Source organism: Paramisgurnus dabryanus, chromosome 5 (genome assembly GCF_030506205.2).
Source record: "Paramisgurnus dabryanus chromosome 5, PD_genome_1.1, whole genome shotgun sequence".
NCBI classification, from domain to species: domain Eukaryota; kingdom Metazoa; phylum Chordata; class Actinopteri; order Cypriniformes; family Cobitidae; genus Paramisgurnus; species Paramisgurnus dabryanus.
This window is the reverse complement of record NC_133341.1, coordinates 33,664,416-33,792,630: the sequence shown is the minus strand read 5'-3', so window position 1 is coordinate 33,792,630 and position 128,215 is coordinate 33,664,416. Positions and strand designations below refer to the sequence as shown.

Genomic DNA, 128,215 nt, shown 5'->3' with positions numbered 1-128,215 from the left:
TTTAGATTATTATTATCAAAAATGACCATTACCGCAACATGATATTACATTAAATATATGCGTTTATTTTTCGAAATGAGAACTAAATGCTTCTTATTTTGATAGCATTTACTTTTTTATCAAAATGTTTCATGACACCTCATAAGTCTATTTTCACGAGATCACCCTTTTACACCCTACATAGTATCTGCTGATATGCGTTAGTGAGTTTGTAAGAGTTGTTGGATTAAATCATCATTCATAACACATTTTACTTCTGTACTTTTGATAACTATTAATCATTTACACCAAAATCGACTTATGGCTTTAAACTGAGATATAAACTAATAGTGATGTTCACCCTCCACAGCATGTCCATATAGATATATCTAACTAGATCCAGGGTTTAGATATAGTTTACTTGATCTTTTAGTTAGTCTCACTAGATCTCACATGTCAGAAAACTCTTGTGTACTCATCTCATCTCATGTGTCATCCCTGCAGCAGTAAAGTTACATATTTACATACAGCACATCTTTCACACACACACACACACATGTTGGTGTATGTGGTTTACGGGGACATCTCCATAGACGCAATGCATTTTATACTGTCCAAACTGTTATATTCTATTCCCCAATCCCTAACCCCAATGTCACAAAACCTGTTGCCAGTCTTTAATCTATGAAAAACTACCATTTAGTATGTTTTTTTAGCTTTTCCATTTATGGGGACACTCTCTATTTGAACCACATTTATAGCATAATAAACATGTTATTATACACTATTCATGTCCTCGTAAACCACACACACACACACACACACACACACACACACACACACACACACACACACACGTACACACACACACACACACGTACACACACACACACACACGTGCAGGCTGTGCACACACTTTCATTTCTCATCTGTATAATGAAGTGAAGCTCAGTGTTTGTTTTTTATTTTGTGAACTGAATTACATCTTCATCACACCATCTAACCATAAAGCCAATCTCTCTCTCTCGATGTCACAAAATGAATATTTGTGATGAATATAATATTTTACTCATACTGAATGTCAGCTATTTTTTATTCATTGCATTAAAAACCTAAATATGAATGAACCACTGAATAAATGAATGTAAGGCATTGGTCTGTTGTTGACTCGTTCATTAAAATCAATAGCTCTTGAGGTAACAATAAAAGCAATTATAGCAACACAAAAACAGCGATACATAAGTGCACTGGAAAAGTCTCATCAAGTCTAACGCAGTATACAAAGTCAAGGGTTGGTTAGTAATTTTTTTCAGCCTCATTCATCACCCAAATCTATATATAGTAAAAATACATTTATATACAGTACAGAGTAAAATGACAGAAAAAACTTTTTGGTTTTAAGAAAAGTTTAAATTTAGTGATTTATTTTGGGTTCAATCCCAAATGAACAAACATGCTGATAGAAAATGATTGATTTAGAACAAATCATCTTTCAAATGTAATGAATCATTATATATAAATATTGTGTTCAGAGCTCCTGTAACCAAAACTAAATCCTTATGTGTGTGTGAACACTTATTCATTTAACTTTGTGTTCAAAGATCATCATCACTGCCTGCATTAACACACAACTTACTGTAAAACACAAACAAACACACATTTGATTTTAAAGGAAAGCATCGGTAGACCTTGTTAGTCTTTTGTCTGTCACATATTTTCACAGAGGTTTAATGAGACTCAAGCCAAGCTGAGAGGCAGTGAAGCTCCGTCTGTCAGCATCATTACAGAGAATCATGAATCAAAAACAGCTCAAGATTCATTATTGTGTTGAATCAACACCAGCGGAACCCAATTACACCTGTCATACATCCAGCAAATCTACTCAACAATATTGTGTTCCTTAAGACACAAATCACCCAAATATGGATAGGATTGATAATGTTTGACATTCATGCATATTTCATTTTTAAACAACACATTTAGTTATATTTGACATAATGTTGTAATCATTAATAAAACATTCATAACAGCATTTCTTAATATTTCATGTGCATTAGTGTACACTACACAATAAGTACATGTGAAAAATCAAAGCATTTAAATCATGTTTTAAGACTGAAATAATATAAACATGTTTACCAGAATGAGTGTATTTACAGTAAAGATGAATTGACTTTGACATTAGAATAAAAACACAGTCAAAAAACACAGTAAATGTTTATTTGTCTTTGATTGAAAGCGTCGTTTCTGTACTGACAGCCGAGTTTCAGCAGAAATCCATTAGAAAGTATAATGAGGCTTATAAGATGTCATTTGTTTTATCTGTCACTTCTGATTGGCTGATGCATGTTTTGTATATTTCTCAGATGTGATCATATATCAGTCCTTTGACAGATTATTAATATTCTCAATATTATATTAAGTGCTGTAAATGACAGAAACATGTAGTTTTGTAGTTTTTATGAAACTGTTGATTTCATTATTGTTCATCCGAGTCTCCCCTGCTCTGTTGAACATCAGTTAAAGTCTTTGGGCCCTATTTTAATGATCTAAGCACATTGTCTAAGCGCCTGGTGCACAGTCTAAAGGGGGTTGCGCACCGCCGTGTTGGGTCGCGTCTAGGACAACTTGGAGGTATCGTAGAACCGGAAGCAGGGGCGATTCCAGGATTTTATAAATGGGGGGCACAGGGGGGACCAAGAACCAGTCAGGGGGGCCAATCAAAAAATTCAAATGAAAATAAATACTGGTTTAGAAAATATTAAGCATGGTTCCCAAAATCTTGTGCAATGCCACATGTTCTAATATAGATGGTATTAATTTTTTGTATTTTGCATAGATTAAACAACAGTTCTGTTCCAGAATAGTTCACTTTAAATAAATTGTCATAATTTACTCATCCTAAACTTATTTCAAACAAGTTTTTCTTCGGCTGAAAACAAAATAAAATATTTTGAAGAATCTTAGTAGCCAGAAAGTTGATGAACCCCATTGACTGCCATGTTATTTTGTTCCTACATGAAGTCAATGGGATCCATCAACTGATTTTGGTTACCGACATTCTTAACTCTTTTCTTTTTTTGTGTTCAGCAGAATAAAGAAACTCATACAGGTTTGAAACAAGTTTAGGTATATGACCATTTAAATTAAGTGAACTGTTCCTTTAAGTAGGCTATCTACATTGCGTGTAGCTGGTATTAGTTAACATTCTGACATATCAGGATTTTGGGAAAATATTAGCCCACTTAAAAATTTGTTTTTTTACTCTGTCTGATCTGACTTTCATTGTTTATTCGCATATATTTTAACACAACTGAATGCTATTTTTTACATATTATCTGATATGTTGTCAGACAACAAGAAAGAGTTTAAGCTAGTGACTAAACATGACCCAATGACACCTCTTGTTTAATCCAACCAGCTGTTACTTTATACTGCTAAAATCCTAATTTAAATGCGACATTGTCTGATACAATTTACATTGAAGAGCTGATACGAGGTGATTTCGGATTACCTGTGTGTCTCATGCAGGGTTGCTCTTCTCATCTGATTGTGTTTATGAGCGCTTTTAAAGAGTAACTAAACCCTAAACCAACTTTTTTTAGTTAATGATCTGTAAGAATGGAGTTTTATTAGTGCTGTTCATTGATTTTAGTAAGTTTTTTGACATTTGGATATAAAGTGTTTCAATACTACAATATATGGTGTAAAAACGAGTGAGTGCTGCCCTCTTCAGGTTGAACGGTGGCTACTGCAGTTGAATTTTCCCATTGGATGTTGGGTCCAAAAAATGACTCGTGACGTAAGCAGGTTTCAAGCTCACCACGCCCTTGTTACGATCTCACCACACACTTGGTACGAGCTTAGTTCATCCCCTCTATCTCCGTTGGGATCTGCCCACTTTTCTTGCATTTTTCAAATATTGCCAGTGGGCGGAGTCAGGCTCTGACCAGGGGTTTAGTTACTCTTTAATTTTAAATGCGAGTGATAGTTGTATTGTAGATCGCGTACAGCGCAGACAATTCAGCGCAAATTCAAAAATATCAGAGAATACTGTTACGGGTGCCCGCGCATACCGCACCATAGGGAGGGAGAGAGCTTGTGCACAGAGAACTGGTGTGTGTGTGTGTGGGAAAACACTACTAACCTTTCGTTAAGTCATGATACTCGATCAACCGTCTTCTCGTCAGTAACATCTGTTGACTGTTAAATTTAGGTGAAAAGACAACGGAGGAACCCAGGTGGAAAACACCGCCAACTTTTAACACTGTCGAGGTTCCGCACGCAGCAGTGAGAAAGCGTGCACGCGCGAGAGAGAGAGAGGCGCTGCTGAGCGCTTGCAAAAGCACATGAAGCTGTTTTAAATAGTAAAATAAAATGTAAATGGTAATCATGGAAAATCTATTTGATTTGTGCCAGTGTTGAGTCTGTGGCGGGGCGCCCTCCTTCTTCTCGTTTGCACGAGTCTCAAATCAAACAGTGATTGACAACTGGTCCAATTGTGCAGTGGGTGTCGTGGTGTCTCTTTCCTCCTGTTTTAAAAACGCGCAACTACTGTGCTCGCTTCGTCTTCGCGTTCGCGCGAGTCTCAAATCAAACAGTGATTGACAGCTCTCTGGTCCAATGGTGCGGTGGGCATTTTGAGGTTGACAGTAAATCTAGCTGGCCCAATGAGATTGGAGGGGGGCACCAGGGGGGCAATCATATTCCAAGGGGGGGCGGTGCCACCCCATGCCCCCCCTCTAGACACGCCCCTGACCGGAAGTGCACATTAAATCGCGTGAGTGGGTCTACTTCACAATGCAAAATATAAGTAAGCAGTCAATGTTAATAGCTAACAATTTGGGAAAATTATGAAGTTATTTAATGTTAAACTATGGTGCTTTTTTGCGCAACAGGGATTTGAGCAGCGCCCTGAGTCACAGTGGATAAACATTGCCGCCTGTGTGCGTACACCCATAGAAAACAATGTCTTCTGTTTTTTTTTAGAACGGCACGGCGCTGCGCGTCTGGTGTGCACCCTAATGGGTGTGTTTTGGGTGTAACGTACAATACATTTGTAAACTGAAAAACTAAGTGGAGGAAGAAGATCAACAGTTTAAGATTGATTTAGAAAAATGCGTTGTTTTCATTTGTATTGAAATTGTTATTTTTTATTAAAACCTTTAAAAGTCTTTTTCTTTCAGACATGGAAGTAAAATTAGCAGGCTTTTAATTGGTGTAAATGAATGGAAAGCCTACATGATCAGAGTAATCTCAAAAAATAATTTACAAATATGTAAGAAAAGGTTTGTACTCTAAAAATACTTAATTCTAACAAACAGGAGATAAAGAATTTACAAACATGTGGAGAGCCGAAACTTTCAGCACTCTGACAATGCCGTAAAGGTTTTAAAAAGCAAAGGCTCTCATCAACACAAAGTCATCATATACAATAAATCCGTGGAGTAGCATTAAAAAACATTTTAAAAAAATGCAATTTTTGCATTTGTTTAAAGCAAAACATTTACTTACCAGGCTACAGGTGAAGCAGCTCTTTACACCTTCTAACATCTCATAATCTTCATTTATGTCCAAGAGACTCAATAATAATTTTTTACATTTTAATCCCTTAATTTTTTATATTTAAAAATGTGTGCTGGCATGCATCCATTGTGTGTGATAAGCAAATGCACGTTGTCGTCCCTTTTGTAGGCACACATTTCACTCATAACAAAAAAAATTGCTAAAATTGTGTAGTCTATTTTATTTGCCTCAAAATAGCAACACACCAACAATGCGCCAGAACAAACCTTGTTTTCAGACCAGAATGCCCATGGGGCAAAAAATGTTAAACAACGTGACACTAAACGTGATAACTGTGTCAGGTTGAAAAAAACTTGCGTCACACATTGCACCGGGTGTATGATATGGCCCTTAATTTTAAGATGTCTTTGCTAAACTCTGTCACTTGAAATGAAGTTGCTTGTTTTTAAAAAAATGATATGATTCAAAAATATGCTTCGATTTAGACCTATAGGCTACAGTATGATGCTAATATGAACATGTAGATTATAGCAGAAATACAACACTGCCTTCATCTGATCAGACATCAATAATCCAATAAATAAACTCTATTGATCTTGATGATAAACTTTCTGTCTGTAGAGGAAGACAAAGCTTCAGTTCTTACTGGTCTATTGTGAATGAAAACAAAAGCTCTTGTCTGAATGATTAATTACCGCGGTAAAGAGGGTGTAACTGACCCTTCTGCATGGCATGATTGATTGTGAACTGATAACAAAACTCCACCTGGTTGGATCAATGATTAGCCGTGATTTCCATGACAAAAGCCAGGATTTATGTTCCAGTGGCAAAATATTCACAGACTCGCATCTTACGATCCATATGGAAATGCAAGCATGATTATTTATACCTTGAGTCTGTGTTGAGATTTACAGTGCAAACCCTGCATACATACAGACATACATACAGGCATATTGAGCTCAAACATCTTCATTTAGAGTCAAAACCTGCACATCAGATCCACATCAAGTCCATGTTCATGAACTACAATATTAAATATATATATTTATTTATTTTAAACACTCGGAAATCATCTATACCTCATGTTCAATATTGAAAAACAAGAAATTCAACATAATTACAATGATATCATTATTATATACCATATCATGATATATTATATATGTAATCAAATGATTTTTGTATGTGAATAAATCAGTATTAATGAAACCCTATGGACTGAGGTGAGATGTGCTGTATATAAGAGAGGATCTTTAGGTTTCATGAGGGTTTCAGGTTATAATCACCCATAGTGAGAACCAACTGAAGTTAAAACAGATTTACTAACAAATCTTTTGTCAAACACCAGATTAAGACAACCATTTAACTGAGCTAACTCAGTTTTAGTAGGATTCAATGATTTTTCTCCTCTTACATGCAGCATTTGATCCATTATGGGAAGAGTAAAACCTAAAAAAAATTTTAACTTGGGGTATGGGGATTTTTGTCCCTTTGAGAGGAAAACTGTTAATAAATCATCATTAAAGATTTCCACCGTGGCGTCCGTGGAGTTTTTAAGAGTTAAATCTCTCTCTGATTGATTCAGGATTATACAAATCCTCAAGGAGTGAACACAAATTTGATATAAGATCTTACATGCTATTTTCCATTATGTGTTGTTTGATTAATAACAGATCTCTGCATTTCAATTCTTTTATTATACTTTTAATTCTAATGAACAGCGAGAGAGAGAGAGAGAGAAATATATCTTTAATTCTGAGCACATTAATAATGTAAATCACTTTTCTCAGGAAGAGCTCCATGCTAAAGCCTCTCATTTGTAAATAAGCAGTGGTATTAAAGCGTATGAAATGTGATTTATGATGATAGCGTGATCTGTTCAGCTCCAGTCAGTCAGGCTACTAATCACATGTGACATCACTAATAAGTGTGTAATTATGACTTTCAGACTCATTTCATGCTTTGCAACTCCGAATCATTTCTTTCAACAAACAAGGACACAGAGGAAAGATGCTGAAGAGACTTCACAACATAAAGAAAACACAAATCTATTTTATGTGACAATCCCAAACCACAAGATTCACACTGAAAGCTTTTTCTGTTGTGCTGGAGTAAAAGTGGAGTATTTCTACCTGACAGCATAACAACAGGATTTTTCTTCAGTCTTCATTCTGCTGACACAAACATCGTAAGAGCATCATAAATATATCACAAGCACCGTATAGCTGCTTTCATGGGATGCACACGCATTGTCATGGTTTACGTGTCTGGAGTGAACTTAACTTCCGATCTGTGTTTGTTTAATGGTCTGGTTAGTGACCTCTATAACAAATACCTTGTGGAAAATATTTTTTTTAGCTTTTTTAAAAACGAGTTGAGACAGTGAGCATACAGTACTGTAGATCCCTGCTGTGTGAAGAAAGGTTTGCCAGCTGATCTGTATTTACATTAATGTATACAATAATATTAGATGAGTGTAATGGCATGATTTGAACTAAGATCATTTATTTTGCTTGTTATCAGAAATAATCTGATCTAGAGGACTCTGTTGTTATTGATTATTTGTGGAAGTTTACCGGAAGTTACTTTAAGGCCATGAAAGTCTTTTTTTTGTATGAATGAAGTTGCTCCTGAAAGCATCTATACACTATAAACTGAAGCCGTGTGTGACCAGAAACACATAAATGCTTATTTAAACAATGACACTCAGTTTATTTGGTATCTTCGTGTACAGTTTGTAATGTAATGTAAAGTAACAAAGACTGGCGGTCCAATCCTCACACCTGCTGGCTTGCCTAAACATTTACAGAACAACTGAGTTTGTTCCCTTGTGCCTTTAGATGAATGATATCCATGTCTTTCATGTTGACGGATTTCGATGGGTTTTCAGGTCACAGAGAGAACGAGGACGCGTCACTTCAAGGTGTTTTCACAGAACATTGTGCTGTGTGAATGAGATCTAAAGAGATTTACAGCCCCAATAAATGACCTAACATGACTCTCATAAACACTTCAGTCATGTGTGTGTGTGTGTGGTCTAAGAAGCTAATATCACAGCTGAAATAATCTCAATAAAACAAATGCACAGAAAATATTTATTAAAATAAAAATGCATAGCATAGTTGTGAATATACTCATTTATTTACTGCACAAAAATGCAAGAAATGTACACATTATTATTATCTCGAGGTATAAAATCTTTGACTTAAATAAGCACTTTTCATTCATACAGTTACAAACCCTGAAGAGATCACATCCCACACCAATGACAAAGATAAAAAATAGTTTGCAATACAAATGACCTGATCTCATGAAGTATTGCTCTGGATTTGCCTGTATAAAAAGCTTGATTTCTAATGACAGACACAAAATATGCATCGTTCTGAATTATAAGTAGATATGTACATCAAAATATAAGCTCTAATTGAAGAAAGGCCTTGGTTGAAGCTATCTGTACTCGGTTATGAAAGAGTGCTGGGTTGACATCATGTCCAGGAGAAATCTGGAAGACATACGATCATTCAAAATCAATAAATGACTGCCATATAAATGATCAAAAATCAATCAACTTAAACAATCATCAGGTTAAAGTTTTCAACAGTTAGCAGTTTAACAACAAACACATGATCTTTTATTGTGTTTTACTTTGAATCTACTTGGCTACAAAGCTACTTATAATAATCAGTATGGTATTTTTCTTATTAATCAAATATTAAATATCATCATCATCATTATATGCACTGTTTAAATATCAGCTACTGTAATGCATTGACCAATCAGCATCATTTTTACACTGAATAAAACAATAGACTCTGTCTGTTTTCAGGTTCACACCACAGATAGATCATAAACATCTAACAATATACTGTGCTTTGTCTGCTTAGGTAGCCATCATATGTATATGTGTGTGTGTGTGTGTGTGTGTGTGTGTGTGTGTGTGTGTGTGTGTCTTCCTCACAGAGTGGTTTAGGAAAACACACAGAAGCAGGAGGTCAAACTGCCAGTAGGATAAAGATGAAGAGTAGGGATGAGGAAGAACCTTTCACACCACAAACCCTTAGAGAGCAACAGAAATCAATATCTGCTTCACATGACAATCACAGGAACATGAGAGAGAGAGCCAGGGGGAGCGAGAGAGAGAAAGACAGAGAGCGAGAGAGAGAGAGCCAGGGGGAGCGAGAGAGAGAGAGAGAGAGAGAGAGAGAGCGAGAGAGGAGAAGGGGTTGTGATTCGAGCAAGGCAGGGAGTCAGAAGGAACAACTACATTGACTACCCAGTAAAAATCCATCAGGACAAACTGAACCCAGTCCTGTGTGTCTGTAGCAGCTTTGAAACACGGTACTGTACTGTCCTGTATTGTGAAAGCACCGAACAAATAAATGCTGCTTGACAACAATGCAAACTTTTGAAAAGTAATACACAAAAACTTGAATTGAATATCTGTAAACTTTTTTAATGAACCAAATAGAATATTCCGTCAATACTGCATTTGAAAAAATAGCAGGCATATTTTACAAGAAAAATAAAACTGTGTTTATACTTTTCCTGGAGTTTGGTTAAATACATAAAAACATTTCTGAGTGCAATCAAATCTAATCAATCATAAAACTGTGTGATTTGAATGACATCAAGAAATCTAACATAATCTTTCACAGTAGTCAAGAGTATAAAAACTGAAGCATTTAAATCTGAATCCATATGACAGACAGAAAGGTCAAGAAAACATCTGAAATCACAGCTGAGAGTTCATTATCATCTCAATCTTCATTAGCAGATGATTTACGCTATATAAACACTGAGATGTTCAGGGATAAATAACACAAACTAACACACAATACAGTACACAACAGTTTGTCTAATGCACACAAACATATTTCAGGTGTAACATAAAGAAATCTCCTGTTAGTTAATATGACTTGTGTGACTTTGATTGATATTAAATCTCAAACATGATTCCAGTTGCTGTCTGATGAGATTTCACTACACCTGCGGGTTAATATCATCTTTAACTTTAATATCTGTGAGCTTCTGAAACCACATGGACAAATACATTTAACGCTGTCATTGCTCTCAATCGATACACAACAAATACAACACAACATCTTATATAACATCAGTAAGTTTAACACACATGCAACATTACAATGCTAAAAAGAAAAACACATCTGAATTTAATCTGCAAGATAAATACATGTTTTCATTTCTAACACACACACACACACACACACACACACACACACACACACACACACACACACACACACACACACACACACACACACACACACACACACACACACACACACACACACACACACACACACACACACACACACACACACACACACACACACACACACACACACACACACACACACATTCTGGTTTCCATGTTTTGTGGGGACATTCCATAGACGTAATGCATTTTATACCATACAAACTGTATATTCTATTCCCCTTACCTACCCCATTCCCTAACCCCAACCATCACAAAAACCTTTCTTGTACCTTAGATTTTCAATAAACATCATCATGTTTGATTTATAAGCTTGTTTCCTCATGGGGACATCAAAATGTCCCCACAAGGTCACAAAAACACTGGTATTCCTATCTTTGTGGGGACAATTGGTGCCCACAACGTGATAATTACCAGGTACACACACACACACACACACACACACACACACAATTGAGATTTAACTCTTTACAGTAAGAATGAGTGTGAATACACGCGTGTTTAAACATGAAACCTGTAATCTCTTCTGTCAGATATACTGTACGTCATTACACAAATATATCAGAGAAATGAAACCTGTTATCATTCAATCCTTTCATTCATTTCAACAAAACGCTGACAAAGACGACAGAATTACTTTCCTTTATGACGGATGAACAGCATCAGCACTAACAGTGTGTGTGTGTGTGTGTGTGTGTGTGTGTGTGTGTGTGTGTGTGTGTGTGTGTGTGTGTGTGTGTGTTTGTGTTATTGTTGGCAGAGTCCGAGTGTAATGTGTGTGCAGTAATAATGAAATGGAATCTGTGTTTATGTGTGTTGTTGTAATGGAGGGTGAAATGTGCTGAGAGCAGATATGAGCTACGACTTTCTGGATTTAAATATTAGCCATCAGCCAATGAGCACAGCCCATTCACTCTAATCAGCTTTCACATATGCAATTTTAACATTTAAATGACAAACATTTGGGAAACACCTTCATTTCATATTTCTAATTTTCAGCCCACAATAATAATTGTGTAAGTTTTTCGCATTTATACGCAAACTTGAACAACTCATAAAAACTTTCCACCTAATTCACAACACATGAGTACACACATGAATTTCTTCTTATACTTTTCTTACGGTAGTGAATTTGGACGTTCAACATGAGTGGCCGTGTGCACGAGGTTGGTAATTTGCATAAAACGCGTCCAAAAAAACACGGCCAAACCAGCTCCATATAAGGGCTTTTTGCAACGCAGTGATGGTCCACAGAAAATGTTAAAGTAGTTTGTCATAGAAGTAAAAGAGCTTGAAAGGAAACCCATGATCAAATGTATTATCGGTAAAGTTCTGTTTTGCTTTGCATTTTTTATTTGGGAGGTTTTGCTGTCGCTGGAGGAAGTGTGTATCCACCGACCGGAGTAACATTAAAGAAGTATTGAATGCGTTAACAAATATGACATTTAATTAATATGACTGATCTGTCTCTGTATATAAAATAAAACAGACAAGTGATTGACGTTTTTGTATGGAGATTTAAAAAGTGATGAAGGAAAGCATGAAGATTTGTCATTACACACATCTTCATTATATGTGTAGAAAAAATAAGTAGGCTACAATGATGTATAATATCATGTATATAATAATAATAATAATAATAATAAACATCATCTATAATAATATATAACAAAGAAAATATTATAATATAAAATATAAACGTACATTTTATATATCAACATTATTATACACATTATAATTATAGCCTAGTATTTGATATAGCGTATGTGATTATTGCGTACGAGTGGTTTTAGGTTTTCTTTAATTTTTGCGAACATTTAGAAGAAATTTTGATACAAAAGTTTTTGTTGAATCACGATTTGTTTGTGAAAACATCTGTATGCACAAATTTGTACATATGCATACTTAATGAATGAGACCCACTGTCCTTCAATAACTTATTTTGCATATTCAGATTTGCAGACATGAGACTGGCTGACAGGTCTGTGGAGGGTGGAGCTAAGTTGATTTAATAGTTTCTATAGACTCTGTGCTTCCTTTTAGGAATAAACAAATAATATAGATTGCTGAAATACATTTTATTGTTATAATATCTTATGTTAAACATACCACAGTGCTATAATACAAAAGGTAATCAGTTATGAGTGCTTATTTAGCATTAAAATATCTCTATATCTCTGTGATGCAGTGGCACCTGCAGACATTACGGTGTCGTGTTTTATGAAGCTGCTTTGAGATTTTACTCTGTTTTGAGTTTTTACAGATGCACAGATGGGTTAACAGTACTACACGACACGTGAGGAGTTTATCTACAGTCTGTTATCATCATCGCTTCAGGAGAGAAGATGTGATCGAACGGCACAAAGCAATAGCATTAACTGATGCTTAAGATTACATTTACCACAAGAAATAATACATGTGCGTTTTATTTGTACATATAGCAATATAACTGTAAAGAAAAAATTTATGTAAATATATAACATCATATAGTTTTGTACACATTCTTTGTTTATGTATGCGTTTTAAAAATATATGTACTTCTAGCTTAAATTACAGCTGTGTAATGACAATAACGGTGTTTTATTCTTTAATTACAGTATAAATGTAAGTGTGTTATATAAATAACTGATACAGTATTGTCAGGTAAAACACAAATACATTGATTATAGTATGTAAACCATTGCCTTTTTAATGAAAATGTGCTACATTAAAGACATTATATTGTGAAGCTAAATATATTTTACCTTCATTAATAATTAAATGTCTCTATAAAAGTGCTTCGTTTTATTTTAAAGGACCTCTTAACTATCTTAGATTTTTATCATTGTGTTTTATTGTATACTTTTGTACATAAATATGCATGTGATCCCTGGAAAACTACATAAAATCACAGCTATCTTTTGTGTCCATCTTTTAAATACTGTGCTTTCATCATAACTTCAATATAATTTTGAAATGTGTCGTCCTCATATTGATCTCTCGTCCTGTCATCTGATCCTTAATGAAAACGGAGAAAATAAACACGTGCGTTACATAATGAGAGGTAAGGAAAATGTTTTCAAGATATATTAATAAAAACCTTGAGTGTCACCTTAAGGAAAAATGTGTCACATGACAATCTAAAAACCGATAAGTATTTAAAATACAAATTGAATGTCAAAAAAAGTCGTTTCTATAACAGCAAACTCACTCATCAGGATGTAAACAAACGTGTTTTACCGGAGCTCTGTTATTGCTATCAGTCATGCAGATTTGTAAATGCTGTTTAAAGTTCAACTCCATTTAAAATGCAGAAAATTGTTGATAAATGGATATAAAGTTAATACAGTAAAATTCAGCCTAATTCATAACATTTGCTAATAGATAATTATAATACCCTACAAATGGTCCATGTATCTCTAAACCTATAGTTTAAAGCACTACTAACTTTTACTTCTCATGAATGACTTGATGTGTGTAAGCTGACACCCTTAACAATCTAACAAACATCATTTACTGACATCTAGAGAAGTTCACGTAAAACTCATCTTCTCTCGGTGGTTTTAACAGCTTTAGGTAAAGATCAATAGCTTCTTACGCAGGACCGGATCATCTTTAGACCCCTGAATGAAAACATGGAAGTGACGGTGCTTAGAGTCAACCATCTCAACACCTGTCAATGAGTCAAACATGTTATTAAAACTATTTTTATACAGTTTTTGAGTTTTTAAGTAGACGGATGTTTTATGTGATGAGAGAAGATTAGTAATCAATAATCAATGTCTTCTCTGGGCCGCATGCGCTGATGTGTTTGTTTTTATAACTGTATTTTAATTCCTTGTGATGCTATTTTACTCATAGACGTTTAGAGATATGCATCTTAAATTCATCATGGTCTGGATTTGAAGTTTAAATGTGCAGTTTCCACACACAAAGCCAAAATAGACTTAGGAAGTTCTGGAAATGACGGACTAATGAGCAAGATGACCCTTCCAGAATATCCGATACAACACAAAAGAGTCCTCTGGGTGATATTCATGTCATCTGTTCCTCATAAACAATTTGTAGAAAGAGGAAAAGGAAAAAAAGAGTGTACAGAGGAATTTAAAATCGACTTAAACCTTGCAGTAGCCACAATAACCCTAAATAATCTCCGCTTACTTAAAAACACAATGCCTGAGTGAACAGCAATTGAAATTTTGAGAAGGCACGGACGCGGAGATGGATAATATAAATCTCAAAATCATTAGAAATCATCTTAAACCATTGGAGAAGGACTATGTATGTTTGTAGAAGAATTGTAGAAGGTGCTTAAGTATCAAGATCACATCCACCATTAGGACTTTAAGGTCATAATGTCATTCATCACGTCGTCCATTAAGTGCGGTCACGGACTGAAGAGTCATTGCATAATCTCAGAGACGGCTCTGAGAGGCACCGATTGGGATTTTGTTGTCTTGATGACGAGGTGGTAAATAACATGATCACGCAAAATAAAGGAGGAGAAACTCCAGTGTAAGGGGAAGGTGGTGGAGAGATTTACATCTGGTAATATCAGAGATACACAACGGGGACTAAACAATGATGAGTAGACAAGAGAAACAAGCACAGTTGGTTGATGGTGATCTTTTGTTAATAACTTAATGTTTTATTTCTAAAGATACTACAGATGTTGAGTTTAAACCTATGACAATAAAAGCAGAAGAGGTAACCCGAGTGCTCAGAAAAATTCAACCAAATAAGTCTACCGGTCCTGATGGCTTTAAGGTCGCGGTCCTGCAGTTCAACTTGGGCATGTATGTACTAGACAGTTTCAGGTCTTTCTCGATGATGGTTTTCTACCAGCAGCATGGAACAGCACTACTAGTGCCAGTACCTAAAACACCTCAGGCTAAAGCTTTAAAAACTTTCTCCCATCATCTATCCTGTGTAGATCCACTACAATGTGCCCATATGTCCAATCACTGACTTTACGACATAAAGCCCACCTTCAGCAGCTATTTAACTCACAGGAAAAGGGGTGGGCGATAAACCAGTAGAAATTTGTCAACTGGTAGAGATTTTGGACTATTGTCTCTATCGAGGTTACACGCCCATGTCACATTGCTGTGTGTGTGGTCACAAAAAATATATAAATATATGTTTATGAATATAATTAATAATAAAATATACATAATTATTTATTATCATTCTTTCATCACTAACTGTTTATCTTCAGTGAGCTTGAGATTTGTGTGTTTTGTATTTTCTTTTTTTATGCAAATGTTTTTATGTTTTTTGTAAACATTATAAAAATTCTATGGCATTAAATATTTTAATAACTTAAAAACCTTATTAAAAGATAAAGAAAACTCTACCGTGATACATATCATTATCATGATAAAATGAATCCTGTCGTAAAATAAGATTTCGGTCATATCGCCCACCCCTAAGTACTATTATTCTCTATGATGGTAACTTAAAGAAAACACGTCTTTAAAATATATATCAGAAAAGATTCAATTCACTATTACATAAATCAGAAAACAATGTTGACATTAAAAACGTATAATTCGGTCAGGGAACGCCTGCTACTCGTCAAAAAAATCTTCAGAAAAAAGTAGCATTTTATTCCCTCTGCATTTGCCGACATTAATAAGACACAGAATAGGAATGATGTATTTTCTGTATGAGGAGGACAAATAAAGTGAACCTTCAGATCTGTATGTATATTTTATATATATATATATATTTTACATTAAGTGTCATGACTCCTCCCTCCCTTTCCAGCAAGCCTAATACCGGCCTGAACAGCGATATACTCAGATGAAACTCATCAGCTTTATTTCTGCGTTGAGGACATAGACGGTTATAGCAAAAGCTAAGAGGAACCTTTACAACAAATCTTTATTTATTTTAAAGGATGTATTACATACCGGTATTTTAAGAGTTATTAAGTACATGTATGTGTATGTAGTGGGACATAGGTGTGCTACACATGTTTTATTATGTGATATATGAATGTATTGCATCTTTTGTCAAGATGTGTTAAAGATGAATTTCTGCTCAGGAAACAGTAAAGGTGAAGAATTTTGAATCATGTAAGGAGTCTGGTAAGGTATTACAATACAGTTTGATAGGCAGCGCTTGTATTTGAGGGTTTATCTGACAGAAAGAGTCAAAAGTTCAGCTGGAGTAAATATAAAAAAAAAAGATTTTACACCTCAGATGAAGCTTTAGAACAGAAACAGCTTCTCTAAAACATAAATCAGCCATTAATATAAATAATCAACACTAATCTACACACACAAGCAAACCGTACAGAGACAAAACAAGGCTTTCTCATTTGAATAAACAGATACCACCTTCCAGTAATTTAGACAGACTCATTTATCTTTCAAACACAACATGTGACTCAACACTGGAATTAATGCAAAACCTATTGGTTTGTGCGCGCTCAGTAATTTCTATTTAAATTGTTCAGTGCGTTGAAGTGCTTTTCTACATTCAGATGTGAGGAGGAACGGTGAGGTCTTCACCTCACGAACAACTGAAATCCCACTGAGAGATAAACACATCAATTCACTGATGAACAGAGTTCAGAGGTCAACAGAGAAGAGCATCTTATTCAAAAAAAATAAATTGCTTTAAAAAAAATCATATACATACACACACACACACACACACTGATGTCACTAAGCTCCTCCCCCTCAGCCTCACAATTCTGTACAGACAAACTTAAGCTCCGCCCCCTACATCTTGTTGTCAACGAGCATCACATCACAAAAGACAAAGAAAGAAAGAAAATAAGAAGAAGTTAAACTTCAGCAGGCTGGAATGGAGCGATATGAACTATTAATTTCCATTAAAAATGAATGAGAGGAAGATGATGAGGAGAGCGAGCTGAAGTGATGTGACTCTTCAACCGCATCCTAATGAGACTTTGAATATTTTATGTCAACGTGACCCTTCGAGCCAGTCGAATCCTCTCATGTAGATTTCATCATCACAGTGAGCTCTTCACAATCACCAGAGATTAAATTCATCTTCACATGAGACACGAGCGCTCTCATTACTACTAGTGATCTGATTTAAACCACGCTAACAAACCTCTAAAAAAAGACTTCTAATCGTGGATACTGATTGGTCAATACAGTTGTGATAAAATACATGTAACCAATGATCAATAACTGTTGAATATGTAAGAAACTCAATCAACATGGCTATGTTTTTATCTTTATACAGCAAATTATAGAAGCTAATAATCATTATAGCAGAAATTCTGATCAATCTTGACACTCAAGATCTTTTTTATTTTATTTTATTTCACACCATCTAAATGTTTCTGTGTGTATTTCTGAAGAGGACGTCAGTGATGTATGCTGTCAGCGTCTCACCTGCTGTGTGTCTACGCCGCTTTGCCCTCGATGTCTCGTGTGGATTCGGCGGCTCGAGCCAAACTGTCGGCCATCAGCGCTTCCTCCAGACTGCGGCGGGCCTGATGAACCTTCAGCTCCTGTTCCCTGAGGAGACAAAGACACATCGCTTTTAAAGACATTGTGTGTCTCTGTCTGTCTGATCATCTGTGACCTCTCTTTATCTGCTCTTACCTGCCATCTCACGCCTGTCAATCATTCTCAAACCCGTCTATCACCTCCTCGAACCCCTAAACACAATTCCCACATGCCGTCTCTACACAAACCTTAAACCCTCTGATGATGACAGTATATATTTATATCATTTTGCTCTTTTGAAGTAAACGCTCGTGTGTAATAAGATACAAAATCTATCCAGACATCACAGACGAGCTCCAGACACAAACACTGCTCTGATATGAAGGACTTTTTTTCTGCTCATATTTAAAGAAGTCTCGCGCCTAAACAACGATGCAACCATCACACTCACGCACCCCATTCAGGTTTGCTTGAGCTTGAGAATATTTTGTACTGTTGTACTGAAGTAAATGATTTGTCTGTTCACATAAACAGTGTAAAAATTCATTTTTTGCTTCTTTTGCCACTTGACGTTGTCTGGGCCATGTGCAGAGTAAAAGTTCACGTTGATGTCAGATCTTTCATACTGACCAATGACATTCTGTCTTACATTTGCCTCAAATGATGTGTTGGAGAGGGGGTGCATCTTAAAACTGACTTGAAAGTTGATAAAGTGGATAAAGAAAAGCATTTAGCAAAACGACAATGAAAAGCAAATCAGCAAATAGAGAGAGAAAGGCAAATGGCCATTTAAATTACTTATTAATGTACTATTTTATTGTTTTAAATCATGCATTAAATAAAGAGTTTTAAAATGGTCTATTTATTTTTCACTTTAAAAAAAGGTTTTCATATTCCAGTGGCAGCTTGTGGCTGCTCATCCGAGGGGCGCTAATGCAAAATATGTGTTTGTTGCGTCATGTGAACCATGTGCATCACGTGTTTTGCTGCACACGCATCAATACAGTTTATGATAAAAGAGACGCTCACGTTCACAAAATACATGCAAGTGTAAGTGTGAGAACTACGTGAGCGTCTTTTTTATTATAAACCCTTTAGACATGTCTACAGCAGGCACTTACTTTGACAAGACACGTGATGCACATAGGATCTCTCAATGCACAGAACACATATTTTGAAACGATGAACTACACACATGACGGGCTTCATACATGTTGTGACAAACTTCACATCGAGTGCCCTCGAAAAAAGAAGTCACCTGCCGCCAAATCCACAGTTTTGTATAATTGATGTGTCTATTTAACTTCATTTTAAAGCATACATTTTAGAAACAGTTTTAAATATGTTTATTAATTTGTCAATTTAAAAGTGTTTGATTTTGAATTATGTTATTAAATTGATTAATTGATTTCTCATTTTATTTTAAATTGGTACAAAAAGTCCCCCATTCTCTAAAAGCTAGAAGCGTGAATTCTAAAGGATTTGAACACAAGAAAGCAATCCCAGAATGCACTGCATTGAGCTCTGTGAAAAAAACACACATAAAAAGATGGTAGATAAATGGATAGAAAATGTCAATCATAAACATGCCTATGTAGGCAGCGGACGGCAAAGCAGCTTAACCTGAAACCTTCACACCACAAACCTCCTTCTGCTTCACCTGAAGCTGCTTTTACAATAATAACTCAAGACTGACACACAATAAAGCCAGAAAGAGATCATGTGGGATGATAACATCACGTGTCTTCACAGCTCATTTATTAACATCCACTGTTTACTGTCTGCCCCGAGTCAATATATGAGCCAAGAAAATGAGATCTTTGAAGAATCAGACCAGACGTGGATGAACACGAAGGAGGTTTGACATCATCTGCAGGTCATGACAGTTGATTTTTAACCACACAATAATTGAATAATAGAAGCTTGTTTGTTGCTGTATTTCAGTATTAACATGAGAATGATTACAGGACACACGGGAAAAAACATCCGCTGGCAGCACGCGGCCTGAATTATAAAGATCCTAAACACAATGACATTCCAGTGCATCTCTATCTGCAGGCGTACAAACACAAGAGCTGACATGATGCATTTGTTTGACTAACTGCATTAAAGCCTAAAACACTGCACTACTGTATATACACAAACATGCTAAAGCTCTTTATTTTAACATCTGAATGAAAAAACAATATGTGCTGAAATCTCTCAGACCTGACGTCCACTGAAAGCTGCTGGTCAAACCAATGAAGAAATGACTGAACACACAGACAGAGAGTCATTTATGTGCATCTACTGCCATCTAGTGTCTCGCCCAGCAAAACTACATCCAAACATTCAACTGAAAGCAGCAAATATTTACAAAATAAATAATTTATTATTATTTAAGTAGACCTAATCACCAACACACTTTACCTGGACAGAATCTAAAATCCTGATTCATGAAGCAAACATCTGATGATACCTTATTCTCATGAGAATTCAGATCAACTTCACTTTTATCTGAACTAAACACTGCACACTCACACAAAACTGATCACAAACTTCACAACACTCATTATGCTTAATAATCTGATAAGGTGTGGGGTCATGTAAATGGACAAAATGGTTTTCTTTTATCTGGGAAAGCCTATAAACAGCATAAGCAAAAACCAATCGGCACAGGTAGTTTTTTGCACATTAACCTTATTTTGCGTTGCATGTAAACACCTTAACCGCCTTTTTGCAGTTTTGTCTCTATGTGTGAAAGAAAATCATCACACGTGGAAGTAAGCGCAAAGTAACGCATAAAAGTCTGCGCTCGACTCAAGGCAGAGAAACTGTAAAAATTATAGCTCATGTTTGATTTGAGAATAAGAAGAGATACAACAGCATATCTATAGACAGATTTTTGAATGACTATTATGTACTACAGAAGGTGACGTCACTGCCTGCACGAGACCTGACCAATCTCTAAATCCCATGTAAACCTAGTTTACGTAGCCTGTTTATTGATTTGCATGTAAATGCATAAAAACTGGTTTCTATAATAAGCAGATTTTTGATAGTTATCCGCTTATTCTGTGCATGTAAAGGATAATTTTCCTGATCTGTGTAATGTGAAAAATGTACAGGGCTGAGTTATGCAGTGCTCCCTGGTCCAAACAATCTCAAATGCCATAAGGAAAAAACTAAATCACACTAACATACACTCGTATCATAATGCAAAACTCCTAAAAACACCCAATCCTCTTTTTGATTTTTATAACAAAATCTAAGATGACCAGACATGGACTGCAAAAAATAACTTTCTTACATAGTCTTGTTTTCAGTACAAATATCTAAAAATAAACAAAATTACCTAAGAAAATAAGTCTGACAGTTTAGTCAAAACTATAAAATTTAAGTGAATTTGTGCCTTAAAATAAAAAAAATCTGCCAATGGGGTAAGCAAAAAATCTTGAACTTTATTCTTAAACACTTAATTTGCTTTTGTCTAAAAACGACACTTATTTTCTTTAAGAATTGTTTTGATATTTGTACTAAAAACAAGACAAAAATACTAAGTAAGAAAGTAACTTTTCTGCAGTGCATGATGTTTTTTATGAATTATTATTATTATTATTATTATATTGCTGTCAGTGATTCACTGAGACTGTGAGTTTATAAACGTTTTCTTAAATATGTAATATGAATAAATAATGTTTAAATAAATATATCCTCTATTAAAATGAGTGGCAGCTTAGACCCAGAAACAGTATTTTTACATCATGTAGTTTATAATCTATAGAGTAAGAGAGATCATTACCTGATGTCTTCATCAGTAACAGTAAAAGCTTTACACAGCGGTTGGGCTGTATTGAGCCATATGGCAGGGTTTTTCTCTGCCGCTGTAGACGTTTGACCTGTGATCGGAGCTGAACTCATGTGTAGAGCACTCGCTATAGCTGACAGAAGAGTCTCATCTGATGAATCTGGACCAATACCTACAGCACACACACACACTTAATAACATCATATAGAAACATCTCACATTAGAAAGAGCCAATGAGAGACACTGATGGTGTCGTACTTTGTAAACCTTTGGGCAGCTCCATCGTTCGAAGAACTTCTTCTGTCACGTCTGAAGATCTCAGTCCTTTCAAACGCTTTTCCCAGAAGAGCTGCAAGAAAGAGAAACAAAAAGATTAAATATCAGCTGGCTAGAAGTCAATTGTTTATTCACCCTCATATATTCAAAAACCAATGGCGTTATGTTTAGGATTGAAAGAAACTTTACAGTTTTTCCTCACAACAACATTTCAAGGAAACCACAGTCAACAATCTCATAAAGTTAGTTGATAGGTAGGTTTCTTTAAGGGACTTTGAGACATTACTACAGTTCTTCTGGATTTTAAAGTGCATCTATTATGACCTTTTTACAAGATATAATATAAGTCCTCGGGTGTGCCCAAAATGTGTCTGTGAAGTCAATGTTTAATGTCTGTACTTTTAAATGCAAATGAGCTTCCATGTGATTAAGTTATACACAAGGTCGCGTCACACGGCTAGTGCAAGATGAGAAGTTGTGGTTAAAAAGTACTTTTTTGTGAAAGTGAGGATGGTTTGGCTAGATAAGACCCTTATGTCTCGGTTGGGATCGTTTGGAGTCCTTTGAAGCTGCATTGAAACTGCAAACCTTTGAGGTCCACTAAAGTTCACTAGATGGAGAAAAATCCTGGAATGATTTCCTCAAAAAACTGAACAAAGAAAGACTAAAACATCTTGGATGACATGGGGTTAATTATATTTATGAAAGTGAAATATTTCTTTAATCAGTCTCAGTTTCTTTAAAGTTAAAAATCAGTGGACTCAATGACTGTGAGATCAGATCTCTATCAGACTCCTGAATTTAAAAATCTCACAGTGGATTAACAAATAATTGCAAAAAGAATCTCTGGAAACTAATGTGTCCTACTTACTATACAGCAAGAGATATAAATCACTGGTGTTAAAACCATTTTTTGGGGATGAAAACGTGCCTCTTTTGCCCAGAGCTGTATAAACGCTAACTAAACACTTAAGTCTGTTCCTCATACACAACTTCAAATGACACTTTTATAATAATTATGAGTTAATGTCCATGCATGTTTCACATGAAGGTAAATGAAGTACTGACGTTTATTATCCAGAGGGTTTATTTATTTAATTATCTATGTCTTCATGATACAAACAGTTGAAAAGGTCAAATCCTCCTGTGGGTCAATGTTCACTATTATCACTGATATCTTAGATAGTTGTGTTGATGAGTTTCCCCTCGAGTCCCATCTGCCCAGCACATTAAGATTAAAGCGTTCACGAGCTGCGTTCGGATAAATCACTGTTAGAAACATCCAGAAACACCGAGTCCAGCACAAACCCAGAGGAGACATGAAGAGGAGCGCTCGGCTCATAAACAGATCAGGATTTACTCGAGTGAAAGATTCAATAAAACTCCTTCATGACCGCCACGGGGACTGTAGAAAGAAATCCAGCGGCTGCTTAAAACAATTCAGCCTTTAAAACAGAATCATGGTCTCAAAGCAACATTACTGAACCCAAAGGAGACAAAACGATAGCGTTTACTGCCTTCAGAACAGTTTTAGATAATGACATGAGTTCACATTAGGCTTTAATGCTGATTATAAGAGTGCGTACTGAAGCTTTATAATGCAGCTCAGGTAGATGACAGGTGACACTCATATGAATAAATCATTGAGGTGAATGAAAGCCTTCTACTGTATGTGTAACACTGCGGTTTATTCTGCTTCAGTGTCTGGACTGTTCTGCAGGCTCAGTAAAGAGCAGACAGTAAGACAGATTACTGGAGTTAAGAACAGCGTGTTCCTGTGTTTGAATCTAATGTTAAACTAATTGAGACTCTTTGGTACATTTCAACTCTCAGGAATCATTCAAAGAACTCCTTTAACAAACAAACCACTTCATCTATGTCTTCAAGACTTCTCTTCTAACCATCTGACATCTTCATAAACACAAACAGATCAAATCATGACAGATAATAAAACTAAATATTACTACTGAATTACAAAAAAAAACCTAAATATTACTTAAACCAGGAGCACTGTAACCTTTATTACAGACAGACACACAGGCAGACAGACAGTGAAACAGAGAGACAGATAGACAAACACACACAAAGGCAGAGAGACAGACAGACAGACAGATAGATAATAATAAACCCTGATGTGATGGTGAGTGTACAGCGAGTGTAGTGTAATACTTCTTCAGTGACCTCTCGTGGTGAACACAACACAAAACAACACAACACAATCAAACACTACACACTATATTCATATTATTACACTGCATCATAAACATAACAACATGTTTTTATAATTTACACAAACATATATGAAACAAGCTTGATTTAATCTCTGTAAACTGAACTGATGACACACAGCTTGATCTGATCTGAGGTCAGTCTACTCACCTGTCTGGGCTGCTCTGTTGCTCTCTGAAGATCTGCTTTTACTTTGTTATTGGGATGGTTCACTACTTTAGTGACGGGCTGTTTAAAGATGGAGGCCGTTTGTCGGATGGGGAGAGCTGTGTTCAGATCTGGCTTTCCCTACAAGAGACACAGAAATTCATCTTTTTATTCATTTATATGTCCTAAACACACAGTGACCAAACCTGCCTGGGCTCAGCTGAAAGAAGAATTACACTGACCACAGATCAGTGAAGAGTCAACCAGATCAGATTTGCTTATACATTGGCATTGGTTGACGTCTGCACCTGATAAATCCCAAAATCTCCTGCAGTATTCTGAAATATTCTGAATGATTTGGGTGAATTAAGAGCAGAAGCTGTCACTTTAGTGTATTATTTCTCTCAATAACATCTGTGTGTGTGTGTGTGTGTGTGTGTGTGTGTGTGTGTGTGTGTTGAGTGGGCTGTTCCTGGAATAAACCAATGACAGATCCACGCCAGAGCTTCAAATCATAACAGAAAGGGGTGTAGTCGACTTCTGCAGCTCAGAGATGTGTGTGTGTGGGACAGAAGTGGGTCACGGGGCGAGGCGCAAAAAAAAAAATGACTGACACACCTTTAACGTCCACGATCGGTGACAGTCACAGACCTGTTCTTAAACATCCAGGAGAACACAACCAAAATCACACAGAAATTAAGACTCATTTCATAACTTCATGAAAAAGTCAAAATAGTTTGCAAAATTAACTCAGAGTCAAAGAATATAGCTGTGAGAGGCACTAAAGGCTTTTGAAAATGAAAGGAAAAATACAACAACTGAGATTTAATCAGATGTGTGTCCTGAAATAAACGCGTCACTGTACAGACATGCACACGAGAAACATTCACACAGAATTAACTCACGACGACAACAGTTCACATACCAGTACACAAGTTACACTGTGTCTCTACTCATACTATACAGTATGCACTAAAAGTATAAACTCTTTTTCTTATGAGAAAGTATATTCATTAATACATTTAATGTCTAATGGAATATACACAAACTTCATCATCAAAATAGTATGCGCACCGTCAGATTTTTGTAACCACAAGTACTTTGTAAGCGTAGGTCATGCATGCACCTAAAGGAGAATGTAGTGGATTTTGTCACAATGTGCATGCGTCGATTGTCTGTGTACGAGTCAAAGCTCATTGTTCTGAGAATGCACCGATTGGCCAGCTATCCAGTGCACTGTGATTGGCCGAATAACTCAAGTGTGTAAACGGAAATGTAACGCTCCTTACCAAACGCAATAGTGAAAGGCAAGGTTGCCAGATCCACATATCAAAACCACCCCAATGGCCTATCAAAATCAGTCCATAAGCAGCTCAATGACTCGTCACAGCCCAAATTCTAACAAATAAGAACAAAATCCTTCCATTTCTAAACTGCAGAAACGGTTAAAAAAAGCCCAATGCAGAACTCAGCTGAAAGGCCATGGACCTGGCAACCCTGCTGAAAGGAGATAATATCGTCTTACACCTTTTATACACTTTTATCCAGAGCCTTTGTGCACCAGACAACATAGCGGCGGCCACAATACTACAGTGTGAATGAAAGTTACCCCCTCCATCTTTACATATACATTAGGGCGGTGTTATGCAAATCTTCCTTCAGTATGATGTCCAACTGTGGGGGTGTATTTAAATGAGGCGTTTTAGGAAGGCGTGGATAAGGTTTCACTTTTTGGGTTAAAATAATGACACAGATGAATGATTGTTCAGAAATTTACCTTGGACAGACTGAGATTATCACTGCGCATTCTCTGTTTGTTCTTCTGCATCTTACTGGGCATCATTTTACCCGTTCGGAAGTCGAAACATCCCAGATCGACGGTGTTGCCAAGGTAACGGGAGAGTTGCGGCTTACTCCGGAACTTCTTTCCTGTGGGACTAAAGGAGAAGACCATGGGGATCAACACCGTATACATGACATCTATAAACATTTCAAATTAAAATCTACACACTACTATGAAAGAAACAATTAACCTTTATTTCTGTTGCAGGACAAACACAGAATGATATTTATTACTAAACATTTCACATCATGAGGTTTATTATTAAGAGTTTTCACCTGGCAGATGATAAAAACCCAGAGAGTGTTTCACTATAGCAGAGACCACCTGATACAGAAAACTATCAACAGACAAACACAATCATCTGAGATTAGACCAGACAAACACATCAGGAAACAAACAAACCCACCAGAGACGAGACAAACTTGTAAGACAAAAGAATAGACAAAAAAATAATAATAATCTGAGGCTAGCAAGAGACGACATGAGACAATCTTATGTGAGATACAGCACACTGACCCACAGGAGCACATCACATTTCTGAAGAATATCTCAAAAAACATCATCTCTGAAAAACTACAAAAAAGTGACTATTTCTGAGTCCTGCAAGTGCACATGATCAATGAAAACCATGTTTGATTTGATTTGATGAAGAGATTAAACGTAAAGCGTTGCAACACTTTCTGTTGTACATGTGAGTGCAGACGTGTCACTCGCAGTGACTGCAGAAAGAGAAATCAGCTGAGTTTGCACATTTCTGCCTCCAGACTCGCAGTCTCGGCTACGCGCCAACATCGCCTTTTTAATAGCAGTGAACTTCACTTAAATAATCCCACCATACGCAGCCCACCCTTACATGACATTATTAGTGTAAATGTGTGTGAAACGCTTTTAACCCCCACACACATACGCACGCATTCTGGCTTGACATGCAAATCTCCAGTAACGCTCACATTCAGATCGTCCTGGTGTGACATTGAACAACAACAACGGCACAGGTGCAGAGGAACAGGGTGAGAGTTGAGCTGCGTCTGTCAGGATATCAACTAATACATGCAGATGTAGTAAACGCTTTGGACTGATTATTATCACCACCTCATGTTAATACACAACAGACGCAGAATAATTCACTCATAATGCTGCGACACATTCACACAGATTAAAGTCCTACGGGTGTTTTGAGGAGACACACATCTGAAACACAAGATACAAGACCATTGATCGGTCATATTGAGTCTCTACAATATACTGTATGTGTGAATGTATTCTATAATCTTATGATAAAAGAGGCTATTCAGAATAATTCACGTATCACACTCATTTTAAAAATCAGATTTTGTTGTCATATCCACACAACATTTAAAGTAACACAAAGAGTTTGTATCATTCATCTGTTCTGAAAGTCCTCTACTGAATTATTTGCAGATTCAAGCAAGACAATGTTTAAAAACACCAATGAAATCTGTGTGGCATATTAAAATAAACCAACAACTAAAAACATAGAAATAAAGCAGACAGACCGATAACCCATGTGAACTAGGGCTGTAACAACTAATCGATAAATAATCATTGATTAGTTGGTCTGTGACATCACATGCTCCCACACCACCATTAGACAGCGTGGACATGCGTCCGCTTCACATAGCACCAGATGTGCGCTTGTAACTAAAGTCAGACGCTGTTTTTTCATACAACGCGAGCTGCACGTTTATCAGACAATTCTTCACAACCACCAGGCCTGTGTTGCCAGGTCCTCAACCTCTCAGTTGAGTTTTGAATTAGGCTTCTTTTAAACTGTTTCAGCAGTTTGATGTTTTTCTGTGAGTTAGAGATGAAGGATTTGGTGCATTATTTGTTGGTATTTAGGCTGCGAATATTTATAGGGATGCATTTGTACTCATTTAGAATGACCATTGGGCTGGTTTTGATCTGGCAACCCTGACATGACAATGACAAAGGAAAAGGCCTAAAATATCTAACTCAAAACAATTATATTAGTAAATCTCTAAAAGAATGGCTTTGCACTTTTAAAAGTACACTTTTACACGTGAATATCCTCATTTAGGGCTTTATGCAGCTAGCTATAATAAGTCAAATAGGAAATTTTATCCGTTTCTTTGATTAATGGTAAAAATAATCATGGAATAATCAATTATAAAAATAATCATTAGTTGCAGCCCTAATGTGAACAGTGATGAAGCCCCAAACACATGTTCTGCTTTTCTGCATCAAACATAAGTTATGCACTTTAACTGAAGCCTTGCAAAACTGACTGTAAAACATCAAGAGAACTGCAGTTAAGTGTATATGTGCTGTGTTGTGTCTGTGAAGAAGAAAATGACACTGCAAAAACTATATGAGTCAAAACTGAAACACACACACAAAGCACTCACACATGCTAACCCACCCCACCCATGCTAACACACACACACAGGCTTTGAGATGCACCAAATAATGGTCAACCGCTGTAAGTCAGAGAGAGGACGACTTTAGCTTTCTGAGAGTTGGTTTTAGCAGAAGCTGTAATAGTGAAACACAACCATCAGAGGAAGAAAGAGCACTCATATCAAACCTAACCCAACCAAATGTGCCTGAGCGCGATTATCCCCCTTGACCAATCTGAGCCCATACACGCTTTTTTCTTTAAGATGCAATTATTTTGAAGAAAACAGGAAGTAAAGCGCTCTCTTAACACTGGAGCTCATGGTAATGTTAAGTCTGTTTATTTTATTCAGAGTCGTTTGGTGCGTGAAGATGACACACAGCCCTTTCACATGCCCATCATATTGCTTAGTTGATCTGTGTAGCTCAGACATTCATGTAACCTTGCGGCACGCATCAGAAGGTTTTTATGAAGGCAGATGAAGGTGAGGGGTCACACAAATGACGTTTCTCATTTTGAACTACGCTATAGCACATTCAAGATCACACGGGTGTTCTGCGCCTGAGCCTAAGTGAACTGCACTTGAGTCCACCTTCGCAAGCCGGCGCGGGAACAGTACAGAGTGATCACACTAGTCAAATTAATCAGGTTTTTGGATCAAACGCGCCTGGTTTGGATATTGTGAGCACACACTAAGTTTGTGAAGGTCAGAAATCTGAATGAATTAAAGGCGTTTTCAGTCGCTTTCAATCACACTTAAACAGACTAAAGATGAGGAAGAGAAAGTGTATCTTTTATTTAAAGATGAAATCTCTCTATTTACTATAATACACACACTGTTATCTTTCTGTACATGACACATCAGTGCATGTTATTCCTAAATGAAGGAAATGTTTGTCCTCTTAGTAAGAAATCTCTTGAGGTCACAGCAAAGATCTGAGCGATGAGCTGTACAGAAACATCCACAGAAAAAACACTTTTAATGAAAAACATACATCATGAAAAGCATATACATTTAGACATTTAATAGACATACATCCAAGGACACACTTCCAGGACTTTGTAATGTCCAACTCTAACCAGGAGGATATATTTAATAAACTTAGTTTCTCTGGAATTGAATGTTTGAGTTGGTTTATTATAAGTGAATCTCTTGGTTTGCTGCGTTATTTCTGCTGGAGTGAGAAAAACAGCTGAACTGATGGAGATGCAGAGGAGATGTGTGGAGGAGAAACAGGACAAGCGTTTCATCTTAACAAACACAGTCATATGCCCCCTAAACAACCACACACACACACACACCCTAGCAACCAGCAGGACCTCACGAGCACTGTGGTGTTATGTTTAACATGGGCAGTAAACGGCCAAGATGTAGAAATTCAGTAGGACAGCGTGAACAACGGACTCCAAACAGAGAGTTCTGAAGAAGAAGAGGAACGCTGATGGTTTCATTGGTTTGTGATGACTCATCAGAGTCCAGACCAGAAGTGATGTTCCTCTAACACATCAACACTTCCAGTAAAATCTCCTGCGTCACACACAAAAGAGTACAAACTGCGACTCAATCCGTCACGCCTGCCAATAAAAAACGAACTATTAAACTACACATCTGTCCACTACGATAAAAACACTGGAGTTTACATTTCATTATTAATACATCATTAGTACACTAATATTCACTTACAGATGAAGAGCATCTATACATGCTTCAAATGTTTAATGTTGTGAAATACCTTACAGGTTTAAAATGTGCAATACAAATAAATAAAGTCAACTTAAATATATTTAAAAGAGTTATCACTGAACAAAACAGGAGACCTGACAGACGTCAGTTTGAGTCATATGAAGAAACCATATCATAGAGACCTGCGGACCCAATCACTAGACTTCGGCGAATAAATTATTCATTTCAAATCTAAATACAATAGCATTAAATGTGCTGGCATACAATGGTTCCTGGACAAATATATCAGTCACATTTATTTCAGAAAATAAGATTATCAGCGCAAACGCTGTACAGATGTACATTCTTTCTGATATACAGGCACGCACACACAAACACACACACAAACACGACTGCACACACAGCGCACACATATAAGTAAAGGCGAGAGATTGATGCAGATCTGTGTGTTATTAATGAAGTGAAACCTCACAGTTTCTGGTTAAGTTTCATGTTTAACTGCAGTGTGCCCACCTGACCAACATGTTAACTGACCAATCACAGCGCGCTTTGAATTTCTCTGTTGTTTATTGGCAGCTTTATCTGAAACTGTTGACTACACTAGAATATACAAAACCAAAACAAACACCAAAACGGTACAAAATGTTGGTAGACCTAATAACTTGCAGTCCAAAAGTAACAGAAAGTGATTATTTCATAAGAGCTGAATACACAACAGATCGAAAGTAGATCATCTTGAGAAATGTAGTTGACTTGCTGCTGCTACAGATCTCAAACAAAACCCCAAACGAGCCGCTTACAGGTCAAAGCCAGTAACTCATTTATCCTCATATTATAAACACGACTGTTTCCAAAAAGACTGCTAGATAGAAAACAGTCAGTCAGACAATATCAGACTGAACAGACAAACATTAATCCAACAGAAGATCTCTGAACAACAACAACAACTACTACTACTACTACTGGTTAACTACTGATATGTGTTTAATATCAATAAAGATATCAAGCAGTTATATTTAATCAGCAGGGATGATGTGAACATTTACTCAGATCTGTGAGAAAACCACTGAAGAAGCAGCTGTCAATCACTCACAGTTATTAACAGATTCACTCATATTTCATTTGTCATTTATCAGCCAATCTCTAAGTTTATTTACAGAAGTTTCCTCACAGGAAATCTATTGACTCATGTGTTAAATAACACACATTAATATATACACACAATTCTGTAGATTTATACCTAATGAACTGTTGAAAGTTCAGAGTTTATCTCTGCCCAAACTCAACACACACTTAGAGAAGTTACAATGTTTCAATCACTGGTTTAAATGTTACAATGTGACGCACACACATAAACACACACACATAGTTAATCACCTGTAATAATACACATCGCTCTTTCCTGCGCTTAATCCGGACTTCCGGATCACTTCTTCTTTCTTCCAGCCGGGCGGAAGTGCCGGGCAGTCCGTCCTCTTCTTCTCCATGATCATTGATCAATCGATCAACTCGATCGGAAGTGTAACTACCCGCGATCCGCGCTCGGGGTGGCTAACACGTTAGCTGCTCAGAGACTGAGTTCAACTAGTTAACAATCTTCCGGTTAAAGCCGTGAAACTCTCGCCGAGCGCGCGCTCCGTTCGGTGACACGAGCTCGTCACCGATCATAATCTGCGCGCGATACGTGTGTAACGCGCCCGTGACGCGCTAAATTTTCAGCACTTCCCACAGACACGAGTGATCAAGCGCCTGGCAACCGTACGCCCCGCCCCTCCGGCAGCTGTTAGCCCCGCCTCTACTGTATTGTATTGACAGTCAGTGTGTAACTGAACCCTGCAGGTATTTAAATGTCACTGCATTCGAATATAAAACATTACATTGTACAAAAAAGAGCAGTAGACATTTCATATAAAACATCTGACCAAAACGTTTAAAAAGTGGTGTTTGTCAAACATTAGTGAAACGTGTTAAATTACACCTGTGTGTAGTGACGTCATACATCCAGTAAAAATCACCTGCACACCAACAGGAATTTGATGGTTTCTCACTTTCTGATTGTGAAACGAAAGTAAAATACTTTGTAGGCTGATTTGAGTTTTTAGTCTCAGGTTGTGAGCACAAATATTTAACCCATCACACTTTTATTGTCAAAAGTTTTTGCACTAAATGAAAAACAATCAAAGATAATTCTTATGCAGCGTTACCTCAAAACCGGAAATAAAGTATGTTAATCTAGATTAATCTCATACAAAATAAAAGTAATTTTTTGCATAATATATGAGTTTGTGATGTGTGTAAATATTATGCATATTTAAGAAATGTTATATTTAAATATAGTTTTTTTACTTATATATAATTTATAAAAATATAAATAAATACATATATATACATGAATGTGTGTGTATTTATATATACATAATAATTACACACAGCACAAACTCATATGTTGTGCAAAAAAGTACTTTTATTTTGTATGAGATTACGGTAATCTAGTTATTTTTACCTTTATAATTTAACATATATCTTTTTCACTCCTTCACATGTAATGCACTTAAATATTTTTTTTCTCTATCCATTAAGGTTGGTACTACCCCTTTCTCAAATTTCCCAGTTTGATCAGAAACATTTTAAGTGCGATTATCCCCGCCCAGCGTAAGCAGTGTTCTTGTTCTTTTCCATTCTAGTGTTTATACCATTTCTAAAGTGTTGCTGCGATTGGTCGAATGCATGTGACGTCAGTAGGCTGAACTTCCGGGTGAGTGTGTGTTGATGCAATCAGCTGAAAGTTGCGGATCCGCTGTTATATTTTCTCTCTCTCTTTCTTCGCAGACGCGTTCATGACACTGAGACGGTAATATTATATTTAAATATACTTTATTTAAAACATGTACACACTGTTAGTTACACGAGATCTGTGTTGATTGAGCGACTGAACAGATGAAGTCAGAGATTTGTGTTGTTGCGTTGTGTTTACACCGCACGTTTCCTTGATCTGTTTGTTTATTTATTGTACTGTATTTTAGGTTAATTGTGTTCCCACGTGGATCTTTGTCTAGAGAATATTGAGTTATATCCAGCAGACCCTTTATATGAATACAGTTTGATGTGATTTCAGGTTTTGTATCATCTAGAGTTCTACAGCTGAAGACACAGAATGGCCACTGCTGCAGCCACTGAACCACCACCACCTCCACCACCACCATCATCATCATCATCATCACCACCATCATCATCACCTTCATCATCATCATCAACAGCCGCAGGAGCAGCAGCAGCAGCTAATGGACAGACTCCAGGAGACAGCAACAGTTCTCAGGACAGCACATTTGAGTGTAACATCTGTCTGGACACATCGAAAGACGCCGTCATCAGTTTGTGTGGTCATCTCTTCTGGTGAGATTCTGTTGATGTACACAACACTGTCATCATGTGATCTCTAATCCTATACTAAATATTAACCATCCAAAACTTGATTTCCCTCATCTGCCTGCTATCGTGACATGACTTCCTAGTTGGCCGTGTTTGCATCAGGTAAGTCTTAGTTTGTTTTCTGTACAATAGCATTTCTTCCATCATTTCTTCATTATTTTAATGTTGTTTTTTCTTCATCAGTGGTTAGAAACCAGGCCAAACCGGCAGGTGTGTCCTGTGTGTAAAGCCGGCATCAGTCGGGATAAAGTCATCCCGCTGTATGGACGGGGCAGCACGGGTCAACAGGACCCCAGGTACATTTCAACAAGACTACTAGTAACATACGGTCACCTTGTTATAATGTTTCATTTGTGAACTAAGGCAAAGCAAACAAACACTCACAGTTGAAACTCTCTATACTGTAGGAATACTGTGGTAAATAGATTGTGGACAGAACTTCAACTCTTTCTTTTCTTTGTGATTTTAGAGAACGAACTCCTCCACGACCTCAAGGACAACGGCCAGAACCAGAAAATCGTGGTGTAAGTACATTTTCTCTCATTGTAAATTGAGAATTATAATTTGATCATTGACTGAAGACACATGTTCGATCACTTCCCAACATTCCCAACATTACCAGTTCAGTTTATTCCCATAATGGCTTCAAATTGCAATGATCCACGTGTGATTGCACAATACGTCAGTGATGAAACTCTTACATGATTAAAGACTACCGCTGTTGTGCAAACCTGAAGTTAATTCATTAGTCAAACTAGTGTCCCTATGGGACTAGTTATGTTTGGTCTCTAAAGGGCGACACTCGAAGCCGTTCCTCTTAGATCAGCTGACGAATGCATTGCATCACGTTTTGCTCTCTTACTTTACTTTGAATCTTTTATGGATATTTATTATATTGGAGTGAGTCAGGGTTTGAAGCTAAATGATTTATTATAGATATGTAATTGTTTATCTATACACATCCAGTAAAGAGCCTGTGAGGACTCTGCTGAAACTCTCTGATCTTACCTGAGCTCAAACGCTTTCATCTTCTCAGGGTTTTCAGGGATTTGGCTTTGGAGATGGAGGTTTCCAGATGTCTTTTGGAATTGGAGCTTTTCCTTTTGGGATTTTTGCAACAGCGTTCAATATCAATGATGGAAGACCTCCTCCAGGTAAATGAAACAACGTGAATGTGTTTCCTGCATGGGATATCGACTAAGACTACATTATATTTCCATGTTTTTAATATCTACTTCATTTATAAAAATATATTTTCAGCCAGAGAAGCTGTCACTTTTACCAAACAGTCAAATAAATACAAAACGAACGACATCATCTTTAGGAAACATAGCGGCCAGATTAAACTTAAATCATTTACAATACTGAGTATCTGGTGATGATACATCACCCAGCACCGGTGAAGTGATTCAGAGGATTTTGGAAAGCATATAAGGATGATGTTCAGTGTTACAGTGTATTGTGATATTGTGATGTATTATTAAATGATGATTTATTCTTTGTCCACAGCAGCTCCAGGAACTCCTCAACACACAGACGAACACTTTCTGTCCCGTCTCTTTCTGTTTGTGGCTCTTCTGATCATGTTTTGGCTGCTCATCGCTTAAACGGTTAATTTCCAGGAGATGATATTCATAACTCTAAAATCAGACATCACATTAATTACAATAATCACAACAGTTGGGTTTCAGTAGTGATGATTTTTAAAGTTTCCCATTTGAGGTCTTTTTCTATGAAAGAGATGCAGCGCTCGTGTTGCGATTGCATGTCTGTGATGCTGTGAAATGAAACGTGATTCTCTGATTCTTCTGCCTGTGTTCAGTTTTCATCCAGATGTCATTTTAAATAAACAGAGTTTTATTTCTCTTAAGATCAAATTATTCTTGGTTTCATTCTACTATGGTGGTTGTGGATTTTGTTGCTTATTTGTTTTCTAGCCTTTAACAAAGACAAAAGCGCAAGAAATGTGTTTGAACAGTTCATGTGTGATTGATCTGAGAGTTTCATATCCTGATAAAAGATTTAATGTTTTTTTTAACACTGCATAATTATATTCAAATATTAATAACAAATTCATTCACAGAACTTTTTTTCATTGGTTGAGAAAGTGAATATTTTATACTTATGGTCAGAAAGGGGCTGAAATAGATCATTTAGAGTTTTAGTCATCATCAGACATCATCTGCTCATCTACAGCGAGTCTCTATCATTTGAATGACTTAAAAAAAGTTCAACCAGGACTACAACAGAAATGAGACCAAAAGCATTTATTCAACACATATCTGACGGTACAGTTTGGTCTTAAATCACATAGCAAAATATTCTCTACCCACAATGCATCTTTTCATCATCTCTAGCAGACAGAAATAATGAATGACATCAAGCTGGTGTAAACACAGATCTTACTATTGGCTGACTGCTCATATGTTCTAGATGAGATATGTCTTAACTAGTCTTGTCAAAGATAAAATATAATTCATGAGATTTGATACATTTTTTATTTGTTCATTTACTCTGATCTTTGGCTATTAAATACATAAGATGTAAAGCTGTATAATGTGACACAACAGTATAAGTTGAGCTCTAGTTATGATACTACACAACTATCTGAATATATGATTGTGCCATTCTCTTGTCAGGTTTGTAATATTATTCATGTTTGTTTGACATCTGTTTTATACAGTAGCATTCAGTAATCTGTCTTTATCACAGGAGAAATCACAAAAGTGTGTTTATATGTCTGATGGTACATTACATCTGTTTATCCTGATTTAAAGACAGTGTGCGGATCCTACATGTCCAGATGCAACTCGGTAAGTGTAAGAAGTCTATAAACTGTGCTATGCGTTTATAAGCATAATAATAATAATGTTCAATATGATAAAACCTTCAGCTCTGATGTCAATAAAGAGGAGATTCAACACAAACACATCAGAAAACAAATATGGAGTGAAACTTCATCTTAAAAATAACATACAGTACTGTATAAAAACATCGTATGAGGAGTGAGAAGGCACACAGGACGGCCCGCAGTAAAACACATAGAGGTCACACAGTTCATCTCCAAATCCAAAGAAGATTACTCAGCCTTAACTCCTTAAAATAGACTGCAAAATAAAAGTCTGTTTCAATCTGGAGTGAAATGTGATGTGGGAGATTCAGTCATAAACAACTTACTCAGAAATATATCTCTATATTATTATATATAAATACCAGAATAGACAATAAGGAAATATGGAGTGTCTAACTCTTTTGTGTTTCTTCTGTTTCTGTATGGTTTGTGTTTGTTTATTCGACTATAGGGCTGTGAGAAACCCCGGGCCAGTTGTATATGTCAGGCAGAAATGAATCATAATTGGTGTTCCACACAACAGACCGCACGTAAGCGTCTTTATCCACAGGTTCTGGGTAGCGGAAAGCCATTCCCTGTGAATACACAAACTCCACCACCTGCAAACAACAAAACATTTCACAAACTTCGTTACACACAGACGTACAAACACAATATCTGATTCACACATCCACCCGATACTAGAGCCCTGCACAGGCCTGAAATCTAGGCCCGGCCCAAGACGCTTAAGCCCTAGCCCGGTTCTTGTCCGGCAGCTTATCAGAATTCTCAGCCTGAGTCCGACTTTTTTAATCCTCCCCATTAGGAATCTGTGACGCAGATAATTAGTCAATGCATCGCTTGTGTTTGTGAGTAGAAGTCTGTGCTGTTTGCTGTGACGTTTTTTATGAAAGAAAGCACAAAGAATTTGATATTAAATAAGTAAAACTTGAAATAAAACCGCAGAGAAGTTAATGAGATCTCTATTGTCTCTGTTGCTTCGTGACGCAAAAATTATTTATTATTTTAAATCTGTTTACAAGATACATATATATACATATACATATATATATATATATATATATATATACATATACATATACATATACATATACATATACATATACATATACATATACATATACATATACATATACATATACATATACATATACATATATATATATATATATATATATATATATATACACACACACATTGTGTTGTAAAACTGATGAAATGATCTTGATATACTCTACATTCATTATGAGAAGCCATTTCTTTTTACTTTTACAGTGTTAATATATGTATTTTATATAAAACTCTATGGTTGTGACAGCACATTATCTGTTGGTTCATATTGGTCCAGTTTAATTCAGGGTAATCCTTTAATAAAATGTATAATATAGTTATAAAATATTTGATTGTTTTGTAAAATTCACAGTGCACAATCTCTCGGATTGTTGTAAAACATTTTATATCATTCTGCTAAATTCTGCATAGATTTTGCAAAAGAAATCCACAGACAAAGCAAAAAATAACTCCTTTCACAGCTGTACTACTCTTGCAGCAATTAAAGCAGTTCAGTTTTGTTTTAAATGGCAAAATCAGGGACGTGCACAGGGGGGTTGCTCAGGTTGCCCGGGCAACTGCCCATATGCCCTTCTCGACTCAAGTTGCCCTTCCGAGGTGGAAAAAAATAAATTGTACTTTTACTTTGTTTACACTATGCAGCGTTCCTTCGTTACTGTATTTTAATTAATTACGAAATTTGTATTTTATTTTTAAATTGCTATCTTGTGTTTCTGGCGCATTTGCGAATTAATGACTCGTTTGAGTCGATTCCTTACAAAGTGTTGAAAATAAATGAGTCTTTTGAGTCGAATCTTTAGAAAGCGAATGGGCCAAACGTTTTAAATGGGTTTGCGAATCAGTTTGAAAGAATTGTTCAGATCGCTGCAAAAACGGAATCGTCCGAAGCTGTTTTACTCGTAACCTATGTAGAAACACGAAGAATATAACCAGTGTTGGGTGACGTGGAAATGAATTTACCAATCTTTTAACTAAAAGCAAAACTTCACACATGTACCCGCCATCACATACAGGCGACCTGTTCGTCCATCGTCAGACACAGTTAAACGCGTGCAACCTCCAGAAGCATTGTAGCACAGATTGAAGAAAATCCATCGATGATTGACGTCTGATTCGCTGTATACTGTACTGTATATGATGTAAGTGATTCTCACAAAACACACGTGACATGACAACGTAAGAAAACATGAGTTTTGTCTAAAATCATTTTTATGTAAGTGTAAACTGTCAATGTCCTCAGACCATCTTAGGAGATTCCAACTTTATACATATGCAAAACTGTTGTCAGTTTACTTGTCTGATATTTCAACTATAAGCTACATCAACATTGACACTAGAGTTAATTTGTTAATTTGAAATGCTTGTCTATTCTGTGTTTGTATTCTTTTTTCTGTACTTTTTGTGTACGTTGCAGTTTTACACATACTGTAGAAGTGCCCTTCATAAGTATTCTTCTGTTTGTAGTGGAGTCAAGAAATGTTTAAACATTAAAAGATGAACATGAGACAAAAGTACAGAATCTGTCATATTATTATTTTTTTAATGGTCACTGAGCTGTGTCCTGATTGTTTACACATGAAAAGCATAAAATGTGTAGGATCAGTTTGATTCACTTATGTGCATTTGTGTACAACACACATAAGTCAGCATTTAATGCTGTTGTTCTTTGTTGTTAAAGCATGTATGTGTTAAAACATAAACAAAGGTTAATAAAATGTGACATTCTAAACTTCTGACATACTGATATTTATCAATTTCTGGTCTCCACAGCAAAAAGAAAAATCTTGTCTTTACAGTTCTGATACTTATGGAGGGCACTGTATTGTGTGTGTGTGTGTTTGCGCGCGCGCGCGTGTGTGTGTGTGTTTGCGCGTGTATATCTAGATTTATTTTTTCATGAGTAACTAATAACTCGCTACTTGAGTATTATTTTCATTGCATACTTTTTTACTTCTACTTGAGTAATTATTTATTTAGTTACTTGTACTTTTACTTGAGTAAAGTTTTTGGCTACTTTTTCCACCTCTGTTAAAATCTTCATGAATCTAGGCTGAGTTTGTCACGTTTAAGCCTAAATAATCAGACAGGTAGCAGCTAGCTACAGCTTGCAGACAAACAGCCTAGGCTACACTTTTTTTGGTAGGCATTAGGCAAACATGTTTGCTGATTTTAATAAAGACCCTGTTAGGCATTGAGTTTAAAAAAAAAATTTAGGGGGGGGGGGTGCCCTTTATTTAGGTCAGAGCAACTGCCCCTAAAAACTCCTGTGCACGTCCCTGGGCAAAATAGTTATATATATATATATTTTTAACTTACATTTTAGAGCATTTTTTGTTTGTTTAAGTTTTTTTTACAATAACCAAACAGTTAGCGGCCGACAGCAAATTGACAACATGTTTGATGAATTGAGCCTCTCAAATCAACACTTAACTTGCCTATAATAACATCTATATAAAATAGCATATCACAATGTTGCTTTAAATGTTTATGATCAAAACACGCAATTTTTTAAAAGCAGAGGCAGGTTGCTACGGGTGCAGAAATATAAAAAAAGGGCTATACAATCAAAACAAAACAAAATAAACATGAAACAAAATAAATATGCAGGTTGCCTTATCTTACAACTTCGCTATGCATTTTTTTATGTAAGGACTTTACCACAGACCATGGCTATTTATGTATCCATCCAACAGTTAAACTAAGAAAAAAAGTTGATATATACACAATAAGAAAAAAATGACACAGCCTTCTTACATGAATACAGGGAGAAGTCTTTTATAGATTATGTCTTGGATGCTGTGTGCATAGATTATGCGCAGTATCCAAGGTTTTAATCTAGTCCTCTTTTATAATCTTTTCCCGATGCGTTAAAGGTCCTGCTGTTAAATACGCAACAGCTGCATTGTAAATGTGTGGCTGGCTGGCTGTGCTTATAGCGGACTTGTGCTATAGGTTAAATGTATTCCTATGTTTGTTTTGCAATGTCTGTCAAAAGGTTCTTTTTATTAAATTGAAAAATATAAAAATATGGAGAAGCCTAAAAAAGCCAGAGGGCCAACCCACGTGACAGCTGTGACGTTAAAATTGGCCCGAAACCCGACCCAAGGGGCGTTAAAGGTCAGGCTTGGGCTGAAATGCAGGGCTCTACCTTATACACTCATCCTAACTTCCATACTGTCTTCATCACACACACACAAACACACAAACACACATGCACGCACACAGACGCACACACGTGTGTTACCTTGACAGCCATCTGTAAGGAGACCTCTCTGATATTAGACAGGGGTGGATACAGTCGACCTTGACTCAACTCTTCATCTGTAAGCTGATTTGCCAATGTCTGAAACACAAACATTGACAAATGTTATTGAATGCACGTAATTAAAGATCTGAGCTCATTAAAAGAAACTTGTCTGTGTGTGTTTGAGAGATGAGTATAGACACAACACAGATAGATGTATAGATGTATAGATGATAGTTCTGTTCTGTCTCATGTTAATGCTGTATTGTCTTCAGATGTAGATATGAGTTTATAATGGTCATCTCTCAAGGTTTTTTTAATAAATGTCCACTATCTGTGTTTAGTATAAAAACATCTGCTGAGCTGAATCTACTGCTAGTCAGATGAAGTCAGACAGAACACAACTAGTTGAAAATCTTTTGAAAGATGACACCAGCACTGTCTGAACTATAAACGGATCTACTGTTGAACTTTTTGTTGTGTTTTATTTGTATTCTACATAAATGTGAACTGAACTGAGTTGAATTGTTTGAGTAATGGACGGAGTCATTAATCCCCTGACATGAGAGAGATCTAATGAACTGGATCTGTTAGTAGTACTTAAACAGCTGAGTTAAAACAGATCATTCAGGATCAAATAGTTGGGATTGTAATGATTAATCACTGATCACAGTCTATGCAGAATATATCTAGAGATGTAAAGTTAATAATGTGATCAGATGTTTACCTTTGCTGCCTCGAGGAAGACCGTGTCATTAATATGACGAACTCCACTGAGAATCACAGCCAACGCCACACCTGAAATCACAAACTACACCTTTAATCTTTACCTTATCATTATCAATGGGACTGGTCATTATTAGCAACTTCTGAATATGGTTAAGCACTAAACCATCTATTAATACATATAACTAGAACTATTTGAATAACCTGGGAATATGTAAGCATTGTTGCCCTGTCCCGGGGTCAGAATTGTGCTGTCCTCTAACGTCACGGGTCCAAATGGACTGCCACTGGCGAATAAACAGCGACCCTGCAGTGAGACACATCATTCATGGATTAAAGTCACGTGTCTGTAAATATAAATGTATTCATCTGATGATGATAAAGTCACGTTACCTGTGTGAGATTGTAGGCGTCTTCTGCTGTACACTCAGCTTTTGCGGTCGGGTTACTTAAAGCAAAGATGATTGGTCGCTCATTAAAGCTGCCCATGGCTTTGATGACATCATGAGTGAAGAGTCGCCCGGCGCCGGACACACCTGAATATTCAAAAACATTTCAATTATTTCTACGTGAATCAGTATAAATATCTGACACACATTATTGCAATTCCTATGGTTTATTGTAGTTATTCAAAACTATATCATATAAATAATGGCATTATTTACTTCAATTTGCATTGCTTTGTACAGTTACTGGATTCTGAGTTTCAACTTAACCACATGAAAAAATGATGTTTGGTTACTGCTTTGATATGTTTTGCCTACTCATAAATCCAGAGATCATTTACATCGAGACAGTGAGAGATCATAAAGCACTAAATGACCTTGACTGACATTGAATAACATTATAAGTAAACTTCAGTCCTGCTAAAGTTTAATCGGTTTAAAGATTAAACAGATCCGACTTTAGTATCAGATAGATAAAGAGAGAGAGAGAGAGTTTGTCTTACCAATGATAGCTGTGGGTTTAATAACATTGACAGCATCTAAGAAACTTCTGACATCTCCTGGATCATCGTGAACAAAAGCTTCCTGATTATTGTCAACCTCATAAGCTCGGTCCTGTAACAAACACACACAAACATTGATATTATTCTCTATATTGATACGGTTTTATAACACAATCCTAACATAAAACTCTCCACACATATAATCAATAATCACAATCTTAAAAACATCTACAGCGGAATTAATGATCTGATTCATTTAATCAAATTTGTTTATTTGGTTTAAAACCCGTAAGGTGTCATTTATAGTCGTGTGTAGGTTCGACGCCATAGCTATGCCGTAGGTTATATGTAGGCTGTGCGTAGCCTGACGTGCACAAAGCCAAATTTTGTGTGTTTCTTCTTCTTTGGTTGTTGCACTGCTACTGTGTGTTAAATGCGTGTATACTGCCAACTAGCGGTCTGCATGTGTAATTGGATGTAGACGCAGAAGTATAAGAGTTTGGTTCCAAAACGCAATAAATCCATTTTAACTAATTTCGGCAAAAATGTGTTTTCTATACCAAGAAAGTGACAAGATAAAAACCACTATTTTCTGTTACAAACTTTCACATAGCATGCTTAGGTTATAAAAACAAAAAAAAATCAAATCCATAACTTGATTTTCAAAGATTTATTATAAAAACTAAACATTTTTTTCACAAAATGCTATAAATCTATTGAATCAATATATAAATGTGCATTCATCTTTGCCATTTTATATTCATTTAGTTGAGTAGTGGTATACACTGACTAAAAATAAAACATTAATGTCATCATTAATCAAAACACTTTATCATATTAATAACACTCACTGTCATTGCTGCGGTTATACTTGATGTCGTTGCTTAACATTTTTCACAGTGATCAGCTGTTAAGTGGTTTGGTCCTGCTCGATTGAAAATTATGGAAATGTTTTGATAAGATGACACCTGAGGTCAATGTGTTAGCACGAGAGAAGCTTGATGCTGTCGGGAGAACAAGCGACAGGCTTACGTTTCTTTCCCGTCACAGAAAACCACCACAGGTTTATCAATGCCATTAAAGTATTATTTTGTTTTGTTTGTTTGTTGATCACGAAGTACAAGATGAGGAAAACTAGAATTCTGTGTACTCAACGCGCTGCCATTGTTTGTTAACATTGTGTGGAATGGTGCACTGTGATTGGTTGAGTGGATTTATTGCATTCTGTAGAAAAGGAGGAGTGGCGTTTATTGCATTTTGGGAAAAAAGGGGGAGAAAAGATGACAGAATAACACGGCAGATAATGTATTTTGTGTAAAATTAAGAATTTACTTTTAAATACTGACCTGATACAATACTGATTTTGGCAGTAACTCATTTGTTTTTATTAAATGGCATTTTAATTAATGAATTAAAATTTTGGAACCAAACTCTTCATATGACAACCACGTATACCATACGGTGTATACAGAGCCCTTAATGCCTACACATACTCAGAGTATCCTCTCACCTTTACAATTAGACCATATTTGTCAAACAACCAGATCCTCTTCCTGGCATCTGACTGAGACATTCCTGTTTCCATCATCGACATGACGATCAGGTTAGCAATCCCAAGAGCTGCCTAAAAAATAAAAAAATGAAAATGACATCAGCTTAAGATACACACAGGACATTGAACTTTAAAGCTCTAGTGTGTGTGTGTGTGCGTGTGTGTGTGTGTGTGTGTGTGTGTGTGTGTGTACCTGGTAATTATCACATTGTGGGGACCAATTGTCCCCACAAAGATAGGAATACCAGTGTTTTTGTGACCTTGTGGGGACATTTTGATGTCCCCATGAGGAAACAAGCTTATAAATCAAACAAGATGATGTTTCTTGAAAATCTAAGGTACAAGAAAGGTTTTTGTGATGGTTGGGGTTAGGGAATGGGGCAGGTAAGGGGAATAGAATATACAGTTTGTATGGTATAAAATGCATTACGTCTATGGAATGTCCCCACAAAACATGGAAACCAGAATGTGTGTGTGTGCGTGTGTGTGTGTGTGTGCGCGTGTGTCTCTTCATCACTCCATCTAACCAAAAAGTCTCTCTCTCTCTGTTTACCTCTCCAGCACCCAGGAATAAAACTCTATGTTCAGTTATTGGTTTTCCTATGACACGTTGAGCTGCGAGTAGTCCTGCCAGAGCGACCGCTGCCGTTCCTATAGACAAACAAACATACAGATAAACAAAGAGTTAAGTTTTATTTGTCATGTGTACAGATGTCAGTAACAGTGGCAGCTGATGACTTCTTTTTTTGAGGGCACACAATGTGAAGCTCGTCACAACATGTTTTTAGCCCGTCGTGGATGTGACTCAACATGTCAAAATATGTGTTCAGAGCGTCATGTGAACCTAAGTGCATCACGCGTCATGTCAAAATAAATGCCTGCTGCAGACGCTTCAAATGGGTTTATGATAAAAGAAGAGCTCACATTTGCCAGATTAATCTCGTGTGTAAACAGAGTTTTGTGTTAAGTGAGTGTCTTGAGAATATTTTGTGAACGTGAGCGTCTCTTTTATCTCTCTTTATTTTTTAAAGTAAAACATAAATGAAAAAAGTATAAAGTTTATATATTGAATAGTATGTGACATGTGCAAGTAAAGTACAAATGCTGAATATGAAACTTCACTTGTTAAGTCATGATATAAGAATACTGTTTCCATGTCCAAGCCATCACTTATTTCAATAGAGGATTATTTTAAACATTTATTATTTAAACAGCTGTTTATAAGCACTATTTAATCCTATCACACATTTAAGTGAATATTTTATAAACTCACAGTGTACACAGCTCACAGAAACACAGACAGCGATATATTAATAATAAATCAGTCCATGTTTGGTCTCTCAGATTTTGTTATGAAGATAAAAATTAGGCTGTGGTGTTTTTGTTCGTTTTGCATTATGATACGAGTGTATTGCATGATTGTTTTGTTATTTCCCTATGGCATTTGAATAGTTTGAACCCAGAAGCGCTGCATGACGTCAGACTTCATAAGAGGATTATATATAATGCAAAAGTGATGAAGTAAATATGACATATAAACAAGAACCTGAAGTCTACTGATCAGTGGGAACAGCATGAAATCTCAGTTTGAATAGAGATTTGTTTTAATCAATAATCATATTCATTGCTTCATTTCTAACTTCTAACATTTATTATGTACATAGTGTTGAGAATAAAAACAGATATGTGATGGATTTAAAGGTATTGTAGTACAGATCCTCACCCTGAATGTCATCATTAAAGGTGCAGTATTTCTCACGATATTTCTTCAAGAAGCGGAAGGCGTTGTGATTTCCAAAGTCTTCAAACTGGATGAGCGTGTCCTGTCCGTATTTATCAACCACGGCCTCCATGAATTCATCGATGAGGTCATCGTAACGCTGAGAGCGATCGCGCCGCTGGTACAGACCCATGTAGAACGGATCTCTCAGTAACTTCTGTAAAAACACACAAGAAAACACAAAATCAGCACAAATCTGCATGTGAGCGTCACAGCTGATAATGAACAGATCGTCCACTAACCTCATTATCAGTGCCCACATCAATACAGACGGGCAGGCAGGCTTCAGGACGTATGCCAGCACACGCTGTATAGAGACACAGCTTTCCTACAGGAATACCCATCCCATAAACTCCCAGATCACCCAGACCCAAGATACGCTCACCGTCTGTCACAACCACAGCCTATAGAGACACAGAAACACACTGATATCTACCGTCTACATAGATGAAGATTACTCGTCTGTGTAATCAAATCAACCTTAACGGTGGTTTCTGGCCAGTTATCCAGAATGGAGCGAATGTGTCCTTGGTCCTTAATGGAGATGAACAGACCTCTGTGGAGAAGAAAAGATCATCACTATCACTTTGTGCTCATTAAAACAAAAGAAAAATATTTATCTGAACTCAACAAAGTAATGACATCACAACCATGAGCAGATCAACACATCCACACCTACATAATCAATATCAGCCAATCACTTATACAGATCATGTTTAATACAGTCTTATCAAAGGAAGAAGGTGCACAACGTTCACTACTGAAGCGGAAGTGTCTCTTACTTGGGCCGCCGGAAGATGTGACCGTACTGCGTACAGGCGAGGCCGACGGTTGGAGTGTAGACGATAGGCATGAGAGCCTCGATGTCTTCCATTAACACACGATAGAAAAGACGCTCGTTACGCTCCTGAATCCCCATCAGATAGATGTACCTGTTCAAACAATAAAAAACCTTACCTGCATGACCTTTGATGACTTTAGGGAAAGTTACAATAATATAAAAGTAGAAAAAACAATATTTATTCAGATATTTCATCATATTTAACATTCATCATTCATGCAGTTGTTAAAGGAACACACCCACATTTTGGTAATTTAGCTTATTCACCGTATCCCCCAGAGTTAGATAAGTCCATACATACCTTTCTCATCTCCGTGCATGCTGTATCTCTGTCTGATGCAGCCCCTGCTAGCTTAGCATAGCACAAAGACTGGAAGTGAATGGCTCCAGCTAGCATACTGCTGCCAATAAGTGACAAAATAACGCCAACATTTTCCTATTTATATGTTGTAATTTGTAAAGTCAAACCATGTACAAATAACAAGGTGATATGAGACACAGCCATCTTATAGTTCACAGTATGTATACTGTTAAAAGATGGCTGTGTCTCTTATGACCTTGTTATTTTTACATGGTGTGACTTTACAAATAATAAGCTAAATTCCCAAAATGTGTGTGTGTTCTTTTAATCACACGATAGGCTCTGATTCATCAGGTCATGTGACTTCAGTACAGTAGTGAGTGATGTGAATGATGTACTTTTGTAGTGGATCAGACATCTTCCTCAGGTTCTTCTGAAAGCGCATGGCCTGTGTGTCCTGGGTCTCAATCTTCGACGGCAACAGGCCGTGAATTCCTAAAATCTGACGTTCCTTCAGTGTGAATGCCATCCCCTAAAACAAACACCAGAATCTGCTCATATCACCTGAACTGCAGAAGACACAATGCATTTTTATATGCACATCCTGATGTGTGTGTGTCTGCTTGAGTCTGTGCGTATGAATGCATATGTTTGTTTGTGCGTGTGCGTGTCTGTTTGAGTGCGTGTGCGCATGAAATCCAAGCTGTGGTGTCTACAGGAAGAAAATCAAAGCAACCAATAAGAGTCAGGTTGTGTGAAACACCCATCTACTACAGTAACTTCATGTGCCATATGTCGGTGCACATGTGTGCACGTGTGTGTGTGTGTGTGTGTGTGTGTGTGTGTGTGTGTGTGTGTGTGTGTGTGTGTGTGTGTGTGTGTGTGTCTTTTGCTGAGTCACGTTCCTAATGCGCTCCAGAGAGAAACATAAACACAGAACGTAGACTTTTATAAAACACTTTTGTGTGACATAACAGAGAGAATCAAATATTCATTCATAGTTTAAAAGATCAGACTACTATAGAAGTTGTGTATTTCTTGCTGAACATAATAACTACAAACAAACAGACAGACAGACAGATAGACAGACAGACACACGTACATACATATACAGACAGCTTGTGTTCAGTCAAACCTTGTTGGTTCGTGGGTTAAGCATCAGAGGTTTTCCCTTTTCTTTAGTGTGAACCCATCGACACGCACTCACACACGGCCTTACACACGGCTTCAGTCTGGACAGCATGGTTACACAAACACCTGTAAACACACAAAATACAGAAAAAAACTGAATTGTTATCAGATTATTCATTCAGATTTTTACACAACAGTCTCATTTAGCTCAAATGACTTGAATGTTTCATATATATTTCAATCACTACACAACTACACAACAACACAATCAGATCAGACAGAATGTTCTCATGTAAGCAGTCGGCTGTGTCAGCAGCATTCTCGCCTGCTTTTCCTTCACATACAAGAAGTGAAACCTTCAGAAACAGAAAGCCAATCCCTTTCACAAGCACTCCTGGCTTCTCTTTATCGATTTATTATATGTCCTTCTGAATCATTAAAGTCAAAGTACACAACAGAGGAGAAACACACAACAGAATAACACAACTGACAGTAAACTGGGTTAAAGTGTGATTTTAATGAATGAACAGAATGATCCATATCTGAATAAAACAGATATAGTACTGTAGAGATTTTTCACCATTATACCACGGGTCTGTTGAATGCTGTATTCTGATTGGCTGAGAAATGTTTCGTGGGTATGCATTTATTTCTGATAACTGCACACCTAACTTGTCAAATGTCTTAAAAATAGGCACCAGAGCAAGGTTTGTGGTAACCGTGGTATAAGAGGAAAAATTTACTCCGGTCCTTTAAGTTATTTGAAAATAATGCATACCCGTGACCCGCGGTGTAACTTGGGTGTGCTTTATTTTCTTATAATTCAATGGACCGTCAGGGCTCCAGACTAACTTTTATCACTAGGAGCACAGTGGCCCCCAACTGAAAATTTTAGGGGCGCAAACAGAAAATTTAGGGGCACACACCGTAAATCAACATGCTAACCAAATATTCACATTTCTACTAATTTCCACTGTATTACTAATAAATACTTTAATGATAGATGCAGAAAGTACAATGTGCTGTTTCAAATTCATTGTCACATTTTATTGTGCACTTTTGGAAAAAAGGTCAAATTTACTGGTTGCACATGTGCGACTGGATGTAAAATTCAGTGGCACACTCTCAAATTTTAGGGGCAAAATGCCACCATTTGGGGGCAGTCTGGAGCCCTGACCGTCGTCAATTATTCCTTTCTTAAACATCCATCATCTCAAATGTGTTTCAGTCTCACATCATCAACAATGACAGACATCAATTTCATTCCTGTGACTTTTAACCTTTAACAAGTGACACAGGTTATTTAAGGGACTGAACAAGAGGTCACACCAGACCTGTTCAACATCATCCAGCTCAGCTGTTCAAGTAAACCTAAAGTTTAGTTTATCATCAGAGTCCTAAGCTGAACTGCACAACAGTTTTTACTCCATCTGATCGGAGTACAGAAATGCTAGATGAACCCTTGTGAGGTCTGAACCTGTAAACGCATAAAGGTAATTGTGAATGTAATACCTTATAGATATAGGTTAAGAGTGTATCAAACCTTTAGTTATCAGCCCACAGATCTTTATCCAGTAACACATCTAGAAAAGTTGTCAAAATGACACAATGTTCATTCATTCATCTTCTCTGTCAGATATTAGTTACCAGCTAAGATCTTTATCTACTATTGAAAGTAAATGTATTTAGGTAGAATAGATTAATATAACAAGAATTATTTGTGTAACACATGATTAACTGTATTGACGTTAAAAAAGATTGATAATGCTAATAAAATGATCTTGTTCATTGTGTCTTTATGTTAGTTAATGCATCTGTTAATATTTAATAATACAATCTTATTGTAAAGTCTTACCATTATTTATAATAATTCACAATTATCGTTTTTGGGATTTTGAACCTACAGCCGTTTTGTCGCCAGCTTATCTTTAACCAGGAAGCATCTTTAAAATTCACATCAACTCACAGCTCAACAGGTAATGTTAATGTTATCAATCCGATTTATTGACAATCGTAAATAAAGACCAAATGATGAAAACATTTCACAAAATCTTTAAACAGATCTGTTATCATGTGTTAAGTCTGATCTCGTTCACCCAGCACAATAACAGCTGATCTAACGTTACAGCTAAGCTAACCCATAAATCTCCATATACGCACTGCAGAGCTCCGATATCAGACCTCACTCTGTCATCTACACGCCTGAAAATCACAGTAAGAAAAGAATAAAAGTCATATTAAAGATAAATATGAATATACTAGCCTGATGTCTGATGAGGTCTGATCTCTAGCGTGCGGCGTGAATGACAGTCGCGAGGATTCTAGAGAGAGACGCAACATTCTAACACACGCGCGAGCAGCCAATCAAAAGCCACAGGCCAGAGGGAGCCACAGGCCAATCAGGCGCAAAGAACTGAAAGCGACATTGCCCAATCATAGAGACAGAGCGCCGCGCGTCATAACCTGAAAACCACGCCCACCGGGGGGGAAAACAATCCAACCGTCTCCATTGACTTTGTATTGCGAGAGGCTGCCTCCTTGTCATTTCTGGCTTATAACAAAAAACAGAATAATGCCTAAAAACTGCTGTGTGACAATATGTACAGCTAACAAGCCAAAGAACCCAGAAATAAGTTTTTATAAGCTGTCGAGCCTTAAAACCCTGTCTTTAAGGAGAATAAAGTGGATCGCCGACTACGTTTCCCCCTATTGGACGCAGTTCTACTAATAGTATTACTATGAAAAGTTGCCTGTTTCCATTTTTGTGTCTTTAAACGCTCGTTTTTGGGGTCGACAGCTTATAAAAACTTATTTACAGATTAAAATTAAAAACAGAATAATACATAAAAGCTGCTGTGTGACAAGGTGTACAGCTAAAAAGCCAAAAAACCCAGAAATAAGTTTTTTTTAAGCTGTCGACCTCATAAAACGAGCGTTTAAAGAAACAAAAGTGGAAACAGGCAACTTTTCATAGTACTTCTATTAGTAGAACTGCGTCCACTAGGGGGAAACGTAGTCGGCGATCCACTTTATTCTCCTTAAAAGCTGGGTTTTACGGCTCGACAGCTTATAAAAACTTATTTCTGGGTTCTTTGGCTTGTTAGCTGTACATATTGTCACACAGCAGCTTTTAGGCATTATTCTGTTTTTTGTTATAAGCCAGAAATGACAAGGAGGCAGCCTCTCGCAATACAAAGTCAATGGAGACGGTTGGATTGTTTTCCCCCCCGGTGGGCGTGGTTTTCAAATTTGCATATCGACGCTCTGTCTCTATAAACGGAGAACCGAAAGTGCGACAAGCCAATCAGAAGCGGAGAACAGACTGAGCGCGCGCACTACCGTACCATAGACTGTAATAAACGTACACACAATGCGCATTATCAAAATAAGCATTGTCAAGAACAATTACCGTAAAAATCTAGGTACAATAATGATCACTTAACACTGTCACACAAAACTTGAATAATTAACTTTAATTAACATAAATGATCATTCATTTATTTAGAAAAAAACGTATAAGGCATCTTTTGGATATTTTTGTAGTGTTGCAGATTTATTTGACAGAAAATGAATTAATGTTCACAACTGCACGTGTCGTCCTCACACCGCTCACGTGTCCAGCAGAGGGAACCAAACTTCACTTGAGTCCCTCAGTCATTAAACTGTATGTGAATGAGTGGCACAATTTAAAAACCTTGCACAAACACTTCATTAAAAAAGAAACTTCAGAACATCTTTAGTAACATCACAACAACCACAAACATTGTTGCAACATATTTTGCATGTCAGGGAATCACTGGAGATCAGGTTACCTGCTCTGCCCAACATTAACATACCAAACATATTTTCTCTTCTGCTCTGAAGATCTCACAGCTCTTAAGTCTCTTCTATATAATCTTAATAAACATCAGCTTTCATAAGGACTTAAAGCGTTTGCTAAAAAAATGAACTTTTTGCAGGAGTTAAGTGCAATATACTGAGCTGCACCTGTCTCTGCTTACACCTGATGATGATGATAATAATAATAACAATAATAATAATAATAATAATAATAATAATAATAATACTTATTGCTCAAAGTTGACTAGCCTCATCTTCTTAGTGACAATATCAAAAGTTTTAAATATTTATTAGAAATATTATTCATAGCCCTTTTTGTGGTTTATTCCTGGTCCTTATAAGAAAGCATGTTAACTAAATTAAAACCAGTTTGAACTCAATTGAAATAACAATAACACAAACTAAAATAATTTATTCTTTATTCCATTTAGGTAAATAAATATCAAATGAACTGCTTTTTATTATCAAAATAGACACATACACTAAAGTGTAGGAAATAATATGATTTTTCAATAAATAGGTACAAACAATAAATATACATTACAATGTTTTATGTGCAATAAATCTGTAGTGCCAGTGAGATCTTGTGATATCTAATGCTGTTACACCTGAAACAAAATAACAGACATGGATTTACTGTGCTGATTCATTTTGATCAGATTTATAATACTGTGTGTGTGATATGTGTTGTCTTGGGTCTCACCTCTTCCTCTTTTCATAATATAATGTTTTTTTTCTCTAGATTCTGTCTCTCATCAGCAGAACTCAGGAAAGCCGCCTGAAAGCGATGGTTTGTTCGATAGCTGAAAACAACAACAACATTATAATCAAACAATACAAACACACACATCCATCAATTCAATACAGCTTCTCTGTGATAGGGTCTCAGAAAATACACACTGAGACCTCATAAAGTCTCAACTACAAATAGACCGGCTACTTCTGGTTGAACCCCATTTTAAATACTTTAATTTCATAGACATTACTATTATGCTAAAATGTGAAAAAGAGTAAACAATGAAGAATGCCTAGGTGTGTTCAGACTTTTAATGAACAGTGTGTATGTGCTGCACATAATAGATGTCTTTTATATTCAAGCTATGAATGATGTATTGTGTTTTGTATATACAGTATCTGTGTGTAGTTTACAGACGCACATACTGAACGTCATACTGTACTGTACACTTACTGCACACAGATGATGAGTAAGATGGCCAGACAGCTGATGATTGACAGGACGACAGCCATGATGATAAGGGCAGTGTGGGTCGTCTGCGAACCGCTGTCGTCCGGCACGCCTGACGTATGAAGGAGCTGAATACCACAACGCTCACCGTCATAACCTCGCTTACATCTGAAAAATCAGACAGTCCATTTGAAAAAAATCCACATAAAAACAACAGCACAGTTCAGTGATGGATTTAATAAGCTGTCCAAATTATTCATCCTCAATTCATGAAATCAAGCAATGTTTCTGTCATAGGAAAAACATTTTTTAATGTTGTCTGGTGAAACAGATCAGATTTACATGAGGAGTTGTCATACATTTCAACCTGTCCTGCATCTGATTTGAAAGTGCTGCCCTAAAGAAATCTAGAGAATCTTTCATTCTGTATTAATATTCCTTCATAAGCTATAAAAGATGCAGTCATCTCAAAAACTGTGAATGCATTAAAGTTTCATTCAGTGCAGCAGCTCATCTGTGAGTTACTTGAATTAAACCCTGGCTCTTATCTTATAAATACAGTGGCTTGACATGACATCAAACTAATTCTTATTTATTAGATGAACTCACATGCAGACAGGTTCTCTCAGGTCGTGAAGATACGTGCAGTGTCCGTGAATACAGTAATCCAAATGTGATGTCAGACACGGATCAGCTGTGGTGCTGTGGATCTTATGTGTGGATGTGTGATTGGGTTGAAAAGGAGTGCTGTTTTTATTCTTTCTTCTTCCTTTGTTCTTTTTGCGTCCGGAGCGTTTCTGAGTCGTCTCCTCTTCTTTATTGACCTGATGTACTAAAAGAAAACAGCAAAAGAAACTTCAGAGTGATTGATTTTCATTATATCTTCATTATGAATAGGGCGTATTCATTAATGTCAAAAGATGTTTTTAAAGAGTTAAGGTGTAGTAATAAGTAAAACTAATAGACATCTACAGCCAGACATGTCAAGCATGTGTGTGTGTGTGTGTGCGTGGGGGGGGGGTTAGGGTTAGGGTAAGTACCTCTAAGCGAGGTCGGGTCATTAAACATTCCTGATGGATCCTGATCATCCTCAGGTTCTAAATCTTCACCCACAGCACTCTGAAGCCCCTCCCCTGATGCTGACATCACAGTCACATGATCCAGCGCAGACGCCTGAACGGCGGTCACATTTATGAAAAATACTCCACTGCAAACTGCATGAAAACACACAAACACACACACAAGGCCACAGCTCAAACGTATGATAATATTGTGAGGAATGCTGGGTTGAATTCAGATAGGAAAAAAGGATAAAACTTTTCGTAATTGCATCTTAATGACATATTTAACATCAATTAGCACAGATAAAGAGGTGTTCATTTTGCTGTATTGAGTCATCCTGTAAACACCCCATCAAACTACAGCATATACACATGTGTGAGAATGACTGAAAGAAAGAAAGAAAGAAAGAAAGACAGACAGGAATGAATGGAAAAAAGTGGCTGTGTGTAATAATGCAACACTTCTTTTAATACACAACTGCTTATCTTTACAAAATAGAAAGTTCTGTTGTTAGATGTTGATTGGTTAAAGTATGACTGCTTTAAACTAATCAATGACTAGTCATGACCTGCTATAAACATCTGTTCACCATCTACTGTGTGCAGTGCTTATACAAGTCAAACATAAAGGTGTCAAACTTTTAAGTCATTTAAAAAAAATTTAAATAAAAAAATAAATAAACGTTTGACCTTACGCATACGCGCTTACTCTTTCTTGTAAATAATTAAGACATTTTTATTTATAATTAAAAACCATTTCCACTGTCGTCTTCACTGTAAAAAATTAGCAGCTGTTTGCCAGTAACTTACTGTAGATTTAAATGTATGTTATTTACAACAGTTTGTTAAATAAACATTAACAGAATAAAACTAAAATAAAAGCCTCATGCAAACCAGAAATCCTCATCATGTTTTTTTCCTTCAGATTTTGGTTCCCAGAATGCTTTGCATGAGGCTGTTATTTTAGTTTTATTCTGTAAAAAAAAGACTGTAAAAAACTGTTAATCTACAGTAAGTTAGTTGTAAACAGGTGCCAGTAATACTTTATTAGTGCTGTGCAACCTTGCAAAAACACAGACATTCAGACTCTTGAAGCAAATTTCTTGGGTGACCAAATCATTTTTTAAAGATGTAAATCATTGTGTCCGTATATGAATGATAAAAACTCTGAAACGCTGAACTGTGCCACACACAGGAAGTTTGTGTAATTGTCAAAGAAATTTCATTCTTAAGAAACATGCACACACCTATTATTGTGCGTCGGGATGACCTTTCTAACGTTAGATTGCATATTTCGGAAAGCTAAATATATATTTAACACCGCGGTGTGACGCCCTAATCCTCTGTCCTTTGCATTGAACAATACGGGCTTTGTGACGTTGGCCATGACAACAGGTTGAAATTTTGCGGCGTTCTCACATACACCTATCTGAAAGAGACGAGTCTGAGTTTACAGCTATTTAGAGACGTGTTACTACAAGCCAACGCAATCTCTCACAGCCCGGCCTGTCTGAAGACACAAGCACAATAGAGTCGCTGCATTTAAAAACCAACATTACACACAGAGAGTATTAACATGGGAGAAAGTTTAATATCCTATTATCCATTAATGACTCTTTTTGAGTCATTTTAAATGAAATGCATTGAATTTACACTGAGCATAGAAAGAATTTAGGGTTGTCACATTTTTGGATTAATGAATATCTATCACATCATAATGGTTTTTCCTGTTTTTCTTCATTTTCAAGGCTTTGCATGATCTGACTCTGCAGTATCTGTCAATCTGTGATCTTCTCAATGTGGTCTATCAGCTGTTCCCAAATCACCGCTTTATTCCAGGGGTGACAGGGCCTTTTTCATCTTATGCTCCAAAACTAGGAAATCTTTCCCAGTTATATTAGGGAGGCAAATTCATAAGATATTAATGCATTATTATTATTATTGTTATGTTTGCAGGTTGCACCCATAAAGAGCAAAATAGAGGTGAGGCTAAGAATAAAATGTCTTTTACCATGGCTATTCCTTGACTTTATAGATTGTTTTTGAGGCCTGACAAAATCCCAGTTTTAAATCTTTTTTGAAATTCACAAGTTTTCCATGACCCTGTGGACCCTGAGGTTGAGAGATGTGAGAGGAGGATGAGGATGAGGAGGATGGATAAAGTCAAACTCACCGGCACAGAGCAGCAAAGATGAGAGGAGGTGTAGATTCATGGCAGCTGTCAGAAGTTCTGTCTTCAGTTTCTGTTTGTCATCGACTTATCGTCCAGGAGGAGCTTTTATAGGTGAGGTTTCCCTTTACTGAGAGAGAGAGAGAGAGAGAGAGAGAGAGAGAGAGAAAGAGAGAGAGCATGTACAGTATGCGTTTGTTTGCATTTTGTTTTCTATTTCACATCACTGAATTATGTGCAAAATAAATAAACATTGAAACGTTTCGGGTTTGTTTAATTTCAATTGAAAGAAACTTTATTGGCGTGATTGTGTCACTTACAATATTGCCAAAGCATTATACATAAAACAAGGTTTGTTCATAAATTAAAATAATAATTGTGATGTCTTCACACACATTACTAAGCTGTTTCAGATTAAGTCATTTCAATTGAATTTGGCCTTAAAATCTTTGAAATATTTGGAAGAGAATATGATATGCATCATGTCTGGTGTGAAAGAATGAAAAGAATTAAATAGTTGGAGGAATGAGGAATGAAAAGAAACAATGAGATAAAGAGAGAAGCCAAAAATACTCACACACACACATTCATTAAATGTATACGATGGCCTGGGTCATTAGTTTATGAGTACTTTCCTTGTAATTTGTGGCCAAAATCGCTGCTAGATGAGGTGCGATGGCTCCGGGAACAACCTGTAGCTGTTAGATTGCCATGTACACACGTGTTTATGCATTTTGAGTTTAGTTTACGAAGTTTGCTGTACAACACTTCATTCACATCTGCATGTTAATAGGTTTCTAAAGGAAGAGAACTGTAACTAATGAGCCAGAACTTAAACCAAACTTAGTGCTATAAACAGACCCTTATATGCACTTAAATAACACATTTACATTCATAAAAGTACCCAGACGACTTCAGGCCGAATCCACACCGGAGTTGTCTGTTGCTGTATGTTGAAAGATCTGTTATTCTTAACTGTTGTTTTGATGATAACTATCTTAGATTGTGAATCTGTGTATTTATAAGAATATCACACGGTGACATGTTTTAAAATCTTATGTCTGTATTCTGATCAATAGTTAAACAGCTTGCAAATGATATACTTTTTAAAAAAATGGACACCAGATGTATTTGACGTCTCAGAACAATTAAAGCATACAAATCCTTCATGTGCAAAGCTGTTTTAGGGTAAAACTGAGCTTTCAGTCCTGTCAGTGAACAGTAGATTGTCATACTGTACCGATTATACTGTAAAACTGCTCCTCAAAACCTTCATGAAATGTAAACCAACTAGTTGTGTGTGTGTCCTGTTATGTGACACAACGTCCAGGGGATTACAGTACACCGGCTGTCCGTCCCACACATAGAAAACATAATGGAAAATATTACTTAGAAGAAACAACTAGATCTTGCTGGTTACCTGTGTAATTTAGTTACTGAAGTTATAAAGGTCTTAAAGAAACCTATTTGAAGAAAACTAGGAGTGGATAATCAGAAGAAAACAGGAGCAGAATGTTCTACACACCTGTCCTCTGACCTTTTCATTTATTAGATTTAATTTTTATGTTTGTAGTCCTCCAAATAATTATTAAGGAGTTATTAGTTAAGTTCATGTAACCACCATGAGACCAATATTTTCTCAACCGCTGTTAATTAGACCTTTAATTAACGTCTGTGTGACAACTTGCCCCATTATTCGCTTGCATATTACCTTTACTTTATAATGGCTGAATAAAACATCACATGCACATCACTAAAATCATTTGTATAATGAAAAATACAGTTTGTATACATTTCTTTGTTCTGATGAACACAAAGGAAGATATTTTGAGAAATGTTTGTAACCAAACCATTCGTGGACCCTATTCACTTCCCAAGTAAGAAAAAAGAATACTATGGAAGTAAATGGGGTCCACAAACGGTTTGGTTACAAACATTTCTCAAAATATCTTTTTTTAGTGTTCATCAGAACAAAGAAATGTATACAATGTATCCCTTTAATATACATATATGACACTAGGAGAAAAGCAAAAAAGATTTCCAAACCTACAAAATCCAGACCATTATAATCTATCCAAGATTGTTCTTACTATAAGAGATGTTTTAATACTTTTTTATGTTTAACATTTGTTTTAAGAGACTCATGGAAGATTTAGAATTTTTTTTAGCTTTATGCAAGTGAAACTTCCCTAATAGACTAATCAATTTCGGTACAAAATCATCAGCAGAGGAGCCAGATGTACATTATAAGTCATCTATGTGGTACCAGCCGTCATAAAGAAATAAATAAAAGTGGGCTGTATGAATTATTATCTGAGGTAATGATAACGAGGTTTTGCTGAATATGCGGTGGTTAGTTAGTTACCATGGTGAGTTTTAATAAGGGCAGTACTAAATGTCAGTCGATCATGACAGCTCAGAGTTGCGCATGCGCAGTTTGTCTGTTCCGCATTGGGTTCCATCACGCTTCCTCATTGACAGCGCCTAAAGGAAGAAAACAGCGATCCTGCGCGTTTTTTGCACTCTATCAGTATTTATACCGACTTTATAATTTGGTAACATCTTCAAAACTAGAAAGTCTTTTTTACACGACTTTGTAAAGTTCAGAAATGTCAAAGCCTCCACCCAAACCAGCAAAACCAGGTAAGGGCTGCGCGTGCGTGCGTGCGTGCGTGGAAAAAACTCGACAAACTTACGCTGCTTTACTATAGAAATGTTTACATACAATCGGATGTTTCTGAAACCGTTTCTATGTCTGATAGCATTACAGTCCGCTGATTTCTGATGTCATCGTGTTTTGTAGTTTATATAACTTAAGAGCGTGCTGAACTTTAACCGAGTATCGTTGCGCTTCTCTGTGTTTGAATGAAACAACATATCAGCAATACTTCAGACAAAAAGGGAAACAAACTTGATAAAATAACTGCACTGGTTTTAAAAAATCTTGGAGAATCATTCAAGGCAGCCACTGTTTGTGTCTCAAAACCTAGTGAGTGCCCTACCTAGTAAGGAAGTTTGGTAAGCATAAACCAGTGCAGTATTTTTAGCATCGACTGATCTAAATAAATGATGCCTTATTTCTCCTTTTTGGGGTAAAGTTATTTATTCAGCTAGCTCATCAGGGTTACGAAAGAATGGCCACTTACTTCTCCATATCAAAGAACAACTTTAATGTGCTTAGTGTGCAGAATAAGACATCACAACTAGATTAGGGGATTATCTCAACTGATGCTGACTGTTTAGGGGTTATCTTATGATGTGAACCTTCATGCAAACTCTGTATTCATGATCAAACTTGTTAAAAACCAAGCCAATTTAGTTTCAAATAAAAGTCTACTTTAGACTTTCTATCTATCTATCTATCTATCTATCTATCTATCTATCTATCTATCTATCTATCTATCTATCTATCTATCTAGGGCGGGCAATATACTGGTATTAAAGTGATTACCGTGCTTAAAAACAAGCAAAAACATCTGCCAATGGGGTGAGAAAAAAACTTGAAATAATAATTCAAGAAAATTTCAAGAAAAAAATTACTATCCCATTGGCGGATTGTTTTACTAGTTTTAAGTAAAATGTACTCATTTTGCTTATCAAGAAAATTTCTCTTTAAGAATTTTTAGATATTTGTACTAAATTCAAGACTAAATACTTAGTAAGAAAGTTATTTTTTGCAGTATCCCTCACTTTATAAGGTTAAAAATACATATTTTGCAAGTTATTTAACTAAGGTTTACTATTATATAATTTTAAATTTATTTTCTCAAATAGCAATATTTTGTAACACCGATACCGTCTGGAGAGTGGAAAATACCTTGATATGAATTTTAGGTGATATTGCGCACCCCTACTATCTATTAAAGAGAATAAATGTGATGGTGGGGTGGTTTGAGCCGGGGTCATACATGAGTCCATGTAAAAACTTGATCTGTAGGAAATTCAGGATGGGCGGGTTGTGTCCTGCTCAGGGGGGATTCTCACTGTTTTTATAAGCCAGAAGGAAATACCATCATACACAGGTAATGTGGTTTGTAGTGTTTCTAATGGTTTATTTATAAACCTTCAGCTGTGAGGTTAGGATCAGACAGAGATACTCGTTTTGCATGCATGTGAGGGAACGCTGCTATCTGCTTGTGGTGTTTTGTTTATTCATGAGCTGATAGGTGAAGAAGATAAGAGTTTTGTATTTTCTGATACTATCTTCTTTTTCTGCAAATAATGACCACAACTGGACCTAAACTTAAAGTAGTTCAGTTAATATGCATGTGTCGCCTTTGCTGTGTATTGTACGTATCATATTTCACATATGTATATTGTTATTTTAGTTAAAATGTCAACTCGAGTAGTGTCATCATCATGTTTTTTTTTCTATGTGTTTATGTTTGATCAGGTCAGGTTAAGGTATACAGGGCTTTATTCACCTTCGATCCAAGAACAGTACGTTAAAATTTTAAATTCCCTCTCAGTTTCATGTTTATTTTCTGTTTGTCTTGTCTGGATTGAGCTCATTGTTTTTATTTTCCTCTTTTCAGCCAGATGAACTGTACTTTGAGGAAGGAGATATTTTATACATCTCAGATACTGTAAGTTCATCAGAGCTGTTAAAAAACTAACGCCTACGATCACAGAGATTTAAAAGCATTTATTTATCGACTCTTGCTGGTTCAGGATTTGTGTAGTGATTGTTGGTTTTTCAGAGCGACAGTAACTGGTGGAAAGGGACGTGCCGGGGAAGGACTGGTCTTATTCCCAGTAATTATGGTAAGTGAAAGTTAAAATCTGTAGTTAAAAACAGAAATGTTTTTCCTTTGTGTTTATTTAAATGTTTACATACACTTGAAAATGTGTAAAGTTGACATAGATCCAAGAAGAGGACTTAATCCCCTGTATTATGGCAGGCCAGTAGATGGCGATGTCACTTTGTAAAGAAACACTAAACGCCTGTGTACACACGCATTCATCTACAGAGCGATAAATACAAACATTCGAAACATCCAGAAGTTGTTGTGTAGATGGACAATGAGGTAGGTTTATTACTACAAGTCAACCTGGGCTATAAATGCCAACATTTTACAAACTTTGTTGGAACTCATGAGTAGCACAAACACAGTCCTGTAGGCCGCCATTGTTGTTGTGGTTATAGTCGCACATGCCTATAGACTAAATTATCACATGCACAACATCACTGTTATCACATATTAGGGTTGCAAAGGGTTGGAAAGTTTCTGGAAATTTTCCAGTGGAACTTAATCTAGGGAATTTTGGAAATAGTCCAAATTGGAAAATTAATGGGAAATATTTAGAAAACTATATCATATACAAACATAAATAAAAAATTTGTTTAGTCATAAGCAGACATGCATGCAAGGTAATACAGATTTTAAAAATGACGTTTAAAAAAGGAAAAACAAATCTACCTCAAACTTTTAGTGTGTATTGTTACAAAAGGCTTAGGGTTATTTTAAATGAAGATCTTTCTTCTTTTAATGTGAAGTGTTTGTGTTATTTCAGTTGCTGAACAAGCAGAATCCATAGACAACCCCATGCATGAGGCAGCTAAGCGAGGTACTGAGAAACCCACTCGTCCAGTATTATATTTGTTTGTTAGTGGTTTGATACAATCCAATGTTTTTTTGTTTTGGATAAAGGTAACTTGAGCTGGCTCAGAGAGTGTTTGGATAACAAGGTAGGAATTAATGGACTGGACAAAGCGGGAAACACAGCTCTCTACTGGGCCTGCCACGGAGGACACAAAGGTAAAAGGATACGAACAATGTGAAAATGTGTTGTGTGACATGCGTGTTTTGAGGTGGTCATGGGTTTGAGTCTGATCTGTGTGATGTTGTCGTTCCATACCCGTGCATATATGAAACGTGTTGATCAAACATCTGATCTGTTGTGTGTTTGGCTCTTTTTCAGATGTGGTGGAGATTTTGCTAAGTCAGCCAAACTGTGAGCTTAATCAGCAGGTGGGTCTGAAACTTCTTAAGGTGTGAAGAGTGTATGGCAATCCTCTGTGCTCAGGTTGAAATGTGTTTTATATCAGTTGGTTTATATGAGAACTTACAAAAAAAAAAACATTTATACTGTATTTGAAGTTATTTACAAATTCTACTTTTTACAAATTTAAAAAAGACACACAGATGTGTCTGGAGGAGAAACTATTAAATAAAAATTTGTTATAGCAGTTTACATTTATTGTAATAAATAAAAATGATGCAATAAAGTATATATTTTAAATGGTAAATGGACTGCATTTATATAGTGCTTTTAACAGACCTATGGCCATCCAAAGCGCTTTACAAGTTGCCTTACATTCACCCATTTACTCACTCATTCATACACCGACGGCGGTGTCAGCCATGCAAGGCTAGATGTCGTGCTCAGGGACACCTCGACACTTGTTCAGGTGGAGCCGGGGATTAAACCACCAACCTTCCGATTGGTAGACAACCTACATGAACCACTGAGCCACTGCCGCCCCGTTTTTATACATTAAATTTAACGTTTTACCAACAACGGCCACTAGGTGTCAATGGTTTGCTGTATACTCTTGTCACAAATCAATAAATTACTGTCACTGCATTATCATTACATATGTTAAAAGGATTTGAAATATGAAAACTGTATTTTTAGAGCTTTCCAATGATACATAGTTTATCATGATAGATAAAAATTTGCATGCAAAATATTGAAGTATTCTCAGGTGTCACGGGAAATCACAAGTTAAGAAAATACCTCCAAGTATAGAACAACATTCATCTTTGTGTTTTTTCCTCATCAGAATAAACTGGGAGACACGGCTCTACACGCAGGTGCCTGGAAAGGTTATGCAGATATAGTTGAGATGTTGCTCAATAAAGGTCAGTCAATCAGACTTTGTCTTCTTCTTTTCTTCTAAAAAATGCAACTCTGTCATACTAATGCAATACAAACATTTGTTGGAGTAATTACAAATATATCAGTCACTATAATGATCTTATATTCCTCTCTGTACTTACTCTATATTTACTGTAAGGCTGCTTCACTACAATGCAAAACTGTGAGAAGCGCCACAGAAATAAATTTGAACTGAATTAAAAATCTGGGTAGTTTTCATCTACTTTTGTTAGTATAGAAGTAGGCAATTTGGACATGGCACATATTAACTCTACAAATGTGAATATATTAGACTGTAGTCAATAAGCAGCCGCCCATCATCACACTTAAGAAACTGCACAGCAATGCCCCCAAAAACCTTTTCATGTTAGAGCCTGCATTCATGTTTTTATACTCGGAGGCTTTCCTGCAATTATTTATCCAAATTATAAGTCTATAAAAATAGCAAATAAACTTTACTGAATCAGTTTGAAACTGTGTGTACATTATTTATAATGTGCATATGTGTTTATGTAGATGCCAGGACAGATATTTTGAATAATGAGAAGAAGACCGCTCTTGATATGGCCACCAATGCTCAATGTGCCTCACTACTAAAGAGGAAACTAGGAGGAGGTGAGTCGAACGCTGTTATTTCAGTTCATTTCAGATGAAACACATATATAATTATCTGATTATACACACACACATATATATATATATATATTGTTTTGAGAGATTGATGTGTCTGTATCTCTGTATGATTGACAGTAATTCTGAGGACTCAAAGTAACGCTGAGGAATATCTCGATGATGACGACTCGGACTAAAGCAACAGCTGTGTTATTGAAGTCCATTCATTCCTACATCTGTAACACCAAACATCACAATCTGTATATAGATGAGATTAATGTGTGAAACATGATCTGAATTTGAGAGCCGGTCACTATTGACCGATTGTCTAAAGCTTTGAAAATTTCTTCTTTTTCATTCCAGTTCATTGTAAAAGTATTGCAAGATTTGCCAATGATTGGCAATGAAGAGTTGCCCCGCTCTGAACTGTATTTATTCTCTTAAAACCTTTTTATTTACATTTTAAGTGCCTTTTTTTAAATAGGGAGCTTTTTCTTCAGTTAGTTTTATGCATGCGTGTGTATGCGTGTGTATCATGAATGCTTGATAACAGCTTCTGAATTCCGTGTAAATCTAACATGTTAAAACTATGCAAATAAATCCTTTGGCTTTCCTTGCATCAAAGTCTGATGTTCAATGCTCTTTTTTTAAAGTTTAAACACTCATTACTGTGTCTGTTTTTCATTACACACTGCAAAAAAAAAATTTCAAGAAAAAAAAATCTTAGTATTTTTGTCTTGTTTTCAGAAAAAAAATAAAACATTCTTAAGTTAAGATGCTTTTTCTTGATGAGCAAAACGACCCCGCCAAGAAAATAAGTCCAGTTTTTAGACCAAAAATATCAAATTTAAGTGATTTTGTGCATAAAACGGGTAAAAAAATCTGCCAATGGGGTAAGCAAAAAATCTAACATTTTTCCTAAACACTAAATTGAAGAAACATTCAAGAAAAATTTGCTTACCCCATTGGCAGATTTTTTTGCTTATTTATGAAAATAATTTTTTGCAGTGCACGTGTTATGTTGTTTTTGTTGTTGTGTTCCCTACTGAAAAATCAGACCAGCATAAGCTGGTAGCTGGTTTAAGTTGGTCCTCCCAGCCTGGTAAAGCTGCTGAGTTAGCTGGTCTTCCAGCCTGACCAGCTAAATCCAAAACAGACCAAAACACAGCTGGACCAGCTATAATCAAGCTGAGAGACCAGTTAAAACCAGTTCACCATCTTAGCTGGATTTTTCAGTATGGTTTGCTAAAGCTAACATTATTAAATACTGCAAACTTTGGGAATTATGTGCTACAGACAAAAATAAAACCTCAAATAATTATTAGTAGACGTAATAAAATACAAAATAAAACATCTAAGCCATATATCAAAGGTGTTACTAATTGAGGGAACCGCATGAAATTAAGAAGTGAGACTTGAGAGGAACTTTGATCTGAATATTAATGTTAATTTACAAATTACCTACATTTATGTTATTAGTCATTTTTTAATACATTTTACAGAAACCTTTAATTGCAGTAAAAATGTCTCACCTCAGAAGTTCTCGCCATTCCAGTTAGAAGCACTGTGCACGCGCTGGGCTGGCGGCGCTCCTGCAGCGAGGCGCGTGCTTTACATTTATGAGTGTTAACAACAAACTAAATAAACTTTTATGGAAATTGAAATCCACTCTCCCCAAAGTCTTTGCCGTTCAAAATAAGGATAAGAATAATGATGAATGATGTTTTTTTTTCTTGTGTCATAAAGGCTTTAAATGTATTCTGAAGTCGCGTCATTTATTTGTTGATTCAATAAAATTCCTTTTGTTTCTGAAATATTTGCCAGAATTTGTAATTTTATATTGACATTGTGTACATTTTAGAGATAACTTAAAAAAGTAAACTAATCATGATCGCAGGTGTAAACGCAAACACTTATGAATAAATGAATGAGAGGCTTTATATTTAATTACAAATACAAATTGATGCTTTAGTCAGTTTGCGCATTAAATGTTCTTCTTAAAGTTTGCTTTAGATTTGAAAGCATAGACCTTAGTCCTCAATAAATGTAAAACATCACTTTTATTACCACATCACAGCATTTCCTTCTGATTATTTTAGTGTATCTGATAAACATTAATGCGAAGACAGATGTGTGTCAATCTCTAAACTGTTAAATAAATAAACGATCAACAAATCATTCATTCAGATTCTGGATTTTATTTAAAGCTTTACACAGTACATTGAGACCCCATGATGTAAATACAATGTGCATGTCATCAGTTGAAAAATAAAAGTCACAATCTTTTTCAGTGGAGTTTTTGTAATCAGTTAAATCTTAAGACTTCAATACATTGACCTGCATAAAGCAGAAAATCAAATAAAGATAAAGAAAAATATCATAAAATTATTAAAAACTCATTTCAAATGAGATGAGACGTTGAGAAGAAAAAACTCACATGTTTATCATAAAACATGCCCAGTGAAAAAACAGGCACATTGTAAACCAGCACATAATCAAAAACACAGGCATCAGAGCCACCATTGGTGTCTTTAATGAAAATAAAATATAAAATGTACTTAAAACGGTAGAAGTGAGAAAACTCCACAGTTAAAGACAAAGAGATCAAACCACTCCAGCCAATCAGAAATAGAAAAATCACCCATAAAATACAAATATAGAAACAACTGAAGAGAAAATAAATGGAGATCTGTATTAAATGACATGCACAATAAAACCCAAGACTGACCCAACTCGGAGTAGCAAAATTAGAAAAATATACAGAATATGATTTTGATGACACCAGCAGTTATTGCACCTTTAAGAAAACCTGACAGGCAGATGAAGGAGAAAAGCAAACAAAAGAGCCAAGTGCATCTTTATATCTAAAAACAGCAGCAAGAAAGAGATGGGAGAAGAAATGATCTCCTGAAATGTGCAAATAGGTGTGTGTGTGTGTGCATGTATGTTCAAGATAAGATCAGCGCGTGTAATAAATACAAAAATAGAACTGTTGATTTGTCCGCTGCAGTGGATTTTATCTAAAATAGCTCTCCACGCAACCCGAAGGCTAAATCTATTCTTTGCTAACACCTGGATCCAGAGAGGGAAGCATTAAAAAAGATGTTTAAAAACTTTAATGGCCTCCCTGAAGACTCAGAGCGCTTTGCAGCTTGGCACAGGAACACGCTGGTGTAAATGCACACTACGCCCACTGGAGGGCACTGTGAGAAATTTAGGACCTTTGATTGGTTCTCATTGGCAAACGCATGGCTCAATACGGTCTTACAGCAGCACAGAGTCTAGCTGAAGAGTTTGACGTAACAGCTCTGGCAGTACGGTTTGTCGTTCTGCTCTTTGAAAGTGCCTTTGTTCAGCTGTTTAAGGCAAAAGGCGCAGACGAAATGCTCAGGGTGAAACTTCTTGCCCATGGCTGTGATACAGCGGCCGGTTATGGGCTTCTGACAGCCGGAGCACAGTGAACCGCGTCTCTCGTGGTAATGCGCCTCGCAGTACGGCTGACCCTCGTGGTCGAAAAAACTGCCGTTCACAAACGGAGTGAAACACTCCTACAAACAAAGAAAAACAATTCATGTTTTATTCAAGTGATCCATTTTAATTTAAAACTTGAATAAATATATATTTATACACACTGACCCTGCACACAAAACACTCGGGGTGCCAGAGAGAACTGAGAGCAGAGATGTAATTCTCCAGGATGGCTCGGGCACAACCGCCACATTTGGGGGCAAACATGTCAAAGTAGTCTTTTCTGCAGTACGCCTTGCCCTCCTTTTCATGGAAACCTACAGGAAACATCAGAGAGAGAGAATGAAAGAGCGATCTAGCAAACCTTTGTAAAAGAGAAGAAAAGGAGGAAGACTCTTACCGTCAGGGCCAAAGAATGAGCCGCACTGGGCACAAAAGAAATGCTCCGGGTGCCAGGTCTTGTCTAATGCGGTCACCACTTTCTGCAAACATACAGAGAGAAAAACACTCAAATCAGATTCACTGACATCACATTTCACATCATTCAATGAGGGTAAAAGTGCAGACTATTGTTTTTATTAGGAGGGTAACGGTTTACTATATTAAATACTTTAAATGTATTTCTATAATATTTGCAGGTGAAGGGCTCAACCAACGGCACAGACAGATTTGTGTAGGAAACACTTTCCTAATAAGATCTTAAGTGTGAAGGACTGTTTATGTTTACAAGGAATGTGAAGTGAAAGGTAAGGTGGGATGGGTCAGTATCTGATATCAGCATTAAAGGATTAGTTCATTTTCTTAAAAATAATCCAGATAATTTACTCACCACCATGTCATCCAAAATGTTGATGTCTTTCTTTGTTCAGTGGAGAAGAAATTATGTTTTTTGAGGAAAACATTCCAGGATTTTTCTCATTTTAATGGACTTTAATAGACCCCAACACTTAACACTTAAGTGTTTTTTCACCGGAGTTTCAAAGGACTCTAAACGATCTCAAACGAGGCATAAGGGTCTTATCTAGCGAAACGATTGTCATTTTTTACAATAAAAATGGTTAGGGTTTAAAATGGTCCACAAATGTGCATTTCATATATGTAACACGTGACATTTCTACGTCACTACGCAATTACCTGTGACGCTGGCGTGTCACAGGACCAGAGGAAGACGAGAAGTTGTGGTTTAAAAGTGCATATTCTTTATTTTTCTTGTCAAAAATTACAATCATTTCGATAGATAAGACCCTTATGCCTCGTTTGGGATCGTTTAGAGTCCTTTGAAACTCCGTTGAAAAAAACTGTTGAGTTAAGTGTTAGGGTCCATTAACGTCTATTGAAATTAGAAAAATCCTGGAATTTTTTCCTCAAAAAACATAATTTCTTCTCGACTGAACAAAGAAAAACATCAACATTTTGGTTTGACATGGTGGTGAGTAAATTATCTGGATTTTTTTAAGAAAATGAACTAATCCTTTAACACTAAACACTTGGCGAAACAATTCAAGGTAGACAAACTGACCCGCTTAACAGCGTAAACCAGAGGAAGTAAAATGTTGTGATATACAACGGTCACAGACAAAATGATTACACAAGATTATAGAGCTTAATTTCTATAAGTAGACATAAAACTTCAACATTACTCCACTAAGTGGAGCCATCATCCTCCATTGTGCTGCTAAGAAGAGTCATGTGATCGCGGGTGGTGGCGTTGAGCTAATTTTCCAGCGTCGCATTTTTAATGACGCACAACACGTCTTGACATGGGAATATCCGATCTGTCTGCATACATGGCGGAAGCGAATGCATTTATCCGATTTATTTGTTATTTATTTCCACATATGATAAAGACCTGAAACCGATTGGAGAATATCAAAATCTATTCAATTTTTTCCTGCTTACACCTGTGGGTCAAATCCCATCTGTGTCACGGGGAAAAAAATCTGAATTGAGATGCAAGTTAAATGCAACCTAAACTCACATCCAGAATGGGTCCGTTGCAGTAGTGGCAGCGTGGAGAGAAGAGACTGTGATAATCTTTCTCACAGTACGGCTCCCCGTCTCGCTCAAAGAAGTTTCTGGAACCGATTTCTTCCTGACAGTGAGTACACACGAAATGTTCTGGATGCCACGTCCGACCCATCGCTGTCACCACCTGAATGAGTCCAAGACAACACAAAGATCCTAAGATTACTAAGACCTGACAAAGAACAGCATCTGGATGAGTTTTGATAAATGGACTCTTACCTGTCCAGCGATGGGCTTCTTACAAGCTCCACAAACTCCTTTGGCCACAGTTTGAACTCCCAGTCGGTTAAGATCGGACTGCAGACTGCCCAACATGTTGTCCAACTTATTACCCTGTTTCTGAACATTACTGGGAGAACTCTTTCCCTGAGCCATTATCTGCACGAACAAACAAACAAATACACAAACATCACTTTAAACATCTTCACTGTATGCTATAATCTCATGTCATTCTTCATTGATGTTCACACGTGCATTGATCGACATGATATATGAATAATAACAGAATTAATAAATTTTCTGGTTGAGCTCAAGGGTGCAAAAGCAGGTTTAAAGTGACTACATTCAGCTCAGATCTGAAATCACTACACCACAGTAAATAACACGGTAAACAGTGTAAAGTCAACGTTTCTCCCTTGACAAACCTGACATGGTTATTTATCTGTTCATGTGGGCATTAGCTCAACATCACAGAGATGAATCTCATTGGCCGCCGCCAAATGCACTTTATGTTCTACCAATCTGAACATTCCCCCATTCCTCTCGGGAATTTACGTATCAACATATTTCCAAACTTCCCAGAGGTAAACACTACATCAAAAGTGCAATTATTACTTAGGAAAATCCTATTTACCATCATTTCGATAGCATGAATTGAAGGCAGCTTTATTCAGATATATATCTATATACTGCCATCAAAGAAATCATTAGTTGTTAAACAGAACCTGTCAATTTGGTTGCATACCATAAGGCAAAAAAAAAATGATTTCACTGGCCAAAATATGTTGTATATATATATGCTAAATACATTTTGTAAAAAGTAAAGCTTTTATATATTTAAGTATAAAATGTATATACACTTTCATCGGATGCATGAGTGTTGTCGCGATTATGCGTCGAACAAATGTTTTGGTTTCCTAAAGACGAAGGGATGACAGCGATCATGGATCAACGATATGTGAAGGGAGCCGATCTGTAGTTAAATTTGTATAGATTATATAGTACACATTTTACACAGTAATGTTAGCTCAGTGTAGTTTTTCATACGCTTTAACTATAAAATATGAACTACGGTAATCTCCTTGTTTATTTAGGTTGTCATCAGAAATAATCTACTGTAAAAGGACTCTGCGCAAGTTAGGTTTGTTCCACCAAGCAGTTTGTTTATGTTGTTAATGCTGAAACCGTCTATAAGTATTTATAAAATATACAAGTATATTTTTTCTTTTGAAAATATATTTTTTATTACCTTTTTAAACCTGGTATGAGTTTACAGGTTACAAAGGTTTTCTTCCAATGCAACATGAATATAATGGGTTGAAAATACATTTATTTTTAAACTATTTTTCAAAATATATTGCCAACAATTTGGTAAATTTTTTATATATTTGAAAATATATTATTTTGCCGTATGGGATGTCATGGTTGTCTGGATATTTTACTGTGCATTATACACTTACATCAATTTAACGATGAGCAATTTGACATCTGAACTAATTTGACATATATAGAAAGGCTGTAGGAATTTTACGTCTGTTTTAGTAATCTAAGAAATCCAATCCCAAAGCTTTCCCCATGAGATCAGACTCCTTCAACAGTTACCACTTCATAATCTTCCCGAAATACAACAGATGTTCAAAACATGGTTAGATATCAGACCAAACAGGGTTATGAGTCAAAAAGTGCGGTGTAACCCCATCTCTCATCTCTATATCAGAGCACCGTGAGTCAGTAGTGTTATTTAAAGAGCAAAAATAACCAACATGCTTTCACACATAAACACGCTGCTCCTTTAGAGTCTAGTCAACCTTAAATCTTATTGTACTCCGGCCAACAACCACACACAACTACAGCAAGAGACCGACTAACAATGAGAGAAGAGTGGGAACAAAAAATTTAATACATTTAAATCAATTTGTTCTTCTGTTAATCCAGATTGTTCCTCACTATCAAGCAAAGACGAGCATTAAAAGGACAGTCATCCGGTCATCATTTACTCATCATCATGTTGTTTAATCCTGTAAGAGTTGACGGTACACATTGACTTCTATAGTAGGAAAAACAAATACTATGGAAGTCAATGGGTAACATCAACTGTGTGCTTATCATCATTTATCAAAATATCTTCTTTTGTGTTCAACTGAGTCAAAAAAAAACTTTAGGTTTAGGTGATCTTCACTTTTGGGTGAACTATCCCTTTAAATAAATACTGAAGGACAGACATGTTTCACTAGGCATGTCTGCACCAGAAAACTATTGCATGAATGCTGAAACATTCCTAGCGTGTGCCCCGTTTTAAGGACACGAGCACAGCAGCGTGCGCTCTAAAAGCCACATGCTGTAAACCGGAAGATGCGAAAGGAAATCCAGAGCGAGTTCATGCTTGTACCGGTGGAAAAAGAGGCTCATATTCCGTTTGGCAGGCCACAGATGCTACCACCTTCGGAGGAGGCGGCGGCGTCACAGGTTTGGGTGGAGGGGGCAGAGGAGGAGGAGGACTGGTGTGGACTTTAGGTGGAACTGAGGGTGATGAAGAATACTGAAAAGGATTTTTAGGGGGTGGAGGTGGTGGGGGTAGAGGTGCTAGCTTGTTTGTGACTGGATGGGTTAGGACTTTTTTTAGAGGACTTGGTGAGTCAGGAGGAATAATGATCTGACGAGCAAAGAAACACATAAGAGGAAGTACAAACATGAGAGAAGCAAATATGAAGCTAAGCTACGTAGGCATGAAAGATAATTTAAAAGTGATTTCTACTGGTTAAATCTGATGTAATCTATCATCATCATCATCATCATCATCCATAAGAACTACTAGAGTTGAGTTTTGTTAGTTTTACCGATACTACGTTGACTTGAAACAACGCTACCTTATCCACAGTCGGCGATACACAACCCTCCTCTCGTAGACGCTGTGGGTTTGAACAGATGATGACCCCTTCTGTAAGCCAATGATCTGGCTTTTTTTGTGGCCGTTCAGTGCGAGCAATTCCCAGTTTCCCTTGCAGCTCTTCAATGAGTCGATCCTGAGAGTTCGTTTTGTTAAGAATGAGTGGGCCCATTTTTTTGCGGATCTGGCCATCTCGAAACATCGGGTGGACATTGGACGTTTCCTTTGTGCGTTTGATTACCGATTTAAGCTGCGGAAAGGCGGTGTTAATGGAGAAACCTCTTGATCATATTTATATCATGCAATGCTCTTCAAGAACACCATTCCATAAAAGCAGCAGGCAGGTTAGGACAACGATCACAAATTCCATCAATTTACTGCTTTAGACATCAAAGTAGAAACATCATGAAGCTTTAACAAACAAGATCAAACTATGCAAGAGCTGGTATGACTGTGCTAACATGCTAAAGGGAAAACCAACTCATTTGACCTTTGTACTTTGAGTTCACACACTTTGCAACGGCTAAAATCTGCATCATGCAAGGACCCATGGTAACCAACTAACTAATTAACAGGCTGACCATTATTGATGCTTACAAAGAAAAATGGAATGCAGACGCCCTGCAGACTTAGTAAACTTCACTGGAACTCAAAGTCCATCATTGCAGAAGTGTAAAGACACAGGGCAAGCCCAGCCTTGTTAAGTGTTCAGCCGCATACAGCTCAGTGAAAAGCACGTCATAGCACGCTTTATAACATCATCTTACTTAGACTCATACCCTCATTTCATGCACCATACAAAAGAAACATCACACACACATACTTTCCCAAAATCAAGAGTAACCCAAACGATGCAATACGACAACCCCAATGAAACAAATAGGCAATAGTTAATTTTACGAGTGACGTGTATCAGGTTTTTCTGAAGCATATTTAACTTACTAATAGGGGAGCGAGATGGAAAGGTTCAGATTGAGTATCAACAGGCCCTCCTGGCCCCAGCATCAGGCTCATATATTTCATCAAGTATAAACAGCCATACAGCGTCCTGCATGCTTACCACTCTCATGCTCACTAAATTTAGGAGTGCAAATTGGAGACGGCCTGATTGAGTTGGTGTGAGTCATACTTGTCCAGAAGCAGACAGCCTTTCAACTGCTGATGGCTGGAGAAGTGGAAGGTCCAGTGAAACATCTGATGCCTCAACGAGCAATCTGTCATTCAACCAACTGGACTCTGTGGTGGGATAAACTGTACCTTCATGTTCATCCTCTAGTGTCAGTTCACCCAGATCTTCAACAATCAACCTTTGCCTCTCACTGTCAGATAAGGCAGGAGTTTCCTCAAGCACAGTCAAAGGCGTTTGTTTGACTGACTCTTGTTGGGAAAAACTGGACACCAATGGCTCGTCCAGATCTCCGTCAAGTAGAGGCTTGGGGCAAGTGGGGCCAATCCCCAGTATGCCTGATTCAGAGTTATCAAGTTTCTTTCGGGAAGGCTTCGGGGTTAATGTTAGGGTTGAAACTGGAGGAGCGGGCAGTGTAGTGAAAGTTGGCACAGGATTCTTCATAGTAATCCCTGGATGAGGAATTGGGCTCTTGGCAGCGTCTTCAGTGATTGGGCTTTTTGATGCTGTAATATAACTGCTACTCTTTGGATCGGTAATGGGGCTTGCGCTCTTTCTTACTACAACTGAGCTAAAGGTTTCAACAATTGTTTCAGGACTTTTCACATCTGTGATTTGATTAAAGCTCGTAGTAACCTCCGGTGGACTTGGGCTTTTGGCTACAGGAACTGGGCTAGAAATTCTTGGAACCTTAACAGGTGTGGATTCCTTTGCAACTACAGTTGAATTGTTTTTTAACACGGATACAGGGCTTGATGTCTTGTTCAAACTTGACACTGGTAGGTTTTGTACAGATGGTTCTTGCATAAAACAAGGCATTTTAAGAGGCTCAGAGGTTGTAGTCTTTGTGCTAGAATCTACAAGCTTTTTTTCCGAATCTGTTTTGAGTGTGGAGGACTGAGATGTTTTGCAGGATGTGTTGACCAAAGTTCTACTGGAAACTGGTCCTGAATTTGTTGTTTCCTCAACAATGTGCAGTTCCAGTAAAAGTGATGAACAGGTAGGGGGAGGTTCACAGGGAGGAACAATGCGATCAGATACTTCTGCTTCTTGGTTAGGGGAAGAACAGACTTCGAGAGTCTCAGTCATCACTACTTTGGGAAGATCTGACTCTTTCACAGAAAGTGAATCCTCCTTTACTGGGCGTACAGTGTCAGACTAGACACCCAATGGCAGGATAAGACAACAAACAAAAAAGAAAAGGGAGGGAAAGTATGAGAGACAGAAACTTTGGAAAACAGAAAGAGCTGTGGGGAAGGAGACCTGATACGTGCAATGCCAAATCTCCTGTAGCTGAACCAGGAGATCATTTCACTGAAGACCGAGGTCATGGGTTCAACACAAAAGTGAAAACACAAACGTTAAGTATCCTCGCTGAGCTTTCATCTGATGTTAGTTTGACTAAACTATACTAAATCAATTTGATCATCAGAATACATTTTCAGATATAACATCACAGTAACCACAGTATTTCAAATACAGTATTTTCTGTACGCAGTGTGCTTTACACTTTCAAGGCAGATATGAAAACAGGACCTTGATAAATGAATCCTTAAGATCGTGCAAGCAAATAAACCTTCTTATATTTAAAAAGCCCTGATAAATACTCACATACTCCGTAATGCAACTCATGCAAAAAACAGTAAAGATCTTTAACATAAAATAAACATATGTGAAGCAGTCTGTCGTCTATTCAAGGACACTATAACCGCTATCAAAGTGCCACTTGATAAAGTTAAGATGATCTGTAGACATTTCTGTAGAAATTTACCAGTTTCCCCAGTCTAATTTATTAACAATATGAAAACAATCGAAAGAGCTGACGAACATTTTTTTTATTTAAACTCATATTGTAATAATGTTTTAGGCCAATAAAGCTGCTACCGTTTATAGGATGACAAAGTGATGCCTGTGTTGGATTGTGTGCTCACTATGGCTGCTATAGTTAATGCATAAAAATAACAAAATTATATAGTCATAGTTAATTCATTTACCCAATTTGACATTTATTTGACTGATCATTTAACAAACATTTTGGTAATAAAATGATAAACAACCATGTGATATTCATGATTCTTTTGAAAGTCCTAGTGATCATTTCATGAACACCACAGCTATTGAAATAAATACAGCTCTTTCTTTGTCTTAGACTTACATTACTCTGAACTTTAAAGTCAGACAACGATGCCATGAGTTCATCCAGTTCTCGTGTAGCTGAGGACGCTGAGATTCGGGCCTGCTGCTGGGCGGCCGGTGTCTCCTCATGTATTTCTCTCATCTCAGGAATCACAGGCACTGATGGCGGAGGTCTATAAACCCATCACACAGATTCAAATCAGTCTTAAGAAATGAGCACACATGCAGCACACATCTTTATTTGTGTGAAAGCTTACACAGAGACGGGTACAGAGCTCGTCAGCTCATTTAACAGACTATCAACATTGGGTCGGACATCTTCTACACCCCGACCGGCTGCCTGCCGTTTAGGTTTCTCTACTTTGGGAGGAGAAGCTTTCCCAACAGATGAGAGTCCATTTTCTGTAGCGAAGCGTTGAGCATTGAGAGCTGGTTTGGGTGGCTGCACCTCTGTCAGAAAGAGAGGAAACAACATTTATAAAATATACAAATAATATCTGTAGTGAAAATAAGACCTGATCATAAGTTTCATAACTTTAAATCAATGGCATAAAACATAAGTCCCCCTGTAGTTGATTATTTTATCACCTAAAACTCATCTTTGAGCATCATAATAGCATTCATATTTCTTCGTGCTTTAAAACAGCATGAATATAAGTCTACACCCTCGCCTCATTTAAAATACAGATTTATTAATATATGCAAATAAGTCCTCGCCTCTACTCTCACACCAGCTAAGACGGGTGTAGGCAAGTTCGGTCCTACAGAGCCGCAGTCCTGCAGAGTTTAGTTCCAACCCTAATCAAACACACCTGAACAAGCTAATCAATGTCTTTAGGATTTAGACAGCAGGTTAGATTATCAGTGCTTAGGCTAAAATATGCAGGACTGCGGCTCTCTAGGACCGAACTTGCCTACCCCTGAGCGAAGACAACAGATTACAGACATTACACCACAGGGGGACTTTAAAGACACAACAAAAGCAAAATTGACCCCACCCTTTATGCTTCTGGTCTTATTATGCGTTAGTATTAATAATTGATTCTTATAGTAATTTCATACAGTGTGCTGGGTGTTCCCAAGATGTTACTATATAGTTGATGTCTTTTATTGTCAGTGGCTCTTTTGACAATGAAGTGATTTGATCGATTTGATCCCAGCATGTTGTTAAGCGGTCGATGAAGGGTTCTGACTGAGTGCTAAAGTTTGGTCTATGGGCCGAGACAAACTATTATAGTTTAAGTCTAAGGGATTTTCTTATTGGCAAATGTCTTTTTATTTCTTAACAAGCCTTAAACAGTATTTAAAGTAATAATATCAACATCAAAAATCTATTACAGTTTTTTACAGATGCTAGGACACATTTGACAATACTTAGGTCAGCATTATATGTTTTCTCTGTTTATAATTCACTGCAATATATGTTACTGGAATAAATCAGATATGATGCAGAAGTCTTCAATATTTTATGTAGTTTATTTTAATTTTTTTTGCACTGAGTAATTCCAAAATACAAGAATTTGTATACACACCATCCACTGATACAGATACAATAGTGATGCTAATTTACTCAGTCTTCTCCCTTTGGCCAACTGTTTTTATAGCATTTATTTTTAAGATTTAAAATATATTTCATTAAAATATTACTGGAGAAATGTAACAAATCGTGGCGTATTCAGTTGTGTATTATGTTATTGTTTTGAACATATGTTTAAGAGTTTTAAAACAGTATGTAAGCATGTGCAGATTGTCCTGTATGTATAAAGAGTTTTGGCAGTTGTTGTGTTATTCATGAAATTTGAGAGATGTAGTCATTGAATGCATTTTGTGCCAAAGCACAGTTTATCCCACATAGACTTCTGTTGTGATCACTGTGTGAAGAGTATTGAGAAATGTGTCCTAGCGTCTGTAAAAGACTGTAAACGTCCTGTGATCTCCAATCAATGATATTCAGTCTATAACCGCACATAAGAGTCTGTTGTTATTCTTGATTGATGAATGAAAGTCTATGGTTTTTATGTTTTCTCACCTTCAGTGGGGAATGAAGGAGTGCTGTGTTGAACGGCATTGAGCTCCAGTAAGAGACGGTCCAGTTCAGACAGATTACTGCCCAGTGATGAGCTCATAACTGATGCTGGTGAATCAATGCTCTTCTGCTTGTTAGGAAAACTGTAGACGTGTTCCTCTTCTGACTGTGATGTGCGAGGACTCGGGCTTTTCTGAACTGAGCTCAAACACTTGAAAAGGAAGAACGGCAAAATATTAATACACTGAAGTTATGCATTACTGTATGCTGATATGCTTTTATATTTTTATAACGCAAAGGTTTATAACACAGACTGTTCACAAAAATAAAGCTGCATAAATCATACAAGTTACGATGTCTCTGGATCAACTTAAGATTAAAGGTTTGTTCAAGCAAACAAAGTAAACAGGTTGACATTCGGCTTTCACCCAAAAAAGTTAAAGATTAACTAACAAGGCTCATATGAGGAAAAACCCCTCCAGGAATGGATTAATAATTGACAGGGTTTGTAAGTCTGCACTTCACCTGGCTTGATGGATGCTTTGATTCGGTTCCATTCAGTATTTCTGCAGGATGTGATGTCACCGAAGGCGGCGAGGACACTTCCTGATAAGGGTCACTTTTTATAGGGAAGGAATATGGCGTCTCATCTGGGAGAAACACAGCTTGTTTTGAAATGTGGGAAGTCGTGGACTCCAGATCAGCCAAAAGAGCGTCTAAAAAAAAAAAAATCAACAGAGAAAATAATTATAAGCAGAAAGATTGATTGACATTTAGCAGATGCTTTTATCTAAAGTGACTCTCGATGCATTCAAGTCTCTGCTAGCACAACAACACAACTAAACTACAGGAAGACGTCACGGCTGATCAATGTAGAGACTGTAAACATTCAATCAAACAGTTGTGGGTTTGGGTGGTTTAGTGAGGTTACCCACTGGCCAATGTTCAGAAATATCATCAAAACAATCATTGCACACAAGACTTGTAATTTTGTCGTTTCATCTTTAGCTGATTCTGCGTGTACATATCGTATAACATTCATGTCGAGATTTGTGCTCATCAGTTTCACGTCTGCTCATTTCTCAATAATTCTGTTGTCATTTCTTCAAGTCTGTTCAAACACACATCAGCAGGACCTGATCTTAGATCTGTGGTATAATCATGAATCACATGATGGTGAAATCACTGCAGGTTTTATCTGTACAGGGTGTGGCGAGTGATTCCTTCACATTTACAGACTGCTATGAAACATCACAGTCTGCAGGTAAACATTAACACGGGAAGAAAAGACGACAAAATACACAACAATACAGCACGCAGACCCAGTTCATGACAATATAAAATCAACACAATACACAAGTAATAAAACATCCTCTTAAAGATTCAAAGTTACAAACACACTTCATTGAGTAACAGTACAGTGGCAATAACAGAAAGTTTATAAGTCTTTTAGTTTGGACGAGTTGAAACGTGTCAGTCACTCACGACCGGTATAGATACTACGATAAGCCAGATTTACCATTCATACGCTCGTAACATTTCATTGAATAAAAGTTTAGTAACAGGTTACAAAAATATCAACTTAACACAAATCACAGATATTTCTTTAGTCTACAAACACACACTGCATAAAACAACATTACACAACATCAACCAATCCAGAACCACCACCAAACACATGAAAGACACAAACCACAAAGATTAAACTAAAACAGACTCCTTACTTACAGAGAGAGACACACACAGAGTTACGCCCTGAGACGATTTCTGACTTAACCTTCAAACTTTATCTTACTGAGGAGGAGCTATGAGTGAATAAACAGAATGAACGAGAGAGAGAGAGAGAGAGAGAGAGAGAGAGAGCGAGAGCGAGAGAGAGAGAGACACACACAAGAACATACGATACTCCATCATAAACGTCTGGGGGGGGCAGGTGCTGCTAACTTTAACTTCTACATAACCAGATCCTAAGAGCACTGTGGGTCTGAAATTGATCAACCATCTGCTCAAGAAACAAAGACTAAACCAACTACTTTTCATTTCAGTTAATCTGGTTTAGATCAAGATATCCATCAAACACAAATAAACTACAGTTTATGTGGCAGCTACAGTAAATATAAAAAAGAGGAAGAGTAGAAGAAGAGAGAACCTGAAGCTGCTGCCGTATTTCATCTGTTTGTTCAGCGCTCAATAAGGAAGTGGACCAAAGTAAAACATTAAGCCATTTTCTCACCCTTCTCTCTTGACCATTTCTGTTCTTCTAGTTGTTTCACAATCACATCCATCACAGTTAAGTTAAGCATCCTCATTTCAAATTTGATGCGAGCACACAAACATCTTTTCTGATGCTCGTGACATCATGATAACATTTCAACCTTTTTCTAACATCTTAGAGTTTCTGCAAATATCCAAAAACCACCTTGGTCACGTTTGTTTGCTATCAGGAAGACTTTTGAGAAAGCATGAGAATAAACTAACCAGACGCTGAGAACTGAATGTTACCTCTCTCCGGTATCCAATCTGAGTCTGGAATCAAATAAATCCCATCAGAATCTGACGGGTCGGTGGACTGAATGACAGAACCTGATGTTTTCTGTGCTTCATCTGATACCAGGGCCTGATTTATCTCTGATGTCTCCATTGAAGCTGATTTTGGGACAGAAGATGAGGACTTCATCACTTCTATGGATGAATTAACTTCTGGACCTATAGTGGACTTATCCTTCATGTCTTCTACAGCGCCCATCTTTGGCAATTCTGCATACGCCATTAAACCCGACGACGCCATCGAGTCCGGAGAAACGGATATCAAACTCACATCAGGCACCGACACCTGGTCCGATTCTGCTCCTGATGAAAAATCCTTCATCTTCAACTCCTGCAAAACCTTCTCAACGTCTCGAGCCGTTTCTCCGTCCATTAGGAAACAAAACGAAAAATGAAGCAGAGAATCCGAGGAAGTCTGGACTCAACGGCCTTTAGAAAGGAAGGGTCGTTCCCATTCCGGAACACTGAAAACATTCCACAGCGCTCGCTCATGTATACAGCCAGCAGAGAGCCAGATAACACTTATTCCCAGAGGAAAGCATTTACAAACGGGAAACAAGACTAAAGACTATGCAAATCCATATATGACAAAGTTTAAGGGTCTACAAAAATGTAGCTGCGAGACATTATCTTAGAAGGAAGTCATGTTTAATTCTACGAGCAAGATATGCAAAAAGATTCAGAATTACTGCACAGGATTTCATTTTAAACAGAGACGACAACTAACCAGCTACCGCTCAGATTCAAAGTCAATAATCCAGACTAAAATTATCACTAGTTTTGGTTTCTGAAGAATTCAATTTCAGAGGCCTAAGAGAATTACTCTTATGAATATTAACTATAGTTTTACTACAGTTAAAACAAAAACAGTAGTGAAACCATGGTACCAATAAGGAAAAAAGTAATTTCTTTGGCCATTTTTTTAAATATATGCTAAATACATTTTGTAAAGAGTAAAGCTTAATTAAATACATTTTTAAATTTGAAAACATATTTATTTTTAACCTGCATATATTTACATACATTTAAAAATTCACATATTTTTCAACAAATACATTTCTAATTTTACTACCCTTATGGCAAAAATATATTATATTATTTTATTTTATTTTATTTTTTATATACACATTATAAAATTACAAGTATATTTTTCAGTTGAAAATATATTTGAAAAAAAGTTTTTGTTCCAATGCAATGTGAATATATATTTTAAAAAATATTTTTGTAAACATATTTTCAAATATATTTCAGTACATATATTTTTGGCCATTTTTTGTACATTTGTAAAATTATATTTAAAAAGTATTTTTTTGCCGTATGGGTAACCACAAAAAAAACATGGTTTTGACAATAATCTAGGGATGCACGGTTAGGATTTTTTGGCCGATACCGATACCAATTTAAACAGACAACTTCTGGCCGATACCGATTCCGATATTAAACACTTGTATACAATACTATACAGCTGGTCTATAAGCTAGTTTATTTCTGCCTCAAACTATTTTTACTAAACATGGATTGGATCTAATTAACATTTAACTGACCAACATAATAAGAGAGGCACAAATTAGGCTAAAACAAATATAATAAGACAGCATGACAACCTTAAAAGGTGGTTTTTGCTATTCAGCAATTAATTTTATTAACAACATTAACTCTTTTTTTTTACATATAATGGATTTCTTTATGCAGTTAATTAATAAACAATCGGTATCGGCCTTTCTTGTGCTATTGCCGATATGCCGATGGTTTCAAATTCATCAAAAATCGGCCGATAAATATATGAGATATTATATACTATAATCATTACACAAAAAATGGTTACTACACTTTTATATACTTTTTATATTACATATATATTACATTATTACTCCTCTCACTAGTATGGAATAATTTTAGCCACTGTACTGATTTTTCAGTTTTGTCTCTTGTTTTTATTTAATGTAAAGCTGCAATTAGTTAATTTTAATTGTAAAAAGCGCTATATAAATAAAATGTAATTGAATTAAATTGAACTTTTACCACAAAACACATGTTTAATTTTCAAAAGGGTAAGCTTGTATATTATTGAGTACACATAACTGTAGAATAACCTCAGATGCAAACATAAGGTCTGTACTTCTTTATTAAGATTATTTATATGCATTAATTGGTGTGCCACTGTTTCATAAGAACAACAATTGCCACAACAGTGATTATTTCAGAACACTGCCGTGGGTTAGTAAAATACTTCATACAGCACATGAGTTTATCTTACAGGAAAGAGCAAAGCAAGTAAAACAGGTGTGAGGAGACGAGACCTGCTATCTGATGCAAAGTCTTTGCCCCAAAGGCTCGAAATTTATGCAATATTTCATAATTCATAACCACTGCCAGATACACACGTCTACGCCACCTTCTGGTCAATGACTGAAACACAATCATGATCATCAGTTAAGCAACAGGTCTTTAAAGATACTCAGACTACTTCATCTAAACAAGAAACTTGAGAGATTATAATACAGTACAGTAATCCACTGTATTGCACAGATGAGCTGAACGTGCTGAGAGTCTAAAGAAGGAAAGTCTGCCATGCTGCGGTTTTCATATGAAATTCAAAGGGGACTGAAGCCATCATGAATGTGTGTTCAGTATATGCAGCAAACATAACACATTTTTGGTGGGGCGCTGAGAAGAAAAAGCCCATGCAGTTTACTACAACTTTAGTTAGCAGCCTAATTCTGTCACACATTAGCATGCTGTACTTCCTCTTTAATGTTTTATCATCTGAAAATAGAGGACGGGAAATATTTGTAATAAACCCTGTGAGCCTTCTGTTTCTAGAGATGATAAATGTGTGATTACTGACAGCAGTCTTTCTGTTTGATTCTTTCAGTAAATTTATCTGGTGACATATAAACTTTATACTGCGCTCAGATGTTTTTTTTAAGAGATGACAGATCTGATTATAGATGCTCCAGGATTTACAACAAAGTCTAAAAACAGTGTAAGTTATAATTAAACTGAGATGATTAGTGAGTTGATGTAGATGTTTGGATGATGATGATGCTGACCTCTCTCTCTCTCTCTGTATGTCTCTCACTCAGAGCTGTAATTGGTCTCACGTGGCGTCTCTGTGACAGAATTCTTATTTAAAACCTGCTGTCTTAAATATAGAGCCAGAGGAATCTTTCAGGATCATCAGGATCCAATATCCATTAAATCTTTCTTAAACAGAAATATCAGTCAGAGATTAAAAATGTTTTCTCATATAGCATATAAGTGTTTGAACCCAGACGGTTACATTCAGGTGTGTTGTCCGGCTGTGTTTTAAGATTAATTAATGGTAAAAGCAGATCATGTTATTATTTTCCTAATGCAGATTAATGGTACGCGCTGGGTTTTACACGGCGGGTACAGAACATTCAAGAATTCAGGGTTATTAAGGTTTTATCGGATCGGTCGGGTTTTACAGCTGGGATGTATTTCATCGTCTCTGTATGGCAGGTTTAGGGTTGGGGACGTCTTATTTTAGCGCCGGGGTCTTGGGTCTCCCCTCTTGGCTCACCATCTCGGTGGTCTTAATTCTCTGAAGGTCACGTCTGGAGAACTCTATATTCCCAAAGACGACTCATAAATGACTTTTCTCGTGACCAAGTGGCCAACATGTTTGATCTCATTTATCTGTGATAATAAGGAGGCAGAGCTAAGGGGTGTCCAGGTATCCAAAAATTCACTCCCTCCAATAAATCATTTCCCATTAATCAACGTTTTTATTTCAACATGCAGCAGTGCAGCACATTGTTAAAAACCTAATATTTAAAAAATGTTAACGTACATTGGAAGTTTTACATGATGATTTCATCGAAGGCTGGAAGAGGTTTTATAAGTCTATGCTTATAGATTGGGCTTTTTTTTCTCTGTTTTACAACAGAACTCAACGCCATGTTTTTATTCTTAGTGATCTTTTTACTGCCTGATGATGAGATTAACGGTGATGGACTGAACTTGAAAACATAACACGTATGGTGCACGGCACGACACTTAATTTCCAACAATAGCACACATGCACAGAGCTAAATTAGTTCACGCCTTTTTTGTTAATGGACAAATACACAAAACATGTCTTAAAATAGCCGTCTTAGTGAGTATCACAGTAAACTATTTATTATCTTTCCATTTATTCTTATTGTAAGTCTCTGTCATATAAGTTAAATATATAAGAAAAGAAAAATCACTTGCTGCTATGACTGGCTAACTGTAAATGTGCATTCACACACCAGACGTGGTAGAGGTGGCAAAAACACACTATTCCCAAGTAGTTGGACGCTTGAACATTTGAGTTTACTCGCTTCATTCGCGCATGAAATTCTAGTCATTTGAGACATTCACGCAGAAATTTGTTCAACTCGCACATTTACCAGACCAACGCGCAATTTGCGCCACGCCATTGATATTCGCTTCCCTGCATTGACTTAACATTTAGTTCACTCTACTGCGTCTGGTGTGAATGCACAGTAACTTTGTAACAAAGATTCATTCATATTAGCTAAATTACTTTTTTTTTTGCCAAAAATCCTTACTGTTAACTTTAAAGGAACAGTATGTAAGAAATTTATAATTAATCATAAAATGGCCCTGATATGTCACTAGACATTAAGAAAACATTTTTATTTCAAATACCTATATCACTCACAACAATGGTCTGGCCAGGATACTTAAAAAGTGGAGTTGCAGCCCTCAACTGATGTTTTATGTTGTCATTTTGTGTATTGGCCTCCAGTTGTGTGATTGCAGTACCGGTTTTAGCCACAAGTTTTGTGATTGCAATACCAGTTTTGGCCACAATCCTACATGAAGTGGATAGAAGATGTGAGCTGCAGATGGCCAAATATAAAGTGTCCAGATACATATATACGTATATTAGTATATTATATTAGTGCAACCAAACGCAACAACCAGACTTTTGATGCTGGGAAACCGTTTTGATAAACTTTCTGAGTTGCTAACACGTTAGAACCAATGGGGAATAACACCACTTCTGTTGACAAAATGCGCGCGCAGGCTATTTGATCACGTGAGCTGTAAAAGGGTCTATAGCCTCACTTAAATCCTAGAATGGCCTCTGGTATACTGTAGTGTGTGTCAAGCAGCACATGAAGTATGCATACTCAAACGTCCATCTGAGAGAGTACCGGTTCACCTTTGACCTACAGAAATCACTAAATATACAAGTCATCAAACTCAGTGGTGTTTAAAGTGCTTATAACTCATTCAGTCTTAGTTATGATATGACTGAATACAAACTCTAATCCCACAAGTAAGTCACATTCCCATGAGGTCCCATTCCTCAGTTTTATTATCTGATGGGCAGATAGGTGTTCTGGGAATTCCTGGAATACTTCTGCCTGTTTGGACTCGTGAAGATCTGCTCAAGGAGAATTCTGAGCATAGATACAGTTCAGATAAACTGGAAAAATCATTTACTGTGAATCCGATGCTTTGGTCTTGATCCTAACAGTAAGAGATGTCAAATGCGTATCTGTCAAAGGTCATAAAATAAAAGCAGTTTTCTTTCTTTGGCTTGTTTGATTTAAGGTGATGAAGAATTACACCGGATTACTAGAGATGGAGATTTGTATTTTGCCAGATGTAAGAAACATTATCAGTTAGGGTCGTATCTAACTAACACACAAATATGTTGTTGTTGATGTTTAACCAATGTGAGTGCAATATTCAATTTCACAAAAAAAGCTTTTGATTTCAACATAAAGTCTGTGTGAACTGAGATCACACCATTGTGTTTACATAAGGGCTGCCTAAAGATTAGTCACGACTATTCATTTGCAGAATAAAAGTTTTTGTATGCATAATTATTATACACAGTACATCAACAAATATTATGTATATATAAATGTATATTTTAAGGAAAAATATATTGATATAATAAATATTAGTCACGACTAATCATTAGGCAGCTCTAGTATACATCACAACAAGAAAAGGAAGAAGTTGTGACATTTTTACTGTAACTAAGAATAACACAACACCAAACAGGCTGCGTGCAACTCATACACATCTGCTAACTGATAACAATAACAACAAACTATAATCAACATCTGAAAACTACTAATTAACACTCTTAACTATTGCTATCAGTTAATAATAATAACAATAACATGTAAACAACACAAAACCGAAGGGTTCAGTGGGTGCACCCACAATCCAGTGGTGTGAATGTTGTTGCAACTCATTTTCTTAAGACACAACCACAGTTTCACACATCAGACCAAAAACCATGAAAACTTCACACACCGATAAGAAACTTATACTGTTTCAGCAAACAAATAATAACAACTTTTAGCTTCATCTCTTGTGTTTGTGCACACATAATGTGTCAAGCTAAAAACTATTATCATCTTAACTACAAAAACCTGATAAACACCAACAGCTCATGAGCTCACAATGTGTGTCTACATCTAATCTGTCCATTTGTGTTGTTGTTGTTGCCTGGTTATCAAAAAGACAAAAAGCTTCACTTCTTAATCCTCATCCATTTTAAGTCACAGTACATGGAGGTTAACAGTATTTTGGTAGGCAAAGTTTGGAAGTGAGTTAGCATTTGATCACTTCTGGTGAGTTTTTTTTTAACGGGCCTGTGGTTAAACTCCTTAAATAAGATCTTGGGTTAGTTCAAGCCCAATATATTTTCACGTTTTATTCTACGACATCAAGTATAACACCACACATGACTTTAATGTGTCTTTAAAGGATGTTTGCTAACAAGTTGCTACATGAGACTACTGACTTTGTCAGGGACTTTAAACGTATTTAGGCATGAAGATCTCAAAAACAACACAACATGGGCACAAGTTTGAAAGAGCTGTCGGTAGCTTAATGGTGATGATGACAATGACTACATTTACATGCACACCAATAATGTGATTTTTTCAATAATCAGAGTAAAGAGTTAATGGCAGTAAGATGACTGGAGCCAAAACCTCTTCACTCCCGTTTTCATTTTCTGATTATTAATATCTAATGATTGTGTTTAAAATTCACACATAACCCAATGATAAACTCACATGTACTGTCCACCGTTTTAATTTACTTGCATTAAATGACAAACACGTTCTGATGGACGCATTTGGTTTTTCTTTGCTGTGATGGCGACAGAAACTGCTGACAGCGAGTCGTGTTGACAGAGTTCAGGGAAAACTTCCTTATGTCAAGTTAAAAAAAAGAATTCCTGCTTAAGGTGCGTGACAAAAACACACGCGCACTTCAGTTAGTGCGGTACAGATGCAATTCAAGTGTTTACATGGCCGCATAGAGCAATTAAAAATGGCGTACGCCACGTTTTAATACGACTATATTTGCTGAGATTATGAGTTTAATCACATTATTTTTATCAAAATATTGTGTTTACATGAGGCAAAGTATAATCGCAATATGAGGGTGAATGATGTAAACGTGGTCATTGATGTGGAGAGAACAAGGTGTAGTTTACTTTTAGCCTAAGGTTAGCTTTTTATTTCTAGTAAATGCATTTAGACTTTAAAATTCATACAAATTGTGTTTGTCTGTGAAGAGTTTCTTGTTGGACAAAACTTCTAAGTGTCACTGAATGTTGAGGTAACCACCAGTGTCCAGCTAACTTCTAGGTTGGCCTACAAAAATACTTCATCCCTACACAAAATAAACAACAACACTATAATATTTCAGAAATAAGAATAACCATATTAACTCATCTACAGGTGACTTTGAGTTACTGAAGGGGAGCTGCGTATGAGGAAGTACGTTTACTCAAGTCAGAAAGAGAAATATTTCACACTGTGATGTTAAGTCTTTAACAGGACTCACAAGAGTCAAGCTGGAATGCTAGCAGTGACCCTTAAATGTCACAATTCACAAAATCACACAATCTGTTAAAGTACAAATTAACATTGACTCATACAAAACCCATAAAAAATCATTTACTAACCATGTTTCCACAAATAAAAAAAATTTGCTAATTCACAAAAAGTTTTACGCTCGCTTGAGGTCATTTTAACTTGCGTTAAAGAGTAAATGTGAATAATAAGAGATAGAGACCCATTTGCTGAATAAATTTTGAGGTAGTAAACATTAAACCCACGTGACTGATTGTCTAGCGGTTTCCACTGATGTTTTCTTTGTCATATATGGAGCTTGACGCCGTTGAAATGCCCTTGCTGTTAGTGCCTGCATCAAAAACTTTGCATTTCTTCTGTGCACGGCATTCAGTTTGACAATTACACTGCTAGTAAATTTCTCATTACTAAGTGCAGTCCTACCTCCGGTGGATATTAGGTTACCAATACCACCACTGTTATTCATTCAGACAACTTAATGGAAATGCACCGAATTCACAGTTGTTGGTTTTCCTTTATTTGCACATTTTAAAAAGATTCGCTTTATGTTTGGATAAAAAACAAAAAATGAAAGTTTAAAATGTGAGTAAACAGAGTTTGACTTTATGCAAATGAGCAGTGACACGGCATAGAGACAACCAATAGTAATCTTTCATCTGATACACTTCATTGGAGTGTCCAACTTTGATCAAGACTCCAACACTGTCTAATGCTGTGAGTAAAGTTATAACCCATTAGTCTAGTCTAGTCTAGTCTAGACCATAACTACCTGTCTGTTTGTCATGGATTATTCACTGTATTGTACTAAACTTAGTTGCTACACATGGAAACCTATTACAGAGAATAGATTATGACATTGCCTGGAGACAGACAGACAGACATCATCAAGTGCAGATTAGCAGATAAACTACCATAACACTAAATATCTCACGGTTAACACAGTCAACTGGCTGTGTTTTATAATTTGTTACCATAAAAACAGGAGCATCTTGCCTTAGCATCAGCACTTATGTTTGTTAATTCCTCCATTAAACTCAATGAAATCAATACAGACCATTAGAGAGAGTCAACAGACCACCATCATCATCATCATCATCACTACTACAATATATTCACTTCAATACAAAAGAAGCTGAACTAAAATACAAACCCATACTTCCAGAAAAATAACACAGATAGAGAAGTCTGATATCAATCAAACACACAAAATGAACAGAAGTTTAATCTGACTACACGAACAGCACCAAACTGATTAAATCATAGAACGGTTTGGGTCGGGCTTAAGTCTAGTCCAAGACTAAAATGCTTGTTTGAAGTTAGTCTAAACAGAAATATTTCAGTGCCATTGTTTTGTCTCAAGATGCACACAGTGTGGTTTTTGTAAGGTATGTTAGCAAAATCAAATTAAATGTCCTTAATATATCTAAGCTAAGGCCTAGTCCTGTCTTAATTTAAACTCGGTCTAGGAAAACACCGCTTTAAGATCTGTACAGAAGTCTGATTGTGTCTTAAACTGATTAAGAGCCAGGCAGAGGTCTGATCTTATGTTTTAAATGCTTTAATATCTCTACAGATGTCTGATCTCACGTTTAAAACAGTTTGAGTCATACAGATGTCGGATCGTATGTTTTAAACGCTTTAATAGCCGTCCAGAGGTCTGACCATGGCTTTAAGAGGTCTTAGCTTATGTTTAAAATGGTTTAAGATCTGTACAGAGGTCTGATCTCGCGTTTTAAACTGTTTAAGAGCCAAGCAGATGTCTGATCTTATGATTTCAACGGTTTAATAGCCGTGCAGAGGTCTGATCTTATGATTTCAACGGTTTAATAGCCGTGCAGATGTCTAATCTTGTATTATAAACGCTTTAAGATCTGTCCAGAGGTCTGATCATATGTTGCTGCAGTATCAACACGAGCATCGGCGCGCGCTGACGTTGGCAGAAGCCCCGCGCGCTTCATCCGCTTCGACTTCACACATTTCTCGCTCTCGCGGCGTTATAAACTCACGCTGTCGTTAATGTCGCGTGTAAATCGCTCGAGGAGTTGATACTCACCCAGGTCATCCATGTTTCTCGAGCGGTTTCAGCTCCGTCCCTTACCGAGCGGCTCCGTTTCGTGTCTCGCGCTCCGTAGCCGCACGCGGACAACTTTTCAACTCATGTGCACGCGCGGCGCGACCACGCGACGAGTTGAGCACACGCAGTACTGCGCATTGAACTGCTGACGTATAGAATTATAAGATTAGAAACTTTTTTCGTTTTATAAATAATTTTTTTAAATCATTGAAGACACGTGAATCATGATTATAATGACAGTCCGGATTCAGTCACACTAACAATATTTTTTACAGGTAAATATATCGCTAATGCACATCTTATTAACAATTTGCAATAACACGTAATATATGTAATCTATATCTGTTTCTTTTTTTCTTATGTTTCTACGATTTGTTTTCACAACAGTTTACTTACTGTACTGCGTTGCAAAATGAACAGAAATAAACTAGAATTAAATTTAATTATTACCTTTACGAAAATTATCCATGTTTTTTTCAGTAAGCAAAGTTTTTGGCATGTTTTACTGCAGTAACAATTTTTATCCTGGTCATTTTGTGGTAGTCATGGTTTAATTAACTAGGCCTATACACTGTAAAAAAAATATATATAGTAAAAATGTAAAAGTAAAACATATTATTTAAAATTTTGACCTGTAATAATAAAATGAATAAAAGGTCCAGTTATTTATACAGTATCATTGCATTGATGTTTTATATGCATTTGAGTTAATTAAGAGGTCAGTGGAAGTTTAAATGTTGTTTGCAGCTGTTGAGTTTATTTAACCAGCAGTAATGAATGTCACATGTATACTGTATACAGTACTGCTGATGTCAAACCATAGCAAGCTATACATGACATCATCAGTCTTCGTGTAGCTCAGTGCTAGAGCATTGCATTAGCAGCACAACAGATCATGGGTTTGATCCCGAGGGAATACACAGACTGAAAACTAATGTATAGCTTGTAATCCACTGCTTAAAAGCATCTGACAAATGAAGATAGGAAGTCATCTTCATCATGTTCTGCTGTGCTCATATCCATGCATTGATCATCTAGCATTGCACATAACGTGATATGCATTAAATTACATCTGAAATATATTATTTTATCATTATTAATGTTTGGGTTGCGTGTGGTCCTGTTTGCTATCATTAGACTCTGGGATATCCAATGTTTCAACAGTTGTGAACAGGCCGCTGAAAGCTCCTTAGACTCAGATGAAATTCACACATTTACTTCTATCTATGAGGAGAGCGGAGGTGAGGAATGTAAGCAGCTGTGCTAATTTAAGGTCATGTGTGTTCTTCTATTACACAACACAGAAAATACACTTCAACACTTAGCACAAGACATTATATGGACATTCATTAGGCAGTTCGGTTTTTAAAATGTAACAAATAATTTTTTACAGTTGACTTTGATCAGTATATTGATCAGTGCACGGGAACACTTGGGGTCTTTGGTGGTTTTATGGTCTTAATAACAAATAGAAATAACAACAAATACAGTCTTAATTCTGGAGGTCCCTGCTCCTCATCTATCCATTAAGGGGTCCTTGGCCTGAAAAGGGAAGACCTTGAAGACCTTTGAGTTAAAACAGTCAAAGTTAACAGAATGAGAGAAACACTTCTATAGAAACCGCTACAGTACAACTAAAAATATATTCAGAGAGAAGAAAGGAAACGTACAATGAAGACTGAAAGATAGGGGTTATTAATGGCCTCTGGGGAAACTTCTCTACATCTTAACATTTTTAAATAGATCTCTTTGAGGAACTGCAGTCATCTTCCTCTTAACGTTGAAGCCCCTGACACAGTCTAGACATTTTTTGATTCATTTGAATAACGCTCCATTGTGTGTTCTTGTTTTCAGTAAAGTTATGAGTCACCAAAACATTATTTTGCACAGAATATCATTCTCAGTTGGATCTTTATGAGAAATAAATGTAGATTTTGACTTCTAGCCTCCTGACTCGTTTAGCTTGTGCTGCTCATGTCCCGAAACAAACATGTTAGGTTTTAATTGTGTGCTCATAACGCCAAATTTGAACAAACCTAGAAAAGATGAGCAACACTTTTAGACCGTGACTACATCTGAGGATTGGTCATGTTTGTGTAGAGGAAGGGAAAAATCAGAAATGAATCAATTGGCATTAAATAAGAGAACTTACACAAACCAAAACCAAACACATCTACAAACCACTACAGATCATATCAATCCCTCTGTTGCATTTTAAATTATCATGCAGAATGTTGAGACACACACATAAAAAAGAACAGAAGTTGTTACTTCCACAATTTTCTGCTACTATTTCTCTCTTTTAGTGTTGTGTGCATCTCTGCTTTTCTTTGTATGATCCAGACAGGTGTTTTACAGTAGACATATTTTACCCATCAATCCTCAAAAGCAATACCCATCTATTCAGAGCTAAGCCCCGCCCACATCACACTGAACTTACATTACATTAGCTGTTATTTTTAGAGACTGCTGAGCTTTTGTTTTCTGTTCACATTACACAAGCGAACAACTCACAAAGAGACACAACACAGAGAATGAGAGGAAAGAGAGAAACACACACACACGCACGCACGCACGCACGCACACACACACACACACACACACACACACACACACATACATACACACGTAGATATCAAATAACACAGACAGAGATATGAAGAAAACATTACAGATACACAATGCATTTGACTTCTGTAATGTGATGTAAACTTACCAAAACTGAGATGAACGGTTCAAGAAAAAAGTGGATTGCCAACTACATTTCCCCCTAGTGGACGCAGTTCTACTAATAGTAGTAAAATAAAAAGTTGCCTGTTTCACTTTTGTGTCTTTAAACGTCTCTATTACAGTATATCTGTTATATCTCTAGAAGTTGTCAATAATTTCACTTCACCAAATAAACACAGAGATTCCAGGTTAAGGTCAGAGGTCAAACCATCGGGGCCAAGGCCTTTATTTCCAATGTAAGTCACACACGAGAGGCGAGTCACTTTTGCTTTTGTGTTTTCCGGGCCTTCAGTTACTGAGAGCCGTGGCGAGCGGGATAGGGGGGGCGGGTGTAGGATTAGGTTTTGGATTGGGTTTGGGAGCGGGGTCAGGGATGATAAAGCAGCCGCGTTTGTGCCACTGCATGTCCCGTACACGCCGGACGGACTGCAGCTGCGGTTCTGTGGCTCCCCAGTCGTTCCAGTGTTTAAAGTCACCGTGTTCAAACACAAACTGACGGCCGCGATAACCGGGGTACATGTAGCCAACCCACCTACACACACACAAAATAAACCAATCAGTTTAAATGAAATCCTTCTGAAAACATTGATAGAAGAATGTGGCTTTACGGTTAATACTTGTGAGACTTTCTTTCTAACAATGATTTCCAGTTCAACTCACGTTCCGTTTAGAGCTTTGGCGCTGGCCACGCGGTCCTGGAAGCCATGGACCCATAAGCTGGGAATGTCATCATCCACAATTTCCATCTTTCTCCCAGCAAAGCTGCAGTTCTCAAACAGATGAAGTTTGTGGTCCGCGCTGTCCTGGCAGGAGATCATGAAAAGAAAACTCAATGGACGATGACAAGAGAGCAGGCCCTTAATAGAGATAGAGATGTGTGTCGCTAACCACTTTAAGAGGTCTGATGGAGAGCAGACAGCAGCTCTTCTGACTGTTGCTCCAGGTTGTCCAGCGTGGATATTCTCCTTTCTCCAAAACAAACTGTTCTCCCGCAAAGCCTTTCTGCTCGAAGGCCACCCATCTATGATTAAACAGCATTCACATATATGTAAAGCATACAAACGGATGTAAAACGAGTGATTTCTATTAAAGGAATAGTTTGTACCCATATGTCTTTTCCTACAATATCAAACTCATGCAAAACATTACAAGAAGAGCAAAAATCTTTAATGCTACAGAACTCAAATCACATATTTAATATGTCAGTCATTTGGGTTTGAAATGGTATGGTAATAAAGACATAACTGACTAAATGTTTTTGTTTTGCACATACACTTCAACTATCTTAGTTCATTTAAGCTCTTATATTATTGATGTTGTTTTGTTGTAAACCCTAACCCATTTTGTAAAGTCACCGATCAGTGTTTATTTACATGAACCGTGTTCGGCACATTTGATTGTATTTCTCTTCACAGTACTGACAATTCATGTCAAAAACACATACTGTAAAAAATACCTAGCGTTTTTTCAAATCAACATATATTTTTATGTTACTTTAACTTCAAAAGTAAATTAAACGATTTCAACTTGATTTGACAAGTCATGTCAACTTTTCACAATAGTTCTGTAGATTGAATTTACTTGCAAAAGCAAGTTGTTTTAACTTCATGCCATATATTTTTTACAGTGCAGTTTTGTGGAGAATCAAGTTTATTCAATGACTCGTGAGTTTTGTGTTACAATGCCATTTCTAACACTAAAAGTAACTTGGTTAACTAAATGGAGATGTTGGACAAAGCAATTGATATGACTGATTATTTCAAGTTAAAATCGACTTAAAATTAAGTTTAGTGAACTTGATGAAGTTGTAATTAACAGAAATTTTAAGCTTAATGTGCTCTTGTTTTTGTTCACATTACTTTATTGTTTAGGGCAACAACTTTTCAATGTTTTAAGTAAATTCAACTTGTCAGGGTTTATAATAAAGGTCAAATGTTAAGGGTTAAATGCACTCACGGTCCAGACTCAACCACAATCGATCCAACTTTATCCAAATTCTTCTCAGTCAGGTCCTTACATTCGGCTGACAGCTCGGCCTTTTTTCCACGGAAGTTTTCGAATTCATACACAGAGACCTGTTCAGCAGATCGTCATTTTAACAAAACAAGAGCTTTAGTGTGTAAACTCTCATTAAATTATTCATAGATGGACAGATTTACATGACAAACACTGTATTGTAATGCATCTGCATTGCCTTAATAAATCATCTCAATTAAGATCTCTTTAATCTGTGCTGTTTCTCAAATATGAGAGTAAATGGAGAACATATTTTTTGCCTCCTGTGTCTGTTGTAGGAATAACACTACAATCATTTCACCAGACAACAGTCATACAGTTTATCTTCAGGCTGAGAATATATAACCTTATACACGGCTCCTGCTCCTCCTTGACTTTTCCCAGCCACCTGCTGATCTGGAACTCCCTGATGCTCCGACATCTCAACCTGATGTGAGGAAACATCAACCCGTTGAATGACATTTACTAACTAAAATCCTAACAGTGCCTCTCTTTCCTCTTTTGTTTTCAATTGTAAACTACTTTGTTAACGTTTCAGATATGAAAAGCATCGATCCATATATGCACAAAACTATCATTTTCTCAATATAGTTGAGAGTTGTCCAAACTGCCTGAGATACTACATCACAACAACTACATCTCGACTCCTGTACACAGCAAATGGTGAAAGAGAAGATAGGGATGAATGAGGAATCTGTTCTTTACCTGTCTCTCTGTCCTTCACCTCGCCACTCTCCTTCAGTGTGTGTGTGTTTATGTGTATGGAGATGTGGGTGTGCCGGGCGACTGGAGGGAACTCCAGGGGTATTTATGGTTTAAATCCGTCCACAGCAGCAGAAATGGGTTGGGCATCGATTGCTGTTGATACAGCAAGTCTGTCGTTCGCATTTGTGTCCATCAGACTGAATCTCAATAGATGGTGAGTTGGCACGGTTCACTCAGACCCATCCGCTCGTTTGTCAGTGTGGGTACAGCGGGCACCCAAAGGGTCTAAGCCAAGAGAATTCCAATGGGATCAGCTACAGTCATCACAACCCTCTCTCTCTCTCTCTCTCGTCCTGTGTAACGACAGCTTTTTGTGTCATTTATTTACAGTTGATGGCTTTGTTTTAATTCTTTACAATGCAGAGCTGTAATTCCTTTATATAATTATAGCAGAAATTTTTATATTTTTGCATTCTGCTGTTATATTACAAACTCAATTTATTTGTGCACAGAGCACAAAAAGGTTAAACTACAGATAAAAATGATATAAAACTGTGCATTAGGTGTGATTATATCTATAAATCAGAGGATAAATGTGTTACTGAGACACTGTGAACATTCACGGTATCACCGAATCATGTAAATGAAGTATTAAAAGGGGACATGTCATGAAAATCTGATTTTTTTCATGTTTAAGTGTTATAATTGGGTTCCCAGCGATTCTATCAACCTAGAAAATGCAAAAAAGATCAACCCAGTAACTTAGTTGGTAAACCATTCTCTGTAAGCATGTGAAAAAATAGGTCATTACAAATTTGGCTCCCCTTGTGATGTCAGAAGAGGATAATACCACCCCTTAATCTGCACTATCCAACCATGGCACTGCCATTTAGTTCAGAGATCAGCTCATTTGCATTATAAAGGACAACCAAAAACAGCACACCTACAAAGTGTCAATTTTAACATGCTATAATAAATGATCTATATGGTATTTTGAGCTAAAACTTCACAAGCGTACTCTGGGGACACCAAAGGTTTATTTAACATCTTAAAAAAATCTTGTGTAATGACCAAGCAACTGAATCTGTTACTCAGAAACATTTTATTCCAAGAACTACGAGAAAATGAATGCATCTATACAAGACAAAATGATGTCACCTTTTATAAAATATTTAATAAAGATCCATGACCGTAAATTAAAATTCATTTGTATACAACAAAACTCCCGTTTCCCAGCTCAACCTTTCCTCAGATGAAGAGCAGCGATTTACACGACTGAAGTCTGAAACATTCACAAATGAACGACAGTAAACTGAAACACATTTAAACATCTCGTGCTTTGATTTGCTTGTGTAAATGTTGATCCAAAGACAACAAGTAAAAAAAGAGCACTGTGAGTAAACTGTAGAGAATTAAAGAGAATAATCTTATTTTACAAACATTCAGAAACACATGATTGTGAGATTTCTCCTGTGGTTTAAAGTGCAGTATTGCATTGAGATCACGGATGGACGACCTGACACATTCAGCCACGGATCAAACGACATCAACCCGTTTGTGTTCCTGGGATTTTGGGTTTTTGGATGAAAACATGATAAAAGTAAACATAATTAAATGGCTTTCATTGTTCCAGTACTGAAAAGTGTTGTAATAATATTTTAGATGAGTCTCTTGTTAAAGTCTCTGATCATTCTGACTGTGAGCATCGAACATTTCATTGCACATCATCATCATCCTCATCATCATCAGTTCCTTTGGCAGCTTGATGACATCACAGACCTCTCTTCTTCTCTGAATTCATTCTGTAAAGTTAAAACAGGAGGATTAAACTCCTAAACAACTTAAAGGTGATGTGTGCAAACTATTGGATGTAACAATACTTTCTTCTATTCCAACTTAGTATTAAATCTTTTTGTAGAGTTTGGGTCTGTAGATGTGACTCTCTGTCGCCCTCTAACTGGAGATGATCAAAACATCATGTAAAATAATACAATGAGTGATAAAACCAAACCACGAGTAGTTCCTTTTTTTTTTTTTTACAATTCGTGCATTTATGAAATATTCTCACCTGAGCATCTGATATCTGTCAGTTCATACGTCACTTTCAGGTTGACTCAAACGCTTCTTGGATTTGAGCTCAAGCAGCCAGGAGGGTGAAGCGCCGCCCCTAAAGATTCATATAAATCATAATCATTACAGTTATCTCTCTCTCATGTTTATCACATCATTCATTACATGTCCACACACAGTTAAATGACATCCCAGAAACAGATGATGCTCCATTAGCAGTATCAAAGGTCATAGGTCAGTGTAAACCCCACACATATTGTTGCATCCTGACCACAGATGTTTATAAATATCAGATACACACACTGCAGTGTAAGTGGATCTTTTGTATAATTTTTACTTTCTGTTCAGGCAAAAATCTTTCTTCTTGAATAACCGCTCATATATTTTTGAAGTGTTTCTGCAGAACTTACCCGCCGTCTTTGCTGTCAACAGGGGGCAGCACTCTGGGGCCGAGAGACCTGGTGGGTGTGCGAGGGGAGCGAGCGGAGACCACCGGAGACGTTTGATCATCTGTAGCTTCAGCTTCCATCCTTACACTTCTTCTCTTTAGCTGTGCCTGTGAGATGAGATCAGAGATGAGATGAGATCAGTGTTTGAATTGAGGGGGGGCTGGGGTGGACCTGGACCCCATATAAAACACAAAAATATAAATTATGGGGGTTCCCTGTTTAAAAAAAATAAAATACTACATGAATTAAAAATTCTCGTGCTGCACTGCCACAAAGCGATAATCATTCTTATAATTTGAACACTGAATGAGATCAATATTGAACCAAAACACTGCAAAAAATGACTTTCTTACTTAGTATTTGTATATTGTTTTCAGTACAAATATCTAAAAATTCTTAAATTAAGATGCATTTCCTTGATAAGCAAAATGACCTAAAAAATAAGTTTAGTTTTTAGTAGGGATGCACCGATACCACTTTTTTAGAATACGAGTAAGAGTACGAGTACTTGCATTTCAGTACTTGCCGATACCGATATCGAGTACTTAATAAAAAACATGATTTAAATTTACAGGTAACACTTTAGTCATATAATTTAACAAAAAAACAAGGGACTAGTTTTCCAGTTTGTTGTAAACTCTGTCTCTTTGGACAACACAAGAGGCATTAACCCCTTACACGCCGCTCAAAAATAGACATTTCTCAGACCGTGGTATCGATCCCTGGTATCAGGGGACTTTTAACGAGTACGAGTACTTTAGAAAATGTGGTATCGAGGCCGATACCCGATACCAGTATCGGTGCATCCCTAGTTTTTAGTTGTGCTGTGCAAAGATTAATTGCCATTACAAGCAATCTGCCAATGGGGTAAGCAAAAAATTTTGAACATTTTCCTAAAACCCTAAATTCAAGAAAAATTCAATAAATTTGCTTATCCCACTGGCAGATTTTTTTGTTTGTTTTATGCACAGAATCACTTATATTTGATATTTTTGGTCTAGAAACTAGACTTATTTTCTTTGGTCGTTTTGCTCATCAAGAAAAAGCATCTTAATTTAAGAATTTATCGGCCGATTTTTTTATCGGCAATAGCACGAGAAAGGCAGATACCGATTGTTTATTAATTAACTGCATAAAGAAATCCATCATATGTAAAAAAAAAAGAGTTAATATTGTTAATAAAATAAATGCTGAATAGCAAAAATCACCTTTGAAGGTTGTCATGCTGTCTTATTATATTTGTTTTAGCTTAATTTGTTCCTCTCTTATTAGGTTGGTCAGTTGAATGTTAATTAGATCCAATCCATGTTCAGTAAAAATTATTTGATGCAGAAATAAACTAGCTAATAGACCAACTTAATAGTATTGTATACAAGTGTTTAATATCAGTATCGGCATCGATGTCGGCCAGAAGTTGTCTGTTTAAATCGGTATCGGCCCAAAAAAATCCTATCGGTGCATCCCTAATTTTTTGCAGTGTAATTAGATTTTTATTTTGAGAAACTCTTATACTGCACTTTGTAGTCTGGCAGGTTAAGTAACCAAACTCATGAAAGTGAGGGTGTCTTACTCTTAACAGATGATATGTACAGTAAGGTCATATAAATGTGTCAAACACTTTTCTTTTATCTGGCAAAGATCATAAACAGCTCAAGCTAGATCCCATAGGCACACGTAGATGTCTTCTACCCAGATTTACCATTACATGAAAACGCCTTAACCGGCCTACAAGCAGTTTTGTTTATTTGTGCATGTCTCCTTGTGTGAAAGATAAACTGCACAAAGAGAAGTAAGTGTAAAGTGCTCTCAACTCATGCAGCTGACCAATAAACTGTCAAATGTTAAAGATTTACAGCTTCTGCAGACACGAGTAGAGATACGACGGTTTAGTTCTGTGAGACACCTGCTGTCAAGTTTTCTGTGTAGCTGCTTTATTGATTTGCATTTAAAACAGATAATAAGCAGATGTATGATCCTGTTAATGTTATTCTGTACCATGAGTGCTGATTGGTCCACTCCAGGAAAGAGAGGAACTCGTTTAGGCTGACTGGGAGTGGGCGTGGCATCTTTAGAAGTCTCCTCCTCTGATTCAGAGTCCTGTCCGTTAGAAGACGGAGCTTTAGCATCTGTAATAAGTTGTGATAATTTGGTTGATTAATCGGTTTTAACTGCACAGATGAAGATTTTTGTAGATATGATGATGATGATGTCTGACCCGTGGAGTCACAAAACCTCCAGTCTAGATTGGTTCCCTCTGTGAGAGATGGCAGAGCCGCACGCTGTCGGACGGCACGAGACGGTCTCATGCGTTTAATACTTCGTTTCTTCCCCAGATCAACTTTTGAGCGTAACAAACTTGAGTCCAGAAGAGGAGCTGCAGGCTGCACAAATGTTCAACACAAACAAACAAACACATAACTTAACAATATAACATCACTATGAAGATAAATATATTTAAACACAAGCTCATTATAATAAAAGTACCTGAGGAAACAGAATGGGTTCAGGTTCAGAGACGTCTGGTGTGTCTGAATCAATGGATCGTCTCGACACCTGAGATGTCAGTCTTTGTAAAACCTGGTTGAGTCGGTTCTCTGCACCAGGACTAAACGGTTAAAAATGAAAGATCTGTTTTATACTCTTCATGACCAGTAGGAGTCAGTCTGAGCAAACCTAACTCACACAGACCTTCAGTCAAATATTTGTTGTATTTGGGAGAGGTTGTTAGTTTGTTTACCAGGTTAATCACAGCACGATCAAACAAAACTACAGTAAGAGTGTGAGATATATTGTTGGTGTGTTGTGTTGTTGCTCTTACTCATCATTGGAGTTATTAGTTTCATCAGTCTCTCTGATTCCATCAAACGGGTCCTGTTCTTCATCTTCATCTTCATCACAGTCCTTTAGTTCAGTCTGTAGAGACACAGATTACTGTCAAGTCCTGCCGTATTAAAGTAAACATCAATGACTCAATACCTCAGAACAGCTCTGTGGAAAAATACCTTTGGCAAAGGTAACATATTTTCTTTCCTTTTACTATCATTTTATCATTCCAGAAGCTCATCAGGTGACACATTCTTGGCATTAAGCCACCAAAAACTGAGCAAAGTAATAAAGTATGACAAAAACTCATACCAAACAAACACCAGGACAAAAATCTGAAAGATCAAAGTAAACACAGCACACACACACAGAAGAAAAAGAGTTGAGATCACATGACACAGTACACTGTACATAATAATAATAATAATTCATTACATTTATATAGCACTTTTCTGCAGCACAAGTGCTTTACATCTCAACCACCACCAATGTGCAGCATCCATACTGCGCCCACCACACAGTGGAGAGGAGACGGAGTCATGTAGCCAATCAGTGATTAGTAAGCCAATGGGAAAGTTTGGCCAAATGCCAGGACACATCCCTACTCTTTTTCAAATTACATCCCGGGATTTTAAATGACCACAGAGAGTCAGGACCTCGGTTTAACGTCTCGTCCAAAGGACAGTATAGTGTCCACATCCCACAGGAGACCACAGGATGAGCACCGTCTCACTAACACCTCTACCAGCAGCAACCTGGTTTTCCCAGGAGGTCTACAATGGAGGTATTGACCAGGCTCAGCCCTACTTAGCTTCAGTGGGCATTGGGCTAAAGGGTGATATGGCTGCTGGTATAACAGATAGACACTATAACAAGATGATTTTATGTCTATATGTTTAATGACTTGACATGGACACATTGCTAAAATGAATGTCTTATTTAATATATAATATTTGTCTTGTTTTCCAGTAGTGTTGTAGTCAAGACCACCTTAACCGAGACCAAGTCATGACCAAGACCAAGACAGGCCGAGACCGAGACAAAGCCAAGACCAGTGCAAGTCACTGCATTAAAACACTTATGATAAAATGTGGAATATGCATATGATTAGGCACTTCTCGTGTGTGTGTGTGTGTGTGTGTGTGTGTGTGTGTGTACCTGGTATTTATCACGTTGTGGGGACCAATTGTCCCCACAAAGATAGGAATACCAGTGTTTTTGTGACCTTGTGGGGACATTTTGATGGCCCCATGAGGAAACAAGCTTATAAATCAAACAGAATGATGTTTATTGAGAATGTGAAATAGCAGAAAGGTTTTTGTGATGGTTGGGGTTAGGGAATGGGGCAGGTAAGGGGAATAGAATATTCAGTTTGTATGGTATAAAATGCATTACGTCTATGGAATGTCCCCACAAAACATGGAAACCAGAATGTGTGTGTGTGTGTGTGTGTGTGTGTGCGTATGCCATGAGAGAAGTTGATAAAATAATAAAAAATAATAATAAATTGGCACCGTAAAAATCTGTAAATTATAAGAATTAATTAATAGTTAATGATAAAAAATACATCAGCTGTGATCTTGACTGGTCTTGAAATAAAATTCAGAGTCCTCTTCGTTTGTTTCCGAGATGAGACCAATACCTTTAAAAAGTGGTCTCAAGACCGATCTCAAGTACTACAACACTATTTTCTAAAAAATAAGACACAAATATCTAAAAATTCTTAAATTGAGATACTTTTACTTGATAAGCAAAGTGGCTTAAGATTTTAAGTCTTGTTTACTGAAATAAATGATGAAATTGAAGAGATTAAGTCTTAAAACAAAAATATCTGCCAGTGGGGTAAGAAAAGGAAACTTAAATTGAGCTTATTAAATTAAGTTGAAACACACTGAAAAAAAATGACTTTCTTACTTAGTATTTGTGTCTTGCTTTCAGTACAAATATCAAAAAATTCTTAAATTAAGATGTATTTTCTTGATGAACAAAATGACCTAAGAAAAATAAGTGAGTTTCGTTGCAAAACGTTGTTTTTTTATTTTTCAGCAATCTCAATTTTTTTGGTTGTGCAATCCAAATAATAAAAATTCAACTGCATTTGTTTTGTTTTGATTTAAACCTTCATAACTTAAAAAATACAGCTATGTAGCACCATAAAACAAAATAATAGCATGATAACATAATAATAAACAGATTTATCTTGTTTTGCAACGAAACTCTTCAAGTTTAGTTTTTAGACAAAAAAATATACATTTTAAGTGAATTTGTAGTTTGTGACAGTTTTGTTTATGTGTGCATGTCTCCTTGTGTGAAATATAAACGTCACAAACAGAAGTAAATGTAAAGTGCTCTCATCTCATGCAGCTGATAAAGAAACTGTAAAATGTTAAAGATTTACAGCTTCTGCAGACACGAGGAGAGACACAACAATGGTTTAGTTCTGTGACACCTGCTGCTTTAAGTGTTTAAGAAAAGAGTAAACTTATTTCAAGATTTGTTTGCTCATTTTAAGCATCAGGTAATTTTGCTCATCAAGAACATAAATCATGATTTAAGACTTTTAGATATTGAAAACAAGACACAATACTAAGTACTGTTTTGACATGTTTTAGTATAAACCACTTGATTTTCATAATGTATTTCAATAAACAAGACTTAACATCTTAAGACACTTTGCTTACCAAGATCTCGCTTTAAGAATTTTTATATATTTCTACTAGAAAACAAAACAAAAATACTAAGTATAACCCAAACCCTAACCCCAACCATCACAAAAACCCTTCTCCTACTTCACATTTTCAAGAAACATCATTCTGTTTGATTTATAAGCTTGTTTCCTCATGGGGACCTCAAAATGTTCCCACAACGTCACAAAAATACTCCAATCCCTTTTTTTGTGGGGACAAATGGTCCTCACAACGTGATAATTACCAGTTACACTCACACACACACACACACACACACACGCACGCACGCACGCACACACACACACACACACACACACACACACACACACACACACACACACACACACACACACACACACACACACACACACACACACACACACACACACACACACACACACACACACACATGTTTTGAATGTCATTCTGCTGATCAAACAGGTTCATGTAAAGTTTTGTTACCAGGAGACAAAAAACAAACTCTCCTAAACAGAATCTGTGTGAGATGACCTATAAATCCAGATCAACTAAAGTTCACTTTATACATCCATCCAATCTGATCTGAGTAGAACTCAAATAAAGCATTGTTCTGTCCACCACACCCCTCATTCATTTCTGTGTTTCAGACACACAGCCAGAGCTTCTTAAAGGTGCAGGCAAGTAAGAGATGTCTTCAGGGCAACATTTTGTGTTGACACAAGGACAATTTTTTTGTAAATAAAACCTAAACCCATCCCAAACTCCAACAATAACCATAATTGAACCTCTGCAATCAGAGGGAAAATATAAGTGAAAAACAAAAGTCAAATAATCCTGGTTGTAAGATTAAACTTGAAAACAAACTGTATACTTATTTCTAAAATCTTATTAGTCCATCACACAATGTTGTCATGAGGACATCAACCAAAGGTGCAGTGTGGTTTCTCCTGTCCCGTTTAGTAAACTAACAGTGGGCCATCGGTATCAACAAATTCCTGAAGATCTGTTTGTTTATCCTTCTACGCTTGAAATGCAATATTAGCATTGATGTGCATTATATGCCTGGGTGCCAGCGGGTCTGGAGTCGCTCCGTGGTGGTGCTACTATGCTCGAACAAAAACTGTTCGGACCAATCAAACTGTCAGGGCAGGCTTTATATGATGATGGACAGATGATCAACAGTAACGTAATCAACCACGTCACCAAAGCGCACGTGTTGAATCCGTTTACAACAAACACAGCTGCCACTGGAGAATTGAGATGTGAAGATTCTGCCATTGAGTCTGTTTTAGAAGATATCGACAGCGCATTGATTTTAAAAGAGGAACAGAGAAACGCGATCAAGGAATTTGTTGATCGAAAGATAATTTATCGTCCCTACTATGGGATTCGGCAAAGGTTTAATTTATCAGCTGACTCCGGTGGTCACTAAGAAGATGGGACACAATGAAAATGGGCAACTCGGTGTGCACGACAATGTGGATATAACTAGCGGTCATTGCTAGCTCCTTTTCAGAAGCCTGTGGATGAAGTTCATCTAACTTACAAAATCTAAGAGATAGTCTGACTTAGTAAATACCTCACAATGTTGTGATAGGAATGAAATGTTGTAACTCAGTCTTAGTACAATCATAATATTAGTGTCATTGTAGTGAAATAACTAGCAGTTCAGGTCAGGCTGCAAAAGAAGCCATTTCAACATATGTCGCACACTCGGTTGCTCTGATTGGTTGTAGGTCTATCCAATTAAGTGCAGAGGTATTTTTTTGTCCTGGTTCAGTTGAAACACAACCCATAATCGAAGCCCAATGGAGCGGTATAATTCTGACTAGAACTGAGTATGACAACGTCAGGCTACATTATAGTGTAAAAAGTCAAGGAATATTAGATAAATATTTGTAAAGGATCAGAAAAGAGGAGTAAAACAACATGGCTGTATTAAGAAGTTAAATATGAAATCACTGTGCAGAAATGCAGAATAACACAAAACTACACTAAATCAACCTGACTGCATCAAAACACAACAATGACAAATCATTTAAATCCACTTTTACCAGTGCATATAAACAAACAGACTTAACCGGACCTGAATCAGGAAAATGATGAAGCTTTCATTTGTTTAGTTAGTCATCAGGGAGAGGACCGAGTTTCTCCTCTACTGATCTCAGATCAGCCATTATGAGTACACATGCGCGCGCACACAAACACACACACATGTGTCTGTTGTAACACATGTCAATCTAAGGTCTCTCTATCTACAGTGTGTTGCCAGGTTAGCACAGAATCAATCTGAGACAGCTGCCAAATAAAAAAGACTTTATGAAATTAAAGGTACACACAGACCCAACATCAAAAGTAAAAACAAGCCTCGACAACTCCAGATTCCAGGTGAAATAATTCAAGAACGCCCAACATTGTGTACAACACTGACAGAAAGCACTCAAATGATGAAAAGCAGAGAAACTGTCCAACGCTGATCTGTCTTTATATTCAATAATAACAATCATTTAACATTTAAGATTCACCAAGCATTATTTTGTGTGTTTCTGACCTGCAGATGAAAACTAAAGTGGTGTAAATATCACAGCCATTCAGAGACATTCTGGTTATTCGGAAAGTTGACATATTCAACGCTGTGTTTTATAAATATTATGTTTAGATAGACAAACTTTTTATTTGATTTCATTGAGAACACACATGCCCATCAACTGGGGGTCCGCAGCCCACACATTTCTCTGTCCAGAAATATATTCTAAATATATGCTAAATACATTCTGTAGGAAGTATGCTCAATTGAATATATTTTTAAAATTTGAAAATGTATTTAGTTTTAACCTTTATATATCAACATTTTAAAGCAAGCAAATACATTTCTAATTTTACAACCCATATGGTAAAAAACTATTATTTTCCAAAATATATTTTATTTTAAATATATGCTAAATACAGGCTACTATATTTTTTAAGTTAAAAATTTATTTAATTTTAATCTTTTTAAAACTATTTTGTTTACAGCTATCGTAGGTTAGATATATTTTAAATGCTTTCAAATTTTTTAATTTTTAATGGCCAAAAAATATATTGGTGAAAAATATTCCTAAATATATTTTTTTGTATATTTTGAAATATATTTAAAGGTATATTTAAAAATATATATTTTTGCCGTATGGGCCACAGGGTGTGTATGACAGAACCACTGATGTATATAAATGACAGGATTGCACATGACGTCACAAGTGTGAAGCCACCGTGCCGCCATATTGGTATTCCCAAACATTCTATTAAATGAATAGAAGTTATAAAACACTACTTTACCAGTCTCTGTTTTTATATCTGAAGTCTCACTGTACTTTATTACAACGCAAACGTCCTTGCATGTACATAGTAATTTATTTAATTAGTATATTTTACTTTTTTAACAATGAGTTACTAAACATTCATCTTCATTACACGATCAGATCAGCGGACAGATTGAAGCATATGTATTATTAATCACAAACGTGCTTAAATCTAAGTGTGTATTAGTAGGCTACATGTTAACGATATGCAAAACATGGTAATAAGCATCACACTTCTGGCTGACGTCAGAGCTATTCAGGCCAATCAGAGCGTACAGTAAGGGAAATCTGGAGCTACAAAAATGTACGGTATGTGGAAAATTGAACCATAAACCACTTACTTTAATGTTTTCTATAAATCTCTTATCCTGCCCGATTAAAACATAAACATTTCAAATAACATCAGAAGTAAGAATTAATTTACGTACACAGCCTAAAAATTCATCTTGTGTGATTGATATAATGTAAACTGGGTGTAAAAAGTCAACGACTCCCTCTGCCTTTTGGGAATACCAAGATGAACTCTCACTGTTATGTTAAAGAGCACCTCTTTTATTGCTAAAAAAAATGTTATTTTGTGTATTTGGTACAATACAATGTGTTCGCATGGTCTATGGTTACAAACACATTATTTTCCACATAATGTACCCAGGGCCGCCTTAACCCAATGTGAGGCCCTGGGGCTGAGATCTTTTGGAGGCCCCCCATACCCTCAATTTATAGTCTCATTTAAAAAAAATAAGTGTAATATCTAGGTAATCTACATCACATAATGCATTAGTTTCTTTCAATCCATAAAACAGTGAGTTTTCCCTCTTTGACCCAGAAGAAGACACCATAATATCATTATTAACATATCACTGAGCACACTTGAGCATAAACACAAGACACTTTATTTAACAACCACACACAGTAACTTGTGGTGAAAATAAAACCAAAATGTGTGAGAGTATATATGTTTATAAGCTTTATTGTTTTTGGAATATACAAATTTGCAGAAAATTGCACACTAACTAAATGCTCACCACAGTTTTAAAAATATAAGAAGTTAAAGTTAGTTTTAAAGTGAAAATGCATTAATGTTAACAAAATATAAGTCTTTATAGACAGAATCTTGTTTTTTAATCAGTTATTTATAGGCTATTGAAGATATAGTATTGTATTTAGTATTTATGCATACGCATGTAAAACGAACTCGTATGAATATGCACAAAACAGACAGGGAACATACCTGTAAATAAGATCTTTAGATAAGGAGATTATAAATATGAATGGTGCGATCAGGGGATGATTATTTGAGATGGTCTTGTCGCGCTTTGACTTGCACATTTACCGTTGCGTCGTCTTTCTAAACCAACAGATGTGTACTGTGAGCTAACATCGCGTCAAACTACATCGCAACAGCTGCGCACGCGTCACTGATATAAACGCGAGTAAACTTAAACTTTATAACAACGAACAGCATTAATATGTTTGGGAACTCCTTTCTTTATTTGGCGGCACAGTATCTTGCGCACAGTTGGAGAGACTTTTTGCACGCCAGAGACTCAGACAACTGCACGAGCACAGAGAGAGCGAGCGAGCGCGCGCGCGAAAGAGAGAGACCTGCAGTGCTTATTATGAAATTTCAGAAATGACTCTTTCATTTGTTGGTGGATTATTTCCCGTTTCTCTGTCACATTCAGTCTAACATGCTGGAATGACAAGTTGACAACGCGCACTTAATTACATTACGCGGAATAGAAAAATCTGTTACGTCTGATATTTTATTTCAAGGTAAGTTACGACGGACCAATCAGCAGCCATGTAACGTGCAGTTAGAGTGATTGACAGATAACCTGACAAGTTACAAAACAATATGAACGTGAACTTGGGAGGCCCCTGAACTTGGGAGGCCCCTGGGCTTCAGCCCAGGTAAGCCCGTGCATTAAGGCGGCCTTGAATGTACCGTAAATTTTTGTAGCTCCAGATTTCACTCTTTCCCTGGAACGCACGGATTTGAAAAGCTCTGTGTCCCTGATTGGTCAGCTTATCTGTACGTTGTGATTGGTCTGAATACCTCTGACGTCAGCCGGAAATGTGACGCTCCTTACCATGTTTGAAAGATTCGCTTCCAATGGAATGCTAACAGGAGTTAACTTACAGGCGTGAGGAATTATGATAATGTCGGTCTTTACTACATCACCAATCCCAGGAAGTAAACTGTTTCCTACAATCTAAAGTGTGTTTTTTGTAGTCCAAGAAAAGAGATTTATGTTGGAGACAATAACTTCAGGGTTTGTACCTTTTGCATATTGTTAACATGAACTAATACACACTTACACACCAAAGGAAATGTAAAATCATGAATCGGACAATAGGTGCTCTTTAAACGCTCTATGCATAGTCCTGTCATTTAAATAAATCAGTGGACGGAACTGCAGGGGGTCCGCCAAATTATGTTTAATCACAAGCATTTTTTTTTTGTTAAAAATGTAAAACCCGTACAAAACGTTACAAACAATGTTCACTTAAGTTGGGCACGTGTGCAGCCATGTAGACTTATGGAAGGTGCAGTGCAATTTTAGCTTGTGGACAAAAACGAAATATCTGAAATCCCAAAGTAAATGATGACGCGAGTTATCGTCTCCAATGTAAATCTCTGGGATTGGTGATGTAGACAAGACCGAAATTATCAGAATCCTCCCGCTTCTGACTCACAGCCTGTAAGTTAACTCCTGTTAGCAACCGAATCTTTCAAACATGGTAAGAAACGTCACATTTCCCGTTGATGTCAGAGGTATTAAGGAAAAATAAGATTAGCTAGCCAATTAGGGACACAACGTTTTTCAAATCCGTGCGTTTCAGGAAAAGAGAGTGAAATCTGGAGCTACAAAAATGTACGGTATGTGGCCAATAATATGTTGATTTTAACAATAAACAATGTGAACACATTGTATTATACCAAATACACAAAATAATGTTGTTTTTCAGCAAAGTAATAGCTGCTCTTTAATACAATAAAGCAGCTTCTCGTACTTTACTGCTTATTTAAAAATGTCTGTTACACATTTAGTATCAGGGGGTCCCTGCTTCATGCCTCTCTTTTCTCAGGGGTCCTTGCCCTGAAAAAAGTTGAAGACCTCTGCAATAAAAAGAAACTGCAAGTTTTCTAACCAATAACTTTTCTGCTGCTAAATATAGAGACAAATATGAGACCACCAACTTCCAATTCCTTAAAATCATGTGGAAGAATCTAGAAAAAGAGTTTAAGAGGAAATAAAGCAGACAGACCAGAAGATAAAGATAAAGTCGTCTATCTGAGATACAGTACAAACATTCACAGCTTCTGAACACTTCTGGATCTTTGTGTGTCTCATAAACAATGCAGTATAATAATGTGGATGAATTTATTGTGTAAAGAAGCCATGCTGTGAATCAGAGAATGCTGCAAGTCTTACGCGCGTGGTGTTTGACGTAGATGCGCGCCTGCGCAGTGAAAACCGCTGTCGGCTTTGCTGAGAAAGATTTCGCAAGGACTGTCGACCACGAGAGGCGAAACTTCTCAGCGGTGAGATGGCTCTCCCTAACGTTCCCAACCTTTCTTCATCTTCCTCCACGGTTCGCTCACGCTCCAGAGTGCCCGACACAAACTCCACAGCCTCCTGTAACGAACGACGCATGTTGCCCATCCAGCCGGACACCTGAGTCTGAACCTCAGACAGTTTATTACCCAGATTCTGCATCTTCTGTTACCCTAACAAGTCCCTTTGGAAAACAGGCGGTTTAATCTTTCCAGGAATGATTTTATCCAGTTGTTGAAATTGTTGACATCAAAAAATTGTCAATTCTTTCAGTAGGCTGTTTGGGAAAAAGGCCCAGATTGGAGGTCTTGAAGACTTTATAGTCAACAAAGGCACAAACCAACGTCAAACATTTTAATCTATAGATTTTCCCAGTGAATCAGCAAAAACCAAACCTGCCCATCCCTGATAAAACTGCTTCAGTTGTCCATCATTCCTCGACACCTTTACTCCATTAAAACATGAAACAAGTTAATCCATTCTTCAGCTTTCTGCTGTACAAACTCCTCTTCTTGACTGGATAAGATACAAACTAAACTTGACTCGTCTCTTGTGCTTTAGTGACCAGATCCCATTTCAACACACAGCAATATTTCTCAGTAGCCCACCTCATATGCTTGACACGCTGCAGGTATGAACAAGTACCGGAAAAAGACACACCCCTCAAATCCAACCAAAGTTCAGAGAGTGAGAGAGAGAGAGAGAGAGACAGAGCGAGGGAGAGAGAGAAAGTAGGAAGGGATTAAAGAAGATTTAGGTTCATGTTTGAATTTGTTCAACTGTTAGAAAGAAAAAAAGAAATAAGACCCATTATGAGTTTTGTGATAGTACACTTACAAAGATCAACTTCAAACTAGAAAAATGTTTATTGCTGAATCAGAAGCGGTTTGTATTTGTAACACCTGGCTGTGTGATTTTACCTAACGTTTTAATGCAGGTAAATACAGAGGTTCATCACTAACATCTGAGTAAAGCAACGATCAATAACACCCTAATAATTGTATAACTGTGCGTTCACACCAGACACGGAGGAGGTGGCAAGTGCGAGTGATTTACACGTTAAGGGTGTACTCACACTATCCAAACCCCGCTCGGGCGCGTTTGACCCCCAAAGCCTGGTTTGTTTGACTAGTGTGATCGTTCTTTACCGCGGCCCGGCCAGGTTGCAGAGGTGGGCTGGAGAGTGGTTCACTTGAGCTCAGCACGATTCAAAAGGTAAAGACGTCAGTTACGCGACCACTTACCTTCATCTGCCTCCGTAAAAAACGTTTGATGCGCGCAGCAGAGTTACGTGAATGCCCGAGCTGCACACGTGACAGATCAACTAAGAAATATAAAGACATGTGAGAGGGCAGTCTGTAATCGTGCACCAAACGAATCCGAATAAAAACACAAACTTATCTTTAAGGTGGGTTCCAGTGTTAAGAGAGCTTTACTTCCTGCTTTTTTCAAAACAATTGCATCTTAATGACGAAAGCGCGCCCGGGCTCGGATCGATAAACGTACAGTGTGAGTGCATGCATCTGGGGGAGTAGGGAGGGGTGACAATCCCGCTGGGGCATGGTTTGGTTTGGATAATGTGAGTGCGCCATAAGTCAATGCAAAGACACGAATTGGCATCCTGTGGCGCGGTACTTGTGAATGGCGCTGATGACACATTCCGCGCGAATTGAGCTTTGCCGCGGGACATGCGTGAGTTGAAAAAATCTGAACTTTGGCAGATATTCGCGCCGAGTTAACCGATCAGGAGCTTGCTCTAGTAGTAACGTGATTACAGGAAGCGAGCAGTCGCAGACATTTCCATGTGAACGACTAGAATTTCACGCGCGAATGAAGCGAGTAAACTCAAAATGTTCAAGCGTCCAAATATGTGTCAATAGTGTGTTTTTGACACCTCTATCACGTCTGGTGTGAACTAGGGTTGTTCTGAATACCATTTTATGAGCTTTGAAGCTCTAGTAGAAATAAAATTGAAAATTCAAAGCTTCGGAAGGAGGGGCTGAACATATTTTTCTATTTAATAAAGGCAGGAATCTCTCTGTGCATGTGTGTGTCTATAGTTTTATTATGTGGCGGATGTGTTGCTGTGGACCCAAGGGAGTGTAGTGCCTTTTTTTTCGTGCAATATGGACAAGAGCAATACTTTTAATAAGGTAGCCTAACATTTTTCTAACAAACAAACAATACTGTATCAGAAATGAGCAGCACAGTAATTACTGACAACGTAAAGGGTAGGCCATTTAAATAAAACAACGAAAAAAATGAACGAATAACCCTAACCCATACTTTCAAAATCAAGTTTATTTATAACACTTACACCATTCAATATGTTTTTTCATCAGTAGAACAATAAAGAAGATATTTTGCAGAAACCCCAGTGCTCTGTCATACAAGTCAACCGATCCGCCACTTCGAGAGCTAAAGCATATATATCCAATCAGTGTTGGGGCTAGTTACTCAAAAAAGTAATATATTACGTATTACATATTACTCTCAAAAATAGTAATGCCTTACTTTACTTTATTACTCCCTGGAGAAAGTAACTAGTTATATTACTAGTTATATTACTAGTTACATTTTTTTTCTGGACAAGATTTGGGCAAGCCACGGCCAAGAAAATGCTGGCTTCCTTACCCGCTACCGGACGTGGGGCACAGCGTTCGGAGAAACATTAAAGAGTGTGCACTTCACCGTCAAGTTATTTTCCTTCCGTTGAACGTAATAAAATATGACCGAATCTCCACCCGTCGAAACTAGCTTTCTGTTGCTGGGAACCTTCCTCTGAAAAAGAGCTTGCCGTTGTTGACGCTTCCATTTTCCCGATCTGTCTTTGAGTGTGCCACTGCCGCTCTGTGCTGCTGGCTGCCGGGTGTCGACCAATCGGTGATGGTAAATGATACCTCGTGCCAAACTTAGACCAATCACTGTTCCATTCACGCCCACCTCCCCTTCCCTTTTGTTCTCTGTGTTTTGTGCCTTGTGTGATGAAGGTGCTACTGGCGAATGTAACTCAAGTAACTAGCTCAGGAAAACTGTAATAATATTACCATTTTGAGACGGGTAATGCCTTACACTACTAGTTACTGAAAAAAGTAATATTATTACAGTAACTAGTTACTTTGTAACTAGTTACACCCAACACTGTATCCAATACAAAAGTAATCCTTCATAACCTCGTGTGACATATTGACGTCTTGTGAAGCAAATCAATCAGTTTTTGCAAGAAACTGAACGTTATTTACAACACTATTAGCGTGAATGCCAAAGCAGAAAGCGTGCTTTACGTTCGAGGCGATCTTCTACTGGTGGTGTTTGGTGGTTGTTGGCTATGTATGTTGGTCTCTCTGCGCCACCTATAGAGCGGGAGCGTGAAGCGCACTTCCTGCTTGGCAAAAGCTCTGCATTAACGCTGAAAAAAAAATTTATATATATATATTCGAATCTCAAAACTGAAAATCGAATGTCAACCTACGTAACGAATATTCGAATATTCTGGTCCAGCACTAGTGTGAACGCACAGTAACAGCATGCTAAAAGTCCCTAAGATCAACGTAGCAATTTGCAATTGCACACCAAACCCCTGAAAACCACTCATACAAGGCCATTTCTATTTTATTGTGAAATATTTGCTTGATTATGGGAGCTCACCTAATAAGATCATGAACTGCTGAATTCAGTACAGTTTCATGTTGATCTCAAGCACTTCTGTTGCATAAAGAATGAACATAAAGCACCATTCCAATTATTAATTTGCATTAAATGTTGCATTAAAGGGTGTCACAGAGACACATAAACAATCACATAGCCATTACCAGCCAAGACACAACAGCTTTTAGCAGCAAAGAAAATATAGATCCACTTTCAGATTGTCAAAACATTTACATAATTTGCCTATTTCTGTGCCAAACTATTTTGGAAGAGAAACTGGTGGATTATTTGCAGCATGCAAAAACACTGTTTTGCATATGAATGGACTTCACCATCCTGACACAACATGTCATGTCTAAAACATCAGCTCTAGACCTTTGCAAATCATTTACATGAAGTTCAGCCCCAAAAATCCCTGCTTCCTTGATGTGCCCTTACAACATTTCACAGAATTCCCATCAAAGTTCTATTATTGATGCCTGCACAGACTAAAACTCGACCAAAGCTCAACTCAAGCTTGACCGAAGCTTGACCGTAACTCGACTGTAACTCGACCGTAACTGGAGCTTATGTTGAACATAAAACAAGCTTGATGCATGCTCAACTCAAGCTTGCTTCATGTTCAAAATAAGCTCATTTCATGCTTGACCGAAACTCAACAGCAATCGACCAAAGCTGGGCTCCAGCTTGACTCAAGGGCTACCGAAGCTAGACTCAAGCTCAACTCATGCTCGAGTCAACTCAAACTTGACTGTAGCTCGGCTCAAGCTCGAGTGTAGCTCGACTGTAGCTTAATTCAAACTCGACTGTAGATCGACTGTAGCTTAACTCAAGCTCAACTGTATCTCAACTCAAGATCAACTGCAGCTCGGCTCAAGCTCGACTGAAGCTTTATTCAAGCTCGACTGTAGCCCGGCTCAAGCTGGACCGTAAAAAACAACCCCTGCTAGGTAGTTTGTTTGTTTCTTACAGGCCAAGTCAAAAGAGTGAAGTCATGGACCTCTATGATATACTTGTCCCTTAATCTGACTCAGGTCCCTCAGCAAATAATCTATGAAATTTTTATTTGAAAGTCTGATGGATAGGGTATTTTGTATTCATGCCCACTGCACAAACAGGGGAGGGAGGAGTTACAAGCTATTAGGTTAAATCCAGTACACTGACCCCTGGTTTCACAGGCAAGGCCTAATGCTAGTCCAAGACTAAGACACATGTTTGAGCGGTCTTGGCTGAAAATAACTTGCAATGACAAATCTTAAAATAAGCCAGTGCTATTGATTTGTCTCAAGATAAACACCAGTAACATCTTTTTAAAGGCATGTTTGCTTAAACATTTTACTAAGGCCTAGTCCTGGCTTTAGGATAGTCTTGTTTGTGAAACCATGCCTGTTTCTGTACATTTAAGTCAGTAGGCTTTGTTTGAGAACGCCTTAGCCCTGACTCAAAAACAAGCGTTATATAAAAATATACACATGCATCTATACACACATACCCACAAGCGCACACACCCAACACAAAACAACATCTACTGTGGCGACATCACACTATTCCGTCACAAGACACCAGTGAGAAATTCCAACATGACACAAAGATCAAACGAAACAAAGGATTTGTCCTGAAGTCTCTAGTCAAGCCTACAAGAGTCTCGTATCAATGCTCAAAACTCAAAGCAAATTATATTTATTGCTCTCTCACCTGTGGCTAGTAAAGATCTTCATGTAGATGATTTAAGCTGATTTTCAAAATGATCTAAAGTATGTAATAAACAAACATTCTAAACATTTGGGAGGTATAGAACTTCATAAATAATGGGCGTTTTCTGGGCACTGACTCTGTGTGAACCTGCCAGTGGGCGGTGCTGGGCGTAACTGAGAAAGCCCTCAAATGTCCTTCATCGCATCATCTTTTCGTTTCATATACAGTCACATGGCATGAACCTGTGTTGTAAACTACACACATTGATTAAGCCACACAGTTTTTAAACTTTAGATGTGGCTTGAAGATGACAGTGGGTCCTATTTAGCTTATTTTCAAAAACTCTAGAACCAGCTGAACCTCACCTCATGTGATGTGACCTCATCATGTTCTGATCCCAACAGATCTTCTGGTTCAGACTCCTCTACAATCTGTGGCCGCTTACTGATTTCTGAGTTCTGTAGATTAAAATGGTTCAGGTTCAAATCTGATCAGTTCATCCACATTATTCAACCGTATGCAAATTGCAATAGATTTTTAATCTCGACCTGATCTCCACTTAGTCCTTGGAATCCAGGATCATTGGATTTGTATTGCAACCAATCAGGAGTTTCATTAACAGTAGGAGATTCTCTGGATGGAGATGGTGTTGAGGAACGACGTTCCCGGGTTCCCCATCTCCGTGGTTTAACAGAGAAGTCATCGTAAATCACTTCATCTGTCTGAGGTGAGACAGTCTTGGTCCGAGCGCTGGACTCTACTCCCCGTGATGGTTTTGGTTCTTCAGTATCAAATGATATCAAATCATAACTGGTAGGAACTTCCTCTCTCCCATACCTCATCTGCAATCTCTCATTTTCTCTTTCCTGTCTCCATCTTTCCTCCTCTTCAATTCGTCGTTTCTTTTCCAGCTCCCTCTCTATATTTAATCTCTCCTCTCTTTCTCTTTCTTGTCTCATTCTTTGCTCTTCAATGCGTCTTTTTTCTTCCATTTCTATCTCTTTTCTTAGCCTCTCTTCTCGTTCCTGTCTCAATCTTTTCTCCTCTTCGATTAGTCTTTTTTCTTCCATTTCTCTCTCTTTTCTTAGCCTCTCTTCTCTTTCCTGTCTCAATCTTTTCTCCTCTTCGATTAGTCTTTTTTCTTCCATTTCTCTCTCTTTTCTTAATCTCTCCTCTTTTTCTCGTTCCTGTCTCAATCTTTTCTCCTCTTCAATTTGTCTTTTTTCCTCCATTTCTCTCTCTTTTCTTAATCTCTCTTCTCTTTCCTGTCTCAATCTTTTCTCCTCTTCAATTAGTCTCTTTTCTTCCATTTCTCTTTCTTTTCTTAATCTCTCCTCTTTTTCTCTTTCTTGTCTCAATCTTTTCTCCTCTTCGATTCGTCTTTTTTCCTCCATTTCTCTCTCTTTTCTCATTCTCTCTTCTCTCTCCTGTCTCAATCTTTTCTCCTCTTCGATTAGTCTTTTTTCTTCCATTTCTCTCTCTTTTCTTAGCCTCTCTTCTCTTTCCTGTCTCAATCTTTTCTCCTCTTCAATTAGTCTCTTTTCTTCCATTTCTCTTTCTTTTCTTAATCTCTCCTCTTTTTCTCTTTCTTGTCTCAATCTTTTCTCCTCTTCGATTCGTCTTTTTTCCTCCATTTCTCTCTCTTTTCTCATTCTCTCTTCTCTCTCCTGTCTCAATCTTTTCTCCTCTTCGATTAGTCTTTTTTCTTCAATTTCTCTCTCTTTTCTTAATCTCTCTTCTCTTTCCTGTCTCAATCTTTTCTCCTCTTCAATTAGTCTTTTTTCTTCCATTTCTCTCTCTTTCTTTAATCTCTCCTCTCTTTCTCTTTCTAGTCTCATTTTTTGCTCTTCTATTTGTCTCTTTTCCTCCATTTCTCTCTCTTTTCTTAACCTCTCCTCTATTTCTCTTTCCTGTCTCAATCTTTTCTCCTCTTCAATTTGTCTTTTTTCCTCCATTTCTCTTTCTTTTCTTAATCTCTCCTCTTTTTCTCTTTCCTGTCTCAATCTTTCCTCCTCTTCAATTTGTCTTTTTTCCTCCATTTCTCTTTCTTTTCTTAATCTCTCCTCTTTTTCTCTTTCCTGTCTCAGTCTTTTCTCCTCTTCAATTATTTTCTTTTCCTCCATTTCTTTCTCTTTCTTCAATCTCTCCTCTTTATTTCTTTGCTGTCTCAATCTTTCCTCCTCAATTTGTCTTTTCTCCTCCATTTCCCTTTCTTTCTTTAGCTTATCCTCTTTTTCTCTCTCCTGTCTCAGTCTTAACTCCTCTCTCTGTCTCTCTTGTTCCCTTTTCTCTTCAATCCTTCTCTTCTGCTCTTCAATCTTTTTTTCTCGTTCTAATCTCTCTTGCTCTCGTTGACTCTCTTGCTCAGCCTCTCTCTTTCTCTCCTCCTCCAGTTTTCTTTCTTCTTCGATTCTTTTCATTCTTTCTTCCTCTTCCCTTTTCTGTTCTTCTATTTGTTTTTGCTTTTCCTCTTTCAGTTTTCTTTCCTCTTTCGAGCGCCTCTCTTCCTCGGCACGTTTCCGTTCTTTTTCCAAATGCTTTTCTCTTTCCTGCTCTTTCCTTTCTTTCTCTAGCTGCTCTTCTCTCTGTTGTTGTTTTTCTTCTTCTTCTTGTCTCTTTCTCTCTAGATCTTTGGTTATCCCAACCCTCCTGTACAGAGGCACAGCGACATGGTTCTCTTTGTCCTCTTCAACTTCCCCCACATTAGCACCAGGTTCACCTGTAGAGCGAAGGCTCGTCTTCTTGTTTTCCAGCAATACGTTCGTCTCAGGCACGGCGTTGGGAGGTGAAGAGTGTTTCGATGGTCCGTTTTGTACAGGTGTCGACTGTGTAGGCTTCTCAAGGGATTCCTCACTGAACGAAGGTTCGTCTGAGTTGCTCGATGTCTTCTCATGCGGTTGACTGCAATTACAAAAATTGAAACGCTTTAGAAACATTTTCTTGAACATAAGATGAAAAATACATGGACACCTTGCAGATGTCTAGAAACTTAACTCAAACACAACTGCATTATAAACTCTATTAGGCCTAAAGAACAGAAATGCAGATTTACGAACCTTTTAAGGTCACCAGCAGATGACAGCCGAACTCTTGGCTCATGCGTAGTCAAGCTCAGATTCTTGATTCTCTGTTTAATATCGACTGATATTTCAGGAGATGCAGTGTCCTTTTTATTGAAAGCGTCCCTGGTATGGGAGGCAGAGGAACGGTCAAAAAGCAGACTGATGCGTCTCTTAATGCTGCTCCCGCTGATCTCCTCGTCCTCCACCTCTTCTGTCTCCACCTGTGGCTTTGAAAACCTCGACTCTATTGGTGAAAGCGGTGGTTTATCTGTCCTGCTGGTTTTGGCATCTCGTCTAACAGAACTAACCTCTCTCTCTGGTTTTGAAGATGACTCAAACATGGAGGTCAACCCAACAGAGAGACGATTTCTAGCCGGCCAGCACGCTGAAGACACTTTGGCATCGGTTGGCTTTTGTCTGAGAGGCTTTTGGTCCTGAGAACCCAAAGATTTTGCTCTGCTTCTGGGCTGAACGTCTTCAGCTGAGATGGCACTCATATCTAGCCTTGAATTTGGACTGGTTGGTTTATTAGGTTCAGGGACAGATTTAGGCTTTGGCGTTAAGGCAGGTTTTGGGGTGAGAGGGTTCGGTTTAGGAGCTGCATTTAAAGTGCCATTTGCATTTGGTTTTATGGATTCATCAATGTTAGTCTCTCCCGAATCCGATTTCCTGAAGTCGAGCGCATCGGAAGACGCAGCCCTTGAAAGTTTGCCGACTTCAATTCTTGGGGCTTTGATCGGACGGACAGTTGCGTTCCTTTGGAGGGAAAATGGTTTTGGCATAAGATGGGGCTTTGGGCCCAGCGCCGGCTTCCCCATGTCTCCAGAGATCATGGAGGCGGAAACTGAAGGTTTGCTTTGGTTAATGAGCGGCGTTGACTTGCTCAGTTCCCTTGTGGTCGCCTCCACCCATGCAGCCATGGCTACACACTGCACCTGAAGGAGAAAACAAAAGAGAAACACATTTGTGACTCGCGCTCATTTCAGTGGCATTAACAGACATTTTTATGATAAATATGATGGCATGAGGTTGACACACACGTTTAAAGTTAACATGAATGACGTCTACTGAGCTCTCCGAGAGTAATAACACATTCCAAGTTTATTTGGTGTCCTGCATTAAAGCCGCAGCACTGTCCTGTGTTGCATGAAATGCAAATATTGAATGTGGGATTTGCAGGACAAGGTTTATCATCTAGACGCACTAAACAATTTACAAGAGTTATTGAATTGCTGGTGTAAACACCGCAGTATAATAAAGTCAATTCTAACTTTATTAGCATAAAACTCTGTGAAGCTTTGTGATATTAATGAGAATGTTTGTACTGCTTATTCAACAACATCAATGATGATCTTTATTTATTGTTAATACACAGATTAGATGTCAATCTGAGAACAGGTTGATATGTCAATCTAATCTTTGACAGTGGTAAAGATAAGCACATAGAGTAAACAGACTTGTCCTGTTGTCTGTAAAAGGAAAGTCCAACATCGTGTAATTCACCTGGAGCTTTAAGCCGCCTCCCGCCAGACAAATAAATTAAATTAGATCACGTAAAGTCAAGATGGAGTTGGGCTGGTAAAGGAATGCCAGAAGAATCATCACAGGAGCTGCTGTTCATTTGTCCTCGTGTTGTGATTGACAGGAGGACCAGACGAACAAGATCCTCATGAACTTTAACTTAAAACTCCATTTAATAAATAATATGTATGTGTAAGTACGTAATTCACGTGTAGATATGTTTGTGTTTCAAGTTTGTGTTGATGCTTTTTCTAAAGTTACCCACAGTTCACTTCTTACACAGATAAGATAAACCACATGTTTTACTAAAGGTGATCACACAAATGCACTAAAAACTCTCAGTTAAGTCACTCATAAGCAGATATTAATGCATCATATCAGTCTATTCTGGCAAAGACACACAACCCAAATCCAGTTGGTTGAGCTCTCCGAGGCCACGTTCCTCTGGTTGGGCTAGATTTTTAAGCTTTCTACCAACCTAGATTTACTCAAACAAGAAGCGACTAGACGTTTTTCTGCAGGCTAAATATACACACCCTGCCACAATAAATGACCAGCATCAATCTCATCTGATATTCTCAATCCACCCTAGAAGTTCTTCTCATCCACAACACGTCATTCATTGTTAAATATCTCAGATTACACTCGCTTGAAATCAAGTGAAGCAGTCCAATGTTGACATTTCAAACGGTCACCTACGTTGTCTTATCTGTGCTCAAAACAACTTTTCCCAGTCTGGCTTGTTGGTAAATCCCTCCTCAGACTGTAGTGAATGATATTCAAACTTTCAGTGAACTTCACAAGCAGGATCTTTTTGAAACATTATCTACGGCCAGCGGGTGGAGAAAGAAAAAAAAGCTCACTTCTTGTGTTTTACACTGCAACCCAACATAAATCTGTCTTCATTTTCAACAAACCAGTCCAACAGCAAGCCAGTTTTGTCAGGTGAGATATACAGCTGGAGTAAGAAAATATGTTGATCTCATTTTAAAGCTCATGACTGCCATATGGTGCCGGCTAAAAGAGTCAATAAAATTTTTGGTTGATCAATCATCAAAGCAGCGTGTCTATACATGATGCTCATAGAACTGTCAAACGATTAATCACAATTAATCGCATACAAAATAAAAGTTTGTGTTTGCATAATTATGTGTATATGAAGAGTTTCGTTGTAAAATGTGATAAGTTTTTTTTTTCAGAAATCTCGTTTTTTGGTTTGGCATTCCAATTAATATCAATTCAACTGCAGTTGAGTAGCACCATAAAACAAAATAATAACATAATAATAAACATGTTTTGACAAAAATGTTAAAACAGATTTATCTCGTTTTGCAACAAAACTCTTCATATATATATTCACACAAATTAAATTTTTTTTTATTTATATATAAATTGAATTTATGTACACACACACACAATGTAAATGTTTCTTATCTATACATATATATACAATGTGTATGTATTTATATATACATAATTACACACAGTACACACACAAATATATTATGCAAACACAAACTTTGACTTTGCATGCAATTAATCGCAATTAATCATTTGACAGCCCTAAATCCTTTTATTGAAAGATTTGAAATACAGGGGAGATTTTTTTCCTGACATCCATTAATTCTTATACGCTTTAAAAACAGAGATGATACCTGATTTAGTCATGAAACAGGGTAAATAAGTTCACAGCAAATAGATCTGTTGAGACCTCATGCTCACTAGGAACACATGCAAATGATTATGCACAGATTTGCATGAGGATCACTTCACATCCCAGTGCAGGTCTCTTTCACTTCATCAGTCAGGAGTTAAATATTATTTATTTACATGGATTTCTGTCATAAGGTGGATGTTAATTTAGATAACAGCAGCAAGCATAAGTAACCATGTAAGGTCAACAGATTATACATGACATGTGTTTTGTAAAGTGCCATGAAACATTGATTCACACATAATCTCATCTGTAAGTATAAATGAACTTTTGTCTGTTGAGCATTACAGTGAATTAAAACATGAAATAATAATAAACAGAAAGCCATATATGAGGCAGTGTCATGTAATCTGCTCTCTGCACCTGTTAGCACTAATAGGTAACTTATCAATAGATGCCATTTACCAAGAAACTATCGCTCTTTATATTCTCTACACACTGAGAGGAATAAAATATTCACTTTAAATATAAAACATTACGACCGCGTGCCCTTTTAGATATTTGATACCATGTATAAAAGTAAAAGGTATCTGAAGTAACTATTAAATCAAACTAAACTAAATGAAATAAAAACCTCAATGAGTTTATTTACGCCATGACATGTTTACATTACACAAAGAGATGTTGAGTATTTACCTGTTTTGGCGACACAGTTGAGTTACTCCATGAGACTGAACACAATGCGCGTGAATCTTCAGGGTTCGAGGCGTGCAAGTGAAACTTCAGCGTTGAGAGGGCGTGGCGCGAAGAACGAATCACAACAATCAACTCATGAATATTACTTTGCTTGTTCCGACGTAATGCGGAAAGCTTCCATGGGCGACCAATCACGAGCGCGAATTAAAATTCATAAGCCAAGCCTTCGCTACCTGCGATTCTCTGCTTTTCAACCAATCAATGAAGCTTCTTAGGCGAACGTCACGTTAACGAATTAATATTCATGAGCCAGTGGCAGGTGCGGCGTCACCGGCACGCGCTGTAACGGCCTCGCCCTTCAACCGGACAAACCGGCTGATCAGAATAAACGTCACGGGTGTGGAAAAAACACGAAGGAAACAAACATATCTGCAAATATAACATTCATTATAAACATTTTTATTGATAAACATTCCTTAAAAACTTTGTATTGGCTTCACAATAACAAAGTAGGATAAACAAATACAGTAGGCCACGGGGTCCATCAACTGTGTGCTTACTGTCATTTATCAAAATATCTTTTTTTATCATTTATCACACCTCCATAATATTTGTTTTTCCTACTATGGAAGTCAATGGTTACCACCAACAGCTGTGTGCTTACCATCATTTATCAAAATATCTTCTTTTGTGTTCATCAGAAAAAGAAAAAATTCATACAGGTTTAAACAACATGAGGATGAGTAAATGATGACTCATTTATAAGAATTTTATTTTTGGGTAAACTATCCCTTTAAGCCATGTGCCATATAAAGTCCATTTGTAAAGTTTCAGAATTTCAATTTCAGAGTCCAGTGGTGAACAGAATTGTTGACGATAGAATGAAAAGAATCTTCATGATGAGAAATTACCATATTCATCTTGCTTTAAATACATGTTGTGTAAACAGAGAAAGCTGGAGCTTGTCTATATAAACACACTTTTTACATGAGAAGCAGTGCTGGGCTGTGGGTTTGCTGTTGGATCTAAAATAATTTAACCCACCAATAACAACATCTTTGCCAAGCATTGTGATAAAACAATCTGATCAGTTTAAACTTGAAAACTGATCTTGATAAAAATGATCTGCAGTAGAAACTGAATGACAGGAGCCACACGCACGCGCACGCACACACGCATACACTGACATCTAGTGGAAAGTCTTTGTAACTGTGGTTGAGTTTTTTTGAGCATTGTTAAATTAAACGTGAATTTTTCTGCTGTATAATACTAAATGTCAGGTTAGTTCTAATGTGAAGATGAAATAAAGTGATGTTAAATTAAAATGTAAAAATAGGTGTGGCTTCCTACGTGTGCTTGTGTTACCTGAACGTCACACCCCATAATCTCCATTATGTTTTGAACTGTTTGATCCATTTCTTTGACAAAGGTTAGATGGGTGAAGTAATTCAATCCAGGGCATGGCAGGTCTTTTACAGTTGTGTTCTGTTAGTTTTTTATTATGTCACTGATGTAAGCTCCTCCTTTGTGTCGGATATAAAACAACAACAATATTATTTGGAGAACATCATATGTCAACATCTCTCTTATAAGTCATTCAATCAAATACCAACATCACTAAATATCTGCATGGCTTGAACAGTATTACAGCTGCATGACTATCAGGTGTCATATGTGTCATTAATAACTATTATTACTGGAAAAATATGGGATGTGATTTTAAAGTGGTTGTCAGGGTGTTACTATGCTTTTGCTAAAGTGTTTAGGGTGGCTTACTAGTACTAGTTTCATTACTAAACAAATACTATAAACTCAACTAAACTGTTCCTGTATGTGTGTAACATCTGTCACTTGCCATTCAGAATCCCAACCAAGGCTTATTAAAGTTAATTAATTAACCGTGATTGTAATTATGCGTTAACTTTATAGTACATTTTTAGACATTTAGCAGATGCTTTTAAATGACAAAGTTTAGAAACAATAAAGTGTTTGTAGGGAGACAGTAATATAACAAGTGTTTATACCAAGTTACAAGTTTTTACTATTCCGAAACAAAACCTGTTAAGAGGGAAAGAGAGTAAGTATATTTTTAAATAGTAACATACAAAATGTTAGATGTTATGTTACCATTTCTATTCCTGAACTGAAACATTACCAAACATTAACCTCCTCATCCAATAACCATACTCATCATGTGTTACAGTGATTTTATTTTTGGTTTTTAATCCATCTGTGTGATGAAATGCATTTCTACTCTCGGTCAAAAGATGGCGCAGGAGCTGAAGAATAAAACATCCCTACAGACACTGAAATCTTTCCTCTGAACAACATAACAAACATTGAGATGTGAGCAGTGTGTTCAAGAACAACATCAACTAATTGACAAAAGTAAAGACTTTACATTTACCTTCTCTTAAAGTCTTTCAAGAAAAAAAAACCCAAAACACTCTTTAATTCAAATGACTGTCTAATGAACTGCTTTCTAGAATGAAATGTCTTTTCTCTCAATACCACCTGCTTCTGGATAGCAATAGCATTACAAAAAAAAATCACAATTCATGATTTATTGCTGATGAGTCTCAACTTCAAAAGGAAAAGACAACACCGGACAAAACTACTCATCTGATTTGGTCTCTAATTATAATTAATATAAAGGTTTACCACAGTATATTTTATCCTCATTAGATATACATTTATGTCTGTGTCTTCTGAATCACTCATTCATCCAGCGCTCTTCACGTTAACAATTCCTCCTCTTTCTCTTCCCTATTCTCCCGTTTCTCTCTCGTCACCTTTGTGCCCCTCCCTCGCTCTATCGCTCTGTTTTCCTCCCTTTCTTCCACTCTCACCAGGTAACCAGACCTCCTGTGAGGGGTGTTGAGTTTCTACTTTCCCAGAGAAGGAGACAATTTAAGCCTTACAAAGCCCACAAAAGCTGTTCGCCACTGTCCCTCCTCTCCGGCCCGTTCGGCCTAATCCACCAGAGTCCATGTGCCTTCCCCTCCGTTCCCCTGACATTTCTTTTTATCACTCCTCTCTCTGTCTGCCCTCTTCTATCTCTTTCAAGCACATAAAAGGAAAAATAATTACAGGACAAACTGTGAAATACATCTGCTGGATAAAAAATGATCAAGTTCTGTTGTGCTCAAGAGACAGAAATAAGATGTGTGTGTGTGTGTGTGTGTGTGTGTGTGTGTGTGTGTGTGTGTGTGTGTGTGTGTGTGTGTGTGTGTGTGTGTGTGTGTGTGTGTGTGTGTGTGTGTGTGTGTGTGTGTGTGTGTGTGTGTGTGTGTGTGTGTGTGTGTGTGTGTGTAGCTGGTCAGTAAAAGTGTAAGTGATTGGATGTCAGATGGGCTGTATATATATGCGTGTTAGTTTACAGTGTGATATGATGACAGCAGTGACTCTCTAGCTGAGATTCACCGTCTGACCTCTGAGTAAACACTGAGTCATTAAAGCTGTTAAAGAGACACTTCACCAAAACACAAATCTTCTGTCAATAACAATAACCTCACGTCACATCCATCCAAAACTATAGGACGACTCTAATCCAATGAAAGCACTGAAGTATGGCAATCCGTTTTTGACTTTTATTCGTTGAGTTCTTGATATTAACAATTCAATTTTCACTAGTTAAAATTTTTATTCTTGATATCTGAAATTACATTTCTACTAGTAACCATGTTAATTCTTGATATCAAAAGATTGATTTCTACTAGTAATAATTGCTATTTTTGATATCAATAATTGAATTTCCACTAGTAAAAACTCAAATTGTTGATATTAGCCATTTAATTTTCACTAGGTAAATGTCACCTGAAATTGGAATTTCTGATATCAGAAATACAATTCTTACTAGTAAAAACCTTTATTTTTGATATCAATAATTACATTGTTACTAGTAAAAATGTGAATTCTTGATATCAACAATATGACAATGTTAATTTCTGTTATCATGAATGGGATTGTTAAAGAATTATTAAAATATCAAGAATTAACATTTTAACTAGTAACAATTAAATTCTTTTTAAATGTAATTGTTGATATAAAAAATTAACATTGTAACTAGTGGAAATATAATAATTGATATCAACAATTGTTACTAGTAGAAATGTAATTTCTGATCAAGAATTAAAATTTTAACTCGTGAAAATTGAATTGTTGGAGAACTCAACGAATAAAAGTTAAAACGGCTTGCCATACTGAAGGACCTAAAATGACAGAAAAACACAAAGAATGTAGTGTGTTTTATTCTGCACATCACATGTGTTTGCATGAATCATTCCTTTAATTGTAATGACGTATAAAAGATAATGTAAATGTGTTAACTTTGCTTGTTAAAGGTGCAGTGTGTAATTTTTAGAAGGATCTCTTGACAGAAATGCAAAATAATATACAAAATTATATTATCAGTGGTGTATAAAGACCTTTCATAATGAACCATTATGTGTTTATTACCTTAGAATGAGACGTTTTCTACATACACCGAGGGTCCCCTTACATGGAAGTCACCATTTTATGCCACCATTTTTCTACTGAAGCCCTTAACGGACACATTTTTACTAAGTTGTCTCCGACGATGACATGTTTGTTCGGTGGCAGCTACCGTAGCTTCTCTATGTGTTTCAAAAGCAAGATGTGAGCAGTGGACTAAGCCGTTGGTTGCAATTCGCAACCTCACCACTAGATGCTGCTAAAAGTTACACACTGCACCTTTAAGGGTAAATGAGCTTTAACTGCAGCCAAACTTTTGTTTTCTCATCTACTCTGTGAAAAATTGAAGTCAGATCAGGCATCAAAAGTAACAGCACATCTCTCCTCACAAACACTGCTGGCTGAGTTACATAAAAATATACAGAAATATCTCAATAAACAAATATTACACAATACAGCTTCACATTGAAGTGCATCACAAATTCACTACGTTTACATCAGTTACAGTAAATCATCTTGAGTTTGTAAACAGGACACCTGTATGTTCTGCTTGTATTCTTGATAAATTAAATTAATGTTTAGATGAACTATCGCTTTAAGAGCACACCTGATCAGATCAATGTAATAAAAATAAAAATAAA

At 37.0% G+C, this 128,215-nt stretch overlaps 8 protein-coding genes and 1 long non-coding RNA gene across 16 annotated transcripts; 3 read left to right on the top strand and 6 right to left on the bottom strand.

Annotated features, from left to right (window-relative positions):
* Positions 1-8,624: 8,624 nt before the first annotated feature.
* On the bottom strand, positions 8,625-32,256 carry mbd2 (methyl-CpG binding domain protein 2). Of its 2 annotated transcripts, none has more exons than XM_065251229.2 (7): positions 31,877-32,255; positions 26,370-26,529; positions 24,596-24,733; positions 22,199-22,289; positions 21,935-22,112; positions 18,097-18,222; positions 8,625-9,007 (listed from the first exon to the last, which is right to left on the bottom strand). In XM_065251229.2, exons 1-6 carry the CDS (start codon positions 31,990-31,992, stop codon positions 18,108-18,110), a joined length of 798 nt encoding a protein of 265 aa, XP_065107301.1. In that variant the 5' UTR covers positions 31,993-32,255; the 3' UTR covers positions 8,625-9,007; positions 18,097-18,107. The 2 variants fall into 2 exon arrangements, with proteins under 2 accessions (XP_065107301.1, XP_065107303.1); XM_065251231.2 differs by lacking the exon at positions 8,625-9,007 and adding an exon at positions 12,927-13,738 and having other exon boundaries at positions 31,877-32,256.
* A 980-nt stretch (positions 32,257-33,236) lies between these two features.
* Positions 33,237-35,825, top strand: rnf185 (ring finger protein 185). Of its 2 annotated transcripts, none has more exons than XM_065251228.1 (7): positions 33,237-33,350; positions 33,615-33,892; positions 34,012-34,030; positions 34,112-34,224; positions 34,398-34,452; positions 34,965-35,082; positions 35,441-35,825. In XM_065251228.1, exons 2-7 carry the CDS (start codon positions 33,654-33,656, stop codon positions 35,533-35,535), a joined length of 639 nt encoding a protein of 212 aa, XP_065107300.1. In that variant the 5' UTR covers positions 33,237-33,350; positions 33,615-33,653; the 3' UTR covers positions 35,536-35,825. The 2 variants fall into 2 exon arrangements, with proteins under 2 accessions (XP_065107300.1, XP_065107299.1); XM_065251227.1 differs by having other exon boundaries at positions 35,438-35,825.
* Positions 35,826-36,180: 355 nt separating this feature from the next.
* me2 (malic enzyme 2, NAD(+)-dependent, mitochondrial) lies at positions 36,181-50,734 on the bottom strand. The gene is made up of 15 exons (XM_065251225.1): positions 50,638-50,734; positions 48,379-48,500; positions 47,642-47,775; positions 46,884-47,033; positions 46,582-46,657; positions 46,344-46,505; positions 46,045-46,258; positions 44,875-44,972; positions 44,280-44,393; positions 42,770-42,881; positions 42,214-42,356; positions 42,025-42,127; positions 41,822-41,892; positions 41,095-41,193; positions 36,181-37,378 (listed from the first exon to the last, which is right to left on the bottom strand). Exons 2-15 carry the CDS (start codon positions 48,484-48,486, stop codon positions 37,217-37,219), a joined length of 1,746 nt encoding a protein of 581 aa, XP_065107297.1. The 5' UTR covers positions 48,487-48,500; positions 50,638-50,734; the 3' UTR covers positions 36,181-37,216.
* Positions 48,516-53,547, top strand: LOC135732846 (uncharacterized). Its single transcript, XR_010526830.2, has 3 exons — positions 48,516-49,867; positions 52,957-53,004; positions 53,413-53,547. It is a non-coding gene; the product is annotated as an uncharacterized lncRNA (long non-coding RNA).
* On the bottom strand, positions 52,672-56,695 carry areg (amphiregulin). Its single transcript, XM_065251226.1, has 6 exons — positions 56,635-56,695; positions 54,441-54,614; positions 54,010-54,232; positions 53,404-53,568; positions 52,918-53,017; positions 52,672-52,822 (listed from the first exon to the last, which is right to left on the bottom strand). The coding sequence occupies exons 1-5, from the start codon at positions 56,672-56,674 to the stop codon at positions 52,930-52,932; spliced, it is 690 nt and encodes a 229-aa protein (XP_065107298.1). The 5' UTR covers positions 56,675-56,695; the 3' UTR covers positions 52,672-52,822; positions 52,918-52,929.
* A 2,369-nt stretch (positions 56,696-59,064) lies between these two features.
* ostf1 (osteoclast stimulating factor 1) lies at positions 59,065-64,749 on the top strand. The gene is made up of 10 exons (XM_065251224.1): positions 59,065-59,274; positions 61,025-61,071; positions 61,167-61,217; positions 61,332-61,395; positions 62,146-62,199; positions 62,283-62,390; positions 62,554-62,603; positions 63,419-63,497; positions 64,030-64,128; positions 64,264-64,749. Exons 1-10 carry the CDS (start codon positions 59,241-59,243, stop codon positions 64,320-64,322), a joined length of 645 nt encoding a protein of 214 aa, XP_065107296.1. The 5' UTR covers positions 59,065-59,240; the 3' UTR covers positions 64,323-64,749.
* Positions 64,750-66,303: 1,554 nt separating this feature from the next.
* On the bottom strand, positions 66,304-90,615 carry pxna (paxillin a). 5 transcript variants are annotated; one of them, XM_065251220.1, is made up of 13 exons: positions 90,484-90,615; positions 78,538-78,728; positions 78,016-78,223; positions 76,244-76,436; positions 76,006-76,159; positions 73,854-75,008; positions 72,705-72,974; positions 72,227-72,490; positions 69,838-69,996; positions 69,572-69,745; positions 67,994-68,075; positions 67,762-67,910; positions 66,304-67,673 (listed from the first exon to the last, which is right to left on the bottom strand). In XM_065251220.1, exons 1-13 carry the CDS (start codon positions 90,494-90,496, stop codon positions 67,407-67,409), a joined length of 3,279 nt encoding a protein of 1,092 aa, XP_065107292.1. In that variant the 5' UTR covers positions 90,497-90,615; the 3' UTR covers positions 66,304-67,406. The 5 variants fall into 5 exon arrangements, with proteins under 5 accessions (XP_065107292.1, XP_065107291.1, XP_065107294.1 ...); XM_065251219.2 differs by lacking the exon at positions 90,484-90,615 and adding an exon at positions 80,515-81,021; XM_065251222.2 differs by lacking the exon at positions 90,484-90,615 and adding an exon at positions 79,743-79,788.
* Positions 90,616-93,092: 2,477 nt separating this feature from the next.
* On the bottom strand, positions 93,093-96,338 carry crybb3 (crystallin, beta B3). Of its 2 annotated transcripts, XM_065250074.2 has the most exons (6): positions 95,956-96,338; positions 95,597-95,677; positions 95,191-95,309; positions 94,123-94,255; positions 93,895-94,037; positions 93,093-93,766 (listed from the first exon to the last, which is right to left on the bottom strand). In XM_065250074.2, exons 2-6 carry the CDS (start codon positions 95,669-95,671, stop codon positions 93,523-93,525), a joined length of 714 nt encoding a protein of 237 aa, XP_065106146.1. In that variant the 5' UTR covers positions 95,672-95,677; positions 95,956-96,338; the 3' UTR covers positions 93,093-93,522. The 2 variants fall into 2 exon arrangements, with proteins under 2 accessions (XP_065106146.1, XP_065106145.1); XM_065250073.2 differs by lacking the exon at positions 95,956-96,338 and having other exon boundaries at positions 95,597-95,809.
* Positions 96,339-97,038: 700 nt separating this feature from the next.
* Positions 97,039-123,237, bottom strand: tnks1bp1 (tankyrase 1 binding protein 1). The gene is made up of 11 exons (XM_065251213.2): positions 123,141-123,237; positions 119,264-120,204; positions 116,756-119,108; positions 116,573-116,665; positions 101,293-101,387; positions 100,959-101,079; positions 100,690-100,855; positions 100,470-100,600; positions 98,436-98,581; positions 98,024-98,122; positions 97,039-97,757 (listed from the first exon to the last, which is right to left on the bottom strand). The coding sequence occupies exons 2-10, from the start codon at positions 120,187-120,189 to the stop codon at positions 98,047-98,049; spliced, it is 4,107 nt and encodes a 1,368-aa protein (XP_065107285.1). The 5' UTR covers positions 120,190-120,204; positions 123,141-123,237; the 3' UTR covers positions 97,039-97,757; positions 98,024-98,046.
* Between the last annotated feature and the right edge of the window lie 4,978 nt (positions 123,238-128,215).

What these genes read in the sequence shown, in the direction of transcription:
- mbd2 (XM_065251231.2), bottom strand. Translation starts at nt 31,992, where the DNA reads ATGATCATGGAGAAGAAGAGGACGGACTGCCCGGCACTTCCGCCCGGC. An exon ending in ATAATCTCAGTCTGTCCAAG is followed by an intron (nt 24,734 to 26,369) that starts GTAAATTTCTGA and finishes TGTCTCTTGTAG; the next exon opens with GGAAAGCCAGATCTGAACAC. An exon ending in GCTGCCCAAAGGTTTACAAA is followed by an intron (nt 22,113 to 22,198) that starts GTACGACACCAT and finishes TGTGTGCTGTAG; the next exon opens with GTATTGGTCCAGATTCATCA.
- rnf185 (XM_065251227.1), top strand. Translation starts at nt 33,654, where the DNA reads ATGGCCACTGCTGCAGCCACTGAACCACCACCACCTCCACCACCACCA. An exon ending in ACGGGTCAACAGGACCCCAG is followed by an intron (nt 34,225 to 34,397) that starts GTACATTTCAAC and finishes TTGTGATTTTAG; the next exon opens with AGAACGAACTCCTCCACGAC. An exon ending in CAGAACCAGAAAATCGTGGT is followed by an intron (nt 34,453 to 34,964) that starts GTAAGTACATTT and finishes TCATCTTCTCAG; the next exon opens with GGTTTTCAGGGATTTGGCTT.
- me2 (XM_065251225.1), bottom strand. Translation starts at nt 48,486, where the DNA reads ATGCTGTCCAGACTGAAGCCGTGTGTAAGGCCGTGTGTGAGTGCGTGT. An exon ending in GGCCAGAAACCACCGTTAAG is followed by an intron (nt 46,506 to 46,581) that starts GTTGATTTGATT and finishes GTGTCTCTATAG; the next exon opens with GCTGTGGTTGTGACAGACGG. An exon ending in TCTTCCTCGAGGCAGCAAAG is followed by an intron (nt 41,194 to 41,821) that starts GTAAACATCTGA and finishes TTTGTGTTTCAG; the next exon opens with ACATTGGCAAATCAGCTTAC.
- areg (XM_065251226.1), bottom strand. Translation starts at nt 56,674, where the DNA reads ATGAATCTACACCTCCTCTCATCTTTGCTGCTCTGTGCCG. An exon ending in ATCTTTGCTGCTCTGTGCCG is followed by an intron (nt 54,615 to 56,634) that starts GTGAGTTTGACT and finishes GTTTTCATGCAG; the next exon opens with TTTGCAGTGGAGTATTTTTC. An exon ending in CTGAGAGAACCTGTCTGCAT is followed by an intron (nt 53,569 to 54,009) that starts GTGAGTTCATCT and finishes CTGATTTTTCAG; the next exon opens with ATGTAAGCGAGGTTATGACG.
- ostf1 (XM_065251224.1), top strand. Translation starts at nt 59,241, where the DNA reads ATGTCAAAGCCTCCACCCAAACCAGCAAAACCAG. An exon ending in CTGCCACGGAGGACACAAAG is followed by an intron (nt 62,391 to 62,553) that starts GTAAAAGGATAC and finishes GCTCTTTTTCAG; the next exon opens with ATGTGGTGGAGATTTTGCTA. An exon ending in AAAGAGGAAACTAGGAGGAG is followed by an intron (nt 64,129 to 64,263) that starts GTGAGTCGAACG and finishes TATGATTGACAG; the next exon opens with TAATTCTGAGGACTCAAAGT.
- pxna (XM_065251219.2), bottom strand. Translation starts at nt 80,932, where the DNA reads ATGGACGGAGAAACGGCTCGAGACGTTGAGAAGGTTTTGCAGGAGTTG. An exon ending in AGAAGCCCATCGCTGGACAG is followed by an intron (nt 69,746 to 69,837) that starts GTAAGAGTCCAT and finishes GGACTCATTCAG; the next exon opens with GTGGTGACAGCGATGGGTCG. An exon ending in GCAACGGACCCATTCTGGAT is followed by an intron (nt 68,076 to 69,571) that starts GTGAGTTTAGGT and finishes GTATGTTTGCAG; the next exon opens with AAAGTGGTGACCGCATTAGA.
- crybb3 (XM_065250074.2), bottom strand. Translation starts at nt 95,671, where the DNA reads ATGTCGGAGCATCAGGGAGTTCCAGATCAGCAGGTGGCTGGGAAAAGT. An exon ending in ATTGTGGTTGAGTCTGGACC is followed by an intron (nt 94,256 to 95,190) that starts GTGAGTGCATTT and finishes GTTTAATCATAG; the next exon opens with ATGGGTGGCCTTCGAGCAGA. An exon ending in CCATCAGACCTCTTAAAGTG is followed by an intron (nt 94,038 to 94,122) that starts GTTAGCGACACA and finishes ATCTCCTGCCAG; the next exon opens with GACAGCGCGGACCACAAACT.
- tnks1bp1 (XM_065251213.2), bottom strand. Translation starts at nt 120,189, where the DNA reads ATGGCTGCATGGGTGGAGGCGACCACAAGGGAACTGAGCAAGTCAACG. An exon ending in AAGGACTAAGTGGAGATCAG is followed by an intron (nt 116,666 to 116,755) that starts GTCGAGATTAAA and finishes TTTAATCTACAG; the next exon opens with AACTCAGAAATCAGTAAGCG. An exon ending in ATGAGGTCACATCACATGAG is followed by an intron (nt 101,388 to 116,572) that starts GTGAGGTTCAGC and finishes GTGTCTCTACAG; the next exon opens with ACTGAACTAAAGGACTGTGA.